The sequence below is a fragment of the Bacillus rossius genome, chromosome 12, assembly GCF_032445375.1.
Source record: "Bacillus rossius redtenbacheri isolate Brsri chromosome 12, Brsri_v3, whole genome shotgun sequence".
Classification (NCBI taxonomy): Eukaryota; Metazoa; Arthropoda; class Insecta; order Phasmatodea; family Bacillidae; genus Bacillus; species Bacillus rossius.
This window is the reverse complement of record NC_086339.1, coordinates 39,410,305-39,519,460: the sequence shown is the minus strand read 5'-3', so window position 1 is coordinate 39,519,460 and position 109,156 is coordinate 39,410,305. Positions and strand designations below refer to the sequence as shown.

The 109,156-nt window shown below is 37.6% G+C and overlaps 4 protein-coding genes across 5 annotated transcripts; 2 read left to right on the top strand and 2 right to left on the bottom strand.

The window, feature by feature from the left end:
- The first annotated feature begins 253 nt into the window (after positions 1 to 253).
- LOC134537868 (kanadaptin) lies at positions 254 to 21,426 on the top strand. The gene is made up of 7 exons (XM_063378760.1): positions 254 to 957; positions 3,641 to 3,833; positions 4,851 to 5,028; positions 10,147 to 10,289; positions 13,038 to 13,198; positions 17,696 to 17,854; positions 21,043 to 21,426. Exons 1-7 carry the CDS (start codon positions 328 to 330, stop codon positions 21,148 to 21,150), a joined length of 1,572 nt encoding a protein of 523 aa, XP_063234830.1. The 5' UTR covers positions 254 to 327; the 3' UTR covers positions 21,151 to 21,426.
- An 8,628-nt stretch (positions 21,427 to 30,054) lies between these two features.
- On the bottom strand, positions 30,055 to 39,333 carry LOC134537867 (ubiquitin-fold modifier-conjugating enzyme 1). The gene is made up of 4 exons (XM_063378759.1): positions 39,113 to 39,333; positions 36,604 to 36,735; positions 31,929 to 32,096; positions 30,055 to 30,569 (listed from the first exon to the last, which is right to left on the bottom strand). The coding sequence occupies exons 1-4, from the start codon at positions 39,233 to 39,235 to the stop codon at positions 30,489 to 30,491; spliced, it is 504 nt and encodes a 167-aa protein (XP_063234829.1). The 5' UTR covers positions 39,236 to 39,333; the 3' UTR covers positions 30,055 to 30,488.
- Positions 39,334 to 39,393: 60 nt separating this feature from the next.
- Positions 39,394 to 60,985, top strand: LOC134537866 (zinc finger C4H2 domain-containing protein). 2 transcript variants are annotated; one of them, XM_063378758.1, is made up of 5 exons: positions 39,394 to 39,755; positions 45,532 to 45,703; positions 46,876 to 47,054; positions 48,967 to 49,161; positions 51,199 to 60,985. In XM_063378758.1, exons 1-5 carry the CDS (start codon positions 39,697 to 39,699, stop codon positions 51,326 to 51,328), a joined length of 735 nt encoding a protein of 244 aa, XP_063234828.1. In that variant the 5' UTR covers positions 39,394 to 39,696; the 3' UTR covers positions 51,329 to 60,985. The 2 variants fall into 2 exon arrangements, with proteins under 2 accessions (XP_063234828.1, XP_063234827.1); XM_063378757.1 differs by having other exon boundaries at positions 39,577 to 39,755; positions 46,876 to 47,066.
- Positions 60,986 to 62,282: 1,297 nt separating this feature from the next.
- On the bottom strand, positions 62,283 to 83,963 carry LOC134537865 (UDP-glycosyltransferase UGT5-like). The gene is made up of 6 exons (XM_063378756.1): positions 83,792 to 83,963; positions 67,526 to 67,790; positions 66,787 to 67,376; positions 65,291 to 65,510; positions 64,988 to 65,207; positions 62,283 to 63,081 (listed from the first exon to the last, which is right to left on the bottom strand). Exons 2-6 carry the CDS (start codon positions 67,764 to 67,766, stop codon positions 62,784 to 62,786), a joined length of 1,569 nt encoding a protein of 522 aa, XP_063234826.1. The 5' UTR covers positions 67,767 to 67,790; positions 83,792 to 83,963; the 3' UTR covers positions 62,283 to 62,783.
- Positions 83,964 to 109,156: the final 25,193 nt, after the last annotated feature.

Sequence of the window (109,156 nt, the reverse complement as noted above, 5' to 3'; positions counted from 1 at the left end):
GCCCTGACGAGACGCCACTGGTGCGTGTGTGTGTTTGTGTATGTTGGTTGGCTTTGATCCTCTACGTTTGTGTTTTATAGACAATAGGCGATTAATTGTATGACAAGATAAATGTCGGAATGAATGGATTACAAATTTTTTCGTATTTAACATGGTGTTTTATTTTACCTATAGAAGCCAAATCTAAAACACATTTTTAAATATATTTGGTAACTCCATACCTTTACGTACTCTATGACAAGCTTTACGAAATAAACAAACAGTGTTGATGTGGTTTTGAGATTTGTGCTAGTAAAATTATAGCAATTATTATATTTGTAAATTGTTATGGAAGCAGACGTGGGAGATGGTGGTAGTGCAAGTAAAGGCATAGTGGAGAAAAACGAAGAAACGGAGGGAGATTGTGAATCAAAAATGACTGTGGTGTTTAGAAAACCTGTGTTTATAGGACCGCGTAGAGGAAAAAGCGCTGGTAAACTCAAAGGGGGGAAAAATGCAGACAACACGTTATCACAATCTACGAAAGATTCTGAGAACACTGTAGAAAATAATTTAAGTGCTCAGTTAAACTCCACATCTGAAACTACGAACCAGAAGAAATCTGATAAACTTTCTCCTGCTCAAAAAATCACAGAGCAAGTTGTGCCACTTCCTTACAAAGAACCCAAATGGAGTGGATTGCCAAAAGCGTATTACAAATTTGAAGTCCTCAAATGTGGGAAAATAATAGAGACCTTGGAGCTCATTTCCAAGCCATTTTTTGTGTTTGGCAAGTTAAGCTCTTGTGATGTAATTCTTGCCCATCCGACAATATCAAGGTATCATGCAGTGTTACAGTTCAGGAAAGAAAAGGATGATGAAAACCAAGTTGGGTTTTATGTTTATGATTTGAATAGCACACATGGAACATTTGTAAACAAGTACAGAATAATTCCTAATAAATATGTTCGATTACAGGTAAGTCACCTTTACTAGCCAATACTGATATAACTAGGTTGCCATTTCTGGAAGGAAACACAAAAGTGATATGGTCTTGTGATGGCTATTTTAAGTTTTGAGTGTTTGCATCATTTAAGTAACAGAGAGTATATTTATCTGTGCATTTCTACAAGCACCATTGGTACTTTTAAGTGGAAATTTTGAAAAACAAACTAATAAAATTCTGAAAACGTTGTTTTCTAACACTACAGAGGTAACCCTGAAACAGCGATTGAAAATTCCTACCCGATTCTGAGAAAATCATGTTTGGTTTAATTCTGTCGTGGCTTTTCTGTAGAAAATAATAAAACTATGAGAAAACTTTTTTTGAATACTAAAGGGTTCCTCTATTTACCCTGAAAACAGCATTTTTAAATTCCTACTGGTTTCTGATAAATTACTGTTTATGGGTCACATTAGATAGCCCTTGCGGTGAAGTGACCATTGCTGTGTTGTGCTTTAATTGCGTTGCCGATTCTGTGGTTTTACGTGTATAAGAACGTATATATTTTGTAATTTGATATTGTGACTCAACGGAATGTAAATAATAATTTTTAAAAAATAACGAGTCCATACTTAAGCATCAATCTTTGGCAGGCATTTTTTATAGCAGTATGAAGGTGCAAAGCACTAACTTTTTACATAACCTGGCATTCAAAAAAGAATTATTATGTTTGATACAAACTCATACTATCGCACGTAACCAGTACCTAGGAATTCAGAAACGGTACTTAACAGGGTAAATTAAGGAACACCTTTTAGCATTCAATACAAAGTATTTTCAGAATTGTATTACTAATTTACAAAAAAAGCAGCGACGACAAAATTTTACCTCATGTTTATATGTGATGTGATGTGATGTGTATCCGTGCATTGCTACACCTGCTGCTAGGTTGTGATTAAATAGCACAGCCAAGATTGTTTTCCATGAGAGATTGGCCTGATGTTTGTTGCCGGCTTACTGTTTTCCTGATACTAGCAGCAACTTGGATCTTGTTGTTCTCAAGAGATCCTTAGGAATACAGTGTAGCTGAGACTGTTTTCAAAAAGACAGGGATTTTTAGTGTAAGCACATTATGGCTGGGGCCAAGGCAGTTTTCCACCCTAATTTGTTTCCCATTTCAAGTGAAAATTATTCAATATTATTATTATTGAATTGTTCAATATTAATATTATTCAATCAATATTCACTTGAAATAAAAAAAAATTCAATATTTTTTTAATAATATTCAATTTTTACTTGGAAAAAAAATTTCAATATTCTTTAATATTCTCTTGAAAAGGAAATAAAATTAGAGTGGAAGAGTCTTGGCCCTGGCCATAACGTACTGATATTAAATATCCCTGTCTTTTTGAAAACAGCAGTGGCTATGCTATATTCTTAAGGATTTCTGGAGAACCACAGGAACAGGTTGCAGCTAGTGTCAAGGAAAAAGTAGGGCACTGACACCAGGACCAAGGATATCTCTAGTGGAAAGCAGTCTTGGCTGTGCTATTAAATTACAACATAAATTTACGTCACTAACCCAAGCACAGATGGTGGCTGCGTTATTTCACAGTCTAACTTAATTAATTTGTCTTTATGGTTGCAGTCATGAAAACACATGATAGATTATGTACTATTGTCCTTATTGGTACAAAATCGCACTTGACACAAATAGTACCAAAACAGATTACGTATGGGACTTTTTTCCTTATTAATACAAATTTATTACAACTCAAGATTGGCCCAGCTAAAAGATGACTTAAGTTGCAACGTCCACAGAAACACTTCAAAAAATAATAAATTCTAAAGTTTTTTGCCTGAAATTTCTTGTAGGTGCAACACTACAAATACTACTAGACCCAAGTAGTACCAACACAGGTACATACACTTAGTTAAACATGGTAGTAATGTCATACTGACATCAATACCAATGTACCTCTTCGCTTATAAACGTGATTTTCTCAGAATCCAGTAGGAATTTATAATGCTATTTTTTGGGCTAACTAGAGGAAGGTCTGTAACATTGAAAAACACCCCTTTAGAAATTTTATTATTTTATTCACGGAGAAGCAGCAACTCTAAAAATTTACCAACCAGGGTACTTTAAGTGCAACTCTATTATTTTAATATTTTACCAGTGCAGTAAATGTTGTAAATAGTGGTTCTGAAATAAAATATATTTTTTTTAGAATGCCTAGTAATAGTTTAAAAAAAAAATTTTCCTTCTCCTTTTTCTCCCCCCAATTTTACTGGGTTGAAAAAAAACTTGATGGTGAGGAGGACAGTGAAGACCAGGGAAATTGTGATGTAATAAAATTACATTTTAGAAAACTAATAATCACGCTTTTTCTCTTGTATGAACTAAAAAGTTAAAAAAAAAAAAAAAAATCTTTAAATTTAAATAATTTGCTCATAAGTGAAAGAATGAACTACTACTCTGTATGATGTAATTTTTTTTTAATAAACATTAAAATAAGAATCAAGTAATAAAAAAAACAATTAATTTTAATGGGGAAAAAAAAGTGTCTCTCTGTCCTATAGAATAGCTATTTGTGGTAGAAAATTTAAGACGTCTGATAGGAAGTGTGCGTTGCTCTCTCCTTTAATTTTCTTGATGGCTGTTGTAACGAGTAGACGCAAGTGTTATTGTATTGAAGACAATCACTGCTGTGCCAGGTGGGCCACCTGCTGAAGTTTGGCTGCAGCAGCCGCATGTTCATCCTGCACGGCCCGGAGGAGGACGCCGAGCCGGAGAGCGACCTCTCCTTCACGGAGCTGAGGCGGAGGCGAGCTCTGGAGCAGGCGGCGGCTCGGGCCGAGCCCCTGCCCCGGCCGGAGCCCGAGCCGGACGGCATCGACTGGGGCCTCGGTGAGCGAGCTGGCCGCAGGGTGTTTCCAGGGCACGCAAGTCGTGGACTCGAGGACTGGTCAACGAAATCACGAGAAAGACCCGAAATAAAACAGTTGTGATGTTGGGAGTCACAAAACTTCAACTTCCAACAGTTTTTAGTCACACTGTTTAGTATTATATGTACTTAAATCATATAGAAAACATTTTAGCTCTAACACAAAAATCAGCTCATTCCTGCAAATAGTAGATGAATTTTTTTTCCCAGGAGCCACACAGGAAGACGTGCAAAGCACAAGGAAATCCTGGCAAAAGAAATCATTTGTTCGTAGAAGTTTTTTACATTAGAGATTGCAAAAATTCAAAATGTTTGCGCAGACACTTGAAGCTCTGGGGTTGCGAAATTCAGCTGCTATATGAAATTATACTGAATGACAAGACTTTTCTTAACTGATTCAAGCAGTGATTCAAAGCCTGGAAAGTTTTCTTGTGAGTGCAAACGTCACCACGTCTGTGACGCTGCATCAACCAATTTCAGTTCGGCATACCTCAACACACGCCGGGCCTTCTGTTAAACGGTCCACTTCCTGCCACGCGAATGTGAACAGCCCGACTCCCGCTTCTCCTTCCTTACGATCACACAAGGTCACACGAAAAGTTAATTATGTTTTATGGGGATAAACTAAAAACATGTGTACGTTGAGAAGGTGGTATACATCCAGCACGTTAAAAAGAGGGTCGCTGCAGCAATTGCAACTGTAACTGGACACAATTCAGAAATTGTGGCAGTAGATTGACTACATCTGGACATCACTAGAGATAAAATGCCGCCTATATCGTAGTTGAGTCTAAAACCATAAACTTTTCTGAAAATTATAAGATGCCTTACGTGTACAGCCATTGGATTTTTTTTGTTATTTTATAATAACAGTTTGCAATCCCGGTGATCATTCTGGATGATCTTGAATCTGCAAATAGCATATTGGGTGAAGCAGAGCCTTATGCTTCAGGTGAGAATGCTTGTTTGTAATGTTTCAGGCGAGGACGCGGATGAAGAAACTGACCTCACGGAGAACCCCTTCGCGGCCACGAACAACGAGGACCTGTTCATCGACGATCCCAAGAAGGCGTTGCGAGGCTGGTTCGAGAGGGAGGGCTATGACCTGGAGTACCACGTGGAGGAGAAGGGATTTGGACAGTTCCTTTGTAGAGTTGAGTGAGTTTGGTGGAACCTCAGACATCTTTATATTGCTAGTACAGAGATTGCAGAAGGTTGAGAGAGCTGTAGCTTAGCTGGTCATTGGTGAATGGCATGCAAGAACTGTATACATCAACATCGATGATTATTTCTTCTAATAAGGGGTTCTCGCTGGTGTCTAGGGCCGTCGAGAGAAACTAAGGACGCAGGGCAGGTAAATTTGTCATGCCCACTTAACATCTCTTTAAGGTACCATTTTTCAAACCTCACATTTAAAAAAAATCTAAAAACTGTAAATTAGGGATGAATTGGTCCCGGTTCTCAGTGCTCGGTTCCACGGGTTCTCGGCAAATTGCTGAGAACTGTGAATATAATGTCGGTAGCGGTGCCGGTACCACGGAAAGCATAACAGTTAATACTTTCCCCGGTAAAACGCAGTGGTATATTACAGGGACCAACACCCACACGTATTTAAACTTCACTTCAAGCCCCATGTGACAAGTGAATGGTTGTTAAATCTTAAAGGGCACTCTCCTCTTTCCTCCCTACACCCTCTTGCACTAACTGCTAGCCCACCCACATGGAAATATATCTCTGGCAGGAAGTGTCTGAATGTAAACCAAAGAGTATTTGTGCTGAGATCCGACCCTATTTTTGTCCCTCTTTTCACCAACAGACAGGGATGACCATTTCAACTAAAAGTAGACCTATAGAAAAATAACACAGGCTCAATATATTTTTATAACTTATTAAAAAAAATTAGCTGATATGATTTAAAGTTTGTCTTTCAGCACTCAAAACAAAAACTTTTTTGTTCGGTCCACTTGCCCTACCTCTAAAAGCCTTCAAGTCCATAACACCGGTACTTTACACTGTCTCTCTCATTCCTCCAGCACTGGCTGGCCAAGTTTTTCCATCACTCCCACCCTCTTCTCCAATAGGATGTTTCACCCTTCATATGCCCTTCTGACACACCTGGTCTCTCCAGCCTTCAACACTTCCACCCCAGCCACACATTTTCAAGGCAAAAGGCCCATGACAATAATAATTCCATTATTCTGAAAGTTGGGTTTTGCATGACATAGGGTCCTTTCAATATTTTGTGGATATAACTATCTATTCACTTTTATTAAATAAGTATTAAAAATAGCTTTCCTGAAAATATTTTTTTAAGTGAAATTATTTTTTTATATTATTTATAATGTTATATTTGTATAAATTAACATGTTAGATAGTTTGTTATGTATGTCCTTTAACTAAAGAAATTTATTTTTTATTTAAGAATTTCTCCATTTCACCCAAGATTTGATGTCTGTCACTCAAAAATTTTAATTCTTTCTACCCAAGAAATTTCTGTGTCTCTATTTATAATACAACCAACATATCATGTATTAATACTCTCTTTAAACAGACCTCTTTTAACTTAGGTGTTCCATCCCTTAACCATTATAATACATACATTACTTGCTACTCCAGTATTATTTTTTTATTATTTATTTTTTATAAATTACTTAATCTCTAATCAACAAACATTTACATTTTTCTGAAGCAATTTTTTACTGGTGTGCCTAAGTTAAATACCGACCCAGCAATGAAAAAGCAGTTAGTTTGCATTACAAGATATTGCTGCACCACAGGATGTCGATACAGTGCTGCTCCAGCATCTAGTGACACGTGAATGAACTGTGCTACCTAGGGACTGGGTGGTTTGTCTAAATTATTGTACAGCAAGTCACAGATGACGTGATGAGTCATGTCAAACAAATACACCATTTATTATGGTATACTTAGATTTGAAATTATGTGGCGATTAACCTGAAACTGAGAACCAAGAACTGGGAACCGATTTTTAAGAACCGGAACCGAACCGAGAACTGGGAAAAAAGAACCGACCTATCACTTCTGTAAATGTTATAATGGACATAACTGTAAGTGTGATCTGCATGTATCACATTACATGAAAAGGCATGTCTACAAACCAACCTCGTGATTTCCAATGAATTCTATTCACATTAAAATTGTAATTTTGTCTTACTCTCAGGCTAAACGTATGCATTTAAAAAAACCTTGAAACTCAACCAATCCCCCCTTAAAACCCTTCCCTTCCTCAAGCTTTGCCGGCTCTAAAAATTTACCGTAGTTTTTCGCAAATAACAGTTAGAAGAAGAAGGAAAAATTATGTTTGCACAGCACAAGTACATTTCAAAGTTGCTTCTTTTTTTTTTTTTTTTTTGGGGGGGGGGGGGGGGGGGGGGAACATTCAAAAACATCAATAACATTCTATAAAATTCTTTAACATTCTAGAAACTAGATTGCTGTTCTTTCTGTGGAATTTATGCCTTCCACTTTTCCTTGTCGCATGGTCTTATATAAGTATTTACTTGTCTTCCCTCCTCAAAATGTGTCCAAGGAACCTGAAGTAGCGTTGTGTTACACAGGAAGAAAGCTGCTTGCTAAAGTTATAGTTCTTCTAGTGTGGACACATTTGTCCATGGTACATGGGCTTCCCCATGTCAACACCACATCTCGGCGGCATAACTGTGGCTCGGTCGTTTGTCGTAGATCAACTTACGTCCACGTCTCACAGCCTTGCAAAAAAAAAACACCAGAGATACAACCAGATGCAATTTAGTAGTCTTGGTATTTCCTGGTTCGGCCAGGTCTTAGGGAGTTTGGACATGGCCGCATGTACTACATTAATACCTGCACTTTTTAACCTCATTTTCTCATGTTACTGATGACTGGACCCAGGTGTGCAAACCTCCAGGTTCTTCAGCCATCCTGTTAGGTGGGTTTAATCATTACAGTGTAATAAACAAAAACTTGTAATCCTTTTTTGTAATCATACATTCCAGACCAGTTTTAGTGCAACATTCAGTTGCAAACCAGAGAATGCTTCGAAATCCATGATGGCTGCTGCTTAGATAAGAATAACTTTAAATTGTGTTATTTCCATTTCTTAGGCTATCTCAGTAAGTTTTATTGAATTTTGGTCTATCTGTATTTCTGTCACTATGATTGTAATTGACGATACAAATTTGGCCACAAAATAAAGCATGCTTTGTGATTCGTTCTTAAACTGATTCTTGTTCTAGGAAAGATTGATTTAAAACATTTATATGAACATACCCCATACCATAGCCGTTTTTACTGTGTCTTAAAGAAACCACAAGAATGGACAAGAAAGATAAATACACAAAAAAACACACCAAAAAAAAGGCCAAAATAAGCCAGTCTGTTTGTGCCTAACGACCGCAACATATGTCAGTTTCCAAAAAGTTGTAACCGTTGTCTTAGAAAGCCGAGTTTGTTCACCTGTACATCGCTGTGCTATCTTTTTGTTGTCTATATGAACTGTATTGTATCATCATTGGGTTCAACTATTTGTTGCTGTTTTTTCCAAGGTGGTTTTTTTTCTTCTGTTCCTGTTCAACTGTCTCATCAATTTTAGCCAACTCAGTAGGCCCTACTGTGTTAATTGATGCCTTGATTTTTTCTAATAATATCATCCAATGGAATTCTCTGTGATGTCTATTCATTTATTTGACATCAGCTTATTGTGACTTGTTTTCTGTGTGTTTATGTATTCACTAGGGGTCTGATAGTACTAGACAAATATTCAATACTCGTGAATGATTTAGGGCGCGGTTACACGGGAGTCTGAACTACTTCAGGTGAACATGTTCAGCTGTTGAGTGCGGTTACACACAGTCTGAACATGTTTCGTTCGAGGCCATTTCCCATTTAACTTAAACAGGTTGGCAAAGTAGTTCAGATCGACATATCTTCTACATTAGCCTCTGATTGGCTGTTTAGAATATAAACAGTCTTTTGCAGAAATTCAAGATGGAAAGTGTTTCTGGCACAAGTTCGAGTAATATTTTGCCGAATGCAACAAAAAAAATCAACAGATAATTTTATATATATATATATATATATTAATTGATCCTAATTTTCTTAAAACTGAAATAGGTACTCTCGCTCAAAAAATAATAATAAATAAGTTTAAAAATTTTACTGTGCATGTTGTTTGAATTCCCAATTTGTAAAAAAAAAAAAATATTGAGCAATATAAAACACATTCCATTTGTGCTGATAATGCTGTATAAACAAGTGAGAAAATCACGCGTTTTCTGGATACAATTACAAAATAGAGATCAACAACACAGTCATTCGTTGACAGTAGACAATCGGTATTAGAGCTAAACACACTTTTCAGCAACTACAGTGTAACCGTACACTTTCGCGTTTGCAAACATGTTCACCTGAAGTTGTTCAGGGTCCCGTGTAACCACGCCCTTAATATTCAATATTCATGAATAATTTGATTCCCCCCCCCCCCCCCCCCCCCTCCTTTTCTCCAAATTCTTTGTTACGAATAGTTAGGTCTACACAATGTTAGACACATTCACAAGAAAAAAAAATTATATAAAAAAATTGTAACATGTATGAGACTAAGATGATTTATTGAGAAATTTAGATTCTTCGTACTGCAACATTATTCAAGCATTGTTTTATATTTAACAAATAATAAATTATTATGATTTAAAATTAATAATATTCTATTTTATGTATGTAACCCGGATCAACAAAAAACAACTTTCAAACTTAAAATTTACTGGTTTAAGAAAATGTGTTGCCAGTTTTTTTTTTCTTCCTTTATTTTACAAATAATAAATTATTATGATTTAAAATTAATAATATTCTATTTTATGTATGTCACCCGGATCAACAAAAAACAACTTTCAAACTTAAAATTTACTGGTTTAAGAAAATGTGTTGCCAGTTTTTTTCTTTTCCTTTATTTTACATCTCTTTGTAATGGTTCCTTGTACATTACTCTCTTTTTTATTTGACTTTATTTGTTTATTTTCAAACAATTGTTCTTTGACTCCTGTAAAGTGTGGGAAAAAAAGATTTCACTGTACAGTATATTAGTAGTAGAATTTTAGTAGAAAAATATTCAATATTCGTGATAATGTGATATTTGATTTGAATGAAAAAAAAAATAACTGTGTTCACAGAAGCCTAGCATTCATGTTTCTCATCCATTCTTGTGGTTTCTCTACAACACACAGTGACAGTGGTGTATGTGCATGCCTTGTGATGGTCAGTGAGTGCCTGGCGATGTCGCAGGCTGCCGGTCGACACTGCTGCCAACGGCATCATGCGCGCTGAGGTCATACACAAGGGCAAGAAGAAGGAAGCGGTGGTGCAGTGCGCCCTGGAGGCCTGCCGCATTCTCGACCGCCACGGGCTGCTGAGGCAGGCCACTCACGGTGAGACCGCCTTGTCGCGGTGTTTCAACATGTACTGCTGTTTTTCAGCAAGCCACTTAGCTCTCGTTAATCAAATAAGACCATTGATAGTTTTCTCACTGCTAATATTGCTTTCCCACATCTGATACAGTAGAGTCCCGCTAATCCGGACTAGACGGTACCGGATCTGTCTGAAAACATATACTGCTGTTTTTCAGCAAGCCACTGAACTCTCGTTAATTGTAGTACACAAATAAAATAAGACCATGGATAGTTTTCTCACTGCTAATATTGCTTTCCCACATCTAATACAGTAGAGTCCCGCTAATCCGGACTAGACAGTACCGGATCTGTCTGAAAACATATACTGCTAGCAAGCCACTGAACTCTCGTTAATTGTAGTACACAAATCAAATAAGACCATGGATAGTTTTCTCACTGCTAATATTGCTTTCCCACATCTGATACAGTAGAGTCCCGCTAATCCGGACTAGACGGTACCGGATCTTTCTGGATCACCGAAAGTCCAGATTTAACAGAATATGCTTAAAATGCACATAACACTAGTTTAAGGTGGGTGAAACTATAAAAATTAATTTAAAAAAAAAATACAACTTAGTTTTTAATAGTACTGTATACTTAGGCCTAAGTTTTTAACCTACAATCTTATGTGGAATTAGCAAAACAAAAAGAAAATGAAAAAAAGACTTTCTAAAAACAGCTGTAGGGAATAGGTCAGTTCCTAGAAAACAGGAAATGTATGTCAACTTGTTTGTCTGCATTTTATCATCTTAGCCAACTTGAGTTTGTAAAACATTATTAAATCATGCTTTTTTTTTAAATTCTGTCTAGATAAACGACGAGCGAGGTCGTGATTAGTGGGGCTCTAATTTATATTCTTTAATATCTTGTGTATTCATATTAGTTTTCCAGGATACGTATAGAACTAAACCCTTCTGATAGGGAAGGGGATATATAGGAAGTCAAAAGTTACGAGTGTTTTGAATTGCACCGTCAGTTTGACTGTAGAAAGCTCATGTACTCAAAACAAGTTAATTTAATCTTCCATGTATATTCAAACTTTATTTAAGAGAGCTTTTCTGGTGCTACTTTTGTAATCAGGATTGATTTTTACTGCCTCTTTTCAAAAGGCAAGAGGAAGTTAGTTGAAAGAAGTAAAAATGTTTGAAGAAGTAAAGAATGCAGGGATAGATGGTGGGAGCTAGTAGGGAGGATAAAGTGGAGAGTAGTAACAGTTGGTGGGGCTAGTAGGAAGGTTAAAAAAAGAAAGGAGGGACAGATGGTGGGAGATAGTAGGGTGGTTAAATAGAAGAGTAGGGACTGATGGAACACAAGTAGGTTTTGATAAATTATAATTTCAGAATATTTATATTACTGTTTTGACATGCTCAACACACAAAGCATATCAATAATATAAGGAACCAAACACATGCTTTAAATTATACTTTGTAGGTATAATTACAGGAAGTTATGTTGGGTCCGGCTTCTAACAAAAGTTCAAGTCTTATTGAATATTATTGTTTATGAAAATTATAAAGAAACTAAATTTGGGTTCGTAATATTCTCATATATAGACTGTACCTTGGCTTCAGTTCGGTAGATTTAGATAATCATATAATCTATAGGACCACTAGTTTTAACACAAGTTATGGGGAGAAACAAAGTTATTTGCGACTATTTCAATAGTGTCAATTTCTGTGACCACACAAGATATTTGGTCAAGCTAATATTCGGAAATGGTTAAGATATTCAGCTCACCTCAGTCCTAGCTTTAGACACATCAATCTCGCTTGGGGTAGTAATTATATTCATCACAAATATTATCGCAATCATTTAATTTTATCTTGAGGCCTTTCATTATGAAATACCATGATTGCCATGATTGTCTTTATTAATTAATTGTAATTAATGCCATGATTAATTTTAATTAATTATTTTAGTATCACTTGCAGTCAATTCAATTAACTGTTTATTCAAAATACACTAATTTTCTGTATTTTTAAATTTATTAATTATTTTTTGTTAATTAATTTTTTTTTGTTTTGTGTCCTTTGTCTCTTGTGTATTGTGTTTGTTTTTTGTACCGTGCACACCCCTGTAATCTCTTCTCGGAGTGTTGGTGTGCATGTCACAATTTATAAACAAATAAATTAATAAATTAATAAGCTTACAACACTCAAAATTATATTGGTAATGAAATTTACTTCACATTTCTATCAATCCATTTTTTTTTAGACTCTCTTCTTCCAAACTTTCTTAATAATCAGATTTTCTAATTAAATTTTACTATGGCCTGGCGTCATAGTTCCTATCAATCTTAAAATGAGAAACACTTATAACGAACTATAAACTAAACAAAATTGTAACATTAAAACAGTTAACATGAACAATGAGAAAATAAAATGAAATTGCATAGAAAAACTATATGAATTAAAGTTAAAATAATAGTCTTTGCAGTCTGTTTGCATTACTGCTGTTATGCAATTGTCCCATAGCTTTATAACTATATTATGTTTTTGAATTATTTCAGTCTTTGATAAATGTTTAAATAATTATATACATATAAAAATTATTTGCTTATTATTTTTGTCTATTCTGAGTGGTCTTAACCGCTCAACATTAAAAAAAATTTTTCAGGTTAAGAAAAATGTTCCTATTAGAAAATTAAAACAATATTTATTTAAGCAATGTGTACATCTTTTAAATAGTTTTTGTTACAATTATGGTATGTCTGGTTTGTCTGTGAAGAGAGCAGAAGACGAAAAGTGAAGAACTGGGAGGATAATGACTTTTATGACAGTGACGAAGATACGTTCTTCGATCGAACTGGAGTCGTGGAGAAGAAACGCAGTCGCCGAATGCAGGCTGCCGGGAAGGATGTCGTGGAAGTCGAGACCTACGATTCATTGGTTAGTTTACCTCCATGTGTCTTGGTTTATTTACTTGTGTAGATGTGTAAAACTCTAGGCAAGTGCCCCCCCCCCCCCCCTTCCCCCTGAAAAACCAGTTGTCTGTTACATTAATATTCCCGACAAAAATTATTGTTTTTGAAACAAATAAAATATTTTAATTAGGGATGGGATTTTCGAATCTTGGATTCGTCGAATATACCGAATCCTATGGATTCGAGGATTCGTAGGATCCGAGGTGGGATTCGAGGTGGGTTTTTAAGAGTTTTAGGTAGTAATTGAAAATTGTAGTGCTGGGCGAAGTTTGAAAATTTCGAACCCGAACCGAACCCTTACGTTCGGTTCGGTTCGAAACCTCTTAAAATATATTCGAAAAACCGAACGTTCGTTTAAAAAAAAAAATAAGTTTTTCTAATTTTTTAACCCCCATTTGAGACCATTCACAAAACAGCTCAACAAAATTCTATTACTTGTAATATTCCGACTTTTATCGCATAATCGTCGCCTCAACAGTTTCAAGCGCAGACAAAATAAAAATAAAATTATTAATCGTCGCATAACTCGCATAGCATCTTTTCATATGGGCGCGCTTTGTTTTTTGATTACTTTAGAGAATTTTGTATGCATTTGTCGTACTACGTAATATAAACTATCGTACAAATGCCAAAGGTATTGTATATTATACCTTTAGCTATAGTGCGTATACGAGAAGTGTTGTAAAATCACCAAACATTGCGTACCCCATACGTTAAACTAAAGCGCTTGTACGAGAACTCTCGTATTTCGGCAAAACTAACGTGATCAAGTTAACACAAGACAAATGCGGTAGGAAATGATTACGTAAATTACGTATTTTAAATTACTGGGATGTATTTATTTTCTTTGGCCTTTTTGGTCATAACAGTCAGGTAATGAAAATATTAATATAATCTTGTGTATTAAAAGTACTGGTCCAGTAAATGTTACAGTACGGTACTAAGTTGACTAGCGTAGTCGCGGCAGCCATCATTATTTCTCGTGTTTTCTTTTTTCCGACGCAAATTTCTATAACCACACTTTTTACGTTACGTTTACAATACTATTGTTCTTGAGGTGATTTGCGATGAGCAGGCTAACGTCGTTGAAGTTTTACAAATGGAGAAAAGATAATGACGACCCGGATGACCCAGAACCACCCCAAAAAAACCGTCTAAAGTTTCTTCTAACGAGCAGCATTCTTCCAAGAAAACAGCTACTGCAGACAGCGGGTTTTGTAATGTAGATAGGTAACTTAATTCACATTCGCCTTTTTTTGATGTCCTATTAAAAAGTTTTACTTATTAAAAATGTTAGGTTATGTCTACCACAATAATATGTGGATAGGTAACTTAATTCACATTCGTCTTTTTTTTTATGTCCTATTAAAAAGTTTTACTTATTAAAAATGTTAGGTTATGTCTACCACAAAAATATGTTATGTGGCCTTATGCTGAATGTTCGTCATCTTTATAATATTTTTTTAAAATGAAGGTTAGTGTACACTTAAAAAGGAATATAGTCTTTTTGAAATTTAGATGTAACTTCTTCACGAATTAAAAGTTGGTATATATATAAGCTAAGCTATATAATGTTTTAATTTTACATATGGATGGAGAACCTTTCTTTCTCACCACTCAGTTAAAGACCAAAATGCTGGTCATCGGTTCATTTTAATTGAAAACAATTATTTCTGTATGAGGTTCGGTTCGGCTCGGTTCGAAACCAGAGAACTGAGGTTCGTCCAGCTCTAGAAAATTGTAGGTATACCTAAACTATATTATAAAGTTAACGGAAATGGCACAAACATAAGATAAACTACGCTGCATTTTGTCAATTAGCATAACTACTCTATCATTTCCAACTTTCAATAATATAACATTGCAGAAAAAAACGTAACTTTTTTTAAATGGTGTTTGTTATACAAACGTATTTTATTGAAAACATAGGAAGGATTAATTTAACAGAGAATTAGACAGATGCAAACTTACGTGTGTGGTTTTTGAAGTTATTTGTCTCTATTTTATATCAGGTGTATACACTATGCACTTATTTTATAATTTTATAAATACACATGTGATTTTTTTTAATACATAGGCCTATGTAATTTTTTAAAATAAATGTGTGATTTTTTTTAATAACATGTGGTGAAGCGAAGTGTGGGACTGGGATTCGAGATTCGATGACAAACACTGAGGATTCGAACAAGGATTCGGATTCGACCAAAATGTGGATTCGTCCCATCCCTAATTTTAATATAATTAATGAATTTCTTGTAGAATCATAAAATCTGGTGGTTGCATGTTATGTGTAGTGTGAGTAGATTAAATACAAAATTTGCAATTTTAAGACATTTTTTCTCTGGCTTCTCTGAAATCCTAGAGTGCCCCCTCCGAGGTGAATCTCTGGATCCGCCACTGACTCTAGGTTTTTTTTTTTTTTTTTTTTAAAGAAATGCCAGTAGGGCACTGTCCCTGACACAGTCCCTGAACAAAGTACTTCAGGAGTTGATGCTCGATCTTAGTGTGAATAACACAAATTTCGTTCTAACCGGTCGTCTGGAAAATTTGGACACTAGTTTTAGGAATGTCCGGCAGTGTGCAGAAGATTTCGCCAGTCAGCTAGGTGTCAAGCTGCTAATTCCTTGAATTCCACATCATTGTGGACTTCCCGTTGATAGCGCCAACCATCAAATAAACTGTGGCGAGGAATACTGCAGAGTATCAATCAATCTATGCACCCGTATTTGACTTTGTTCTCACAGATTTGAGAGAAAGATTTTTATTTGAAACCTGGGATGTCTTCCAACTACCATTTTTCATTCCAGAAAATATTCTTAAGACCTCTGCTGGTGAAGGCGATAAAGTTAAGTCCCTTCTTGGCCGCTTCAGACTGCTTCTTGATATTGATTATGGCATTTCTCCGCTTCTGCTGAGAAATGAAATTTCTTTGCAGTGAGAGAAATTGATGCTAGAAAAGAAGCAGGGAGAAGATAATCCAGCAACTGCTCTGGACGAATTGGCTAGGTGCGATAATGATGCATTCCGTATAATAAATGAACTTCTACTTGTGCATGACAGTTGCCTCCTTGGTCTTAGCTTATGCGTATCCGCAGACATTTTTAAATTGACATTGTAAAAGTGATCACAAGAAATGGGAAAACCAGTAGGAGGGGATTGAAATTTAATATTTTATGAAATTTCAATGAATTGCTGTTTAATCATTTGATCGTTTACAAACTTAAATTGCATTGTATAGTGGCATGCCCTGCTTTAGACTTGTATCATGAAGTATGTACAGTTCGTATACTGTCCTAACATATTTTTATTATTTATTATATGCAGGTTTTAGGTTCTCTACTTAATAAGAAATAAAGTAAATATAGCATAATGACCTGTATTTTTATATGATTAGTATTATAAAGCAAAAAGAGTGTTATTTAATTTCAAGCATAATATTTTGGATGCTCAACTAAAATTTTATGTAATATTTGGTTTGACACACTTATAAAACCAGAATAAATTTCCTTGGAAGATATGAAACATTCATAAAAAATTACCCTGCCCCCAACGAAAATCTAGATCCGCGTCTGGTGATTCGCCAACAAGTATTTGGTAGTCTGTTATTTTTCATCAATATAATGATTGCATACTAATTTGTGTTTTAGTGTTCAATTTATATTTTACATTTAAACAATTTGTCAGTGTACATATGCAATGTATTCAGTTTTGTAACAGGTTTGTGAGTCTTGTTAGTTGCGCTGTGAATTCATCTTGATACTTAAAGAATCTATGTTTCTCATGTGTAGGTCTGCATTGAAATTTTTAAATGTTTGAAAAACATAGTTTACATAATCAAATTTATAATTAAACTGCTTATTAGTTGTGTACTTTGACATCAGGAAACTGTGTTTGATAATTTTTGTAATGTATTGTTGGCAATTTTTTGTTTTATGAGTGGTAAATTAAACTATGGTATAAAATATAATTTTCAATACATTCAGTTTGAAAGAGGAAGGAAGAAAATGTGGAGAAAAAAGTTTTAGGTTTGTCATGTCACTATGGCAAACTCTATATATGACACTTAAAGGATTAAGAAAACAAAAATCATGTGATGTACTTAAAATTATCGAGTGTAATAAGCAGTAAAATATTCATACTGTTGTCTTAGCCTGCTGTGACTTTTAATAGGATCAACATAAAAATAAAATAAAAACTGAAATTCACATTACAGAAATTTTCGTAATTGTTTTGATAAGTCACAAAATAGTCATGGGTTTTGTTTTAGGGACTTTTTAGACACCCTGATTGTCGATACCAGAAGCAAAAACTATTTTCAAGCAAAGAGTCCGATACATATTCAGGTCTTTGATTGACGTTAATGATTTGGGAAACATTCTCTGCATTTGTTAGATATCTTCAGGAATGATGGTGTAACCAACCAGTCTTGACTCGCACAGTGCTTTATCGCCGATTGTTTCAGAGCAAGAAACGCACCGACCTGGTAGCCAAGTTGGATTCGATAGAGAAGATGTTGAGCAGTGCGAGCAAACCCCCTGCAGCCGAGGATGAGGACGACGATCCCTTGGACAAGTACATCACGACCATGTGCGTGGCGGCCATCAACCAGAAGGAGCTGAAGGTCAGCCTCGCACGATCATTCCTGCACGCAGCAACCTCTGTCAGCTCTTCTGCCTCGTAATGCATCTTGTTAATGTTGCGATTCACGTCAATCCAAACAGCTGATGCATAATTAAATTTATTAAAAATATAGGAGATACAGACTTATTTAATCCTGTAAATTTAATTAGGTAATAAACAAATATTTCAGTGGGCCTAATTAGTGATGTGCCTACACAGGAATGATACAAAACTAAAATGTATAAAGCATTTTGAACATTGATGTCAGTTGTGACTTTTACATTGCATTGCAATCATTTGGAAATATTTCTTTTAAAGAAAATTAGTTACCTTAATTGTTTATCTGAATTAGGTTTTTTGATATGAGATTATGAATTTAATATACTAAATCCATTTTTAATGAAAATGGTGTTTTGTTAGTCGAGCACTTTTGATTGTTTTGGTCATACTAGCTAAAAATTTGTCAGGAACATAATTGGGTGGGTGACGCAAGCCAGAAAAATATCTCTATCTTGGAACAGTCAAACTTAAAATCAGCTAGAGTGCTATGTTCTTTCCCAGTATTACAACTATGTTCATGCAAAATTTCAGCTCAGCTTTGCGAGAAATGGTCATGGACGAACCAAAAGACAAACACCAGTAGTTTTTTTTTTGTTGTATATGCGTGGTGTGTGTATTGATGTGGTTTATTATGACTACAGGTAGAATGTTCTATATTGTGTATTTGTGGAATGCAATGTAAACACCCTGAACAACACTATTGTTGTTGTATTGAATTTATTATTCTTTAATTTAATATTATTACAGATACTAGCACTTAAAACTGAAAGATTTTTACATAAGTAATCACTTGCCAAAAGTATTTCAAATCAAAACTCTATCCTTTTGACATTGTTTTGCCTTAATCACTAGTGCTTATAGTCATGGATAGAACATAATTTAGTTAAGTAATGCCATTAATTCCATGAAATGAAAACTCAACAAAATAACAAAATACTTAAAATAAATATGTGCTAAATCTATTGCGCTGAGATTCTTATATTATCCAGGACTTCTGGTTTCTAAGGTAAAGTTTGGCACCAAATTTTCCTTCTCTCTTCTATGATTGTTGATTTGCAGCTTCAAATACTTCTATAGCTAGAACCTATTCTTGTCCCAGCTAGAGTAATTACTAATAATCAAATTACTGTCAGCACCAGAGAGAAGAAAAATAAAATACGTAGTAACATTTATGTAAAATAAATATAGGTATGTATTAGTCATTAGTGTATCATCATCTATGTAGTTCTATGTATGTACATAATAGGACTGTGTTATATGACCAATGTACGTATATGCATGAATACACTTATTTTAATCTTTTTCAAAATTTTTCTGGACTTTACTATATCAATACTGTTTCGAAGATTATAGTGCAAATAATACAAAACAATTCAAAATCAGTTACGTTTTATTATTGTTAATGAAAAAGAACGTACACGTGACTGTCTTGAAATTACTTCAATTACTTCATTTACTATAACGCAACATAAAATTAATCAATACCAAATTTTTACTTTGATATTATGATTTAAAATAGTAAATAGTACACATTAACAAGCAACTCATAGCCCGTGTATGTGGTCATAAGAAATAAAGGTTCAGAACTATTGATGACCAACAAACAGTTAGTTGATAAACTAAACGGATGGTGTATAGAAGACTCTCGATTGTCGGTAGATCAGTTGCGGGATTCTTCTCTAAGACTCCTGGGTGAAAATCACAGTCGGCAGGCAGCTGAAAGAACGAATGCTAAAATACTACAGCTGAATATCTCGTAGTCCGGAGCTCTCCATCGTACGTAGACCCCAGGTACTGCAAACAACAAATAAGTGGGGTGGTCTCACCAAAGACGAGAAAATCGAGCTCCGACAGCAGCGATGAATCGGCAAGGCATCCAATTCGGGATTCACCGAAGACGAAAATCGTGCGGCACAGAAGTTCAAGTTCAGTTCATTGCACTGTCCTATGTCTGGTGAATAACATCACAAATGTCCTGCTTTTGGCTTTTTATGAAAGACAAAACTAAAATCGCGACAGTTGCGGATGTCTTCTTGTCCTCCGAGTGGAATTCTAAAGACTTCCTTGAGGCTTGCTTTCTGAAGGCCATCTTCACATTGTTGTTGGAAACTTCCCTTTTAACTTCACTAAGCCTGCTAAGAGAGACAAAGCTTTTGGATGAAAACATACTACTGAAGTAGCCATATTCCTACATAACCAAGAGAGGATTATATAGTTGGCGTTACTATGTTTTGGAAGGAAATATTTGACTATTGAAGGAAAACTCTAAAACTACAAATCCATCAGAAATTAAATAGAAGACTGATAAAGTGACACACACTATAGGTATGAAGAGTAGTTTTTCAACTAAGCGTAAACAGCATTCAAAAGATGTATAAATGATGCAGCCTGTAGGCATGGCATGCAGTTTTTCCAACTAGCTCTTTTCAACTTGATAGACAAACAGATAATTCCAGATGGCTTTTAAAAATATTTCTTGGGTTTCTTCCAGATTCCCTAGCACCAAAAATATTAAAGCCTAACTCAAGATTTCTCAATTTTCTGATTTTCCCGGTCGGGTGGCCACCCTGTTGTAGTAAATCGTCAACCATTTATGTCAGCCAGAATGTTAATATATTGGTACACTGATCAATTATATCACACAATATCTTGAAGTCATCAAATAACCTTTTATGAATGAATATTACATAATGTATGCTGTAATAGCCAAAGATGAACCAACAAAGTTATAATCCAGTTCTCTTTACATCTGAACTACTAATCACTGAATGCAAATTGCAGTACTGTTCTTAGTTGTAAATAGTGGTATTAAAATTTTTTCATTATAATTAAATTATAGTAGTTTACACAATACTCCATAATACCAGACAAAATAAGTTTTGTAAAAAAAAAAAATATATATATATATTTGTTTTAGCACAGAAATATTAAAATATCCGTAGTTAATAGCAAGCTTAGCCAGTATTTATGACAAATTAATGTAAACAATAATTTTACATAAAATAATTTCTTACAGCTAAATAAAAATAAAGCATAAAATAATAGTATCCTCAGTAAACACCCCTTATGTGTGTTGTAAATGCAAAGATATTACTTTTAATTTAATTATTTTCTTGTTTTGCTTTGCAGCGCAAACTGAAAAGTCTGAAAGCAGAGGAGAAGAGATTGCGCAGCCTCTTGGAGATCGCAAAGCCTACAAATGTAACACTGCCATCGTCATCTGGAAGCACTAGCTAGGTGTAAAACACTGCCTAGAACTCGGGACGAGTGCTGAGTTGGAACGGCTGCAGGCTGAGGTGTCACGTACTTGTACATTAACGAGAACGTGAACCAGCTGCTGCAGCTAAACCACTTCCTTCATGAGCAGTATGCAGCCAGCATCTGTAGCCACTCCACGTCCTTCATGAGCAGTACGCAAGACAGCTGCTGTAGCCATACCACCTCCTTCATGAGCAGTACGCAAGACAGCTGCTGTAGCCATACCACCTCCTTCATGAGCAGTACGCAAGACAGCTGCTTGTAGCCATACCACCTCCTTCATGAGCAGTACGCAAGACAGCTGCTGTAGCCATACCACCTCCTTCATGAGCAGTACGCAAGACAGCTGCTGTAGCCATACCAACTCCTTCATGAGCAGTACGCAAGACAGCTGCTGTAGCCATACCACCTCCTTCATGAGCAGTACGCAAGACAGCTGCTGTAGCCATACCACCTCCTTCATGAGCAGTACGCAAGACAGCTGCTGTAGCCATACCACCTCCTTCATGAGCAGTACGCAAGACAGCTGCTGTAGCCATACCACCTCCTTCATGAGCAGTACGCAAGACAGCTGCTGTAGCCATACCACCTCCTTCATGAGCAGTACGCAAGACAGCTGCTGTAGCCATACCAACTCCTTCATGAGCAGTACGCAAGACAGCTGCTGTAGCCATACCACCTCCTTCATGAGCAGTACGCAAGACAGCTGCTGTAGCCATACCACCTCCTTCATGAGCAGTACGCAAGACAGCTGCTGTAGCCATACCACCTCCTTCATGAGCAGTACGCAAGACAGCTGCTGTAGCCATACCACCTCCTTCATGAGCAGTACGCAAGACAGCTGCTGTAGCCATACCACCTCCTTCATGAGCAGTACGCAAGACAGCTGCTGTAGCCATACCACCTCCTTCATGAGCAGTACGCAAGACAGCTGCTGTAACCATACCACCTCCTTCATGAACAGTATGCAAGACAGCTGCTGTAGCCATACCACCTCCTTCATGAACAGTATGCAAGACAGCTGCTGTAGCCATACCACCTCCTTCATGAACAGTATGCAAGACAGCTGCTGTAGCCATACCACCTCCTTCATGAGCAGTACGCAAGACAGCTGCTGTAGCCATACCACCTCCTTCATGAGCAGTACGCAAGACAGCTGCTGTAGCCATACCACCTCCTTCATGAGCAGTACGCAAGACAGCTGCTGTAGCCATACCACCTCCTTCATGAGCAGTACGCAAGACAGCTGCTGTAGCCATACCACCTCCTTCATGAGCAGTACGCAAGACAGCTGCTGTAACCATACCACCTCCTTCATGAACAGTATGCAAGACAGCTGCTGTAGCCATACCACCTCCTTCATGAACAGTATGCAAGACAGCTGCTGTAGCCATACCACCTCCTTCATGAGCAGTATGCAAGACAGCTGCTGTAGCCATACCACCTCCTTCATGAGCAGTACGCAAGACAGCTGCTGTAGCCATACCACCTCCTTCATGAGCAGTACGCAAGACAGCTGCTGTAGCCATACCACCTCCTTCATGAGCAGTACGCAAGACAGCTGCTGTAACCATACCACCTCCTTCATGAACAGTATGCAAGACAGCTGCTGTAGCCATACCACCTCCTTCATGAACAGTATGCAAGACAGCTGCTGTAGCCATACCACCTCCTTCATGAGCAGTACGCAAGACAGCTGCTGTAGCCATACCACCTCCTTCATGAGCAGTACGCAAGACAGCTGCTGTAACCATACCACCTCCTTCATGAACAGTATGCAAGACAGCTGCTGTAGCCATACCACCTCCTTCATGAACAGTATGCAAGACAGCTGCTGTAACCATACCACCTCCTTCATGAACAGTATGCAAGACAGCTGCTGTAACCATACCACCTCCTTCATGAACAGTATGCAAGACAGCTGCTGTAGCCATACCACCTCCTTCATGAGCAGTACGCAAGACAGCTGCTGTAGCCATACCACCTCCTTCATGAGCAGTACGCAAGACAGCTGCTGTAGCCATACCACCTCCTTCATGAGCAGTACGCAAGACAGCTGCTGTAGCCACATCACCTCCTTCATGAGCAATACGCACATTCTCCTGTAGAAACCCACGTTTTAAATATGCATGTCTTCAGTACTGTGCTGTAGTTCAATGTATTTGTGTATTTAACTCGCTGTTGACTCATAAAATACCATTGCACTGTGTATGCATTTGAGACAAAACTTACTCTTAGTCGGTGATGTGTCGGTTCTACTTTTTTCCCGGTTTTCAGTTAGGTTCTGGTTCTTAAAAATTGGTTTTCGGTTCTCAGTTTTAGGTCAACCTTCACACAATTTCAGGTTACACCAAAGATACAAGTCTGCTCTAGAAAATTATGCGTTTTTTTTTAACATGACTCATCAGTTAACAATAATTAGACCACAAACAAGCCATCTAGCCCCAAGTAGTACAATTATGTCTCGTGTCACTTAATGCAATTATTATATTAAAAAAATTAATTCCACTATATCCTTAACAAACAACCAAATATTTTCAGAGAAGCTAATTTTAATACTTATATATTACATATTTAATAAAAGTGAGTAGATATTTACTTATATCCATGAAATAATGAAAAGATCTCTTGTCTTGCGAAACCCAACCTCTGAGAATACTGGAATAATTTATTATTGTCACTGTGTTATTTGGCTTGAAAGTCTGTGGCTGGCAAAAAAAAACATTCTTGAGGCCTTGAAGGCTTTTAGAGTGAGGGCAAGTGAACAAAACAAAGGAGGTTTTTGTTTTGAATGCTGATACCGTACAGTGCCTCCGAAGATACTTGGTTATCCTTTTTATTCCTGCTTGAAGCCAACTTCTGCGAATACCAGTGATGGGAGTTCATTTTGATATGCTTTAAAAATGTCTGGTTAATAATCCAACAGTTTTAACAAAAATAAAACACAGTGAACAAATAAGATATATCATTTTTCAAATGCTAGTTGTTCAACCAAAATATATTATCTATGCATCCCACTGCCGCCCCAGCTCTACAGTAATTATCTGCCGTCATGTACAATAATTTTTGGTATACCATATGATAATTTGTAACGCTAAATCCCTTATAGTGTTGCCATATATATATGGATATGGTTCAGCGTACCATTGTTATCGTGTGTTCGCGCCTATTTCTTTTATCATTAATCGATACAAAAATTTGGGATGAAAATCATTTAAAAATAAGTTTACTGGTGAATCCGAAGTCAAAATATCTTATCAAGGTTATAATCATATTTAACTTTCTTCCTAATATGTACATTTCGTACTGTTTAATAGTGTTTGGTGATTTTTGACAAATTCATGAGTCACGATATTTCCCCGTCTCATGTTATAAATGATGTAAAGCTGCATTTGGTGTAGGTAATACCTGCAGTTAATTAGTATTAGACAATTTTAAATCATGTCTGCTAGTGTAAAGAAGGACAAAAAAGTTTCAGAATCTCTGCACAAAGATCTTTGTTTACGTTGGGACACATACTGCGGGGCTAGCAGTGGACGAGAAGGGGGGGGGGGGGGGAAGGGGAGACTGCCCTTTGTTGGTGTTGCTTGCAATTTTCAAAGATTTACGAACCATTCTCTTGTCACATGGGGCTTGAAGTGGAGTTAAAGACATGCGATATACTGTGGTATTTTACTGGGAGTCTGTTGTATTTTCACTTTTTTTTCCCGTGGTACTGGTACTGGTGCCGGTACCGGTACCGAAATTATATTTACGGTTCTTGGTGCCGGTTAATTTGCTGAGAACCAGTGGAACCACGACCGACCCATCACTACTCTTAATGAAAGATGGTGTTTACAAAGCAGCTGAATGGAAAGGTGTGACTTTTTTATGCAATCAAAGATTTATGGTATTCATCAGATCAAAGAAAATTAATTTAAACTCATCTTGATGGAAATAGTGAGGGGCTGGAAAATTTAGCATCTATTTATTCCAAAATTAGCATCTATTATTGTGAAATTAGAATTTTTAATGCAACTTATCTGAAACTTATAATTTACATTTCTCAATGTTTGTAAAATAAATATTCATATATACAACTACCTAAAAATAACCATTTATTTCAATATTCTACAAAAAAAAAACAATTTGACCATGTATTTTTAAATCAATACCACGAAACAAAAATTTCATGCTTATTTTACTTCAAAAATTGTTAGTACATTATGCTAGCAAACATTGAGTTTCAGGTTTAATTCTTAGAATAATACACAAATAAACTTGATTAATTGGGTGAGACTTAACATTTCTAAGTTATTTCTGATACGAATAACTTGACTGCATCACAGAGGTATGGCAGTATCTGAAACCATGCTGGTCATGAAAACTAGTGTAGAGAACAATTATTAGAAAATCACTTCATGGGTCAAGAGAACGTTTGGGGGGATAAGTATCTGCAGTACTGCTGTGGTCTACTTCACACTCCTGTTTGAGCAAAATGCAAGAGAGTGCAGCCTGTTGATTTAATCTTATTTCTATTTGCTAACCATAAATATTTTGTCTGCGAGATGAGAAAACCTACAGCAAAGATGGTGGACATGTTGGTTTTGTGTATTAACTGGAGTGATGATTAGTCTTACGTGACAGACATAAAATAATTTAATTATACATGCACTTGTGACCCAGACAAACTGCAAAATACAAACATAAGGTGAGTCAGGTCACAAAATCTACAGAACAGAGTTGTTTCTTTCTGTGTGAGAAGATACACTTTTTACAACAGTTTTGAAAACTGTTAAACAATTTGTAGCAGTTATGTGGCATTTCATACAGTATATTTTTACAAATGATGGGCATTTATAACTAATTTAGCCGAATAAGAAAAAAGTATTTACATATTTAGAAAATTAGCTAAAATAGCATTTAAAGTATAAATTAGCAAAAAAAAATAGCATCTTTAGCTAAACGCTAATTTTTCCAGCCCACAGAAATAGTACGAGTCAATACTATATATATATATTCCAAGATATGGGTATGGTATGAAATTTCATTGGTGTATGACTATGATTTTCAAGGTGAAAATGATATAAAATTTAATTTGATTTTTGAAGCAAAATTTGATTGTATGAAACTGTTTTTGTCTTAACCATTGTGTAAAATGTTTATCTTTCTACAGTTATGATGTGAATGTGTTCTGATTACTGTTTTTATGTTCATAATATTTATTGTAAATATAAATGTATATTCCATTTTTAGAATTCTTTTTATTGCAGAGATTGTTAGAAAAAACACTGATTTTTAGAACCCAGTTAGTGTTAGTTACTTTACTAATCAAGCTCCCTCAAGACTGTTGTAAATTAAGACAATTTCTTGATTTTTGTGTAATTTTAGTACTTTATCTTTTGCTATATGTATTCATTACTATAGAGCAGGCCTGTGCAAATATTCAACTTTTAGAATATTAAAACAAATAGTTTGTTATTCGTATTGATTTTATTTTGAATACTAACACTTTTAAAAAACATTTATGAGTCGTTAATGAATACGGCTGTGCGGTATCTTGAAAGTCCGGAAAAATTTTGGGATCACAGAATATTTTCTTGTCTGGTGGGGACAAAATTTCCACGGGATATTTAATGTTTTAAGGTTATTTATGTGGAGGTTTTTTCTACGTCTGGCCACACAATTTTCTAAAGACGAATATAGTAGAGCCGGTTTAACAGAGTAATTTGGAACCATTACACCCGTGTTATCAGCTTAAGTATTTTACAGAGGAGAGAGTTTGACAGGTCATTAAAAATAGATTAGAACTGACAGCATACTGATAAGAATAAATACGTATCCATAAAAATCAAAACAACTGCGCGGTGTTACAGTTGACAGTATTCAGAGGCTAGAAACATGGCATGCCAGCTATGTGATTAGTTTCGTTCAGAACGGAACGGCAAAGAAAAAAAAACTTAGATCTTGTGTAAAACATCCAGTCGCATACTCACAGCAAAGACTCCTAAAGCCTAACAACCTACAACATTGTTTTACCCATCACTAATATTCAACTAAACAGGAAATGCAAGCCGCGTGAGGTGGAACACTGCAGATGGTACAGTCAAATGAAAACCTGTACATGCTTCATACAAGTATGGCACAAATATGAAACTAAATCTCTTACAAAGAAGCAACCAGGCCAGGAAATCAGGGCAAGAAAAACTCACGTAAACAATTACATTCAACATTCAACCAATTTTGGAATATTAAAATCATAAACTGTTAACTTATTTTTTCTAAAGCTGCACATTTAGCAGGAGGCCAAACAAATACAGTCAAACCTCTCTGAAACGACCCCTCACGGTTCCCAGGAAAAGGGTCGTAATAGATGTTTTCAGAAATTTTTGGTTAATTTCAAACCCCCCTCCCCCCCCTTCTTCTTCCCAAACCGCAACTCGCTAAGAAACCAGCCGTACAATGGCAGGATGCTGTCACTCACAATGCTAGACGGCTTTGCTTTAAACCCACTTCAACCTTCATGACAAGTCCGTCGCCCTACAGGCCACCTCTAAAGAAAATATGTCAAAAGACAGTTTATTTTTACTGGTTAGTTTACATGTATGTTTTCTGCTTGCCGTAGTTTAATACACTAGAACCCCGATGTCAAGAACCCCGGATTTAACGAAGCAGTGATTTTACGAATACATTCTCGGGAACCGCCAAAAAATTGGACATTTTGACCAAAATGTGAAAATCAGGAATAAAAAAAAAAACAAAATGAAAGATCATTAAAATCTGTTAATTTTAACACACTGCGTAATTTTGTGTTGGCTTTAATACTTCCAATAATGTTCATGTAAGAATAACAGAAAAATAATGGGACATTTCCTTTAAAAATATGGCAGCTGTAGGTTCTGCAACGCGAGTGGGCGCACACGAAGCTTGCCCGGCTGGCTGGCGACAGCGGCTTCATGACGCATAAGCTCACCCCTCCCTCCCCTCGTTAACATTCTTCAAGGCTAGCTCATCCCTCCCAGACCCCAGACACACAAACCATCTAGTTTCTAGTGTCCTCCCTTATAACACCCCAACTTCGCTTCCTTTGAAAAACCTTCAGTAAGAAAATGCTCATTTCACCCTCCCTTCTCTCGTAAAATTGGGCTATTTTGAATGGTGTATTAAAGCGGTGAGGGAGGGGTCAAAATATGTCACTTTTCACACCAAGTTCGAGTTCAGTCATCTCTGGCTAGGAATTTACAAGCTTTCAAACCTAAATATACAGTAGAATCCCGCTGATGCGACCCCTCACAGTTTCCGGAAAAACGGACTTATAAACGGAATGGTCGCAATAGAGAATTCGGGCCAATTTTTACCCTCCACCCCCCCCCCCCCCCCCCCCCAACAATACATAAAAAAATCGCCTTTGTTCGTATAGATTTCATATTCAAATAGTCTATGGTGTAAAAATGACAACTTTTTAAATTCATATTACAGTATTTAAATAGCACGATGTCTCCCGAAAAAAACGATACCCTAGAAAGCAATATTGGAGCTCCCGTTGCCAAGAAAAAAAAAATTTCAACACAGTGCAGCGTGTCCATTTTCGCCATCTTTGTATAGAAAAATCAGACGATTTAGTGCTGAAATGATAACTTTTTATTAAAGGTTTATTATGTCTCTTGCGGGCTGTATGAGTGTGGCGTTTGAAAGGTTGCGTCCCGTGACAACGGGTGGTCTGGCGGCGCTTATCGCTCTGGTCCGTCCGGCTGCCGTGCAGGAATGCGAGAAGTAGGGTAAGCGCGTTTGTGTGAGAGAGAGAGAAGGAGAGAAAGAAAGAGAGATTGAGCAAAGGTTTGGGGGGGGGGGGGGGGGGGGGCTGGCGACCAGCAGCATCGTTATCTAGCGAGAGCGTGACTGTAAATGTCAACCTTCACCACTTCCACTTGCTGCAGGGCTCTCTCTCTTTTATCTCTGTCTCCCCCTCCCACTAACACACTTGCTGCAGGGCTCGCTCTCTTCACCTTCTTTATCTTATCACTCACGCACACTTGAAGCACCTAATACTTCAGCACGGGACAGGGACGGCAATAGACGCGCACGCAGATGCTATCAGGTGATGCGCGCAGTTTACCGGTACTGGCTAGCGTGGACAGTCTAGAGGGGTGGTATCTATTTTTAGCCGTCTTTTGTATGCCTGCCTGCTTACAGTACAGCTCTCGCCAAGATAAACGTGAACACATAGCTCCCAACAAAGTGTAACAGACTTGTTTTTCAGCCGGGTTTACTCAAATTTTCGACTTTCTCTGCTTAAATTTTTCATGGTTCCTCAAAAATCGGTCATACAAACGGAATGGACGCATCAGAGGGGGGTCGTATCGGCGGGATTCTACTGTAAATGTATTTTAATAGCAAGGGTCCTATGAAAAGGAATATACCGAATAAAATCAAGCTGATGTTACCAAACAAAGCATAAAACGGCCAAATGCGTGGTCTCTTCGTTATTGCTCTCGTGAGAGGTGAGACGTGGAATGTTAGAAGAAAGATAAATGCGGGGGAAACTGACGGCAGCCAGTGTGTTTCCTGCATAGGGAATAAGTAGCGTAGCATTTTTTTTTTTTTTTTTTTATGCTGGGTGAAGCGACCTTTTTCTATCAACCCACGGGAAAAGATAATTGATTGAGCTGTCAAAATAAACATCGCTGCGCCAGTTAAAACAAGCCGGCACTCGGCAAGAGAAACGCAGTAACACGCTACTCACCACAAGAAACTTATTTTCTGTCCGATTTTCTTCAGATTTTCGGCAATTTTTTCACGGTTCCTCGTAATTGGATTGTAATAGAGAGGTGGTCGCAATAAATGGGGTTGCAACAAAATTTTTTACTGTAGTAAGGGTGAGAGATAACAAATAAAACTTCATACTTAAAGTATAAAGAAAAAAATTTAATAATTTGTGATCACCACTACCTTTTTAGTTTATAATTACAGCATATATACAGTAATCAAAATTATTCATATTCAGCTGTTAGCTCTGCTTTGAGCCATGTGAATTGCACAGTTGTGTTACACCCAAGCATCTTAAACTTAAAAAAAAAAAGAATGATCTGCTTGAATAGTAATGCAAGTTTGTTGGTATTAGTAGTTGTTAAAATAGTATCACTAAGTTACAACATCATATGTAGTTTAAAAATATATATATATTTGCAATAAACATTTTTTTTCATCAACAGTAAATGCAATTATTCTTAAAAACACAATAACAGTCCACTGGAACAGGTGTGAGCTCTGAAACAGTCGCACACCAACTGTCGATCCGTGTGACACATCAGCAGCTCCGTTCGGACGGGCGGAAGCAGTCATCCCTCCGTCTTCTCCTTGTAGGTGACGACACCTTTCTCTATCAAGTCTGGGATCTCCACTGCGAGCCACGGGCCCAGCTGTGAAACAGACCAGCCACTGCACTCACCACTACATAGAGCCTGCACTTATGATAGGTACAGAATTTACAGCTTTTAGAGGAGAAGTAGGTAATGTTGTTGTGCTGGAAATACAAGAGATATCTTCTTCAGTACCACCCAAATTGCAGATGCAGAGCACGTAAAATTTGGCAGTAAAACTAAACCCTCGCTCTTGATGAAATGTTAAACTCAGTTAATTAATTAAACCAGATCAAACCTTAGGTGAAACAAAGGGAGGGGTGAATCTACTTTCTCAGCACCTGTTAACCTATCCATTTCCACGGAAACATGGTATTAACTGTTGATAAGATTTTTTTCCTCACATTTTGGAGCTATCTGTGGAATTCAATCAATCGGCAGCACAAAAAAGGTGGTGAAAATACCCCGTTGCACTACAGACTAACAACTGTGTGGCAGATAAGGTTGAACAATATTGCCCATTGGTCTCCCCTTCCAGGGATTGACAATGCACCCACTTATTTTGCTAGCAAAAAGACATTTTTCCATACTACTGTCCACACTTAAATGTTCCTCAGTGCGTAGTGCTGTATATTTTGTTAAAAAAAAAATTATAGTGGCATGTTTTTGTTACTATGTGTATTCCCTGATAAAGTAAATTTGTGTCCTCAACAATGAATGGCCCTTTTGCTACTAAAACTGTCATTATGAACAAAGGAGGCATATAGTGCTAAGGTTTTTTTTTTTTTATGTTTAGTAACAAGTGCATTAAAAAATGTCTTACAACAAAATACACCTTTGTATTTAATAATTTTAACAAATGAGTGCGCGAGTGAAAATGAAGATCCATGTGTAGTTTCCCGCCTGAGGCAGGCTCCACATGGATGGAATGGGGCCGACACTAACAGGAGCCAGCTTCCCCACCCGAGAGACAGGCCTGTCATTCCGGCCAGCCTGGAGGAGTGAGGTGAGATGTGAGACGGGGTATGGAGCATCGACGGAATGATTTGGTGGGGGAAACGGGAGCACCCCAAGAAAACCCACAGGCCACTGCAACATCCGCCACATTTCCTACTTGCGATAATCCAGGGTCGACCAAGCCAGGATTTGAACCCCGGTCGCCTTGGTGAGAGGCGAGTGTTCTAACCACTCAACCACCATGTCTCTCTAGTGCTATTTGTAAACAAATTCACATTGAATTGTTTACATCAGCAGATTTGGACGATTCTACTGGCAAATAAAAGCCTATGTTGGAGCCATGCCCAGAATACATTTTGTTTGTAGTTCTGACCAGTTCTGTAATAAACACCACTACACGCAATAATATGAAAAAGACTAAGCAGTTAGATATTAGTTTTGTAAATCTAGTTAGCCACTCACGCCAAGAGCCATTGCGTGTGCGATGCCAAATTTAGGCACGTTCCGTGCCCACAGTGGCTTGAAGTGGTCCGTGAGGCAGATCTTGCCTCCTCGGTACATCTTCGCTGTCTTGCCGTCGAGCTCAGGCAGAGCTATCTCAGGAGCCGTGGTCGGATACGTCACTGGGATCTGGAAAGAGACACACAACACATTCCCCCATCAGGTATATCGACAAGTGAATAACCATTTTGGGATGACATGCCTGACGGGAACCTTCGTGCAGTTTTGGAACACCATTTATTCAAGCTTTCAGTACCGAACAATAGCTTGAAGCCTATTAATGGCCAGCTCTTTCAGAGGTTGAGAATGGTATGGCAATTATATATTTACCATATTGTAAACTCAGGGAGAAATAATTTTAAGCTCAGCAGGACAACTATTCAGTGGTGGCAGCCTGTTATTACTATTTGGGTTAATACTATAACTGACAGCCTACGGCTCACCCAAGTTAATACGTCTATTCTAGTGAATGTTTGTGTTGAGTATATACTAGGTGTGTATAAAATAATTAAACTTTCTGGTTGTTAATGACTGACCATTGAAAGATACTGTTACCAGCACCATCATGACTACACCTGCCCCTCAAAGAAACCCCCTAATGCATTCCAAGAAAACTAACCATCAATTAAAACAGCACTAATCAAATATGCTACTTCCATAAATGTGTATGTTCATCAAAATAATTTTGTTTTACAACCACGGAAGTGTACTAGTCTACTATTTCAATCGGGACACTGCTCCCGAAAAAATAATTTGCAGTATTAATTACATATGTCTAAATACTTTAAAATTGCATTATATAAACATAAAATTATATTTTGAGAATAAAAATCCTAAAATTAAATTTCTCTGTAATAACAAAACTTATGGGCTGTACATTTACATACCTGGTCTTGGACATAACATTTCCTTACTGAGTAGGTAACGACTTTTCTGAATAACAAAATAATTTATTAAAATAGAAAGATATGTTTCAAATCTATTAGGACTAATGAACCATAAACTTATTGTTTTCCACTAACAAGAAAAATTTTTCATTTGTCAATGTAATTCCTGACTCATGTTTGTTTCTTTACTAAATGCATACCTGCCATGAATGTCTAAGCTAACCATGTAACTTTCCACAAGCGCACTCTGAACATGAGGTGAGCGAGCTATTAAATCTTTTGGCATTTCTCGTAATAGCTGCTGCTGACTTGCGGGAGGGTGCAATACAGATATTGCATGAACACTCGGATGTTGGGAGATATTTCTGTGTAATATAAACGACTAAAGGGCTAAAGTAAATACACAATGAAGGAAGCAAATAGCTTTTCAGGGAAGGGGCAAACTAATGTTTGTTAATTCGTCTTATAATTTATTTGTTGCATCGTATTTAATGCTACACAAGTGTCGTTGCCATTGTGCGTGTATGGAATTAAAAACTCATGTAGATGAAAAAGAGCGCAACTTCGAATCTATGATCACACTACTTCAAATTAGGTAGTAATTTATTGGCGTCATCACTTTGAAACCACGTAAATCGAACAGCGTAACCCTGAGGGTTAGGTGCAGTCCAGTCTTTATTGAGTTAGTCACACGTGGAACACGGTGCGAGCTGCGGGCGACAGGACTGGTGCGGTGACTACGTGGACAGTTCCTGTGTTTATGATTTACTAGGGGTGTGCGGGTACCCGAAATTTTCGATTTCGGTTCGGTTCCATGAATACACGAACTCGCCCCAATTAATTTTAATGGATTCAAAATGCTTCGAGTTAAAAAATAAAAATAAAAAAGGCCTATATTTTTAGCTTTTTGTGAAAGGAATAAGTAGCTTTAACATGTAGGTCTATGTAATTCTTATTTTTGTAAAATCATTTGTTTCAATACATGTATATACAGCCTACCATAAATCTTATGTCAAAGTATTTTATTTCGTATGTAAACTGTAGCAGTGTAGCCTATATAAATCTGTGAATGTTGTGTATGAAAGTAACAAATAGCATTTAAATAAGTTCGTACATTCAAGTTAATTATTATTTCTATAACTGCCAACTGGAAATTGTATGTAATAAAATAATATTGCCAACTCTTTTGTTTGTGAAACTATTTATCCTTCAGTAATATGAGTATATAAACTTAATGCAAATTATTATGATAATAAAACTTAAAAATGAAAGAAAAGATTCGAAATTGGAATCGAATTTCAAATAGTTGGTAGGGATTCGACTCGGAATCGAATCGAACTGAAAATGGAGGATTCGCACAGCCCTATGGTTTACTATATCGCAAGTGAACAGGTGGTCCTCCAGCCGTGATGAGAGTGCCTCCGTGTGAGCTAAGGAGCCGTGCCCTGCAATGGTAATAGTTCAAAATATTTCCCTTTCATCTTTTTATCAAACTTTTTAATAAACCAGTACTTTAGGCCAAACCTAAAAAAAATGAGATGATTAAAAAAAAAATTGTTTAGAAATCTTAAATAAGACAGCACTCTTATCAATTTTATTTTAGCTAATTATAAAATAGCTACTAAATAGGTAAAAAAAAAAAAAGAATAACATACAATACTATATGTATATGTATATAATATTATTTGAGCCTACATTACAAGTCAAAAAAAAAGGCTTGAGCTGTGTAACAAGAAAAAAAAAAGTTTAGATTCAAATGTGACATAAAATAAATTCTCATGTTCAGTTGTTCTGCCTTGTCTCAACAGCTTGGCCATGCATATACAGTGGCTTCTCTCTTAACCAGTCTATGCTTTAACCAACCGCCACAAGTTTGAGACGAAGATGACTCGCAGACCTGTCGCGACATGTCTACCGCTAGCCTGTTCAGTTCAGTTGAGCTACTGATTACTGTGGTGTTGGCCAGTTAAGAGGCAGTCCACTGTATGTTCAATTAGGCTCTTTTGGTCAACACAGTCAAACTAAATATATGGCCCAGGAAAAACTACAGGATACTTAAACTAGCAGTGACCACAACTTGAGCATGCAATTATTAATTCACACAAAAGGTTTGGCATTTGGTATGGAAAATGATTGGCATTTGAGGTCACATACACAAACAAACTTGTAACAAATGGGCGAGGATGACAAAAAGATTGCAACCAAATTTATTTCGCTAAAATGTTATGGCGAATTATTGCACACTACTTGCTACTAAAGCACCTCATGTAAACTTACAAAATAATTAACTAAGATAAAACAGATTATCTTCTAAACATTAAAGGACTTTTAAGTGCCAGACTAAAAGTCAGATGAACCAAACTGACTGAAACTTCAAACGATACAGAGACAATTCACAATAACTACATAAACTAAAATAATACAATTACTTTCATTTTAAGGCAAGCAGACGAGAAAATAACCATTCAAGCCGGATCATACTGCTCCTTGACTATAACATATTTTAGACTTACTCACTAACCACACTAAAAACATTTAATTAAATAACTGAGAACACGCTTCGGGTAAGGAAATGCATATCCTAAGCCAAAAAAGTTAATATGATACAGTGTGGTTTTAAGAAAATTCTCTATACAAATTAATTGGCTTTGTTGAGAAATTACAATAACAAAGAAAAGTCATTAAGTGGCCTGCATAACTGAAGTTGTTAGTATTTGTGGAACTGCGTGACTTGACGCGCACTGGTTTATGTCGCAGAACCGGGCAGTTACAACCAAACTTGTCCCTACGACACTGGTTTGTGCCGCATAACCGGGTAGTTAAAACCTGAGGACTGTCCTTACGGCACTGGCTTGTGTCGCAGAACCGGGCCCATTCCTTCCAGGGTCTTGGAAATTATGTTTATTATATTAATGACTTCTCTGTACATGATACTAGAGTATGAAAAAAAAATTAACTTCGTAATACTGGACTTTCTTGGTAAAATGGGCATAGAATAAAAGAGAGTGAAATATATGAAGTAAACTTTGAACGTTTGAACCTTCTCCCACTATTGTTAGGGGTGAGATTTTACGGTTTTATTTTTAGGCCAACCTTCATTTTTAAAACAGGAGATTTCAATGTGATTGTTTTTATTATTTATGAATTCTGTTTATTAATTAAGATAGCATATTACTGAACAAATACGAACTTTGAGTGTTCTTGTATCGCCGTAACAGTGTCATTTTGACTAATAAATGATGCACTTTTACAATACATACAATAACTTTTAACAAGCATGTCTAAGACAGATCTACTTGTGACAAAAAAACAAAAGAAAAAACGAAATGTTTCAAAAATTCACCAAAGTTAAATAAAAGTAATATTTATTTTTTCTAATTATTTATTTAGTATTTAAATTTTGGCACAAACTTCATGCTATATAAATTAGTCACTGAAATTAATATACGTATTACGAGGTTACTTTTTGGGAATTAGAAATATTTTGATTAAAAATGCTGATTAATTTCATGGTTTTAAATACATTTTTTATAGTGTATGAACTTGAATTTCTATGTTATATTGTATACTGACATGCTTTGCTGTGTTACTTTAGTTTCACAGCAATTCACCATATAATCTTGTTTCTTATCACTCCAACTTGAATGTTAGTGTGATGCAGGTTACATAATTTGACTGGCTCTTTCTGGCAGCACATTCTTATCATAGGTTGGAGAGAGATACAGCAAAGAGAACAAACAGTTACGCACGTCGAACTCCACGTCGAACTCGTACTTGAGCAGGTTGTGTATGAACCAGCACTTGCCGAACCACCTGGTGCCCTCCTTGTTGGACTCCAGCCGGAACCAGTCGTTGTCCGCGCCCTTGTTGTTCTGCACGTACTGCAACACACGCACCCACTGCTACCAACACCGTCGTAGCCAGCCCACGTCCTGCCTCAACGACGTCGGGCCATCAGAGACGGTGAGGCGAGGATGGAGTGTTGCCGGAGCACAACTGAGTAAAAACCACAATGACTAACAGCAAAGGCACTTTAGCCTGCAAAAACATGTCATCCACATGTCCCAGCTGCTGCTGTCCCACACCCACAAATTCAGTTCTGTAATAAATTACACGATGATTAAAGTGTCATCTAAATTCAGCTGGCTTACTTCTTTCAAATTGGCAGCAAAAATATTGCCTGCAACATGTCTAGATATTTGCAGTTGAATGGTTCTCCCCTTCTGCATAGCTCTAGAGAAGCTATTTAAAGTTTGTTTCGGGGTACCAGTGTACCCGAACATAAATATGTGAGTGCCCCTGCGATGTGCGATACTGTCCACGGAGCGTGCGGGGTGTTTGAGTGCTGGAGCCGCTGCATAGTCGAGGTCTGGGAACTTCGGCAATCCACGCGGCTGTCCAGGGTAGTCTGGTCGTTTCGACGACGATATCGAAATCGTCTGAAGAGGTATTTAAACCCCTCCTCAGCTCGTTCAAGGAGGAGAAGCCGCCTAGTGGACGCCGCCGAAGACTGCCATGCTCCGGAACACCTCGCGAGCTACACCATCAACAACTGCTCGCTGCACTGCACATTCAAACTTCAAAAGAAAACTTCTTGAGGCAATTTAAACTGTAACACGTCCTTGGATTCCGTGGGCCGTTGGCTGCACGTGCAATATAAAATTGATAAATTGGGACTTGCAGTTCGTCTTCATAGCCGGGTTAAAATGTTCGCAAACCGCAAGGCCCCTGGATAGAATTGCGAAAATCTTGTAATTCAGCCTCGACCATATTCTCCTCAATATGGTCATACATTGCTGTGTGTCATTTAGATTCCCAATGACTGTTGCAAATGCAGAAGCCCAGTGCACACAGCATGATTCCTATTATGTTCACGCACAGGAATGGGTGTTCTGGATTGGGAATATTCACATGCTTGGTTTGCAAAAGATATTGTTGTTGAGATAAGTAAATTACTGTCTGGAATATATTTTTGGTATCATTGGAATATATTTTTGGTATCATGTTCTATGTTTAAATTATAAAATGTGGTATCGCAAAATATAATAAACCGGGCGGGATTGTAGCAAACAATACAATACCGTAGGAAATGTACCTTCGGTTTCGTGTTCTGTATTTGAATAGATAGGACTTACGTTTAGAACGTATAGAACATGATTCAATGAAAAATATTACTTCAGTATCATGGCCTATACTAGAGTAGATAGTATAGAAGTATAGAACAATACAGTGTGAAATTACTAGAATTGGTAGGGATTTAGTATAGAATAAGATACCTGAAAGGTAGTTTAATAGAGAAACGTGGTTTGTGCCAAACAAGTATGTGAATGTTCCTCGCCCAAAACCCACATATTCCCATGCTTGTCCCATAAGAATATAAAGGTGGTAATGTCAGTGCCACTATGTTGGTGATATCAATATTGTTATGGTATCAGATCTAGACAACACCCAAAAATGGTATGAAGATTAATCTGTAGAGTATTTACCTAACACTGTTTCGGTAAAGATGTATTGTACGGATTAGCGCCAAAAAAAATCGTACAAATATGAAATAACTTTAATTATATGCTATCTTACGTCCTAAAACTAAACTACCATTAAAATTAATTTTTATTATTTTTAATGTCCGTTCAGTTTCAAAGTATTTATACTGTAGCTGACCTGACCTAATCTACCTTTGTCCCGTTTTGTTAGGTCAGGTCAGTTACATTATAAATACTTAAAACTATACAAGTAAAATTAATTGATATTTTTAATTTCCGTTTATTTTGAAGTATTTATCATGTAACTAACCTTACCTAATGGAAAATTTCTGTTATTTATGCATTCACGCACACACGGCAAAATATAAAATGGCGTCTGTTGAATGATTACATAGGGCTTGTATTGCAAAATAAGAACGGCGATATCTCCAAAAGTAATTGGAATTTTTAATCTCCGCAGGCGGTTCTGAAAAGAGGACGTAAAAGAGCATTTAATGAAAGTTATTTCATATTTGTACGATTTTTTTTGGCGCTAATCCGTACAATACATATTTACCACTGTTTCTTCAAAAATAAACAATTTCCGAAAGTAGACTAAACCAGTAGGAAATAAAAATCATGTTAAGCTAGAAATACCAAACTCAATTTTTTTTTCTCCCCCAATTAAAAACCATGGTATCTACGTCAGTTTCTAAATACATGACATATATTATCGATAACATAATTATAAAAACATGTGTAATGATACCATATGGAATTAATCATTAGGCCATACCTTTATCAGAGCTTGATACTCTTCTTTTAGCCTCTGGACCCATAAATCTTTATCACGGGGGCCAGCTTTTGTTTTCAAAAGTGGAATACAGTTTAGTGTTTTCTTGGTTGATTCGTCAACCATTGTGTATTTTTATTAATATTTAAGAAAAATATATTTACAGGTTGCAAAGAGCAGACAGCTCTGGCTACAATGTTGCCAACATGGTTTATAATATTCTTCAAGTTTCAATAATTGAACACTTTGTTTTTATCATACAGCCAATACTACAAGACTAATACACGACAATTTAAACTATTTTAAGGATGTAGGTATCAAAATTAGATTAACGTACATTATAGAGATTTTAGAATGAGTTTTAAATGTTTTTGAATGTATTTTCTGTTAATTGGAAACAGGAACAGCAATTTATGAAATGACACGATCTTCACACGTATAAAACTTAAATATTGGCATGTTGGCAGAGTTTATTTACTTTATCGAAATGATTGGCGTGCAAGTGCATATCAGTGGCTAACTTCTAATAACAACTTACTTAATTTTGGAAAGAGTACTTATTTAATAAGGGAAGATTGAAGAAAACCATGGCCACGACAGACGAAAGAACAATTTATGCCAAGCTTGAAGTATTGAAAGATGTCAGGTATAGTGATTTTCTGTCATCCACTTAAAATGTCGAAGTGACAGTAGTGATGAAAACAAAGACGCCTACCTACCGGTTCTATAGGTGAAAGCTGATTTGTATTCATTCTGTTGCTGTTACATACTGCGGTTTTTAAAAGTTTCTGATAATGTTGCAATGTAATTTATAACACATGAGGGTACTTTTTGTTTTGTAATTATTTAACTGTGAGTACTCGGGTTTTGCCGTTCAGTACATTATCCAAAGAAGTTATTGAAATAACTAGCAGAGATATTTAATTTATTTTTATTTATTAATCATTAAATTAGGTTATCTAGGAGAGGGGCACATCCGAAAGAAAAAAAAAATCCTAAAATGCATTTTTACTTCCTGACATTTTCTAAAGTAATTTCGTAAATTGGTAGGTTTTTAATTAGGAAAAAATTACGAAAATTGTTTTGAGCACAAAATGGTCCTTTATTTTCCCCTAAAACAGCATTTAAAATTGCTAATGGGTTCAGAGAAACACAGTGGCGAGGGCCATGAAGTGAAGGAAAATTGTAAAGTAAAAACCATGATTGAGAAAGACATTGATTGTAAAATGACCAAAATTTTTGTAAAAAAAAAAATAAAACAGAGAATGCTGGTAATAATAGTTTCCAAATATTTACTAGTCAGCTTACTAACACATACAATATTTGCAGATTTAATTTTTTTTTCTACTGCCACGTTTCCTACAATATCTTGCCATCGGAATCAAGTGTGCAGTATGTTTGCTATACTAAATTGAACAGCAAGATTCAATGTGTACATGATCTGGGTATTAAATATTGCATTAAAACTACAACAAATGTTCAACACTCACCGGTGTCAGAGGCAGGTACATCTTTGCTTAGAGCAGAAAATGATTGAGACATTCACAGTAGTTTGGAACCTTCAACAAATATGAGACTTCCGTAAATGGTTTAAGTAATATCAGATGCAGTGCGTCGGTAAAACAAGACAGGCGCAGAGCAACAAACTTATAAGATAGCTTGATGTTGAAGTAAGCAGCAAAATTAATAAGAATTATTCTTTACTAAAATCTTCATTAGGGATATTAGATACATAATTATGGCTTTATACATGATTACTCTTGCAAATTTATAATTAGTCTTAAATGCTGTGGTGCACCTCACTACCATTAAACTTAGTGCTACTAAAAACATTTTGCCACAAAATCTGAACTCATATTGGAATTGCAATATGCCAAAGTGCTATAAATAACAGTGGCGAGGCGTGAGGTTTACATGAGGGAAAGCAATAACTCCGTTCACCCCAAAACACGGCCGGAGGGGTGGAGGGGAGGGTGGTCCGGGGGCCCTCCCCCGGGAAAATATGGATTTCAAGGTACAAAAGGGTGCTATTTAAGTAGTTTTCTTAACTGAACATTGACTATTCCACAGGTAGAAAAATTGACATTTTTTTTTTTAAATTATAAACTATTTTTGAAAAATAATAATGTTTGACATACATTATTCTGATGATAAAATACCTACTCTACATTATTTATGTACTAAGTGGGAGTGTAGTATCATCGATGTCTGGTACAAAATATATAAACAGACAGCACATGGCAAAGTAATTATTTAAAATAAAGAGAAGAACCTCATAAAAATGTACTAGAATAGTAAAAATTAAATGTTGGTATTTTTTGTACCAACACAAAAGAAACTATCTTCATACGTGATCAGAAACTCTGTTAACTGGTACGTGTACCAAGAAACTGGCACGTCAATCATTCCATTCCTGAAACACTACAATTAAATTTTTTTCCTAGCCTAAATTATTATAAGTGTGTAGGGGAGGGTCCAGGTTAGGGGAGGACCTAAGTGTGTCTCAGGCCGAAGCCTATACACTCTACCATGCGGGTTTTTAACCATGCAGGACAAGGGCGCGTGCATCGTGTGCTATTGGGGTTTACTGGCCAGCCATGGTTGCAATTGGCGCCATGACTGACACCCCATTGGTCGCCTAGCTTAAAAGCTAGCTAATGTGACCCAGGTAAAACCTGCATAGACACAGGGAAAACCCTGGGCCAGGTCATGCGGGGATCAATTAACATGCATTAAGCAAGCAGGTAACTACTGGACAAGAGGGAAGAAGGGTCCAGGTAAGAAGAGTTGGAGGGGCTGAAAAATCAACCATGCTGGAGTTGGGTGCTTGGTCCTTGCGGCCCGCATTTAAATGTTGGGTACTCCTGGGTTATTATTAGCCAGGGGCGCATGCGCCCCCAGGGGCGGGCGACTTCACTTGTAAGCCCAGCCCAGCTGCCCAGGCAGCCACAGTTAAGACAGATGTGGGCAGACGAGCCAGTAAACTGGCTCGAACTGCGGGTGCACGGGGCGAAAGGCAGCCTGACATTGCGCCATCTTCATCTTCCAGTCAACAGCCAACGACCTTTAAAGCCAGGGTGGGGGTAAGTCGTTCAGGCGAATTAAGTATCTTGCGAGTCGGACCCTCTTGTCCTCCAAATTCCCGGGACGGTTGAAGGTCGCGCCGCCCAGGCTACCACTGGCTCCAACAGGGTCCCAAATTGAAGGCGCCGCCATCTCTTCCTTCAGAGTTCCGATGCTGTTTAGTTCCGTTGCGCGCGCGGCAGTCCACAGCTCCGCAAGTTCCAGCCCGCAGTTCGTCTACACTTCGCATTTTGTCAGCACATCGAGCTCCCCTGCGGTGCCTTCGCCGACGGAACTGCTTCCTGCCACTCGCCGAGCTACATTCAGGCTACCTTTCACCCCGATAGCCGTGATAACGACTCCAAAGGCCAGCCATTGGTCCGCGGATTGCTATTGGTTATTCACAGTCACTCCAGCGAGATTGCAAATCTCAAGCTGGGATCCCGTATCCGCCACCCGTACGCCCACAAACCCCCCACGCACTGCCAGCCAACAGGCCGCGGGAGAGATGCGCGCGCCCCGAGAGACGACCGCCGACTGAAACGCGACCTCGCCACCTGCCCTGCCGAACTGTGGCGGACATAGCCGAAGCAGTCGGCGGAAGAATTCCACCATCTGCTTCGGCCATGTTCGCTTCACTTCGGCAAGAAAGCGCTACGTTCGTAGCTTCTACCACGTGTTTTTACAGCCAATCCCCTCCTCGAACCATTGTACCATGCCACCCCCCTTCCGAAAGGAAACTACTGCGGCAGCCTTCCTGCTGAAAGCGGTCCTACCAGCGCTTCTAAACCTAGCAATGCTTCTAAAATCGCATGCTTTGTGTGTCAACGAGTTCTTTTCTTATAGCGCACAGCGCACAGTATTGGTTCCCAAGAAGATAATGTAAAAAATACATACACATAACTGCACGAGCCAAAGTAAAATACTTTTCTGAATAAAATATTTATTTTAAAAATACATTGTCTGGAAACTGCATGGGCAAGCACTGCTTGCCTTGCTTGCCCTGACGAGACGCCACTGATAAATAACTATAAAAATATAAATGTACCTATATGTAAATAATAAAAAAAAATTTAAAGTCTGAAAAAAAAGATAGTTTGTTACACAAAAATACGTAACTTCTGCAAAATGGGACGACAGAGTGCTTAATGACAAATAAGTACTCTATCTTAAAGTAATTTAATTTACAAAAATATCATAAAAAGTTCATTTGAATAAGTTCTCAGTAAAGTTCATGCTGCTTTAGGTGTGTGTATAAAAACAGCTTACTTCTCTTGTGATGTGCTGTTAGTCTCTGAGGCGGATGTCTGCTTTAAAAGACCTCCAGCAGTAGTGTCTGAACTATAAATGTTAACAAATCCCTAGATCGCAGGAGCAAAATTCAGTTACTTCAAAAATCACAAGACTATGACTGCAACCAGCACAGTTCTGACTAAAGTGGGACTTTGCTTGATATCCCTAACATTTAAAGTTTGCTAAACTGGAGTTTGAAGTGCTCATTAAAACATCCATCACTGGAGAAATGTTCTTGACCTATAGATTTCAATGAGAGTTTGGTACATGTAAGCAGTGTTCAATCATACTCCACGTCACACACAAGTCAAATAGGCATATTTTCATGGCACAGTTGCGTGTAGCAACGTTTAAAAAATTTGTTATTCACTGAGCAAAGTGTATTGACTGACGAAATGGGGCACACATATTTATGCGTCACAAACGCACCAAAAGTCATTAATTTCTGGATCCAAATGGGTGGTTGCAGTCAGCATAATTATAGTACTCATCAAACATTAGGTAATCACTCCCATGACTTACGAAGCATTGTTCCCATAAAAAAAAGGTAAAGTTAGTTTATAATTTCTTGTCTGAAACATAGCCCAACATTAGTTACTTGCATATTCACTGCTGCAGCCCTCTCATGACGTCTCGTTGCCGCAGCTCAGGGAAGTCGTGGTAACGCGCCTGTGCGATCCCTTCGGGCCAGTGGTCTCGCCCAAGTCTCTGTTTGTTCCACCCATGCCGGGTGAACACTCTAGCCAGTCAAAGTTCCAACACCACAATAAGTGCGGCACGCATTCCTGGCTGGATCAGCACAACTCCAGTTCGACAGCAGCGCCTCGTTGCGGCGTGCAAACAAATCACAGGGTTCTACCGTAATGACGGTACGCACCGATAGTTCAGGTAAAAAACATCTGTAGGGTGTGAAACTGTGGCAAAAATGCTTATGAAATGAAAATTAAAATTTAAGTCTAAGCCAAAATTATGAAAAGCAGCTTACAAAAATTTTATTAAATAAAACTCAAGGGAATGTTGAGGCGGACCCGATTCAATGAGTCCGTCGAGGTACCAAAACATATAAAACAAATAGGTACTCTAATAATTGTTGGATAAGAAAGATTCTTTTTGAAATACAACATGCAGTTTCAAAAGGATTTTTTGAAGTTACATTTCACTGTTGTAACTGCCTTACAGACGTGAATTGTTCATCCGTTTGCAGGGAAACCATTTGCTTGTCTTCAGCAAACTTAATAACCGACCCACATTTTTCGCACTTCAATTTACCTTCTCCCTCTATGATTTACTATAAATTTCTCCTCCTAGCTAATCAATGCTTTCACTTAGCAATCAACACACCAAATAATTTGCGAAAAATTAACTCAAATTTATTATTCTCGCCCCCATTCAACTACAATTCAAAATACAGTAGAACCTCTCATATCCGACCATGACGGGACCGGGCCATGGTCGGAATGGCCAAAAGGTCGGATATCCGTAGGAGCAAAAAAAAACGCCTTTCCCAGCTATACAGTATGTACAGTAATACAACTTTATTTGTAAAAATGTTTTGTATACATTTCAAACATTTACTGTTGTTAAATTATAAATGAGAAGATGAATGCAATGTAAGCATACCTTATTTAAAGAATTCTGTAATGGATTTTTGTGTCAGTTATGTCAATCTTGATTTTGCGGAAGTGTCCCTCCACTAACAGTATTGACGTTAAAGAACATAGAACAGTACAAGATTATAGTTTAAGCACATTCTACAACAACAATCAAAAACTGACTGTTTGCAACTCAAAAACGTGTAGATGCGTCACTTTTTCAAGTCTGAACAGGCTCGCCAACCACGGAGACTAGGTCGGATATCCGGAGGAGTCGGTTGTGGGAAGGTCGGATACGAGGGGTTCTACTGCACTTTTCTGAACACCAAAAAAAAAAAAAAAAACACAAGTCTGAAATAATGCAGAATAATTTTCGTATGAAAAGTATGTATTTAAAAGCACTTGTAAGGAAGTATTGAAAGTGGAGCGACACGCCAGCGAACTAGCAGCGCACGTTGTGGCACGTGTGCGCAGGAACAAGACGCTGCAGCTGGACAAGATGAAGTCGAGGATCGTGCAGGAGGTGGAGACCACGGAGCAGGAGGAGAAGTGCCTGACGGAGTACCGGCAGGAGATGGACCTGCTGATGCAGGAGAAGATGGCTCATGTCGAGGAACTCAGGCAGATTCATGCCGACATCAATGCTGTAAGTACTTCAGTTTTAGTTCATTTTGTATTGCATATAAGGTTTATAATTTTCCAACAGTAGCAGTGACTTTTGTTTACGAACATTGTGTTAAGCTGTGGGGGTAAAAGAAATCCTTATGAAATTTCTTGCTCAGTGAATATTTTTAACAGTCTATCCACAAGTTTGAGCATTTTAATCCAAAAGATTTTTTTTTAATAGAATGTGACTGAAGCTTCATAATACAAATCCAGCATTACAATAATTTTCATTACTATATGAGAAAACTAAGTATGAATAGACTATAATAATGATATAACTACAACTTGCATAAAAAAATCTATAACAATATAAAATTCAATTAATTAAAAAATAGCCTAATTTCATAGATTTATAACTTATGAAATCATAAGTTGTTATGAGCATAATGTATTATTCAACGGAGGGATCATTAGTTATTCAAAACTTTCAGGCCCAAAATCATAACTATTGTGTGACAAATACAACTGTAGAATATTTTTCATGTTCTGCAGTTACTTATTGGAACGACAACCAACTGTTGGCTTGTGTGTGACAGGCTCCCCCAACCACTGTCTGTTGCTGCTGGACTCGTGTGTGGCTTTTAGAGCCTGCACCCAGAGATTCTCGCCACTCACACTGATCACGTTAAGTGGCTGTACAGACATGTAACTTTCTCCATTCCTGTGCACCTTTGAAGGCTACCTTAATCATAGCTTTTTATATCAGGGTGAGCCAGCTTCACCTACCCTTCAAGTGTGGACACTGATCTTATTCTTCCATGCTTCTGTGTGACTTTATTCCTGCCAGAAGATAGATGTGTGTGCAGTTTTGAATTCAATTTACGTTTGGTTTGTAAGCTGGCATCCAATTGTTTCTATTTTTGTTGAAAATAAATTATTTTGTGGGAAAGAGCTAAATGTATTTTCGGTAGGGAAGTCACTGTAGACTGAAACTGGCACAACTGAAATCATGAATTTGAAAGGAATCTGCTAGTTTCATACAGATTACCTGGAGTGATTTTGAGAAACAATGGAATTCAAAACTTTAATGACCAAACCAGATATTTGTATCTAGGTACTTATGAATGCTCCGCCACCAAACTGTGTTTTGGTATCAGACGAATGCCAAATGTGCTGGCTGAATGGAGTTGACGAGGGAATGCGCGGTTGCAGATGGAGACGGTGATCAAGCAGGCGGAGGAGGCGCGCAACCGGGCGCTGGACACGGCCAAGCGCGTCCACGAGGAGTACCGGCCGCTGAAGATGGACGTGGACCGCCTGAGACGCGACTACCTGGGGCTGGACCGGCTGCCCGACCTGCACGAGGAGGAGCGGGACCTCATCACTCCCGAGTGGGTGTCGCGGTGAGGCCGGACCCTGCTCCGTCGCCGCTCGGGCCGCGTGTACTTTCCCCGAAAACATTGTCTCTGTTTCGTGGTACATGTCTACTGTCAGAACACCAATCACAGCCGTCCCGTGCAGAAACAAACGCCCGGCCAAGTAGTGCGGTGGCTTCTCTGCAGTCGGCCGCCAGTAACAACGAAACAGTAGCTAGCACGGGCATAGCTTGTTGCAGTCCAATGAGCGATCATATATTTCGCGAAAAATTCATTCCCTTAGCCATGGCCTAATGTGAAACGTTGGTACGCCAAAATCAGGAAGTCGGGTTTAGCCAAGTGTTTCACGGTTGTGCCATCTCGCTCGGTGAGGGACAGTTGTGTGATCTAGGGAGGAGGGTGGGGGGTTGGGTATACAGTTGCCTCATTGGAGGGCAGCAGGAGCACCCAGGGACAATCACTGACCCAGTGGCAGCTTGCACCAAGTTTCTAGAAAAAATTTTTGGGGTGGTTGGGGGGGGGGGGGGGGGAATCTGCTACGTCTAGCATGCCATTAAAATATTATCTTCTAGGGATAGCTTGGGACAAAAAAAAATATTTGATATTGATCCCTTTTCAAAAATATTATTATTATTATGTTCTCAGGTTTGGCACATTTAAATGTTATTTATGAATAATAACATATTTAGTATACTTTTTTTTCAACTTCTTTATTCCTTCTATGCATTTATGTGAATGTTAACCAAAAACTTTTGTCTGTTGTACATCATCAACTATATTCTGTTTATCATGATTCAGATTCACAACAGATTTAATAACAACACAAGTTATCGTGCAAACAGAAAATGAAACATAACCAAAACGTGAAAACAGTGCATTATTTACAAAAATATGTCTAAAAACTGGAAGCAACATGTTATGTACAAACAATAAATCTTAGCATTCAATTTAATTACTTTATATATATATGTAAATTCAATTTTTAACTAACTTCTTTTAAGTGGAAAATATTTATGTAAAAGTATCAAAAATATAACTAAAATTATCTTTAGATTCCTATTTTAAGATTAAAAAAATCGATAAAAAAATTGGTTGTCTGTAAAGTAGGTTTACAGATGATAGTTTGTGACGACGTCATAACAAAACATTGATGAAATGATTGCATACTTCTATGAATAAAATTATATCATTTTTATTGAATTATCACTATTTTGTATGGATACAAAGAAGGAGTGAAATGAAATCTACAATTTAATTGATAAATTTACTTTTATTTGCACTCATTAATTCAAATATGTTTATTACTTTAACGAAAAGATTATTTTAACTATAACTCTTATACATGTTTGCTATTTAACTTCTTCCAATCTGTGTTATTCTGTTAAGGATAGGATGATGATAGGAAAAGTAGGAAACAAATGGGTGTTTTTCAAGTTTAATGTGCCTCGAAAAAGTCAAATCGATGGTTGTTCCAATCGAGTAGAAGAGAGATAGATGTGGCGCAAGTGTACAATGAGCGTAACTTGGCACAGCGTAACGGGACAATGTGCATAACGGGACACTTTTTTGTGCGTGTAGCCGGCGTTCATCGATTTATTAGACGTTGTCACGTCAATAAAATTAGTTATTTATTTCACACTAATTGGTTATTTAGTTACATGCATTGAGTGGTGCATTCTATTTTCTTACCTTTGTTTGAACTAACGGCTATCTTAATTTGCAGCTTACTAGTCAGCCAGTATCTTGAGAAGTAACATACATATTAATGGTCTGAATGTTCAGTTAAGCCGGTAATGCAGCACCACGCAAGCGCATGGGAAGATAGCACAGTCGGAGTTGCCCCAGCTGCTGCTTGGTGGAGAGAGTCGTGCCTGACTGGGTGATGGTAGAAGGTGCTGGAAGTGAAGCAGGTGTGCGTGTGCTGCAGCTACTTCGAGAAGCACTTGAAGACGGAGTGGCGGCCGGACTTGCGGGAGGACCCGCTCATGTCGAGCCTGGCGCTGGCTCACCAGGGCTCGTCCAACACGTTCCTGGCCCCGCCGCAGCCGCCCATCCCGCTGGTCAGCAGCAAGGCGGAGAGCAGGCCCCTGCCGCCCGCCCCGGGCCCCGCCCCCACCTTCAGGTACTCTCCCCGCCGCACTGCCAGTGCCCTTTGCTATTGCATACTCTCCATGCAGGGCTGGAACACAGTGCCTCACTCCCACAAGTCAACATACACTGTCACTCCTTTCACCTCAGTCAGTCGATGCAGTCGAGGGGCCTTTCGCTTTTTTCTTTTCTTTCCAGTTTAATTATCGTATTTATGGTTATTTGATCTTTTGTAATTTAGAGTGTAATTTACACAACTTTTCGTCCTTTTAATTAATGGACCCAAAGTGCATCGGCTAACTCTGACAGTGACGTGCGTAAGGGGTGACTGACGTCAGAAAGATGACGGCAGCGCTGCGTAATTGCGAAGATGTGTGAGGCGATCTGTTGCTACCGGGCCGTGGGTGGAGAGTCGCTTGCTCGCCAAGTGAGCGAACTGGCCCACAGTATTACACGGGACACAGTTTAAAAAAATCATGTTCATTAATTGAAGCGTGATACTAGCATCTGGATTAATTGCAGGCACACCAGGGTGTGGTGTGCATTGGATTGCGAGGCAAGAAGTGTTATAGGAATGCTGTTTCTCTGCCAGAACTATAATGCGGTAGTGTACCTCAGAACGTCCTACTTCGGAATTGTCTGCAACAAGTATCAAACTATTGACGATAAATTCACCAGCTCTACTCTCTCTCTCTCAAATATTTTTCTCAGTAAAGTCATTGACATCTAGTATTGAATTCATTAATGACATGACTACAACTGTAATAATACTGTCAATAGTCACTATGATATTGTCTTTGAAAATTCTTTAATGTGCGTTCTCTGACTTAGCTTGACTAATTTTGCACATTTAATGATAAAAAAAATGTTTTGGCATAAAATTTCTGGAAACCAATGTGGCATAATTTGGTTCCTCTCCCCCTCAACCAACCTTGGAGCTCGACGGAACGTGTGGTATACGCCTTCGTCATGTGCTGTTGTTTAAAATGCTTTCTTTTTCAGCATACATTTTACAAAAAACTGTGCACATATGTTGTGTATCTTTAGAGTCGATAATCATTATTTTAATAATTATGGTTTTGTAACAATTCCAAAGAATTTTAAATAGATAATTAGAACTCGAGTACAATACCTTATATCATAATATGTAATAGACCCAAGGCTGTCTTGATCCAAGTTTGTTTAATCTGTGAGGTGGTGTCTTGTAGTTTATGTGGGTCTCTTATTGTATAGTTTTGTCTAAGTGCTATATTCACCTGAAAGTAATGTCAGCCCAAACTTTTTGACTATGAGTTTTTGAAAATGTCTTCATGGAGTGGAAACAATTCAAATATATAGCAAAGAATGTTGCAGTAGACAGTGGTCTGGTCACCGTAGGGTGGAGAGAAGCAGAAAGGTGCCTTTACTAGCAGCCACAGGGAAGAGAAGTGGGACATACTCCTTCATCCTTGTCAGGCATTCCTGTCCTGACTGTGCCAGGTTTTGGAAGAGTGAATAAGAGCCGGCTAAAATGGCTTAAGTGACACAGTTTACAGGCAGAGCGTAAATGTGTGTCCTTAAAGGGGCAAGATTTACTTTTGTTATCACCTTGAGCTTTGGTAACAAAATTAATTCCTTGAAAATCATTATTTCTTAAATTCAATTTGTCCTGCAAGAAACTTTATAATTAATAAACTGACTTTTCCTTTTGCGACAATGCCACAAAAAATAACTCATAGTGTCATAGTCATAGGTATATATAAATGTGAACAAATGATGAATGAAATTGGGGGAGAAAAAAAAAAGATCCCTATTAAGACAGAATAGACATTAGTGCATTCATATTTATAATAATATAGCTAACCTTAAAGGTTTTTAAAAAAAAAAACCACACTTTTAATTACTATATCACAGATAACCATCATTTAGTGTTGTTTCTCACAGTGTTTATTAGAACCGTTATGAAGCTCTCTGATCAGAAGCAGACTTGTGTATCACAGCTCGCTGGCACGTGACTGCCTGTTGGGGCTCGGGAGGACACTTCAAGGCCGGTGGTTGCGGAGTGTCGCTGAGGGCAGGTGTTGTGTCGCAGGCAGCAGCCGCCGCCCATGAAGTCCTGCCTGTCGTGCCACCAGCAGATCCACCGCAACGCCCCCATCTGCCCGCTGTGCAAGGCAAAGTCCCGCAGCCGCAACCCCAAGAAGCCCAAGAAGAAGGACTGATCCCGGGCCGCGCCTGCCAAGGCCGGCGGCCGCTGAACCTCTGCGTGTCTGTCTCGTCGAACCTTATTTATTCCCAGTCGTGACGCTCCGGCGCAGTGCATACAAGCAAGACTGGTTTTTATATGTGTGTGATCCTGCTGCGTGTTTAGTCGAGAGACAATGCAGTGTCTTTAGCTCGAAGGCAGCTTGGGATCGGTCCGTGTCGCTCAGTCGTAACGACGCACTGACTCGACTCTGCCTCGTGTTCACCTCGAACGACACGGAGAGACGCAGCTCTGACAAGAAGAGCTGGTCCAAGAGTTTCTCCCTGTAGCCCTCTCTTCGTACTGGCCAATGATATGTGCCACTAGCTGTTGTAATTACAAGTAGTACTTACGTGAGCCACTGATGTTGCTCCAACTCTTTTTTGGGAAGGTGACACCAGCCAACTTTTACTGTTCAGTCTGTCATTGGAGGCTGCACAGCACTTAGATGGTCAACCCGTCATCTCACTTTCGAGGCATTTATCCACTTCACACGAATGCTTTGTTCTGCAACTCAGGGTTCTCTTGCACAATGGCTTGTAAATTAATAATACTGTTGTAATAATTTGTAAGTTGTAACTTGTGAAATGTTGTTCCATTGTAGTTAAAAAAAAAATAAGCTAATCAAAAAGTATTTAAATAGAAAATAAAGTTTTTTTTTTCTCTTGAATTTACAAGTTAATGTTTCACAGTGACATCTTTAAAAGGGAAGCTTTTAAATTATAATAAAAGGTTAAAAACCTCACATGTCAATAGGCACTTGAAAATTAGTGCTGTTATTTTTTTATATTTTTTTTTACTGTAAATGGTTATAATTTAGAGCCCTATTTTACCTTCTTAAAATAATTAAGATAAGTAACTTAACTTCACGAAAACTAAAAATTTTTCATATGTAATTTGAAGCTGTATTTTTTACTACAAATTACGACTACTTACATCTCTGTCTGTTCTGTAAACATAAATTGTCTGGAATGATAATAAAAAAAAAAGTTTAATTACACTGATTCGGGAAATAGGCCATGTAAGTTGGCAAATTATATTTTATTAGTAATTTTGTCACTGATGGCTCTTAACAGATCCAACTTAATTTTCTTTATTACTGTGAAACCAGAATGCCTTAATTTCCTCTGCTTATTTTGTTTTCTCATACTTAAAACCAACATACCCTCTTTTATTGCATAATCGTTGCACCCATATTTTAGGCTGTCAAAATTGGGATAAAAAAAATTCTCGCGTAAACTCGCATGTTTTTGGTCCCGCTAGTAGATGCCGAGTGCTTTGTGTAGGTATCTTTTCCGTATAAAACTATGTACAGTAGAACCCTGTTATAATGTTTTTCAAGGGAGCACAAGAAAAAAACATTATAAGCAGGAAAACGTTATAAGCAGGAAATCTCAATTTAGCACTTAACAATGTTCGAGCTTTGTACCAATGGACTCACCAAGCTATGTAAACAACTTTAATGTTAAAACCAAAGATAGTATACTTGATACATGAATTTTCTGAAACAATCCAACAATTTTTCAACTTCGTCTTGTTCCCTTGTTAAATTTTGTTTGTCTTTAAAGATACACTGCCACATTTTTTGTAAAATTGTCTCACGATTCATGATGACAAAATTAAGAGTGAGAACGTCTACTCCTTCGCCACCTGAAAAAATTTAATTTTGGGATTCCTACGTATGAATAAAAAAAATATATTTGTAAGCAATAGAAAACACTTTTAGTTATGCCCTCGCTCAGTGGTTGGTAACTTAAATATCGTAGGACTATGTATGTGCATCTGAATACCCATTGGAATGGCAAGGAAGGAATGCCAACTGACACGTAACTATGAACATTGTGTACCTTCAGTATATTGCATAAAATTGTACTCTAACAAACTTCATGTATTGTATGGCAGTGATTGTAAACATAAACATACATAAAGGAAACTTTTTATCGTAAGTGTTGGAATAATTTGGTTTTAAAACATTTTTTCCCCATTTATTGAATGTTAGAAAGCAAGCATTATAAGCAGGAAATTACATTTTATGCAGGAACATTATAACAGGGTTCTACTGTAGTATTTTTAAGTATAAATATAATATTTATTCGGTCATTACCACTTACTTAATTAACGGAAAAATACAAAGTAGTCCGACGTGTAAATTTTATTTTAAAGACTTTTTAAACGTTATTTCCTTTATCTGATTGTCTGTGTTACCGCGGCGTACCGCTTATAAAAATGTAACCAGCGCATCATTCATGTTTGGTTGGTTATGTTGCTTCCCGTATATAGCGCGCGCACGTAGTCGAATATCGATATCTCGCAGATTGGATGCAACGCGCGCATTCTGTCAGGTGCCGAGTTAACTACATTTGATAGCCCGCATTCTTTCGTGGCAAGTGTGTACTACGACACGTTAGTTCACGTCAGATTCAAATGGCTTGCGTTCGCGTTAGAGTTTTGGTTTTTCTATTTAAAGTTGAAGAAAGGTTTTTGTTTAATGATTTATTAATATACATAGATTGTTTGGCGTGCTCTTGTATACTCCACCTTTTTTTAAATAAACGTACTTTCCATGAACGGGTTTTGTTTTTATGAATAACTTTACCTAACAAAAATTTTTTTTTCCGCATAATTATCGCACTCCTACTTTTCAAACTTGATTTTAAAATAAAATGTGCGACGAATATGCGAGAAAACACGGTAACCTGTCGTCTTGTATTCAGTCATCTGACTAATAGTTTCACTTCTTTACCTGTAAAATAATGGTCCACATTAGTCATTTTCTTCAATGAACTTGTAAAATATGAATTGGTTTTACAAGTGTTGATAGGTTTATTTTAAAACTGAAATTGTTAGTACCTTCTAGTAATTTGTAACTTGTACAATAAATGCTCTTTAATCCGGCACGCTTGGGACCAGGGCTGTGTCGGTTTGGCAATTTTACTGGAATATGGACATCAATATATATTTTAATATATGTACATCAGATCATTCAAAATAATGGATACTCTGTAATATGAATGTGCATGTGAACCGTTGGCCTAATAGCATTTATGTAATCTTCCACTGTTAAAATAATTATTATGATCATTTAGTGGTTTCTTTCAGAAATATAAACTGTATGTAAGTGAAACATTGATTTATTTAAATACAGTACTTCCTCAGACTAAATCAGTACGTTAAAAGGAAATCTACAATATTTGTCATTATTAGGCCGGTGTGAATACTCAAAATTTCGAATATCAAAACGAATATCAGTCGTTTACAAGTATGACTCTAAGCCTGACTCGAAAGCCTGCAAAAATTTTGGAATCATAGAAGATGTTTCTCGTCAGGCAGTGACAAAATTTCCACAGGATTTTCGTAATGTTTTAGGGTTATTTATTTGGAGTTTTTTTTGCTGCATCTGGCCACGTAAATTCTGATAAGACTACCTAATATAGTACAGCCGAATTTAACACTATCTGACCCAATACTAACACCCAGTTATCAGCTTAAGTATTTTACTGAGTGAGTCTGGCAAATCGATAAAAATAGATTAGAACCGACAGCATACTGATAAGGATAAATACTGTCCCTAGTAATCAAAACACTGGGCTGGTGTTAAAGTTGACAGTTTTCAGATCAGAGGGTACAAACACAGCATGCCAGCTCTGTGTTGTGTTTAGTTCAGAATGGGTTGGCAAGGAGAAAAAAACTTGTATAGATCTCGTGGAAAACTTCTGGCCGCATATTCACAGCAAAGACTCCTAAAACCTAACAACCTACGACAATGTTTCTCTGGTAGATAATACACAGTGAACGACCGGATACAGGCCCACACATGCTCCTAGCGTAGTGACAGCTCAGGCAATTATCTTTTTCCTCATGACAAAAAAAAAGTCACTATGAAGCGCACATTGGAGAGGTACATTCTGAGTAACTACCTACTCTGTTCCTCCACTTTAGTTAAAACAAGCCATGTAATGAAACCCATATGTTAATATAAATACATAATTATTTATTTTCACATACTGAAAAATTAAAACAAACAAGTTTTAAATTTTTTTTAAACCTTCATATTTAACTATAGATTAAAACTACTTACTGTACACTATTTTTAAACCCACCTTCTTGAAGTTTCTTCACCTACACTGCAATTGCCTTACAAATTCACTTTGTACTGTGTATTAAAAAAAAATTGCTGATCCTATTTTGATTACCATGAAAAATAATTATTTATGTTTTCCTTTCAAAATTTTAATATTTCAACAAATTTTTGCCTATGTAATTGTAATTTTTTTACCTAACCAACCTTTCAATTAGTATTATTTTTCTAATTTCACAGAAGCCACTACACTACACATTTACTTTTTCTTTCAGTATGTGTGAAAAACAATTTTTAGTGTGATTCTAATTCTTAATATTCAAATTCAATATTTGTATTCAATACAAACTAAAAAAAAACTGATATTCACACATCACCTAAGGAAGCATGAACTGGACAAAAGAAAGTGGCCAGCGCAAAGTCCATTTCCAGTAGTCTGTTATAAGAAAAAAAGTCATCATTATATTGTTACAATTATAATTTATTTTTCTAGCCTCATGTCTTTCGAACAATAAGAGCATTTTCAATGAATTTTTGTTGCTAAATTTTTTTAGTAAGTAAATATCTCCCGAATAAAACCATAAAGTGGCATGTATGACCTTTAATTAAGATTAAAGGGGGGGGAAAATGTAAAGTAATAGAGCCTAGCTGTCAGCAGGCGGCCAGTTGGAAGAACATTTTCAGTGGCTTGTTGTAAGGATATTAGAAGTTTTACTCTCAAAACATTTAGGTAATAGTATTGTTAGTGACTAGTCTTCCAAACTTATTTTTACATCATTGTCATTTCAGACATATAGTAAAGCATTATTTTTAACAAGTGCTGGAGCAAATTTTATGTCTCATGGCTTTTCTCAATAAAGATCAAAAATATTTTATGATGAAAAAAAATTTTTAGCAGTAGATAAAAAAAAACCACTTCAGAAGAGCAAATAAAAACTTTGACACGTGTAAAAAATTAAACATGAACTAAGCTGTGCCCAACCAATTTTTGGTTGCGGCCACATTTTGTGCATGTCTCACGTGGTTTCCTACGTCACGTGTAGCCGACATGCGGGATTAGAGGGATGTGTGAGATCAGCTATACGAGGCTGCCAACAGCCAAGTCATCTGTTCTACTTGGAGAATAGATGGTAGTGTGTAGAACAAGAAGCCATAATGCTGTAATGTTACACTTTAAGGCTGCGGCACAAGTTATGTTGAGTCATTCTAAACCACCGATGCAGTGCTTAAATTCAGCAAGTTTTCAGTGCAATTTTTTTTTTTTTAACGTACTGGGACGTAGATTTTAAGGACACCGACAATTCAATCTCTACAATTAATCATCGTTAATCATCATTAACTAGCAAGAATATATTTCATCAATTTTTATATATTTCTACCATTTATGATGGGTTTTCAAACAGTTGAATATCCCCAAAAAAAATTTTAATGCGGCCAGCTTGATTGGTGTTGGATAACAGAATATGTCGAACCAAAGAATTCTGTGTTAAAGAGTATCCACTGTACTTGTATTGTTGTATTTTTAAAATTGTAATTTGTAACTTGTAATTACCTAATAATAGTAATTTATTCAGGGTGACGATTTGTCGGGAAATTCGGGAAAACCTGGAATTACCCAGGAATATTTTGCCTCTGGAAAAATACTGGAAATACTCAGGAATTTATTCACCCCTCGGGAGATTTGCTATTCTTCCATACTGTAATTATCGTCTAATGTTAGTCGTTGATTATGTACATCTGCAATTGATATCGATATTGAATATATAATAAATAGCAATGGATTGTGTTATAAATATTTATTTTTAGAATAAGAGACGACATGGGAGAGTCAGCATCCACAGAAGAAAGCGTGTTCGGCAATCCGGACGCCATTCATGTTTACGTGTATGACTGTGACGCTCAGAGAAACGTTTACAGAACCTGAAGCCAGAGCGCAGCAGAATTAAGATTGTTTACCGTGCGTAATTCCAATTTTCTTATAATTAAAAAAAAATTAAATTTAATATTTTATTCATTGGATAATTTATGGATTCAGTTTATTAAATTTTCATACGGTATATCTTTTAACTAATTGTTGTTGGTTTTATAACAGCTAATACTTTTTTAGGTGTAAACTTTTATCTTGTGAATAGTTGGCAACACTTCATCTAATGTACCAATATCATTGTATCTGCAATGTGCATTTGCGCGGAAAGTAACGTAATTCGGCATTTTGTTAGGATATGTTTATGTAGGCAGGCTTGCAAGTAAATTTAAATTTTAAGTATAATTTAGTATTACAAAGAACGCATAGACTTAGTATAGAAAATGAGTTCAATATTCGGGAAAACCTGGAAATACCCAGGAATTTTATTCTAGGGTTGGAGTAGTCACCCTGTTATTGCAAAACAGTACAGCTCCATGAGATTTAAAATGTAAGATTCTGGTCTCAAAATTGTAACTTAGTCCAAATAGTTTTAAAAAGTACATATTTCTGCTGTTTTAATTTTTGTAAATTTTCTGTATATTTTATATATAATTCATTAATGAAATATATTTTTTTCCTAAGAGCTATGTGTAAAAAATAGCATTTAATAACTTCAAGATCATTTATTACTTGAAGAAAAAAATGCACTCAAAAATCATGTTTTCATATCATCAGTATTAAAATAGAAAATAATGAAAGTTGTAGTGTTTGTTGCACAATCATATAACCCATATTCAAGATACAGTGATGGGAAGAACAGCTAGTGACGTCACAGTGGCCGTCAGCCAGCCAGTGTTACTGCGGCGTACTCACTAGGTTGCCTGGTGCTGTGGAACAGTTATTGTAATTTAAACCAAGTACGAGGGGGACCCGAAAATAACCAGATCGTAATGTTGTGCATCATGTTTTTGTAACACCAGTTTTCGTCACTAGGGAGCTGATGAAAGACCTCTCCTGAGACAGTCTGCTAAGTGGCCTTGAGTGGACTCATGACACACAACTGCCAGAGAAACCACTCTCGTCATTTTCGGGTGACACTTGGCAGACTGACTCGGGAGAGTTTCCAAAAACTGGTGCTACAAGTACATGATGCGCAACATTATGATCCTGTTATTTTTTAGTCCCCCCTCGTAAGAATAACATATCAGTGATAGTAAAAGGAATTTAAATACTACCTGGTAAAAGGGTTAAGTTTTATGCAAATTGCTAGAAACAACCTTGCTTTCCCAGGCTGGATTATGAACGTAAACGCACTCTGGCGTACCTCGACACAGGCGTACTTGCTGTCTGGTCCGAACTACTCATTTTCCGATTACTGCTGTGTTTCCTTGTCCAATAGTTGTGCAAGCATTTACCCAATGTGTAAACTGTGTGTAATAAAAACATACCACCGCATCTTTAATCTAGGTTCCGACGTTTGAAAGAATGTATTTTTCTCCTCCTGTCATTCTTTATTGCTAACAAACAACAGTTAACCAAGGATTTGCAACAGTTTTGAATGTAATACTAGAGTAGCAAAATATTTATATAATTGTACTTATCCATGTTTTAGCTTGTCTAAGATATGCAAAATTTTAGCATTCCCAACAATGAAATTTCTCTTCTAAGGTATATCACATCATTGTTGTCACTCCAGAAAGATTTACAAAATCGCATAATATCCACGTAATTATCAATTAAATGCTTTATAGTTGTTCGTCGTTATGATCTTGAGGATTTTGATACTTTTGAAATAAAACTTTTAAAGAAACTTAGGCATAATGCCTTTAGGAAACTGAAGTTAGATATATTACAGTTAGGAAACTGCTATTATAAAAAAAAATTATGTATGGTACACCAGTTAGTGATATTTTAGACAAAATGCTGTAAGGGAAAGTGGTGATAGGCAAAATGAAGTTAGACTAAATACAGTTTTCGTACTCAATCTCAGTTAGTTTGTGCATTATGATTACAGTAAAACCTCTCTGAAACGACCCCTCACGGTTCCCGGGAATAGGGTCTTAATAGAACAGCGGGGCTGCAGATGACGTCAGAGCGGAGTGTCTGGCTGTCTACATTGTTCTTATGGGATCGAGACAACCTCTCTCTACTAACCTTGGGCGGCAGCGGCTTCATGAGGCATAAGCTCCCCCCTCCCTCCCCTCTTAACATTCTTCAAGGCTAGCTCATCCCTCCCAGACACACAAACCATCTAGTGTCCTCCCTTATAACACCCCAACTTCGCTCCCCTTTGAAAAACCTTCATTGAGAAAATGCTCATTTCACCCTCCCTTCTCCCGTAAAATTGGGCTATTATGAATGGGGTACCTACTAAATCGGTGAGGGAGAGGTAAGATCTTTGTAAATATTTTCGGACCCCTCCCTCCTCTCCAAACAAAAAGTATGTCAAAATATGTCACTTTTCACATCAAGTTCGAGTTGAGTCATCTCTGGCAAGGAATTTACAAGCTTTCAAAATTAAATATAAATGTATTTTAATAGCAAGTGTCCTATGAAAAGGAATATACCAAATAAAATCAAGCTGCTGTCACCAAACAAAGCATAAAACGGCCCAATGCGTGGTCGCTTCGTTATTGCTCACGCAAGAGGCGAGACGTGGAATGTTAGAAGAAAGATAAATGCGGGGGAGACAGACGGCAGCCAGTGTGTTTCCTGCGTGGGGAAAAAGTGGCGTAGCCTTTTTTTTTTTTTTTATGCTGGGTCAAGCGACCTTTTTCTGTCAACCCATGGGAAAAAATAATTGCTTGAGCTGTCAAAATGAACATCGCTGCGGCAGTTAAAACAAGTCGAGGCGGGCGTGCATCCAGTCGGTCGCTGTGTATATCTACTCGAAAAACATAACATCTCAATTCATAACAAGATTCCTTATAACCTACACGTATTGCAGGATGTTTTCAGCCTGATCCATACAAGTTCTTTAGCCACGTTTTAAATAAAAACAACTGGCTGGCTAGTGTTGTGCCCTGTTTTGCGGACAGTTTTAATATATTTTTACTCTCGTTAAAACGAAGCAGATAACGTGATTCGTGGAATGGGGGTTGTCAAGCGCTGACAGCGGTCGACAGGAAGTGGTAAAGTGGTATCTATTTTTACATGCTTTATATTAGCTTCACCTGTATGTTTGTCTGTCCGTCTGTAACTCTTTCGACTAAGTTTTCTTTTCTTGCAAAGCACATACTTTTACCAGTTTCAATTGTTCCTTCCTCTGTGCTAGCCTTTCAGCTTGCTTAACTATTTTTACATGTTACATGTTACATGCTTTATATTAGCTTCACCTGTATGTTGTTTGTCTGTCCGTCTGTAACTCTTTCGACTAAGAGTGAGTGGCCCATCACTGTAAAGTGTCCCACCAATTTCATTACGTTCGTTAGCCGAGTGATCTAAGGCGCGCGATTTCTGTGGAGTGTTGATAAGTGACGTTTTCCTCCTAAAAACAATTATTAAATGAATGCAAATGTATATAAGAAGGGTTGTATAATGTCTATAAACTATGGAAAAAGAGCACAATGTGCTGGCGTTCCACTATGTAAACCTATGTAAATATCAATGTACGCAAACATCGCAATAAAAAGCTTTTGAATTTGAATTTGAAAAATTTGATTTCTGTGGAGTCAGCTTTCGGATTCAGCGATCGTGGGTTCTACTCCCGGCCACGCCGACAAAAAAAAGATTTTTTTTTTCGGTAAATTCTAAGATTATATCCATACATCTAACTGTAAATGTTTCGGAGAGACTTTACTATTTCTTTGTGACGTTGCAACTCCAAATAGTTATCTCAGATGGTAATAGGTAGTGTCGGTAACTCATTTCCTTATGATAATTATACATAAATATAGTTTAAAAAACTAAAAAAAAACATGCTTTTAAAGAATATCAAACTAAAAAGTTAAAAATAAATATAGTTTAAAAAACTAAAAAAAACATGCTTTTAAAGAATATCAAACTAAAAAGTTAAAAATAAATATAGTTTAAAAAACTAAAGAAACATACTTTTAAAGATTATCAAACTAAAAAGGAAAAAATAATTTTAAAACTTAATTTATGACAATAGTATATAAGCAATACTAGTATAAATGAGAAAAAAGCATGGGGCGCTTAATATACAAAAAATATGGCACAAAGCGCCTCAAGCTTTTTTCTCATTTATACTAGTATTGCTTATATACTATTGTCATAAATTAAATTTTAAAATTATTTTTTCCTTTTTAGTTTGATAATCTTTAAAAGCATGTTTCTTTAGTTTTTTAAACTATATTCATTAGATATGCGCTGCCTACGGCAGTACAGCACTCGGCAAGAGAAACGCAGTAACACGCTACTCACCATAAGAAACTTGTTTTCTGTCCGATTTTCTTCGGATTTTCGGCAATTTTTTCACGGTTCCTTGAAATCGGGTTGTAATAGAGAAGTGGTCGCAATAAATGGGGTCGCAACAAAAAGGTTTTACTATTGTCTTCAGTGTATATTCTTCTGGTAACTGAAAGGGTGTATCAAAATACTTTTGCTTTTTCATCAGCACTGAATTCAATCTTTGGCATTCCGTGCCTAGTACAATAATACTTTTTTCACTGCCATTTAAGTTACCAGCAGTACTAATACCTTCAGTAAGATTAAGTGTGTTGTATGTGAAAATATAGTGTATTATTTTGTTTTGTTTGAGGGATGACTTCCATGTATTCAAAGTGTCTCCTCTTTCAGGGGCATTCATTGGGGATTCAGTTGTTTAGTATGTCGTAAATATGGCTAGTACAGCAAATATTTGAAATTGTTCCCAGTTTTTTAGTTAACATAAATTCAGTTTTAAACAAAATATTTCATCTAAATCTTATGTTTTTAATTTTTTTGCGTTTACTTTACTATTTTTCTGTTAAAAATCATTACTACATATTTAGGGTTTTTTTTTACTTTCATCTTTTCAATGTTTTATTTCTGTTTCGAAATACATGAAAGAAACAAACATGCTTACATTACAGTACAGTTCTAGCTTATCTCATAACAACTACATTCACATTTGCATAACTTTATGTACACCAGAAAGAATAAAGAAATGAAGGCCATCTAGATCCACCCTGACTGAGCAGCGAAAACTTCCCACCTATGGACACCGACCAAAGTGCCAAACAAATAAAATGGACGCCCACTATAGTGCCGAGAGTGCAATTAGCCAAGGAAATTAGAATTTAGTTTTATTATATAAAAAATATCAGTTATCAGATGTACATATAGGTAGGTATGCAAAAACTATGCTACATTGTATATTATACATATTCATGAAGACTTGGTGACTTACACATAAAAATACTGAATAATGAGCTCCCGGCAGCTAACCAAATACCTACCCTAAGAGCAGCCTCGCGGAGGTGAACGCTGTAACGCAAGAATGGCTTATCAGTCCTTCTTCTTGCTGGACTTGGGCGGTTTGTTCGCCGCCGGCCGCAGCACCAGCCTCGCGAGTGTCCTGAGCAGCCACACCAGCGCCGCGACGGCGGCGGCGGCAACTGCGAGCAGCACCGCGGCGACATCTAGCAGGTAGTACTGGTACCACGCGAGGTCCAGGGCCGCGCTGCGCAGGTGGCGCGCTCCGTTGTGGCGCAGCACATACTCGACCCAGAACACGGCTTGCTCCATGGCCGTCTGGGGCTGGTCGTGGAATACTGCAGATATTCTCTTCGCAGCCTCTTTGTACCTAAACAGATTATACACATATGACAAGTCCTAAATTATACAAGTATGCGTGACAACATATTAAGTATGTTCTTATTAGGTCATGAGTTAAAACATTTCATAGCCAAAACCCTTCGAAGGTATCACTATAACCTCCCCCTACAAAAAAAAACTTGGATTTCTGAAAACAGTCACGTAGCTTTAGCAGAACTGATTTTAATAATTTTTACTAACATAACAACATAGGTACGTTAAAATAATGTCCTAAAATATAGTACCTATAGCCTAGTTAGTGAAATTAAAATTGACAAGAAGGCTTACAATCAGGGCCGCAACTAGAGTCTCTGGCACCCGGGGCATGAATGGATTCATGCGCCCCCCCCCCCCCCTCTTTTTTTGCACATACCACACCAATAAAGCGGGGGGTCCGGGGGCCCTCCCACGGAAAAATGGTGCTATTTAAGCATTTTCCATACCTACATGTCACAGTTTCTGTGCTACTGTACCTTCCATGCATGAACCCACTATGTCCATAAAGTAGTCCGTATAATCACTACACTTGTTCATTCAATATGTTGAGACGTTATATTGTAAATCAGATTAGACATTCCTGACATGCAAGTTAAAAAACTTTTTACCAGTTACTAGTTGTAGTAGGAATTACAATGCAAGCTATTTCGGCACCCCCCACAGCTTTGCGCCCGGGGCGTATGCCCCACTTGCTCCCCCCTAGTTGCGGCCCTGCTTACAATAACTCAGTGAGCATGGGCAAAAAGTCTTAAAACGTCACGTTTCAATCTGTATGAGCTTACAGCCAATCTGCTTGTTATCTTTCACCGAAGTCCGCTGCATTTTTTTTAAAGTTAATTTATTTATCAATGACAATATATATGTCAAAATAACCAATAATTTGAAGTTGAAGCACCCCCGCATCCGAGTCGTGAATTTTTCAGTTGCGAAACGACTGAAGTTATTCGCGCAATGACGCAATGCGGGCACAGAATTATGTATCGGCGTGGGTTGGAAGGAAGGCTACCGAAGTAGCCCGCGCGGCATCCCAGACTTGGGCGAGTAGCGTAACACGAGGTATCATTTTATGTGAGAGGGTTCCATGCCAGAATCGTGGTAGATCCGTCCAATAAACTGAATAAATGAACACAAGCAACATACTTCATTCAACTGTACGCACTTACGAACGGACAGGTTTAGCCTAAATCCGACTGACAAACTTCTGCTGCAGGGTCTTCGCAAAAAAAAAAAAAAAATCAAATTGAAAACGTTCGACTAACGGGCCCCCATACACTGGCGAGCCGAGCCAGGCATGACGTGACACTGGTAAGAAGAAATATATGCCCTGGTAGAAGAAAGTGTTTGGTGGTGGTGGAGGAGTCAGTCTACTTCGATACATCACGAAGGAAGGAGATTATTTGTTTACAATTGCATTCATCTGAATCGAGTCCAAGACTACAAAGACCATAAAAAATGTTTTATGTAAAATCTAAAATTGATTACTTTTAACATTTTTTTTTAATGTTTTTAATAAATTTTTCTTGTAGAAGTTTGCTGTAAGAGCTTATTTTTTTAATTAATATTTATTATTTTTTTTATTCTGAAATGGCGAATAAGTTAAAGCCAGTGGCTAGCAATATGAATATTAAGCCACATTAAGCAATTCAGAATTATTAGGTAATCATAAGATTTTTAGGTGGGAAATTTTCCATAAAATCAGGAAAATTTCCCTCGTTGAGTATTGTTGAGTCAATTACAGGGTTAGGTCAGTTTTGAAGGAAAATGTAATCTAAAATGGAGGCGAGACGTCACAGTCCAAGATGGTGGCCGTCTCCTTAGCTTCTGACCCTGGACTCTGCGCCAGGATCTACTAGGTACTACTAAACTTACTGTTATTAATAAAAAGCTGAATCTCTTACTTGGGATTGCTGATCACTTCATTCAGCGTCCAATAAACAGATTCTTCAGTGATGTTTTCGTAGTCTAGTTGCAAGGCATAGCCAGTGTTGACAGCCTGGAGGACATTGATGGCTTGATCGGCGAAAATGGGAATGCCAACCAAGGGCACTGCGTTGTACACAGCTTCCTGAGAGCTCAGTAATCCACCATGAGTCATGAAAACTCGAAGGTTCGGATGACCTTGACGAAAAGAAAAGGTTTAACAATGAACAACAGTTTATCAATGTTTCGAACTGTGATCATTGATAAATAATTGTCTTTACCTAGGATATCCGATTGTGGAAACCAATTAGAAATCTTCACATTGTTGGGAGCACCTGGAAGATTTTCCTCGAATTTCCACAGAACTCTTTGTTTAAGCTTAGCGAATGCTTTTAGCAGAGCTTCTCGCTTGGGAACACTCATTTCAGCACTCTGTAGGTTCGAGCCCATACTGAAGTATACAACACCATCTTTTGAATCATCCAAAAATTTCTTCATATCCTACAACATGAAAATATTCTTTGAAAATCCAAATTGATTAAGAAAAACAGTGTAAGTCAACATTTGGTAAACATTTAATATTTGCATTTGTATTTATATTTATATATTAAGTGAAAGTTAAACTGTATCATATATTTTAAATGTTATTTTAAAATACACTGTACACAAAACGTACAAAACCTATTGAAGTCTTATTTTACTGAAAAACATTTTTGTTATTTTTTAAAGTTTTTGACGTGACGTCTAATAAATCGATGAACGCCGGCTGCACGCACGAAAAAGGATGACTCATTGTCCCATTACGCGCATTGTCCCGTTACGTTCATTGTACGCTTGCGCCTCATCTATCTCTCTTCCACTCGATTAGAACAACCATCGATTTGACTTTTTCGAGGCACATTAAACTTGAAACACTCCCATTCGTTTCCTACTTTTCATATCATCGTCCTATCCTTAACAGAATAACACAGATTGGAAGAAGTGAAATAGCTAACATGTATAAAAGTTATAGTTAAAATAATCTCTTCGTTAAAGTAATAAACATATTTGAATTAATGAGTGCAAATAAAAGTAAATTTATCAATTAAATTGTAGATTTCATTTCACTCCTTCTTTGTATCCATACAAAATAGTGATAATTCAATAAAAATGATTCAATTTTATTCATAAAAGTATGCAATCATTTCATCAATGTTTTGTTATGACGCTGTCACGTTAAACTAGCGTCCGTAAACCGACTTTACAGACATTTTTTTTTAGTTATTTTATTTTGCCTAAACTATCTAGATTTATTTGTGTATAAACTTATGAAAGAGACTACCTAAATTCTTAATTTGACTACTTGGTTGCATGATGCAGAAATGAGGACTGTGTAAAGGACTAATGACAGATAACCGGAAGTATCAGAAAAAGAACGTGTTAAAAGGAGAGACAAAATCCAAATTTAAATGTGCCAGAGGGAGTAAATTAAGTAAGAAAATCACTAGAACAATCAAGAAAAAGTTATAATCTAATGTATATTATGAATACACCTAAATAAATGACCAGTGATGGAAACAGTCCAGGTACATACTTGTAACTATTTCCCTATAAAATAAAAATTTAAAAAAAAATCGTTTGCTTATATAGTAGCAAAAGTACAGAAAAAAATAATGGAAGCATAAGAAAATGTTTATACTATACTCATAAGAAGATTGATGCATGAAAACAAATTCTTGCACATACTTCATTGAATACTTTACATAATTCCTTATATATATTAGTAAAAAGTATTTACCTGAGGAAGTTTTTTCGGTGGTTTGATGTGCATTCCGCCAACTTCAATCAAATTTGGAACCTTTGGTATGGGGTAGCTATAACTGAAATGTCTATTTAGCAACAATAAAGAGCCATTACATGCAATGTCTGCAACTGAGGGTAAATTTGGTACATTGGCAAAGTGTTTTTTCATAATAGCATCTTGGGCTGGTATAAAGTATAAGTGAAAACCAATACTTGCCATTGAATTAACTATAGTATTAATAAGTCGTTGGAAGAACGTCATACGATGGCTGTAAGGCAGAAATATATTGGGAATATAAGAATAAGGAAATGGATTGCCAACAATATCGTACATGTTCTCAGTTCCTGAAAATGTTGTGATACTCACATAAGGAACGTTAAACTTATGAGCAAATCCTAAGAGTGCTTCCACAAAAAACGATTCAGTAATAATTAAATCAAATTTATCATTAGAAGAATGTATCAGCTTCTGAACGTTTGGACTTGCCAATGTCTGCTCTGATAAGACATTCCCCATGTGCCACATGAAAGGAATCATGAGAAAATAACTCATGTCCCTAATATCAAACAGGTTTTGATGTTCATCTGCAAAGAAAGATTAAAACAGAATAACAAAAATTATAATTGTACGAATGGTTTAAATCAATGATGTCAGTGTAATTAAAAATAATATGAAGTAAATTAGCTACCTAAGTATGTAAATTAAAAATGCGTAATATGAATAAAAATTTTACCTTGTTCTCTTTTAACATCTGTTGGTATCTGGGTGTAATTTGGTGGCACTTCTTTAAGAGGCACAGCAGTAAGAACTGTCAATTGATGGCCTCTATTCGCAAGTTCCTTAAGTAATGCTGTCATTACGATGCTATGGCTTCTTGCTTCAAATGGCACAATTCCCAGTATACGAGCAGCATTGCATGTAGTCATCCCAATCAGCAACAGCTGAACTATTTTGTAGAATAAGTGGAGTTGCATCGTGTCTGTTTGTGCGCAGACTTCCTAGAAAAATAATACCAATCATATTATTCACGCACAAAACCAATTATTAAAAATACACCTACACTGACATACAATAATTTACAAATCGACGGGCTGTTTATTAATATATGTACTTATATTTTAAATTCCTAACACTTCGGTAAAAAGCATCCTCCTTCCAACCAAGACCTGGCGGTGCAGAGGCCGGCTAGAAGGCCGGTCCGGAGGCTGAAGAGACTCTCTATTGTTGTCCTGACGGCGCCAGGCGACACTCGGAGGTTCTGGATGTGCTCAGTCCTTACCAACATTATGGTGTGTGTTTCTTACCTCGCTGTCAACGAGGCATTAGGCTTTTTTCAAAACTGACCATTACTCAGACTTAATGATTTAAATGGCATTTACTCCAATATTAAAATTTGGCAAAGGAACAGAATTGGAATTTCACTTGCTACATTCAGACGATGCTGATTGATACCTTGGAGCAATGAGAAGCCTAATTAATTAGACATAGTTTTAGAAACTAATAAATGATTGTTGAAATCACAGGGGAAAAGTGTAGGTAAAAAAAAAATTATAGTACATTAATATAACTTTAATTATCTCCCAAAGGAGTTTTCATAATATTTGGCGAGATACATGACCAAGAACGAAACGTTGTATCTCTGAAACATTTGCACATTCTGATCTTGGGTTGGGATTTAACTGTAGCACACTTGTTATGCTTAATACATAAATGATTCATGTTTTCTGTAGGATGCATACTTTAGAAAATATTAAAATTAAACAAAAAATATATATTTTTTTTTTTGCTTTTTTGTTTTTGTTTTGCAAAGCTGTACACGTCTTTCGAAGCTGCAGAATTTATTTATTACCATTGGCACAGGTAATTAAATAATATTAAAAATATATAATTATTTGACCTTTTGCAAGGTTACTTGTAGAACAGACGGGGCCTTCTTCTGCTGAAGTTCAGGAAGAGTGTGTCGTGGATATCGGGGAAGGGAATATTTTTACATTCGTTTCATCACTTTTCCTTGCGTTTATGATTTATTTATTTATTTATTTATGCTGTCTTCATGGATGTCTTGTTGCGATAGCACGTGGTTTTGCCAGATATACTCGTATATAATACATAGGCTGACGTAAGCATTTCAAAAGTGATTAGGCTGTCATCTGAAAACTGGGGCCGATACAGGAACTTTGAAATTAGATTTCGTATAAGGTCAAATTATCTCCCAGAAGTGTGTTTTTTTCCTTGTGACAATATTTTTTTAGGCAAGTGTTTTGTACAACTTTGAGAAGCATTATTTAAAATAAGATGCATTTATAATATTTATCTTGCGTAGTACTCTTGATTTTTTTGTATTATCTTTGCTGATATGAAAACACCTGTCTTATTAAGGTGATCATTTTGAACGGCTTTATTATCTAATAAAAAAAAATTATTTTTTAACTCGAGGTAACTGTATGGGAAACGGCCGTGAGGAATTTTTCATTTTACGCGATCGACTATACTGTCTGTGTACTCTACCTGCTGTTTAAACTCACTTAAATGAGAACAATCTTTCAATTATTTTATATTTGAATTTTTAATTTGATTTGAAATATCATTTATACACATCCGTTTACGAGAAACAGTCCTACATGGCTTACCAATATGTTTCAGTTGGACAGGGCGATGTTCTGATGTTTTTCCTTAACCTAAATTTTAACTAAGCGTATCTGCAGGAGTGTTCCGGGTGAGGAAGCGACCTAGGTGCGTCGCAGGCCGAAGCCTATAGGCATAACCATGCTGGGGATAAGCCATGCAGGGGCGGGTCACATGCATCTTGTGCTTGTTACGGGATTGGCCAGCGATGGTAGAGATTCAGTCAGATCAAAACTATGTCAGGATGAGCCCAGGTGCTATATGCACAGACCTTATCGCACGTAGCGGAAGCAGTGACAACACTAGTGTAGCGCGGAGGGGAAGCCTAAGATGTACACAGAGTTGAGACCCTACCCGAACGCACCCGAAGAATTCACCTTGGGCCAACTTCGTTTTTTTTTGTAGATTCAGAACACGGCCATGTTTGTGGATATCAAAAACAATTAATAATAATAGTGAGCTTAAATGTTTAATTAGATCATGCCATCAGGATCAAAGGATAAATTTGCTGTGCCATGTTAACGTTGAATCCCAACACATCTCACCGTCATTCCCGCGCGTTTTGTTAAAAGATAAACAAAATTCCGAAGTTGGCCGAAGGTTAACTCTTCGGGCGCGCTCGGGTGGTCTCGACCTTGGGTGCTTCCATAGCGCGGAGTGTGTCCAGGAGGCGGCGCCAAGGTCAGCCTTTTAGGCTGGCTGGCAGCCTGGCGGGAAACCAAGGTTAGAAAAAAAAGGGAGGGGGGTTGCCTCAGACGAGCGCGCATCTTTCTGCGCAGGCAGCGAAGTGACGTCACGTGCAGTCCACCGCCTCTTGCTCCCGTCCCGTCCTAGAGTCAAGACGCGCGCGCTTTCACAAATTTATCTTTTCGTCCCGACAAAACTGGACACACTGTCATAGAGGCGATCTCATGACACACGTACCTTCTAGTTTCATCTTTATGCAGATGTCCCCCCCCCCCCAAAATACTATGAATCATCCCCCCCCCCCCCCCGCGAAATTTTTTATGCCATTTTCTCAATGATTTACTCAATTATTTTATAATATTATACTTTTTTAGTATTATATTTTATCACATTTTGCATTAATTTAAACTGATTTTCTAATAATAATTTTGGTCATATCAGGTAATATTTCCATCCTGAACCGACAGATAACTGCTATTGTTGAGGAAAGTGCGGGGTTGCCAATTTGATTTACAAGATCCCTTTCAATTATCAAAGCACCAGAAACGTATTTTCACATTATAAGCTATAATTATGTAAATAATATTTACATTTTTCTCGTCTTTTAACCACCACCCCCCCCCCCCCTGAAATTTTAATGACGCAGTCTGCGTCGTTACCCCCCCCCCCCCCCCCCCCTTGTGGGCACCGCTGCTTTATGTGCACGACGTATTCAGCTACTTTATGTGTACCTCGCGTGTGTGTTTAGTTTTATTTCCTAGCCTGATAAACGTCAACTTGTGCAGTGTTCGGCGTTTGAACGAATATTGTATAACATTAATGCAGGTTCAATACTAGTTTGCTGTGTGGTAAAATGCCCGGGACTGGGTGTGTTGTAGCTGTATGTAAAAATCGTCGTGAAAAAAAACAAAAAACGTCATATACCACAGATTTCCAAAAGAAATTGTGTTCAGAAGCCAATCGGTGCAACGCTGCAAACGACAAGATAAATTCAATCCTGATACTTCTTATGTTTGTTCACATCATTTTATGGTCGAGGACTATGAAAGAGATCTATCTACAGGCTGAACTGTTAAAAACTGAACCGAAGAAAGTCTTGAAGAAATCTGCTGTACCATTTCTAAATTTGGTGTCTAAAGATCATATTCACCGGGAGGATACAAATTCTGTAGAACGTAATTCTCGGTACAATTCAAGACAAAACAGAAAAATCGCAACAGAGCTGATAAAAAGAAATAAGTGTAATTGAATCTAGCAGCCTCAGTGCTAGAAATAAGGTAGAAAATAAAGAAGAAAATCTGAAAAAAGAAAATGAAATTCTTAAACATAAAATATTACTTTTGAAAATAAACTTCTCTCAGACGCCAAAAATATTTAAAAAAATTAAAGAAAGAAAATAATAACCTGAAGAGAAAGAATGTAAAAGATTCTACATAATAAAAAAAATGTTTCCAAGTGCTGTCGTCGTTGTTTACGAAAAATCAAATAGGGTTGCTTCTTGGAATAAGGAAACATGTGAGGTGGACTAATGAAGAAATATCTTTGGCGTTCACATTAAGGTACCTAAGTAAACGTTGCTATCTTTTTCTGAAGAAAAAAATGAATATCCCTTTGCCAGGTATGTCCACGCTTCAGAGGTGGGCATCATCTTTGGAAATGCGTGAGGGCCTACTTCAGCACGTGTTTCAGTATCTTGAAGTTGCCGGATCAAAACTGATTGATAAAGAACGCATAGCAGTCCTGCAATTTGACGAAGTTAAAGTAAAGAGAACTCTGGAATACGATGTGAAAAAAGATGAAGTTGTCGGACCTTTTTCATACATGCAAGTTGTAATGGCTCGAGGCTTGTTTTCTAAATGAAAGGAGCCACTTTACATAAATTTTGACACAAAAATGACGAAAGATATTCTTCTGTCAATTATTGATCATTTTCGTGGTGCAGGATACGTGGTGAAAGCCATAGTAAGTGATCTTGGGGGAGGAAATGTAGGCCTATGGAAGGAAATGGGAATTAGTACAAACAAGACATTTTTTAACCACCCTAGTGCAGAAACCGAGAAAATTTATGTGTTTGCTGATTTGCCACATCTTTTGAAACTCATAAGGAATTCGTTTTTGGATACAGGGTTCAATTTACCTGGTAACATACACATTAATAAAGGACCAGTCGAAGCCCTTATAAATACAGAAGAATCCTCAGATCTCAAAATATGCCACAAACTAACAAAGACACATATATCGGTGGAATAAACGCAGCGGCAGTGAACTATTGTCACGAACCACTATTACCGCTTTGATAACTAAACTGCCCGGAATTGACAAGAATGTTGCACAAGCAACTGCAGACTTTATTATCCTGTGTGACCAATGGTTTGACACCATGAACTGTTATATACCCCGTAATATTGGCGAACCATCCCGAAAAGCATACGGCCAAGAATTAACTGCTCAAGACAAAATTTTAAACAAAATGATTGAAACAATAAGTAATTTGCGTTGCTGCGGGAAAAAAAAACTATGCAACTTTTCCAGAAAAGTGTCATTGTGTCTACGAAATCATTACAGCTTCTTTACAGAGGTATAAAACTGACACATGGTATTAGTTACATATTGACCCATCGTCTTAATCAAGACATTATTGAAAATTTGTTTTCGCAGATTCGCACCCGTGGAGGATTAAACGATCATCCCACGCCTTTAGACGCACTATACCGCCTGAGGATGATAACTTTAAGAACAAACCAAGGTGTGCTACGGACGAACGAAAATACGACTGCTGCTTCAGATGACACGGAATTTGTGGCAAGCAAAGTGCTTAAACTTAGCGGTCTTTTTGTTTCAGTAAGTGAAACTGAAAAATCAAAAACAAATTTTCTTAAAGAAGAAGGCAAGTCTGAAGGAAACGTTACTGCGGATGATATCATTACAACACAAACAGAATTTAAATTTTCTACTGATTTAGAAGAAAATGCTTTTGAATACCTTTGTGGTTGGGTAGCAAAAAAACTCAAATCAGAGTTCTCCTACTTAGAAAGTAGCAATGAGGCGAATACTCTAAGACCAACTGCATCATCGTGGGTCAAACATCTGTCTTATGGGGGATTGTGTATACCGTCTGAACTATGGTTACGTCAAGCAAAACAGCTTGAGTGTGAATTCCAAAATTAACATGGTAAAGAACTTCTAAAAGGCCCAGGCGTCGTGACGAAATTGGTGGAAAATTATCAGAGCCTTTGTTCTTCAAAGAACATTCATAAGGATGAAGTGTCTTTCAGAAGAATCCCGAAAATCTACCAAGAGAAATTCTGGTGCCATGTCAGACGACGAAAGGAAAAAAAATTAAAAAATACAAAAAAAATTGTTACATGAAGTACTTAGGCATTGACCTGAATTTGTATGCTGCATTAAATAGCTGATTTCTAAAGTGACATTCGGAATATTTTATTAGGTCTAATTTTGATCAAGAAGACCGAATTTTTATTTATATGGTGCATATCAACTAAATAACAATCTTCGAAAATACCGCTATGATAATGTAAAATGTGTGTAAGACAGTTAGAAAGGTTCCCACAGTTAAATAAAAAAATAAATTTTTTTTTAGTTACATGTGTGTTAAAGCAATCTCTCAAAAACTTAATGCTGAATGAATTTTTTTTTTTTCCCAAGAGTTTCATATGTATATCCTTGTTTATTTACTGAGGACAGCGGAACGGACGAAATTAAACACGCATTAAAAGTATCGCGCACGTGCAACATTATTTAATCACCTTCTTTCGCTGATGCTCCTGTAAAGACAAATTGAGCATGTCATTTAAATCTGCTTAAATTCTTCCTACAATAATAAATTCTGTCATATAATATTGGTTATCACAAAGGTTAATAAAGTGATAAAAGAAGCATATAAAATACATTGTAAATTTATTTAAAACAAAACAGAATCTATGCAGTTTTTAACGAAATGTGAACATTTTATGTAGGGCCAATATCTTAGACATTTAATACCTACATTTTATTCTGTTGCCATACTAATTTTTCCCTTAAAGTTAAAGTTCTCGTCCCAGTACTAAAAAAAAATTCTGAGCACTACAAACGAACTTGAATCCAAACAATAAATTCATCCTTGTTAGTAGAATTTTACTGAAACACAATACTGTAAGTACATGTCAAAATTTTGTAAACATACAATAATAATATTTATTAAATTTAAAAACTACTATGCATTAAATGCGTACTTACCAATACTAAAAGATTTCGAAGCAAATCTACAAATAATTTATGCATGTTTATTCTTAAAATTAATCTTTGAGAAAAACCTGAAATGAATAATTTTACTATCTGTGATATCGATCTTATTTAAAAAAAAAACTATAAAAAAAGGTTGAATAAGAAAATTAATTTTTTTTGCAATAATTATCTTACAATATGTTCAAAACAAGGAGCATCCAGAGGTTAGAGGAGAAGCCTCCCATCCTTTCACGAGTGTTATATATATATATATATATATAAATAACCATTTCTGAATAAATTATTAACAGGTTGGTTGTTGATGATTAAACACTTTGAAAGTAAATAATTAAAACTTAGAAAAGTCGTTAAGACCATCTTTTCCCCTCCCTTTCCCGTTTTGAACTTGATACGACCTTGGTTGGAAACCTAATATTTTTCAATAAATAATTAATTTACGCTATACTTGCATTGGGTTTAGTTTAAAACACGTAAATTCGTTTTTCTTTCATCACAACAGTCGATCAAAAACGAACCCAGTAACTTCAGTGGTTGTAACACAATACACACAATACACACAATACACACTATACAACCCAAGAGGCAGTCGTGGGTTGAGTAATACATTCAGCTTTTTTAAGTCGGCTCCTAATTATTATCGTTCAAGTGTTGACGCGAGCAGTATAATCGTAATCAGCACAAACATTTATAATCTGTAAGTCGCTATACGAAATGGTATCATACTCCCTGAGGAAAATACGCAGAAATATGTCATCAGCCATCTTACGTTATCTTCGCTCCAACACAATACGTCATTGTCATTTTTCGTTAAAGATTTTCTGGTCTGAAGTTGAACATAAGTGGCATGGCATCTCATAAAGATAGTCAAGTAGTAACACTAGCATGTGGTAAATCCGCAACACTGATTATTGTAATTGGCTAATTTAACAAAAAAAATTGGTTATACATATCTTAAAGAAAATTGGAATATCACACTTAATACATTCTGAATAAAATAACAGGTAAATAAAATTATTTAATTAGAAAACTTTATTTTCAAGCAAATCTTGGATTCAATATTAAGATATTTTTGACAACCATTGGCATTACTTAAATGCTAAATAAGTCTTTATTATTAATCAAAAGATATGGATTATATTAAAAAATATATTTGGAATGGTAAATCTATAAAACTAATTCTAGAATTATTTTCAGAGATATTTGAGTAAACAAAACAAAAAATTTGTGTACTTTGTCCGGTAACACTCAGGAGCCTGACAGGCATATTGTAAATCAATTTTGACAACAGGACATTTTTGTGGTACAGTTGCTTTAAAAATTGTTTTAAAATGTTTTAACAAACAAAAATAAGGTTTTCAATATTTTTATAAAGAAAAGATAAGCCCTCAAAGTATTTTTCAGCGACATCACGAAGATAACATTAATATAGAGGGGAAAAAAAGGCAAATTATTGCAATGTGGGGTTTTGTTGCACATCTTTAGGTGGGCAAATTGTGAGATTTGTGCGTCCAATACCGCCAAGGTGGAAACTTCAAAATAAAACCAGATTTTTTCGTGGTGGCCCAGGCAACAGTGTTGATAAATGATACCTCGTTTTCCATAGATATCAGTAAGATGTCAGCATGTTATCATTTATCCTTACATCATTTTTTTAGCCACAACAAAAATGTCAGTGGTATGTCAAAATTACGTAAAAATTCATTACCTAGCTATGATTTACCAGTGATATCAGACCTAGGTCTGGGCAATGCACAGTATACACAAATTAAACTTCTCACGTGGTCAATTTAAATTCATTTACTGCTACTACAGCGACTACTCACAAAATTTTACCCATCCGAAAAGAGTCCAACACGCACATGATACAGTCGAATATATATAATGTATTAGTGTATATATGCGTATACATGTAGCCTACACAGGCCGCTGCGCGTCGCCAGTCTGGCGCAACACGTCACTAGCATGTCGGTGACGCGAACCCATAAGTTTTGCCCCTACCGAAAATCGCTCAACGCGGCTAAAGAAGCTTTCGCTTCAAATTTAATTTTAAGGAATGGTAGTAATAAAAAAAAAACAAGTTCTCGAAGCCACAGAAGAGCACCAAAACATTAAAGCTTACAAAATATTCTTAAAATCTTTAAAACCTAGTAGTCACCGAACATAACTCTTAACTGATCCTAAACCACTGGAACCACAGCTAAATAAAAATTCCAGTACGAATATCCTGCAATTTAGAGCTCATTTTATTCGTCACAAGTCGCATGCAATTCAACGTTTACACTTTTGTTCTAACATCTCGTGTTGTCATGTTAAAATTTTATGGTGTGTTTGTGGTAACATTACAAATTAATTTTCATCTCACTAAGAATAGTTTTTAACTTTCTCTTAAGAAGCCACAGAAAATTAACAATTTCCTAAGACTGTGTCTGCTAAGTCTGTGGTGAAGTTTGTTCGTAAATCATTTGCATGGTTAAATAATAAATATTTTTAACGTAAGACGACATATTTTCTTTCTAAAAGTCGCTAATATGGTGCCTCCAGTAACGTAGCCAGGAACTGTGTATAAGGGGGGGGGGGGGGGGTTAAGAAGCATGTTCCCCCCCATTTAAAGCGGGGGGCCCGGGGGTCCTCCCCCGGAAAAATTTGGATTTTCAGGTGTAAAATAGTGCTATTTGAGCAGTTTTCGGTACTTAACTTTAAATATTGTAATGGTAAAAATATTATTAAAATTGTTTGAGTGATGAAGTAAGAAATTAATTAAATATATTTTAATCAATCAAGTGCCTTGTCCACGTCCACTCAAAAACATAAATCATGCTCGAAGCTCGACAATACAAAAAAAAAAGAATAAAAATGGTTGGGTTTCGGCAGAACTGGCCTATTCCTGGAAACAATTAGCTTTAGCTTGAAGAGTTACCCAGTCACCATCTGCTTATAATTACCGTGCTGGTTAAATACAATAGGTGTAAGATATTTGAAAACTTGGGACCCGTCACGGTGTCACAACCTTATAGCTTCTGCTCGCGACAGGGGTAGGGGAAGGGAAGGAGAATCGATAGGGCTCGCTTACTCTTCCCCTCCAGTGCAGTGGCCGGTGATAGCAGTAAGACACCCAGGCTGTTAGCTAACCTGCTTTCAGAATAGAAAAAAAAATGGCCTAGGTGGGGGGGGGGGGGGGTTAGAACCCCTAAACCCCCCCCCCCCCCCAGCGGTTACGCCCCTGGGTGCCACAACAAGGGAAAATTTTTTGCACATAATCTATGGTAATATTTTATACAATAGAAATATACGTAATAAACTAAATTCATATCTCAATATAAATTACGCTATTTTTTTCATAAGAAGCTACTGGAAACAAACATAAAGTTTTTTATTATCTAAAAACGTATGCGTCATTTAGTGCTTTACGTTTTTTTTTTCTGGGCATCAAGCAGATTTTCAATCAACCCTTGTTTAGCATCAGTATGAATGTGACTAACTATATAAGTCAAACGAATACACATTAAAAATATAATATTAATTTTTTTTAGAAGTCCAACTGAAAATTGGACTTTCTAAAAAAAATCGGAACGACGTAGTGTTTTTGCTTTCTTTTGCTACAAAAGACTAAATTTCCAAAGTATAAAAATTTGTTAGGAGGACGTTAATTATTAAAGTAAGTTAATTTTTAACGGACAATTTTTTTTAAAGGTTTAGCAATAAATGATTTAATTCGTTACAATTCACCATTTAATCATTGAAATTCGATTCTATTAAAGTACACTTATTTCGTTATAAATGGGTTATTTTGATGCATTTAATTTTACTTCATTTTAATTATTTAATCACATTTACTTTTAAATCATTTTATTTGTATTGATTCAAGTGAATTAAATGTTGTATAATGTTTCCGACTGATTTCGGTATATGTGGATTCATTTCATTTTCATTTGTATCGTTTCAGATTATTTCGGTTATTTCACATGTATATGTTCAACGACCAAAGTATCGACTGATCGGCGGTGTCGCGTGCTCGGTCAGCGCGTGTCTCGTAGGGTCAGCGCAGTCGAGGGTCTGTGACGTGGCCTGAGCAGCGCACCGTCCGCCATGTTTCCTGCTTGCTCTCATGCCTACACTGGGTGATACACCCGCTCCCCTTCAGTAGTATACACGGAAGAAGAAACCAACTTCTTGCAATGTGAGGTTGAACCAAACAAAAATCAAGTCTCGTCAGGTGTGTGTGTGTGTGTGTGTGTGTGTGTGTATGTGTGTGTGTGTGTGTGTGTGTGTGTGTGTGTGTGTGTGTTAGTGAGGCGGGATGATAAGCGCGACGCTCGCCGGTGCTTCTAGCGCGGTGTCGCCTCTGGACTGGCGCGCAGTCTTCTCGTCGTGCACAGGATAACTGTGACATTTGAGCGGTGACCGTAACATTATAATATGGCGGAGAAATGAAGATAAAGGTGTAATTCAAGTCCCTTAAAAGTGCTTTCAAAAATCTGTATACTGGTTGTTTTACGCCTAAAAAATTACTCTGAAAACATGTGTTTCAGCCATTTTATCTCTTCTAAAAATACAGTTTAAAAACTCAATCCGAAATCAAAAGTCGTTTTCGGCCCTCAGCGAAATTTTAAATGCTTTTCGGCAGCAGACCCCACTCGGATATCTCGAGTAGTTTTTTAAATCGCGTTGTTTTTTCCTGAAGCTCTGCGCACCGTGTGTGTGCCCGGGTAGGCGATTCTACTACATTATTTATAATTAAGCATTAAATTATCCAGTTAATAAATAAATATTCGAATCAGTAACTTCTTGTATTACTTACTTGATATGAACTGTCATGCTACTTCCTTGGTATCTACTTTATCAAGTCATTATTTATTAACACAGGCGCTCGAGAGCACATAAGCTTATCCTTCGTACATTATGTATGTTTTGTTGTTTCAGTGGTTTTTACTGAAGAAAAAAAACTGTTAAGTATAATGCTTTATCCCAGTATTATTTACATAGGCATACATGAAAGTTTACCATAAAAGAAAATTATTATTTAAAAATTAAAAAAAAAATTGTGTTAGGATTATTGGCAACGATAATTAATACAAGTTTGGTAGCAGTCGGCACTGCCTAACAGGTTTGAGTAGTTAAACGTTAATCCGTGGCGCTTGCTCGAGGTACGATGTTCGCAACCATCTCCCTGCATGACGCAACTCATGAGCACCGAGTCGTTATCACATGTGGTTTGCTAACACTGAGATAACAAAGATACCGTCTGTGTGTGACTGTGTGACTAATAGTGCCAGCGGCTAGGCCTAGCCTCTCGACCGTGCCTCTCCTTGTTGACGTAAGTGTTCAAAGTTGCACAACCTCTTTATCAATAGTAAGTCTCGGTAACCCAAACGAGGTTGTTCATTTCATTTTTATGACATCACTTTGTTTTAAAGGCTTACACTGTAAATTTTATAACGTTATATCAGATTTTGTTATGTTTGAATTATTTTAAACAGATATTTACTAAGTGTAATTAAAGGGTGTTGACTCTCAAGTGTCCGTAATTATTATCACAAGCGCGATTTTCTTAAAATCATTAAAGTCCTTTAAGTAAATATCCTTTGAAATATTTGTGACAGAAAAACAAATGTAAGAGAGGTTCGTGTTAAATTTACAGAAATATCTCTTTAATAATAATAATAATAATAATATGAAAAAAATTCAACTAGGGCATGTACGACAAGAGCCTTGGTAATAAATATAATCATTTATACCACTATTTTTATTCATTTCACTTGACCCAATTTCAGTTTTTAATTATATGTATATTCTTGTTTATTTACTGAGGGCAGCGGGACGTCAGAAAAGAAACAAGTTGTGTATTAAGGTGGGGGGCGGGTTTATCCCTTCACGGCTGTGGCCAGTCAGAGCTCATTGTAAACCTGAGTATTTTAGAAACAATGCACTAGTTCGGCATTCGCCTCTATTATATTTTTCGTCGCTAACTGTTATGTATTTCAATACGTCTATCAGCATCTAGCCACGCTGAGCGCCATGGTTTATCACTTTGCGTATCGTAATAATAATTTAGCACAATAACACATTAAATCACTTACATAATTTGCTAGAGACGCTGGCTAAAACGTTAAGTACTTATAACTGAACGGATTCAGACCGAAACAACTAGCTGCTCTGGTTATATTACAGAGCTACACGTAAACACGCTAGTTGACTGCACGGCCAATAAAACGGGATTCCATTTTACGCGCAGAAATATGTAGGACCTAGGTACTCCCAGTTTGTGAGAATTCTTTTTCTGAGGTTGCAATCGCAAAAAAGCGAAGGAAAAAAAAGGTCACGAGCTGATTGTTACCTAGGAGCAAACATCCCGGTGAATGAAAAGGAAAGGCAACGACTCTCGTAGCTGCGACCACCAGCACATCACACTCTCACTGGGCGCAGGTCCAGCTAGTATAGGGTGACCAAACGTCCCGTAAAAACGTGATTGTCCCGTTTTTTAACGATCGTACACGGGGTCCCGAAAAAGTCTCCCGGGACGCCTAAATGTCCCGTATTTACGTTGGGATGATGGAGTGTACCATTCTCTACTTTCTCAAAGTTTAAATGGATGCTTTTGAAAGAGATCCCCAGTTGGGAACAAATTGAAGAAACTATTTGTTACTTCAATGACATAAATTATACTTTGCTATTTGATCAACTGGCACCATTAGTGGATTTTGTAAGTGAAAAAATTAAAGAATGTACTGATGAAGATAAAAAACCACCTTAGTGTCACGAATAATGGGTTTATTTTTTTAAAACGCATACCAGGCCAGAACAGCACTCTGAATTTTTGAAGATATGCCAGTATGATTTTGCGATCCCTGCCCATAATGGTAATACTGAAAGAATCTTTTCGCTTATGAAATTCAATGGACGGATGAAAGGAACAAGATGGGAGTGGATACTCTACAATTTAAAAATGGACTGTTCTAGTTTTAACAACTTTATATTGGAAAAGAAAGAGGTTTTAAAATTGGCTGGAACGAAAGAAAAATATCCCCAATTGAAATCCTAAAGATTTTTAACATAACTTTGACTAACAATTTTAGTTATCTTGTTTGATTATGTTTTGAAGTATGTCATAAATCTTATAATAAATAAGTATTCACTGCAAAATTGTTGTTTTTATTTATTATAAACCTCACAATTGAAATTAAATTACATATCCATAGGTAAATTGAAAAAGAATCATAGGTCTCAAAGTAGCAAAAAAGAGCATGTTTCAATGATTACGTCTCGATGCAGGCCCCTCCGACCCCCCTTTAGCTGGAGGGTATCGCCCCCAAACCCTCCTTGGATGTGTCCCGTTTTTACAAGTTTATGATTTGGTCACCCTAAGCTAGTAGAGCTGTAGCAAACCTTATGTATTCGGTACTGAGTAACGGGTGCGCCGTCTAGTAACGAGTAACGAAACGTTACACACGAATGCATTTCGTTACTCGCATTTTTCGTATGTTTTACGCATGCACGCGCTTATTCGTTACAAAGAACGATGTTTGTTTATTAAGTAAAGTATAATTTGGAAATTCGTCGTCCAAGTTTTTTACTTTTATTAAAGGTATAGGTGTAGACAAAGTTTGAGATTGGAACAGAAACAACGTAAGAAAGTATTTTTAAAAATTATAATTTTTTTTTTTTTTTGTGTTTTATCATTCCGTATTTTCACGTTTTTTTGTTCATATCTTAAAAGAGATATAATAAAGCCGCTCTAATGAGATTTAATTGTTTCTTGGTTAACAAAAGCTGTTAATTATCAAATATTTTTAATTGTTTATATTCGATTTATTATTATTTACGCGACGTCATACTGTACGCGTACGCAATACGACTCGATTCGTTACTGTAACATAACATAGCATGTTATGCGGTATCAGAAGTAACGAGTAACGTAACGATACGATAGTAACGAGTACTAATTATTATAGTAACGAATACATACGGGTACGCTTTTTTTCGTTACTTTTACACCTCTACCTACCAGCTAGCCGCCTGCCTCGCCGCGGCCATACCTGCGAGCTCCTGATTGGCCGGTGGTTCGAGCGACCACGTGACCTCGGCGCTCGAGTATTGCTGAGAGAACTCACTTGTCGTGCGATACTCCTGGATCACTCCTTGCAGTTATTGACACAGTGAAGTTTCTCAAGTTTTCAGAATTTATATTTAACATTGAGAAGTTAGAAAATTCGTTCATTAAGTAACGGGGAAGGGAATCCGACCAGTTGACTTGCCCCAGGTGTTGTCGAGTGAGACAGGCGGTCCGCCTGGAACATGGCGGACTGGGCCGTGTGGCCTTGGGCTTTCTCCCCCCCCCCCCCCCCCCTTATTTCACATCTCAATACACACACAGGGTCTCCACAGTTAGTACTATCGTACTAGATCTAGTACTTTTATAACTTTTTTAATGATTTAGTACAGATCTAGTACATTTTCCTTTAATATAATAATATTATTGTAACTCCAATATGTTTTATTATTAAGCGTAATTATTTTTAAAAAACTATGGAATGTATGTGTGTGTGGTGTGATATTTAAGTTCGAGCATTGCAATGTCATAATAACTTCCTAAATTGTTAAAAACCATAACAAATTATAATTTAGTACTTTTTTTTTCTAATCTAGTACTTTTTTCTCGCCTAAGTTGGTACGAGATATTTTTTCCTTGTGGACACCCTGTACACACATACACCAACTAGTGATGGGCAGAACAGATCTTTTGACCGAATCGGTTCTTTTGGATCAGTTCCGTGAGAAAAAAGACAAAAATTTAATACTACTGCAATTCAGTATGAATAGAAACAAATGAAGTACATTAATTAACCCAAAAATGGTAAGTGTGAACATTTGTAGTTACTTTCCCTGTTATTTTTTAATTCATACTGTTTTTTTTTTTTGTTTTTTTAGTTTTTTTATTTCCAAATTTGTGTATGTGAATGTGAAAAAGCAATTTTAAACCACTACTTAACAGTTGACATTTTCAGGTATAGATACTTTTCATGTTACCCTATTTTATTTGATCAGTTATCGTTTGCTCTTGTGAACATGCGCACGCTGTGATTACTAATTCTTCAGACTCCTGACGTCATGAATCATTTTACGAACGAATCAGACCGGGCGCGTGACCGGTTCTCTCATCTCGTTCTCTCGTTCTCTCGTTCTCTCCGCGTTTTCGTTCTTCCGAATCTTTCAAGGTACCGGCTCTCAAAGAGCCGGTTCTTTACATCGCGAACGAATCGCAAGATTTCGTTCTCTCAAAGATTCGTTCTTTTTGAACGAATCGTTAACGAACGACCCATCACTAACACCAACACACTTCACGCCATTGTCACACCATCAGCCCTCGCCTCTCTCACGGCGAGAAAACCCATTCTTTTATTCCTCCTCCAACCGAACAATTTTATGAACCTGGCGCTTATCTTACCTCACGGCGTCTCTCGATTCGAACAGCAGCCTGCGACGTCTAGACGGTTATCACTTATCAGTAACAGTTACATGTAACAGTTGCACCAGCCAGCCGCAGATTAAGCTCCGCTATCAGCGAGCGACGAGTCACAGCCAGACAGCCACGCTCGACTGTTAGCGCGTGGACGGCGCCTGTGTGGTTATATTCGGCCCCTCGGAACTGCTAGTCATCCTCTTCTCGCACCTCCATCTCCCCTCCTTCCGCGCACCCAGCAACCATCCTTGGTCACGCGGCTTACGCAACCGTCCATCGCTCTGTCAGGAGGTCCGCGCGCTCCCAGATGCATGGCCGCCACATACGACCACGGGCCCTGGACCCGGGCCCTCCCCCAATACCGTCTTCACCACAAGGGCACACCCCATCCTCAGGGGCCCCGAAGGACCGACAATTACTCACACATTTATCCTCAAAACATTTTTGTCGAGCACAGTACCTAACAGCGCCACCGTCAAAATTTTTGCTTGTCGGGGTGCACTAATTAATAATATTTCAGAACGCATCCTAATTTACTAAGTACACCATCTAGCGATCAAACATGTACAGTAGACGCAACATAACTCCGAGCCTGGGTGACGGTTAGAAAATGGAAGTGTGTATGTGAGTCACGACGTTGGGGAAGGCAGACGTGGCGCGGCATCGAGCGATAATGCGTAACTTGATAACCGGGGCTACACGCTACTGCACAGAGTGAAAACGTAGTCCTTCGGTGAAATCCGACGAATACGTTCGTTAACACATCCGTAGTAGGTACTTACTAAACGTTTTCGTTTACAGTTTGGATCTGAGGTTTGTGTGCATGTAGTGTATCACTTTTGTTCAGAGCCAGTTATATATGTAGTGCAGTACTTCAGTAAAGTACAACTTTATACATAAAATGCCTCCAGTGTTGTCAAAAGTTAAGAGTAAAAAACTGCACTCGCAGGCGCGGGAAATCGTCTATAACGTTCTGCAGTTTATGGAAAATGAAGCGCGATTGCTGGAACCCTCCATTTCACCAGAGAAAGCACAGCTGAAAACAGCTAAGGCGACGGGTGTGTCTCGCACGACTGTACAAACAATTAAAAGGGAGGCTAAGAGGAATGAAGCTGGTGAAGGAACATCTTCCGAGACGCCCAACAAGAAGCGAAAGAAAACATGTAAACACGAACTGGACACCTTTGATGAAGCTGTGGTACGACGTACTGTGTAGGCCTACAATTTTTACTTACTTGAAAAACGTGTGCCTACTGTCTAAACTGTACGACTTAAACTAAAGAATGACATAAATTACCAAGGTAGCAATACAACCTTAAGGGGATTGGTGCACCAGCATCGTATTAAAAAAAACAATATATTTGTTAATGATTCAGCTACTAGAGAAGATTTGAACCATTCTGGTGTAAAATTATTTTTTTTATTTTTTTATTTTAATTAAGTTATTGCTGATTTTCGGGAATTTTTTAAATTCAAGCTTTATTAATAAACTATAAAGAATTCAGTGGTAAAACTTTCGCAGATAAATTTTCAGACACGGGAGATATGACTGTGACCATTATTTTATCTGTAATCATTATTTATTTAACGTATTTACAATTTGAATTTTAATAAATGAGCTGCTACGAAATTGCGTGATATTCATTTGCGAATTTAATAACATTAGCGTTTTCATTTGTAATTCAAACGCCAATATATCTGTCGGCTGAATGATTGACTTTATTTTAGTCTTAAGTTTATTGCAGTCGGACCTAAAGTAAAAACGTAGCTGTAGAAGTTTGAGCAGCGTGCAAGCTCGGATACGAGAAATTATGGAGCGCGCTGGACAGTAGTGACACCTTGCGACAGTTTCCCGAACTGTTTGCAGCCAGTGTTTTCTCTCGTTCCCACCCTGCCTCAGCTGTCTGCTGTTTACGAAGGGGAGACGGGATTTCGCGCGAAACTGATATGAAGGTCAACGTACTCATTTTCAGTAGATAAGAGAACGTGTTTGGTCTAGCTCGGCGTATAATTGAATGGTTATTCTCTGTTATTATTTAACACAGTGATTTAGCTAGATGTTTTTTGTTGTAAGCGTGAGATTTATTCAGGAATAAAATGCCGAAGAAACCTCCACCAAGCATAGTACACAAAAGAACAAAACTATCGAAAGCCATTAGAGCGCTTAGAAAAAAGAATAAAGAAAGATAAGAGATTATTTTATTATAGCTTTTTTACCATACATTTATTTTTGAGTTGCGTATGTACAACGCGATGGACGCGATGCGACAACATAAAGATGTGTAAAATTGTAAACATGCTTTTTTTTTCCAGCAATGCGTGAACCATTCATAAACTATACTCAACATGTATCCGTATGATTACGTTTGAATTTTTTTTATGACAGGCAATAATGTTAACAAGTTTATTAAGCCACAATATACTTTTTTTCAGAAAAATAAGTGTAGCAGAAAACACTCAACATAGTCTCACACAAAATCAGTTTACATGAATGCAGTTTTAAGAAGTAAGCTACGTAAATAATAGTTAAACATTATTTAATATATGCTGGTAACGTTTCCAAAGTATCAGCTTCGCCTTCATTCACGAACAATATTCGTGGCCTTATTTATTTATTTTGCTGGCGTTTCGTTGGTGACTGTTAGGACTGCAAAATTAGTAAACATTTTTCACCCTATCCTGAGTTAAATCTAAGTGTGCGCGGTTAGATGAGGACCAGATGTGTATCATGCTTACGCCTTTACACTCTACTCAGGGGTGCCCACAAGGGGGGGGGGGGGGGGGGGGTAACGACGCAGACTGCGTCATTAAAATTTCAGGGAGGGGGGGGGGGGGTGGTTAAAAGACGATAAAAATGTATATATTATTTACATACTTATAGCTTCTAATGTGAAAATACGATTCTGGTGCTTTGATAAATGAAAGGGATCTTGTAAATCAAATTGGCAACCCCGCACTTTCCTCAACAAAAGCAGTTTGGCATCTGTCGGTTCAGGATGGAAATATTACCTGATATTACCAAAATTATTATTAGAAAATCAGTTTTAATTAATGCAAAATGTGATAAAATATAATACTAAAAAGTATAATATTATAAAATAATTGAGTAAATCATTTAGAAAATTACATAAAAAAATTCGGGGGGGGGGGGCATAATTAGTTTAGGGGGGGGGGGGTGAGTCATAGTGTTTGGGGGGGGCGTGTTGCCAATGACCTGTACGATAGTCAATCCTCTACGGACTCGAAAAATGTCACCTGCTCATTGGCTACTTGACTTGTGACAACTGTTTGTTATAATGCCTGTGATTCATCGTTGATTTTGTTGAGGAGTTTTCAGGGATTCAGAGCCTCCCATTTAACTGTGGCCGAATTGAAGAAGCAGTACAAATGTTACATGCTTGAATTCATAGCGAATGGAAACCACAAATATTTACTGATGTAGTGGTTGGTAAAAAAAATATTATTCGTATCGCGTCCATCGCTTCGCGCCATGGTGGCTTCTATATTATATGGATTTACAAAATATAACGATTCATTTACGACACTTAAGATAAGGTGTGTAGGATTTTAAGAATTCACTTGAATTAATATTTAAGAACATATTTCAGGATAACTTGTGAAGACGCTCGTACAGACGGCACCGGTTGTGATGACTCATTGTTAGGGACACCTGTATTTCGCGAATACATTTCGTGTCAAGGTATTTCACAAAATACTGTAGCTTTTCTCCTGTGGTTATTGCCTGAGGTCGGGGAGAGGTGTCGTCCCGCTCTTGACGGGGCCAATGAGAATGTGGTCACCGTACTACAGCACCCTCACAATTTGCCTTTCCTCTTATAAAAAGCTACAGTATTTTGTGAAATACCTTGACACGAAATGTATTCGCGAAATACAGGTGTCCCTACTCATTGTTACCAGAGCAGGGGCCATCTCGTGTACACGAAGTGGCATGCGAAACCTCAACACAACTCGAAAATCAGTGAGTGTTACATTGAAATGTGTCCGCTACAAATGTTCAGGAATTATAATTTTGAAATCGAGTAGAAATATTCCTGCAATTAGCATTAGGTATATTTTAATAGACATTGAAAGCGAATCATTAAGTAGCTTCAAAATCCAAATACCGGAATACAGATAGTCTGTAACAATACAGACCTCACCGACTAGATATGGTCCAGATTGTTAATACTAACACATTTGAAAAAAAACTGACTAGTTAATGAATATGTTGAAATTTTGTAAACCTGATACTTAAGATGATTGGTGATGTAATAATGTCTCTTGGAAACTACATAAGATTTTAACTGCTTTTATTTCTCCATAAATTTGCAAATCACCATGGCGGCCAATTTACGATCACGATTTAGTTCTTAAATTTTAAATTAGTTTATTTGTTGAGAGCCTGGTACAATGTATCTGACCACTAAAGCGATCCGAGCCGCGTAGTGCATACTACTGCGAGGTTGCAGAAGTAGGCTCGGGTCGGGACGAATTTCGCTGTGAAGAAACATAGAAAATTATCCCAAAGCCGAAATTTGTACAGTAGTAGAATGAACATTTCTTAGTAACACGTCAAAAGTGTAAGTACTGCCGCAAACCTTGTGTGTCACACCGAAAACGAGTAGTTAAGTCCAAAATTAAATTTTTTTGCAACGATCCACAATAATGGATATTGCAAATGCAGTTTATGGAGTAGACCTCAGTATGGAACCCAAAATAATCTAGAAACATTGCCCTATCTGAGGATAGTGATAAAAAGCACAAAGTTTAACATGTTTCTATAAAATAGACCTTTTAAATCATTAAAGTTAACGAATTCACTTTCATTCAATTTTAAGGAAATATAAATACATCTTACATAAACTTAAAGAGCCCAACGTGGAAATCGCTTAAAGTAATCGTTGTTGCAAATTTATTCATCTTTAAATTGGTATATTTTTTAAGTGTCTCATACAATTAGTCTGACCACTAAAGCGATCCGAGCCGCGTAGTGTATACTACTGCGAGGTTGTCGAAGTAGGTTCGGGTCGAGACGAATTTCGCTGTTAAGAAACAAAAATTTTTAATATATGGAAAATTATCCCAAAGGAAAAATTTTGTACAGTAGTAGAATGAACATTTCTTAGTAACACGTCAAAAGTTTACCGATGAAACCTTGTGATCACACCAATAAATGAGCAGTTGAGTCCTTAATGATAATTTCTACAATGATCCACAAAAATGTTTCGTAAATTTAATAACTTTAATACTTTTTTAAGTCGGTTATCATTATGGCACCAAAGTAATATAAAATAATTTCCTACATGGTAACTGTGATAAACACCTCAAAGTTAAAACGTCCTATTATTAAATTGGTAATTTTAATCATAAAAGGTAAGAAAAAAAATATATTTTTTTTTATAGAAATTTGACTACATGTTACATAAATATGTTGAGCGTAACGTCAAAATCACTTCATAAATATTGTCTGTGTTTTTTTTTGTAAGGTTTAAATGTGTATATTTTGAGTGTCTGGTACAATAGTCTGACCACTGATGTATTTCAAGCTGCGTAGTGTGTGTGCAGCAGTGTTAAAGTCGCTCGTGCTGGGACGTTTTTTGCTCCAGAAAACTAAGGTTTTTAATGTATGGTAATTCCAGACTGAATTTTACTCTGAAAGAATAAAAGTTTCCTAACTGCAAGTGATTTTTGCTGCAAACGTAGATAAAAATCTTCCAGGATGCAATTTGCTTAGGTAAAAATGTTAGTATGATCGACTCTTTAATTTCTAAATTATAAATAAATAACAACAATAGAACTTCCCGGAAAGTTGTGATAAACTGACGATATTGCGCGAGTAGCAGACCCGTACGTGACTACAGAGAAAGGCTATTTTCCTTGACCGTTAGAATTTCTGGGACGAACACCCTCTCACAGCTGGGGTCATAAAATAGTTCAAACTCTTGCAAAAACATCCACCACCGCTCTTTGCCACTAGCAACTCAACGAAGTAAGCTAGGCGCAGCACTCCAATGAATTAACTTAGAAAAAAAATTACTAAATATGTAATTCTATCAATACATTTTACAACACAACTTATGTATTATTTATTTTCTGGAAAAAAAATAATATTATCATCCGAATTATGTTATAAAAGTGACAAAACTCAATAAGCACATTAACGGTGTATCGTTTTCTTCAATTGTTATATAGTAAAATAATTTCATACAATTAAATATATATATATATTTTATAATATAGGCTACATTAAAATTTTGCACAGTTCTGATCTAAAATAATATAATGAATTAGAAATAAAAAATAATTATATTTTTTGGTATTAAAATAATTTTTAATAATAAAATTTTTGTAACAAAATACGAACACACATATATAAAACCAGAGGTCCTCTAGAATTTTGATTTACAAGTTCCAAGCAGAAATTGTTTATTGTTAATTTTATTGTATCAAAAATCATTCATATATAAAAAAATAATATGTATATCTCAATAGATGTAACATGAATACACCCTATCATATGCATTAAATATATTTTAAGTAATCCATAAATAAGACCAAGTTTATTGAGTGTCGCAGTACGCAGCGTGTTTCAAAGCCCGCCGGCCGTGAAAGATCAGTACGGCCGCAGTACACTGCAACGCTCGGACAGCTTTAATAAGGCAACTCATTATGCTAGACTCTTTATAAATATACTATATTAAAGCTAAAAGTATAATTAAAAACATTTATTTAGACATTTTTTCGCATTGGGCTCTTCAAATCGGTGTAAATCGTATTTTTATCTGGGTGGCAAAGATAAAAAAAAAATATGTCGTGAATTAATCGCTTTATATCATATATATTAAAAATTTTATTTTTTCTAACATTAATGGGTGTATTAAAGTTTCTAGATTATTTTGGTAAGTTTATGGACAGTCTAAATTAAAAACTGTATAAATGGGTAGCATTTTAATGGACTGATGCAAGTTGCTGTCACCTAGGACTTAAATGCAAATTTTCGGTGATAACGCACAAGGTCTACAGCGGTAAACTTTCGGTATGTTATTAAGCATAGTCAACTCTACCACAGTACAAAAATTCAGCTTTGGACAAATTTTTCACAGGTTGTCTTGGTTTCCTGGAGTAACAAGAAAGTCTACGCGGGGAAGGGCGGCTACCTGATCCGAGAATGAAGGATAGGGCGAGATGGGAAGCGAAGATAAGAGCTGGTTGGGTGTCCGTGTTGGAGAGAGAGAGAGAGAGAGAAAGAGAGAAAGGCGATATTGTGGAAGACCTTCGAAAGATTCCCGCTAGATGGCAGGCCTCAGAGCTGCAACATTCGACAACCTCCCCTCACAGAAGCTCTCTCGCCACTAACTTGCCAAATCTCACCCGCTAGCTTATATACGTGCTGGCTGGCCATACAGTAGTAATAAACAAGCATTTATGAAACACTTAAGCTCATTTCCAACAAATTCTGACGAATGACTGTTTTTTGTCCTGCACCAATCCCCTTAAGGACGAGTTTGAAGAAGCTAAGATTCAGGTGGCAGAAAACCAAATCGCAGTGCTTACTTTTAATAGAAAAATCAGATATTCGGTAAAAACGTATAGAATATCTTAAGAGTATGCGTCAATATAAAAACGATGAACGCACAATTATATACATGGATGAATCGTACATATTGTCGTCTCATGCAAAAAATAAAATGTGGAGTGACATGTCCTCAAATGGTTTACTAGTGCCTGTCGCGAAGGGTCAAAGATTAATAATGATTCACGCAGGTGGCGAAAAAGGTTTTATCCCAAATGCTCTTGCAATGTGGAAGTCGCACCAAGCAACAGGGGATTATCACAAAAACATGAATAAAGATAATTATGAAAAATGGCTCACCGAACAATTAATACCAAATCTTCCACTAAACAGTGTTGTTGTGATAGATAATGCTCCCTATCACAATGTAAAAATAAATTAAACGCCTACCTCAGTAGTATAGGATAGCCGGAACTGGGACATGGCGCTGGCGCGTGGTGTGTGGCCGGTGGTGTTTTCCGCCATCTTGGATTGTGATGTCACGGCGGCCATCTTGGATGGTTGTGACCTTGACCTTTGACCTTGACATTTGACCTTCAAAATGTGTCAAAATCCGCCAAAATTGGGCAAAAATTGCCCAAAATTCCTCAAAAATCGCCAAAATTTACATTTCTTAGGAAAAAAAATTCCACCAAAAAATCTCAAAAAATTCCTCAATTCAAAAATTAGAATCTCGAAAATCCTCAAAAGTCGTTTTGTCCTAGAAAGAACCCAAATTCCTAAAAGAGGCTTAAGCATCCTTGTCTACAGCCTCCGATAAGCCTCTGACGTCATCTAGGATTATGACCGCCATCTTGGAGGAGTGTAACGGGACATAGCGTAACGGGACATAACGTAACGGGACAAGTAGATCACGGCGGCCATCTTGGATCCGCCATTTTGGATGACGTAATTGTGTTCTCGAAAATTCCGGCATTGTGTTTTCCGCCATTTTGGATGATGACGTCACCGTTACAATTTTCGTTACGGCCGCCATCTTTAACTTTTTTATTTATTATCCGATTTTAACGAAATTTTTTTTAAAATTTATAAAAAAATTAAATAATAAAAATTTAATAAAATACTTATAAAAAATTTACAATTACGACACGGAGCTCGGAGTCCTCGGTTCGAACCCGACGAGTGCAAAAAAAAATTAAAAATGGCGACCGATCCTTCCCCCGTGGTGGCTGCAGGCAGACTGACTCCCACCACTTTTTTCATAGCATATATATCATCCGACAGTATGACGTCATGTACGCCATCTTGAAATTTGGACGTCATCTTGAAAATCTTTATTTATTATCCGATTTTAATGAAAAAAATTCCAAAATTCATCAAAAAATTAACGTATTTGAATTCTGTTTGATTATATCGATGTACGTCCTTGGTTCGATTCCCGGCGAGAGTAAACGGTCGATCCTTCCTCCATGAAAGCTACCTAGACTGATCTACCACCACCAGTACCAAGGTAGATATCATCAACTGGTATGACATCATGTCCGCCATCTTGTCTTCATCCGCTGGAGACCACCATCTTGTTTTCGTCTGCTAGAGTGTGCCGATACCATGTAGTATAATTATCTGGTCACCATACTTTTGTCCTCAACTGTTGACATTGAACATTGACCTTGAACTTTGACCTTGACCTTTGACCTTGACCTTGAAATTTGACCTTGACCTTGAAATTTGACCTTGACCTTGAAATTTGACCTTGACCTTGAAATTTGACCTTGACCTTGAAATTTGACTTTGTCCTTGTCGACCATCATGGATCCGACATTTTATGTTCAGTACATGCTACCAGAGGATACCACCTGCTGGAGTATGCCATCTTGTGTGTGTACTTGTATTATAGAGTACATTTCCATCTGGATAATTTTATTCTAACCCGCTACAGTGCAGTAATCATTTATTACTGTGACACCTGCCATCATGAAATTTGGCCGCCATCTTGGAAATCCGTAATTATTTAGCTAGGAATTCGGGAAAAGTTCCAAAATTCATTAAATAAATCACTCATTAATTTACATATTGATTCGATCGATTCCCGTCCACGGATCGATACCCGAACGATGCAATAATGTTTAATTTTATGTAAAAAATAATAATTGCAATAAACCATGTTCAAAACTCATTAAATAAATTTGTAATCTATATACTGATTGATTAGATCGACTAAGGTCCTTGACACGATCCTGGACGAAGCTAAAATAAATTTAATTAAAATACCAGAAAAGTGTAAGGTTCGAGGAATAAAACACCTAAAAGTCTTTTACAAACATAATATTTATTACACAATTTCTATCCTACTACAGAATCACTTGCGAAAGCCAGCAATCTTATAAAAATTTAGCCCCGCATAGACGTACAACGACTACTTCTTAGCTCCAAATGGCTCCAAATGCTCCAAACGGCCTCCAAATGGCTCCAAAAGCTCCAACAGCCTCCAAATGCTTAACACAGTTCCAAATGGCTCCAAATGCTCCAAACGGCCTCCAAATGCTTGACAGCTCCAAATGTTTCCAGCAGCTCCAAATGCTCCAAATGCTTGACAGCTCCAAATGCTTCAAAAGGCTCCAAATGCTCCAAATGCTCCAAACGGCCTCCAAATGACTCCAACAGCTCCAACAGCCTCCAAATGCTTGACAGCTCCAAATGCTTCAAAAGGCTCCAAATGGCTCCAAATGCTCCAAACGACCTCCAAATGGCTCCAAAAGCTCCAACAGCCTCCAAATGCTTAACACAGTTCCAAATGGCTCCAAATGCTCCAAACGGCCTCCAAATGCTTGACAGCTCCAATTGTCTCCAGCAGCTCCAAATGCTCCAACAGCTCCAAAAAAAGGCTCCAAATGCTCCAACAGCCTCCAAATGCTTAACACAACTCAAAATGGCTTCAAATGCTTGATAGCTCCAAATGCATAACACAGCTCCAAATGGCTCCAAATGCTCCAAACGGCCTCCAAATGCTTGACAGCTCCAAATGTCTCCAGCAGCTCCAAATGCTCCAACAGCTCCAAAAAAAGGCTCCAAATGCTCCAACAGCCTCCAAATGCTTAACACAGCTCCAAATGGCTCCAAATGCTTAGCAGCTCCAAATGCTTCAAAAGGCTCCAAATGCTCCAAATGCTTGACAGCTCCAAATGCTTCAAAAGGCTCCAAATGCTCCAAATGCTCCAAACGGCCTCCAAATGACTCCAACAGCTCCAACAGCCTCCAAATGCTTGACAGCTCCAAATGCTTCAAAAGGCTCCAAATGGCTCCAAATGCTCCAAACGGCCTCCAAATGGCTCCAAAAGCTCCAACAGCCTCCAAATGCTTAACACAGTTCCAAATGGCTCCAAATGCTCCAAACGGCCTCCAAATGCTTGACAGCTCCAAATGTCTCCAGCAGCTCCAAATGCTCCAACAGCTCCAAAAAAGGCTCCAAATGCTCCAACAGCCTCCAAATGCTTAACACAGCTCCAAATGCTCCAACAGCTCCAAAAAAAGGCTCCAAATGCTCCAACAGCCTCCAAATGCTTAACACAGCTCCAAATGGCTCCAAATGCTTAGCAGCTCCAAATGCTTCAAAAGGCTCCAAATGCTCCAAATGGCTCCAACAGCTCCAAAAGACTCCAAATGCTTCAAAAGGCTCCAATTGCTCCAAGAGCTCCATCTTCAATTGGTTCCAACTGATTCCTATTACTTTTATCGAACTTGGCATGATTACTAACATGTCTTTATCAGTATACATTTTGACTGGCAGTGGTAACGTTTTTTACACCTTTAAGTTATAAGTTTTATTTAGAAATCAGATTTCGATAAATGATAGCTTCCATCTGGAAAGAAAATATATTAATTTATCTTCAAGTTTATACACATACATTTAATTTAATCCATTATTGTATGTAGCCAGCTTCCCTCAGTTCTTTGAGTATGAAGGATATTTCTTTAATGTTCGAATAGTTTCCTGCACAAAGCGATCCATGTAGTAGTCGTAGCCTGTTAACCAATATGTTAGGATCTTCCCATGAGGTATAATCTATCTCTTCTGCTGCCTTCATCATCCTTGCATGTTTATAATAAATATTATCTCTGGTGTCTATCGTTTTAACACCAACCACAAGGTCACTTTCGTCATCTTGCCAGTGATTATCACAAGCTTGATCAGGATAATTTATTTTATTACGTCGTTTCCATCGTTTTAGTCTCAAACCACCATCACAGTCTTCGCTCTTGCATGCTTTTGGTGCTTCAGTACAGTACTCAATCATGTCAGCCTCAGATGTGTCACCACAATCTTCAATCATGCCAGCTTCTGATGTGTCACCACAGTCTTCAATCATGTCAGCACCACAAACTTGATCAGGATAATTTATTTTATTACGTCGTTTCCATCGTTTTGGTCTCAGACTGCCATCACAGTCTTCGATCTTGCCTGCTTTAGGTGTTTCAGTACAGTACTCAATCATGTCAGCCTCAGATGTGTCACCACAATCTTCAATCATGCCAGCCTCAGATGATTCATCAAAGTCTTCGACCTTGTAAGCTTCAGGTGGTTCTCCATCTTTCACATTTTCATGGAGACGACTAGATATTGGAGTAAATATATTTTCATTTCTAATGTGGTTACAACTTCCTTCGTTTGTTTTAAATTTTAAATTATTATCTTGATCTAGATCAGTAATTTTAGCATTAGCTTTTTCGCCTTCGTTCCTCTTCCGCGATGTTGTAGCCCAGTCTTCGTTATCTTTATTCATCTTAATTGTACAGGTCTTGTAATGTCTATCCAAGTAATATCTTCTACCAAAGGATTTCTGACACTGACTGCAATGAAATGGTTTTTGACAAGGACCCAAATTACACTCGCTTCTCTCATGTCGTTTAGCATTCTTTCTCAAGGTAAACACCTTGCTACAGTATCTACAGTGATGACGTTTTGATACAGCAACAAATCCCGTTTCAGGATTCATATTAGTTATTGAGACTAATGCCAGATGCAAACTAAGAGTTTTAAATTAGATATATTACTTAAATAGAATTTTTTAATTATTTCATCAGCGAGAATTAATTTATCTCATTCAAAGGTACTTGTTGCAAGTAGTTCTGCTTTTCAACAACAGATGACGCCACATGTTACTTGCAGGTAAATAATATTTAGTTCTTTTATGCGGGATGCGGGATGCTCACTAACGATCGCAAAAGAAGGATGGCTTCGCTAGACTCCAAGGAGAAGGAAGTTCGTCCATCCTGTTAGTGCTTCTTAGATTTCTCAGAGATTATTTGACTGAGTAATGATGTTTTTTTTTTAATTTCCACCTGATAAAAATATTACAAGTGCTGATTTATTGGCAGAATTTCAATAATTAAATGCAACCTTGAATAAAAAATGACATGACTCATTAAGTAAAAAATTCTTCATGCAGAGATCAATTCCTCATCAGTAACCAGAAGCACTCGGAGAAAACCATCAGATGTCTAGTCAGGAATAATCAGAAGCACCCAGAGAAAACCATCAAAATATTGACAAGTATAATCAGGAGCACACGGAGAAAACTACCATAATATTGTCAAGAATAAACGGGAGCACACGGAGAAATCCACCATAATATTGACAAGAATAATCAGGAGCACACGGAGAAAACCACCGCAAGTTTTCTTTGATATCATAAAATTTCAGGAAAAAAATAATAAAAAATAAAAATAAATTAATAAAAAATTAAAAAAAATAAAAAATACATAAAATTCTGGCTTGTACTAGAACTCTATCTTTGTTCAACAATGAGAAGTTCACAAGCTAGCAGAATATATTTATGTATTTTTTTATTTTTTTTAATTTTTTATTAATTTATTTTTATTTTTTATTATTTTTTTCCTGAAATTTTATGATATCAAAGAAAACTTGCGGTGGTTTTCTCCGTGTGCTCCTGATTATTCTTGTCAATATTATGGTGGATTTCTCCGTGTGCTCCCGTTTATTCTTGACAATATTATGGTAGTTTTCTCCGTGTGCTCCTGATTATACTTGTCAATATTTTGATGGTTTTCTCTGGGTGCTTCTGATTATTCCTGACTAGACATCTGATGGTTTTCTCCGAGTGCTTCTGGTTACTGATGAGGAATTGATCTCTGCATGAAGAATTTTTTACTTAATGAGTCATGTCATTTTTTATTCAAGGTTGCATTTAATTATTGAAATTCTGCCAATAAATCAGCACTTGTAATATTTTTATCAGGTGGAAATTAAAAAAAAACATCATTACTCAGCAAATAATCTCTGAGAAATCTAAGAAGCACTAACAGGATGGACGAACTTCCTTCTCCTTGGAGTCTAGCGAAGCCATCCTTCTTTTGCGATCGTTAGTGAGCATCCCGCATCCCGCATAAAAGAACTAAATATTATTTACCTGCAAGTAACATGTGGCGTCATCTGTTGTTGAAAAGCAGAACTACTTGCAACAAGTACCTTTGAATGAGATAAATTAATTCTCGCTGATGAAATAATTAAAAAATTCTATTTAAGTAATATATCTAATTTAAAACTCTTAGTTTGCATCTGGCATTAGTCTCAATAACTAATATGAATCCTGAAACGGGATTTGTTGCTGTATCAAAACGTCATCACTGTAGATACTGTAGCAAGGTGTTTACCTTGAGAAAGAATGCTAAACGACATGAGAGAAGCGAGTGTAATTTGGGTCCTTGTCAAAAACCATTTCATTGCAGTCAGTGTCAGAAATCCTTTGGTAGAAGATATTACTTGGATAGACATTACAAGACCTGTACAATTAAGATGAATAAAGATAACGAAGACTGGGCTACAACATCGCGGAAGAGGAACGAAGGCGAAAAAGCTAATGCTAAAATTACTGATCTAGATCAAGATAATAATTTAAAATTTAAAACAAACGAAGGAAGTTGTAACCACATTAGAAATGAAAATATATTTACTCCAATATCTAGTCGTCTCCATGAAAATGTGAAAGATGGAGAACCACCTGAAGCTTACAAGGTCGAAGACTTTGATGAATCATCTGAGGCTGGCATGATTGAAGATTGTGGTGACACATCTGAGGCTGACATGATTGAGTACTGTACTGAAACACCTAAAGCAGGCAAGATCGAAGACTGTGATGGCAGTCTGAGACCAAAACGATGGAAACGACGTAATAAAATAAATTATCCTGATCAAGTTTGTGGTGCTGACATGATTGAAGACTGTGGTGACACATCAGAAGCTGGCATGATTGAAGATTGTGGTGACACATCTGAGGCTGACATGATTGAGTACTGTACTGAAGCACCAAAAGCATGCAAGAGCGAAGACTGTGATGGTGGTTTGAGACTAAAACGATGGAAACGACGTAATAAAATAAATTATCCTGATCAAGCTTGTGATAATCACTGGCAAGATGACGAAAGTGACCTTGTGGTTGGTGTTAAAACGATAGACACCAGAGATAATATTTATTATAAACATGCAAGGATGATGAAGGCAGCAGAAGAGATAGATTATACCTCATGGGAAGATCCTAACATATTGGTTAACAGGCTACGACTACTACATGGATCGCTTTGTGCAGGAAACTATTCGAACATTAAAGAAATATCCTTCATACTCAAAGAACTGAGGGAAGCTGGCTACATACAATAATGGATTAAATTAAATGTATGTGTATAAACTTGAAGATAAATTAATATATTTTCTTTCCAGATGGAAGCTATCATTTATCGAAATCTGATTTCTAAATAAAACTTATAACTTAAAGGTGTAAAAAACGTTACCACTGCCAGTCAAAATGTATACTGATAAAGACATGTTAGTAATCATGCCAAGTTCGATAAAAGTAATAGGAATCAGTTGGAACCAATTGAAGATGGAGCTCTTGGAGCAATTGGAGCCTTTTGAAGCATTTGGAGTCTTTTGGAGCTGTTGGAGCCATTTGGAGCATTTGGAGCCTTTTGAAGCATTTGGAGCTGCTAAGCATTTGGAGCCATTTGGAGCTGTGTTAAGCATTTGGAGGCTGTTGGAGCATTTGGAGCCTTTTTTTGGAGCTGTTGGAGCATTTGGAGCTGTGTTAAGCATTTGGAGGCTGTTGGAGCATTTGGAGCCTTTTTTGGAGCTGTTGGAGCATTTGGAGCTGCTGGAGACATTTGGAGCTGTCAAGCATTTGGAGGCCGTTTGGAGCATTTGGAGCCATTTGGAACTGTGTTAAGCATTTGGAGGCTGTTGGAGCTTTTGGAGCCATTTGGAGGCCGTTTGGAGCATTTGGAGCCATTTGGAGCCTTTTGAAGCATTTGGAGCTGTCAAGCATTTGGAGGCTGTTGGAGCTGTTGGAGTCATTTGGAGGCCGTTTGGAGCATTTGGAGCATTTGGAGCCTTTTGAAGCATTTGGAGCTGTCAAGCATTTGGAGCATTTGGAGCCTTTTGAAGCATTTGGAGCTGCTAAGCATTTGGAGCCATTTGGAGCTGTGTTAAGCATTTGGAGGCTGTTGGAGCATTTGGAGCCTTTTTTTGGAGCTGTTGGAGCATTTGGAGCTGCTGGAGACATTTGGAGCTGTCAAGCATTTGGAGGCCGTTTGGAGCATTTGGAGCCATTTGGAGCTGTGTTATGCATTTGGAGCTATCAAGCATTTGAAGCCATTTTGAGTTGTGTTAAGCATTTGGAGGCTGTTGGAGCATTTGGAGCCTTTTTTTGGAGCTGTTGGAGCATTTGGAGCTGCTGGAGACAATTGGAGCTGTCAAGCATTTGGAGGCCGTTTGGAGCATTTGGAGCCATTTGGAACTGTGTTAAGCATTTGGAGGCTGTTGGAGCTTTTGGAGCCATTTGGAGGTCGTTTGGAGCATTTGGAGCCATTTGGAGCCTTTTGAAGCATTTGGAGCTGTCAAGCATTTGGAGGCTGTTGGAGCTGTTGGAGTCATTTGGAGGCCGTTTGGAGCATTTGGAGCATTTGGAGCCTTTTGAAGCATTTGGAGCTGTCAAGCATTTGGAGCATTTGGAGCTGCTGGAAACATTTGGAGCTGTCAAGCATTTGGAGGCCGTTTGGAGCATTTGGAGCCATTTGGAACTGTGTTAAGCATTTGGAGGCTGTTGGAGCTTTTGGAGCCATTTGGAGGCCGTTTGGAGCATTTGGAGCCATTTGGAGCTAAGAAGTAGTCGTTGTACGTCTATGCGGGGCTAAATTTTTATAAGATTGCTGGCTTTCGCAAGTGATTCTGTAGTAGGATAGAAATTGTGTAATAAATATTATGTTTGTAAAAGACTTTTAGGTGTTTTATTCCTCGAACCTTACACTTTTCTGGTATTTTAATTAAATTTATTTTAGCTTCGTCCAGGATCGTGTCAAGGACCTTAGTCGATCTAATCAATCAGTATATAGATTACAAATTTATTTAATGAGTTTTGAACATGGTTTATTGCAATTATTATTTTTTACATAAAATTAAACATTATTGCATCGTTCGGGTATCGATCCGTGGACGGGAATCGATCGAATCAATATGTAAATTAATGAGTGATTTATTTAATGAATTTTGGAACTTTTCCCGAATTCCTAGCTAAATAATTACGGATTTCCAAGATGGCGGCCAAATTTCATGATGGCAGGTGTCACAGTAATAAATGATTACTGCACTGTAGCGGGTTAGAATAAAATTATCCAGATGGAAATGTACTCTATAATACAAGTACACACACAAGATGGCATACTCCAGCAGGTGGTATCCTCTGGTAGCATGTACTGAACATAAAATGTCGGATCCATGATGGTCGACAAGGACAAAGTCAAATTTCAAGGTCAAGGTCAAATTTCAAGGTCAAGGTCAAATTTCAAGGTCAAGGTCAAATTTCAAGGTCAAGGTCAAATTTCAAGGTCAAGGTCAAAGGTCAAGGTCAAAGTTCAAGGTCAATGTTCAATGTCAACAGTTGAGGACAAAAGTATGGTGACCAGATAATTATACTACATGGTATCGGCACACTCTAGCAGACGAAAACAAGATGGTGGTCTCCAGCGGATGAAGACAAGATGGCGGACATGATGTCATACCAGTTGATGATATCTACCTTGGTACTGGTGGTGGTAGATCAGTCTAGGTAGCTTTCATGGAGGAAGGATCGACCGTTTACTCTCGCCGGGAATCGAACCAAGGACGTACATCGATATAATCAAACAGAATTCAAATACGTTAATTTTTTGATGAATTTTGGAATTTTTTTCATTAAAATCGGATAATAAATAAAGATTTTCAAGATGACGTCCAAATTTCAAGATGGCGTACATGACGTCATACTGTCGGATGATATATATGCTATGAAAAAAGTGGTGGGAGTCAGTCTGCCTGCAGCCACCACGGGGGAAGGATCGGTCGCCATTTTTAATTTTTTTTTGCACTCGTCGGGTTCGAACCGAGGACTCCGAGCTCCGTGTCGTAATTGTAAATTTTTTATAAGTATTTTATTAAATTTTTATTATTTAATTTTTTTATAAATTTTAAAAAAAATTTCGTTAAAATCGGATAATAAATAAAAAAGTTAAAGATGGCGGCCGTAACGAAAATTGTAACGGTGACGTCATCATCCAAAATGGCGGAAAACACAATGCCGGAATTTTCGAGAACACAATTACGTCATCCAAAATGGCGGATCCAAGATGGCCGCCGTGATCTACTTGTCCCGTTACGTTATGTCCCGTTACGCTATGTCCCGTTACACTCCTCCAAGATGGCGGTCATAATCCTAGATGACGTCAGAGGCTTATCGGAGGCTGTAGACAAGGATGCTTAAGCCTCTTTTAGGAATTTGGGTTCTTTCTAGGACAAAACGACTTTTGAGGATTTTCGAGATTCTAATTTTTGAATTGAGGAATTTTTTGAGATTTTTTGGTGGAATTTTTTTTCCTAAGAAATGTAAATTTTGGCGATTTTTGAGGAATTTTGGGCAATTTTTGCCCAATTTTGGCGGATTTTGACACATTTTGAAGGTCAAATGTCAAGGTCAAAGGTCAAGGTCACAACCATCCAAGATGGCCGCCGTGACATCACAATCCAAGATGGCGGAAAACACCACCGGCCACACACCACGCGCCAGCGCCATGTCCCAGTTCCGGCTATCCTATACTACTTACCTCCAGCTCGACAAAATTGGAAATGCAGCAGTGGTTAAGTAAGGAGAATATTTCCTTTACTAGCGACATGCTCAAACCAAACTTGTATAACCTCATAAAGAAGCACAAACCTTCGCAAGTGCAGTACTCGGCAGACAGACTATTGGTAAATAGTGGCCACACATTACTTCGTCTGCCCCCTTATCATCCGGATTTTAATCCGATAGAAAGCATATGGGCTAAAGTAAAAGGAGAAGTCGCTTCAAAAAATGTTACTTGCAATTTGGCAAATGTAAAAAAACTTTGAGAGGAGATATTCAACCGAATGGGTCCAGAAGATTGGATACCGATTTGCAATAACGTTAAGACACTCGAGAACGAATACTGGGATAAGGATGTGCGTTTTGACATTGAAATTGATAAAGTGATTGTTCAGTTAGGTGATGCAAACAGTGACAGCAGTGACGTTTACACATCAGACTCGTCGGATGGAACAGTCAGTGGCGTTGAAGAACTGAGATAGTGCTTGGAACGTCAGTGGTAAGTGGTCAATGTTTTCTGCTTTTCCCTACCTGCTGTGCAAGGTCGCCGTATCTGCTTATACCCCCTCCTCATCCACCCGACCACCCACACGTGTTGCAGTCCCTACTCCTCATGTGTGACGTAGCTCAAGCTCGGAGTTATATTGCGCCTAGTGTAAACCACTCCAATTCCAAAGTCAAGCTGCACAGTCTAAACGAGACCTAAAAAATAGACGTTGACATTGTCTATAAAAGATTTCGCTCAACATAAATCCCGAAAGAAACCATTATCTTAATCATAACCAAAAAACCAGCAGAATACAATGTAATATCATTAATGACATATTATATTGTTTATTTGACTACCCAAAATAAATAGAAGAACATAATAGAAAAATTGTTAGTATAATTCGCTACCTTTACTTTCCAAAAGGGCCCCAAATTCTTGTGTGCCCAAGGACCCCTGCATAGTTTAAGACGGCCTTGCCCTTCCCAATTTTACAATCACGGGCTACATTAAAATTCCATGGTTATTTCTTACCCAAACTCTTTTTAGAATATCATTTAACCTGAAAATACAGGGTAGGCCTATAATTATGGGTTACAATTTCATAAATCAAAACTAAGCTTTATTTGTACAATTATTATTACTTTAAAATAACCACGGCGAGTACGTATATTTATTTAACACACTGCGATAAAAATAGTCACAGAAAAATAAAATTAGGATTTATGTAAATCATACCCACTGACTACAAAATAAGACCACTTAACTTAATAACAGTTTTTCGAGCTTTGTTCGGCCTAAAATCATCAATTACATCGGAAAAGTAAAGATTCGTGGCCAATTCATCCTCAATTGCTTAATTGCTAAATTATAATAGTTGAACATTTAAAACTAAACAGGGCTGGGCCCGAGCCCCCTCCAGGCCCGGGCCCTGGACCCACGGGTCCACCCAGGCCCACCCTTGTGGGGGACATGGCCAAACGTACTGATTTTCCGATCATCTGGCAGTGGATTGTCGCACGAGATTCAAGCTGTGCGTTGGCAAAACAAAAGCAACAGTTTAAAACACTAATTTTCTCTCACGTTCATAACATTTAACTCAGCAAATCTGATAATACAACTATCTACCAATCTCTTAGTGAAGCACCAGGTCTATTAGGACTGAATTATTACTTGTACAAAATACTGTAGTATGTTTACAATAACCTAACATGTATGGAAATTTAAGTAATTTGATTTTAAACATATACGGTAAGTGTAATGTATATCCAATGAAATTGCATTATACTAAGTATAAAGTATAATAAAACCTAATTGTGCTATCCCTTACGAACTCAAGTTTTCCCCATATTATTCGTAACAATATGTACTATGTTTACCATCTGTGGAGTAATCACACGTGCTTGTGATTACAAATGGGCTCAGAATTAACAATATATACATTCTAATGTATATAATGTATATATACAATACAATATATAATGTATATATACAATACAATATATATATACAATATATAATGTATATATACAATATATACATTATAATAAAAAATTAAAATCATTAAAATTATGAACAACTTTTAGGATTATACATTCAACAAATTTTTAGGGATACGAAAAACATATATTGTTAATTCTGAGCCAATTTGTAATCACAAGCACGTGTGATTACTCCACAGATGGTAAACATAGTACATATTGTTACGAATAATATGGGGAAAACTGAGTTCGTAAGGGATAGCACAATTAGGTTTTATTATATTTTAATCGCACTTCCTCGCACGGCCTCGCGGAGGCCGGCGTCGTTGTTTATAACCCCATGGCGTCCTTCTCGAAGGGAGAAGAGCGGCTGTGACGAGTCGCGTCATCCCGGGCCAACCCGACGCCCGAAAGGTCCAGAAAGGCGGCGTTTATTCGCGCCACTCCGAGCGCCGGCCTCAAGAAACTTGCAGAATTCCCAGGCCACTTAAAGTGTCAGTGACGATAGTCCGATGCAAAGAGCGGAGGGGGATGGTTAGTCAGACCCTTGTAATCCGGCCGGGCACGAGTGTCATATGTGACGTCAGCACCCGTGGGGCCGCAGCCAGACTCGCTGAAGGCCTGTTTAGGTACCTGGCTGCAATCCATATAGTACAGATAGGTACTAAAAAAAATGCTAACCGATAAGATAGCCAGAGGATCACGGCGATTACAGGTAAGCTCGTGTGGCGACTTGAAGCCAGTCGCCAACATTACAGATCGCCCATAGGGAATCGTAACGCACTTACACTCCCCTCATCGCAAGCCAGAGCATCTGACTTCACCCAGAAAGAGCACAGGAGCGAGCAGGCAGTACTCATGTCCGGAGTGTACTTGGACCCGCATACTTAACTTGCACTTGTGGTGTGCTAAAGAGATTCCAACATGTATGATTGTTGGCCCTTATCAAAAAATGGTATTAGCCAGTCGAACAGGGTGTTAAGTAGTATGAAACTGTTCCTCCTGTGCCAGGAGTAGGAGTGTGGATTGTGTCCACCATCTTGGTTTGTGACATCATAGCGACCATCTTGGACTTCACAATTTTGTTTTCTAGAACTTTTCGCCCTCTTGAATTATGACATCATCGTTGCAATTTTAGTTTTGGCCACCATCTTGAGAATCAATAATTATTATCAAAAAAATTTGAAAAAAAAAAAATTATAAAAACCTTTAATCAAATTTCAATATAATATTATTTTAAAAGCAATTATGTTATGGAGTCCTGGGTTCAAACCCGGTGAGGGAAAAAAAATGGAAACCGATCCTTCCCCCATGAACGAAACTATCGAAACGCCTCGCTCGCTGTGACGTGGGCATTAATTCTCTTGATGAGAAGTGCAAGCAGCACGATATTGCCTATTCCCTTGGCAATGATCTGGAATCTAGGCACCGAGCTAACGAGATATTGGCACAGGAAGCCGAAAATGTAAGTAAATCGTCAAATGCGAGACTAGGAGAGAAAATGGCCGATTGGAGCGTTTCCAAAATAATGAAGACAAAGACTAAATTATGGAATGGGTGCTTGTCGTCGGACCAGGCCCCGCAAGCCAAGTCTGGTCTTCGAAAGAACAAGAAGAAGGATGGTTTCCTAACTCTGCTGTTACCGGTCCTTGGAACATAAGGCGGAATCACTGCTGCTGCTGCTGCTGCTGCTGCGAACATAAGCCAGAGCCGTCAACACTAGCAAGAACCAGCAAAAACAGTTAAAGGAAGCACGGCACAATGCCAACATGGAGGACATTGCCATCAGTAAAAAAAACGAGGTACAGGACTTCACTTTCGAACTCACAAAGCAGATTGAGGCACGAGAAACGTCCGCTCACCAATATAGATTTAATCAAGTACTACGCTCGAAAACTGAAAACACCAAATTTCCGAGGTGTGTTTATGTGAGACACTTTACCCAACAAGCCAAAGACCCGTGAGTCCGCCATTAGCAATTTAGACGTGTCAACAGGTCGTGACACGCACTGGGTAGCATACATAAAGTCTGGAAAAATGAACGAGTACTACGACAGTTTTGGAAATTTACGACCTCCGCCATAACTTGGATGGTACCTGGGACGGACCACTACGTTGTTCTACAATAACTAAATCCAACAGTTGCCTAACCAAACAAAATGCGGACATCTGTGCTAATTATTTTTGTGCTTATAAATAAACTGTACACATACGAAAACAAATCAGTCATGTTGATAACACTTATCTTGATGGGTCACAGTTCGGAGCTACGTGCGGTCCATTCCCCGCCACTGGAGTTGGAAGGAGAATGGCGTATCGGACTCGTAGATTTTCAAACGTATAATGCCATACCGAATATCGACAAAGAAAACTGCAAGATCTGCTTACTGAAAAGCGACGGAACCGCTCAAAAAATACAGTTATCGGTTGGCGCGTACGAGCTGAGCGATATTGCAAATTACATCAAGCAAGCCCTATCTCCAAACACCATGTTTGAATGTCAAGATAATTCTAATACATTACAGTGAAAAATTTTGTGTAGCGAACAAATTGACTTTACGAAATCTGGGGCAATAGGTATGAGGCTTGGATTTCAACAGAAAATATAGGCTGCCAAAAATTTGCACGTCTCCATGCGACCTGTAATATTATGTCGACAGATGTTATAAGTATAAACTGTAATTAGGCAGACAGTGTTTACACAAATGGTAAAAAAATGTAGCTGCATTTATGAGTTTTCCACCACCGAACCCACTGAGTTGGTTAAAAGTACCGCAAAGCATAATTTACTGCCTGGTTATTGTCAAGACAGTGCACAAAGTAGTCATCTGCATAGTTGATGAGAATGATAAACTTGTAAATTTTTGCGAAGAACAAATAACATTACGCCCACACTTGAAGAGATGGGCCTGATTTTCGACAATTACAAAGCAAAGAAACAACCCAACCCACAACGTCTTTAGACAGGTCACGGTGTGTTAATAATCCATAGCGTGAAATATCTCTCCACCGTATAGGCTACATAGTACACAAATATGGCGAACATTCTCAGCATAGGTGAAAAAGCTGCGTTTAGTGACTTGATCTATTAATGCAACAATATGTCTACACGCATCAGGCCATGGCTTATAACGGCCGAAATTGAATATTGCATTTATTCAAACGAGTCACATTATGAGCTTAACAGAACTTTTATTGATGAAACTAGATACCCTGATGTTACAGCAACTATGTATAAAGAATTAAATTTCCCTATCTTGTGACATCTCCTGTATAAGCCCAAACTCATCAGACTCATTGGATTGTAAAAACATCCTCAAGTATGGAAAACCCAAAATACATCATTTTGATATTACAAACAGACCGGCAAATGAATTCAAAGACTTGACGACAGTCGTTGTACCCTCCCAGGTGCAGAGGCCGTACCTGGCCACCGGCGTGGGCCTGAGGTAGTGTGTTTCTCCCCAGTGAAATGCGACGGCCAGGGACGCACCTGCGTGCACCCTAGCGGGCCAATGAGCCTTTTTGTGCAAGAGATAATTCTGTGTTTTTATATTTTTCCCAAATGGTCACGGGCCTCAACGAGTATGTAAATAATGTAATCGTAATTTATTAATTCTGTAAATTTGTTGTTGATTAATGTTTCGTTTAGCTGTGTAAATATTCTGTGTTTCCTCAAGTGTGCTAGTATGTAATTGCAGCCTGGCGCGCCGCGGTGCAGGACCTCTCCCACGCAGGCCGATTTCTCCTCCCCTCCCCGCAGCCCGCGAGCTCCGGCCCGCTGGCGGGCGGGGAGAGTCAGTCGTGTTCAGGGCTCGAACGAGGACAGTCATGTACGCCGCTCCGCGCTGCTCGCGAAGCGCGTACCTTGAGCTCGTGGTCAGTCTTTCGTTTCCAGTTCACGGGTTGTCGCGGCAGTTAAGCTGCCTCCGCGAGTCATTCGCCGCCTTACTGAATTTACGAGTCTTCGAGTGACGTTACCAGCCGAGAGTTCCAGAACGCGGACGTGCAATTACGGGTCTCAGAACCTCCATCGTCTTACGAAACGTTACGCAACGGGACGCGCACGTATTGCGCTTCTTCATGGAGTAACCTTAAACGGGGTCAGTATTACGTATAAAAATTCCCAATCCGTGTCAGGACGTCTTAACGGGCAGTACGGTTTTACGGGAGTCCGGGTCGCCGCGGGTAGGGCGCTTGTTCCGCGACGGTTCCACCAGGCTGCGGCAGGCTCTAAAACATCAATAAAACAGGCTCGTGAAATCGTCAACGCCGAGTTGTTCTTGGAACAGTCTACCACTATTCCTCTTCACCTAACACCTTCCTCCAGGTTCCGCAGTTCCCGGTCCCGGCCACGTTGGCCTGGACCCACACCTCACCGACGAGAGCAGTACGGGCATAACTGGACAGTCACACAAGCAGGGAATCGGGGGCCTCAAGCCGAGGGACGTCAGACTGATAGATTAGTTTTCGACCACTGTTTCTTGGAAAAAGTGTTTTTGAACAGCGAAAGTGATCCGTACGTCGACATGAACATGGATTTTGAAAAGGGCGGCATTCCCTATATTTTCAAATGTACTCGCAGTTTCAATCTTTGTACTATGGTCGTGAACCTTACCCGGTCCCGAGTCCAGAATTTATACATCAATAGCTCTGTTGCTTGTGTTTAATTTGAGCAAACAGGGACGAATCTATACCTTATTC

Coding starts and splice junctions, on each gene's coding strand:
- LOC134537865 (XM_063378756.1), bottom strand. CDS start 67,766: ATGCAACTCCACTTATTCTACAAAATAGTTCAGCTGTTGCTGATTGGG. Junction 65,208..65,290: donor TCCACAATCGGATATCCTAG/GTAAAGACAATT, acceptor CTTTTCGTCAAG/GTCATCCGAACCTTCGAGTT. Junction 63,082..64,987: donor GAAGTGATCAGCAATCCCAA/GTAAGAGATTCA, acceptor TAATCTGTTTAG/GTACAAAGAGGCTGCGAAGA.
- LOC134537868 (XM_063378760.1), top strand. CDS start 328: ATGGAAGCAGACGTGGGAGATGGTGGTAGTGCAAGTAAAGGCATAGTG. Junction 958..3,640: donor ATAAATATGTTCGATTACAG/GTAAGTCACCTT, acceptor CTGCTGTGCCAG/GTGGGCCACCTGCTGAAGTT. Junction 3,834..4,850: donor CGGCATCGACTGGGGCCTCG/GTGAGCGAGCTG, acceptor GTAATGTTTCAG/GCGAGGACGCGGATGAAGAA.
- LOC134537867 (XM_063378759.1), bottom strand. CDS start 39,235: ATGGTTGACGAATCAACCAAGAAAACACTAAACTGTATTCCACTTTTG. Junction 36,736..39,112: donor AGTATCAAGCTCTGATAAAG/GTATGGCCTAAT, acceptor CGTGTGTTGCAG/TACGTGCAGAACAACAAGGG. Junction 32,097..36,603: donor AGTTCGACGTGGAGTTCGAC/GTGCGTAACTGT, acceptor GTCTCTTTCCAG/ATCCCAGTGACGTATCCGAC.
- LOC134537866 (XM_063378757.1), top strand. CDS start 39,697: ATGGCCACGACAGACGAAAGAACAATTTATGCCAAGCTTGAAGTATTG. Junction 39,756..45,531: donor GAAGTATTGAAAGATGTCAG/GTATAGTGATTT, acceptor ACGTGTGCGCAG/GAACAAGACGCTGCAGCTGG. Junction 47,067..48,966: donor ACTCCCGAGTGGGTGTCGCG/GTGAGGCCGGAC, acceptor CGTGTGCTGCAG/CTACTTCGAGAAGCACTTGA.